Here is a 144179-nt window from a genome sequence, read left to right as displayed (position 1 = left end):
CACTTTTCCAGGTTCTTTGAATGAGTGTTTATTCTTTCGAGGTTTTTAAATAAGCTTGATATGTGTTTGGGAAGATATTCTGTTTATGTTTTGTTGACATGTCGAGTGTTTTCTGTATTATATTTCGTTTTTTAGACTAATGCTAATTGCTAATTGGGATATTGTTCAGCAGCTAGTTAAATTCGGTTATGTATGTGGCATGCAATGTATAAAGTAACTGTGATGAAGAAGGCAGGGAATTGACGAGGAGGAGGGACACATTGTCATTGTTAAGCAGTGTATTTATGGGTTTATTGCCAGTGCAACTGATTTTGATATTTTGAGCATTGTTTGTTGATTAGCTGAATACTTTTGTGGATACTTACCTGTTGTGTTTGATTGTACCTGTTGAGGAGAAAAAAGTGAGAAATGATGTCATTGTTTGCATACCTGTTGAAGAACTATGAAAGAAAAGTGTATATTATTTTAATGTTTAAAAACAGTAAATTGTACCATTATTTATACCACCAGAGAAAAAGCTTTGTGTGGGCGTTTTTTTTAAAATATATCTCCCCTTTTCAAGGCGCAAGTAAGCAAAATTTAGCAGTCTCAGTCACAATCCTGTCAGACCCATGTCACTATATCAAGCTTACCACCGAGTGTGTTTTTATACTTTTATAGTATCACTCATTTAAATGGGAAGCTTTTTATATCTTGTATGTTATAGGCTACCTTTTGTACCCTTCTGTCATTGTATTCATCGCTTTTATTGTTAACAAACAAACCACATCCATCCCAAGCGCTTTTGAAAAGCTTGCTACGCCCCTGACACCAGCAGTGGCAATCACTGGAAAGAAAAAAGCTCCCATCCCACTGGCAGCCGCCCAGTCTAGGAAGGTATTGTTTTCCATAATTGTTCCAGAAAAAGACAGAGCCAAGACAATGAAGCTAACAAGCTGTCTGTGGAATCCTTAATTTAAGAGCTTAGTGATAAAAACAGATTTCAATTTTAGTGCGTTCCCTCCCTTTCTGCCTCCTCCATACTCTCTCTGCCTCTCTCTTCGTCCCGGTTCCTCCGCTGCAGTGTAATGTATGCAGCGAGAAGGTCATGGTGTTGTGATTCGGGTATGAGTTGGGTGCGGTAGGAAACACAGCTACACAACGTCATGCTAATACAATGACCAGCAGTCTAAATAAATACACCAACAGCGTCAATATGTTTCACAATTCCTAGTTGATGAGAACATATCATCATTTCTAATACAATGTGTGGACTAAAAGGGGAGGGAAATAAGAAAAATCCAATGATGTAAGAAAGACATGAAATAAGAATAAGAGTAAGAAAAATGGGAAAAATCAGAATCCATAATCAGAAATGCATAATGCATAACTATACTGTAAAAAAAATACCAAATTGTTCTGTAATTTTTGTACTTATTTTCATGTATTTTTCTAAATATGGTCAAAAAGCCTAAAATGACAAAAAAGACTGCAAAACCGGGAAACCAGTTTTACAGGGAAAAGTTGTTATTTTACGGTTTATTTCTGTCACCTCAGCTTTTTCACAGTTTATTTTAGAAAATACGGTGATACGGTAAAAAACGTAAAATTTAAAGGCCGCAAATTTACAAGATAAATGTTTTACTGTGTATTGTTATTTAAGTGATATATTATATTGTTAGGATTTCACTGTACATTGATATTTCATAGCTAATTTTAATAAATTATGCAATAAGCAAAAAACATGATTTGTGTTCTTTTGTTAGTGGTTAAAATAGAAAAACACATTTTATTGCATATGTTTTTTGACGATTGATTTTACCTGCAGTGCATGTTTGGCAAATGAAAATTTACATTATAAAATTTACTACTACTATTTATCACTACTACAGCTTAAATCAAAAACAAAATAATACATTTGTTATGGTGTAATTTATTGCATATAAATAATTCTGATGTATTCCACAGGTTACATCCTAGAAATTTGGTCATCATTGCATTAGCAATGTGTTTTTAGCTAAGCAACAATAAACCCAGTTTTTGATGAAAAATCCAACCCGCAATCTTCATGTAGCCTTACAATCGAAACACAGTAAAAACTGACCATAAGGAAGAATGTTACATCACTGTGCTGTAGGTCATTAGGACTGACATTTCTAGAGTGTGATCATTCCCGGCTGGAATACACTAATGATTACAGCAGAGGCCTATGAGGTTTGCAGATGGATCAGAAATTAATATGTATACCCACATTTGCACACACAGTTTAAATCTCTCTTTGGGAAGCGTGTGAGAGCATGCACACATGAGCCCTGCTGGCCTTTAGAAGTAACATAAACTGGTGATGGTGAGGATTAGGTGAGGATGAGACTCTTTGTTTAACCCTTGACCTCGGAGATCATTTTGCCATTCGGGCTTCACCCTGGATGGTTCAAAGGTTATGACCTCGATCAAATACATAGTTACGTGTTGTTTAAAAATACTGATCTGATTTCTGATATAGTGACTTGATTTGTTGGTTTTTGTGGTGCTTTGTTACAAGTGAGCAAGTTATACAAGATCTACTGTATGTTTTCCTGCTTTGTTTCATTTATGTGAAATAATCAGTACTTTTGTCTTGTCTTGTCTTGTCTAAACAAATCTCTTCATTGTTGGAGTTTGACACACAATCATCAAGTTTTTCACTTTTCTGTTATTGTGCTGTCAGATTTAGTCGCCCCTAAAAACAAACTTCACATGTCAGTCAGATGGTTTCGTAGGAGGTTCTTGGCCAGAAAGAACTATAGTTTAGACCAAACTCAAAATTACAACTCTGCAAAACTCGACCAGCCTTCAAAAAATTTCACTGTAAAAAATCTGTAATATACAGAAAAAATGAAAATATTCCCGTAAAATCCATTTTTTATCTAATGTCTTTTTAAATTTGCAGTCTTTTTCTGTAGTTTCACGTTTTTAACCGTATTTAAGCACACATCTCCTTTTGTTGGTTCTAAGGACACGTGTGCTGAGCTTCCATGTCCTCGTTGCATTATGAGAATTTAGAAACTGTGAACATTTACAGGTCGCTTTATGCTGGTACTGTAAACCTTTAAAATGCAAATACTTAAACTGTGTGAAGATCTGAAAGTAGTTTTGCTTGCTATTGTATGATACATTAGTATACATTAGTGTAGATTTGTCCTGATCTATTAATGCAGTTGTTTTAAAGGGGTCATCTGGCGTGAATACATGTTTTTCTGTGTCTTTGGTGTGTAATAAGTTGCCCATGCATGTATTAGACACGTAAAATTGCAAAAATTAAAGTGTCGGAACAAAAGATGCATTCTATCTAAAAGCGAATGCTCACCCAGACCTGCCTGAAACGCCTCGTGTAACCACAACCCCCACAAATCTACATCAGTTCGTGATATGATTTGACTAAGACCGCCCAAATGTAAACGCAAGTAAGGTGGGCGTACCTGTCAGTACAATTGCTTTGGAACCTGATGTTCAAAATATTGTAAGAGGCGTTACATTTCCGTCACACGCTTGCAGTATTCGACCAATCACTACGCACTGATTAACTGGCCAATCATAGCACACCTCGCTTTTCAGAGCGATGAGCTTCGTAGAAAATCTGCGCGTTTCAGAGAGGCGGCAAAATGAGGAGATACAAACATGCACGGTGTGTGGAAAATACAGCGTTTTTAAACCATAAATCGTGTATACACATTGCATTACATCTAAAACAAACTATAATATTCATTTTAGCCGTGTCATATGACCCATTTAAACTTTTTCTATCACCCAAGTTACATTTTATGCCCACAGTCCAGCAGCCAGCAGTTTATATGTGTTGCATACAACCTGATAAATAAAAATACTTTTTGTGATCTGACAGTTGTGTTTTTAATATTTTGTAAAAGGTAAAAAAGTTTTGCTATGCCAGGCTACACCAACTGACCGGTCGGTGAGCCTGCCCTCATCTGCACATTCACAGCTTTGGCGTTGTGTGACATCATTTACACCACACTTGACAAACTATTAAAAAAACAAGCTTTGCTTGTCATTTACTTCCCACTATTGTTTTGTTGTCAGTGTGAGTCATTCACATGGAAGGATTTTCTATAAACGAGGGTTAAAATGATGAGGAGCCACATAATAGGACAGCGTGTAAAAAGACATTAAAACAAGCAGTACCTAATTAATATATTTGTGCATTCCACTTTCTTTAACTATTCAATCGCTCAACAAACCATTCACACACACGCAGACCCTCAGACCCTGCATGTAATTACCTATCCTTCCTTTCCTAATTACTGCCATTCATTCTTTATCAATAAGAGTCACTGGTAAGTAACTACTCCCAACATGTACACCCACACGGAGAAGTACACTTACCCACGCAGAGCATGTAGAATGCAGGTGCGAGAGAGATACAAATTAACACACTTTCACAGCTCATCAAAGCCCACAGCTAACAGCAATAAAGTTATTTAAGCCAAACGTGCAAGGAACATCTAATGCTCATTAAGATTCATTTAAATATATACAGTTTGCTGTCTAAATTATGTTAGTCAAAGTGCATCCACAAAGAACACATTTATTTGCTTAATTAGGTCATCTTTAATGTGTGTGTGTATATATATATATATATATATACAGTATATATACAGTATATATATACTGCATATATATTTTTAAAATGTATAATAACTCACATGATATTATATGGTGTCTCTCCATAATATTATTTAGTTTTATTCATTGTTTATCATTCCCGTGTTTGATCATTTTGTTTACTGTCAAATGACATCATCACTCCCACTTTTTTCATTTTATATCTTTTCCCCATTCTTTATTTTTCCCGTCTTCACTTCAAGCACCAGAAATCCTATCGTCTCCCATAGCAACGGGCTAATGAGGGCTCGCCATGGCAGTGGTGTCACCGCCAGCTGCCTGTCACCACTATCGCCATAGCGGTCGGTTGCCCCATCCTCCACAACTACCAATCAGACAGAGTGTGGCCCTGATCGATTGGGCTGTGCCTCAGGCTGACGTTTCCCACTGCTCTTTGAGATAAATGAGAGAGACGGACAGCCCGAGTCCAATAAAACAACAGCACTTTTAGTGGTCAATCCATGCAGAATATCTTTGGCACATGATTTATGCGAGGTTAGATTAATTCAATCAAGATAAAGTGGATTGTTTGTTAGTGTACGAGCCAACCAGACATGTGTGAGGTCATAATTGCTGGAACAATTAATGTGTTTTCACCTTGTATTTGGGTCACTGTTTTCTCTCATTTTTTAAATCTAATCCTGCAGCGTGTTTGGTTGTAATTGGTATACACAGAAGCTGGCCCTGTATCAAACTCTTGTTTTGACTATTGTGATTAAATACTCCTTGCTGTTATGTGGCCTTGGCCACGGTGTGATGTAGGCGGAAAGTTCAGACAGTATATAAACTAATTTCATGCAGGTTTATGAAGTAACATTGTCTTAGTAATGATTGCCTTAACTAACACTATGATTGAGGGTCTGTGACACATCAGTATGAATGTGGTCTATGAGATATACAGTATCAGTCAGAAAGGGAGTTTTCGCAAATGTAGAAATATGCCTACAGTAGACCGCATTTTTATAAATTGGAATTGTATTCAGGATCTTAAAGGGTCTTAAATTCTTTCATCATCATTCATGTCATTTCAACCCTGTATACTATCTTTCTTCTGCAAATGATATTTTAAAAACTGCTGCCAATCAAAAATATTGTACTAGATTGACACAAAACCAGTATTATTATTATAGATATTTCTCAAAATATCTTCCTTTTTATTCCACATAAGAAGGAAAGTTATACATGATTTGAAAAAACATAAGGGTAAATAAATAATAATAGAATTTTCTTTAAATAGACTGTATTGTGGCCAGAGAAAGTAGTGTTTCTCCATAAATATTGAGCCAAATGAGGATCCAGCGAAATGCAAAATACATTCTATATTTCCCCGCCACATTGCTTGGTAACCACACAGGTAGCTGAACTACTGTTTATATATTTTTCCTAAAAACTACAACTATTTATTAAACATTGTGAGTTTATGGTAACTTCACAATCATTTTCAGTGGCAACAACATAATTTTGTTTTTGCCACTGTTAAGCTTGGTAAATAAGCATTGTAGTCACGACATGAGTAAATGTAAAGTCATCAACTGTTATTGTTAATGTCAAAGGAAATGTTGAAACAATATTGAAGTGATCGTTCACCCAAATATTTTAAAGAAAGTTGGTAATAGAACAGCTGTGCTACCCATATACTTCGATTGTATGGACACCAATGTCAATGCAAAGCGAATGGGCACCACCGCTGTTCATTTACCAACATTCTTCAAAATATTTTCTTTTGTGTTCTGCGGAAGACAGAAACCCATGCAGGTTTGAAACGACAACAGGGTGAGTACATGATGACAGAATTTTCATTTTTGGGTAAACTATCACTTCATGCTATATGTTTTTGTTAGGTTGGTAATCCACACTTCTATGGTTCTAAAGCAAATCCAGATGCAAACCTCCAGTGTAAGGTAATAAAATACACTGTATATTGTTTAAAAATGTGTCAATAAGATATAATTAATAATAAATGTATGATTATGAAACATATCATTTATCATGTGTGCTCTTTACATTAATGACATGCAAAACATTCTATTACCATCACTAGCTACTGTATATAGCCTAATGTAGTAAAGTCATAATCTGCTGTGTGTATTTTGAATGGTGCTATTTCAACTGCTATAACAAAGTTGCTATATATAAATTATTTTTTTATTAGACTCCTATTAATTTACATGGTCAGCTGCCCATCGGCAGTCATTTCTCTACAGTAGGTTTTCAAACAAAAGCAATGTGTGAGTTTGAATAATTTGTATGAATGATGGTTGCTGAGGTATTCATATGAATGAGGGTATCTGAGGTATTAATTTGTATTTTGGTGTGTAACCACATCTGACAGAATAATCAAACCAACAGAAAACATCTGCCAAAGTAGAAAAGCAAAGTTATAAAAATGAGATCTCAGAAATAAATCACTTCGTGCAGTGTTGATGACAGATCAGAAGTTAAACTCAAAACAATCTCACCCTTATTTACAAGGTTTTTACATCGATTGTTACATTTGATACAGCTCTCTGTAACATTCTCTGGTCAATACAATACCATTATGCTCCATAGAAATCCATATTTAACGCTTTTGAAAAGATCCAACTGCCACTTATGTGGCAGTTTGTTCTTCATAGTAGATGTATTTGGAGCGGTTGTGAACAGTCGAGTTCATCTCAGAACGCCAAGATTCTCTGCCTCTCCTACAACTTTCATTCAGTGCACTCTAATGGCATGTTATATAATAACTACAGTGTGTTTAACATTGGCATTGTCTCACACAGAGGTGAAGAGAAACTAGTAAGATCTCTATCTGTTGTGTACTGCACAGTCAAAGTGCATTTTGTTCAATTGAAAGAAGGGTTTTCTGGTGGAAGTGTGTGCTTCTGTCAAGGATATGCTCTTTGAGAATGATGGATTTTGACAGGAGATGAACTCATGGGACTTTCCGCATGAGGAGCTTGTTTGTCTGTGTGTGGGGGTGTGGTGTATGTAAAAACGTACTTGGTTACTTACGTAACCTCGGTTCCCTGAGATACGGGAACGAGTATTGCATAGCAGTACGCTATGGGGAAAACTCCTTTTTCTCCGATGTGTGAAGCTTTTTCCAATAACGCAGTGAAACTGCATGGCCATTGGTTTGTGAAAAGTAAAAATTTAAACTAATAGCAGCGACGCTGCACGGACCTATGGCGATGAAGCCCGCCAAATGGGGCGGGGCTTATAACTATATAAGCAGACACATCGCCGCAGTGTCCTCAGGGTACTTCGACTGAAGTGACGATGCTTGTAAGCATGGCCAGGAACGCAGTACTCGTTCCCATATCTCAGGGAACCGAGGTTACGTAAGTAACCGAGTACGTTCCTTATTGATACTTAACTCGTTCTGCATAGCAGGATGCTATGGGGAACCAATACAATCCCAATACAATACAAGAGGAACGTTAACTCAAGACCACCCCGGAATAAGATTCGGAGGCCAAGCATGAGCAGGGAGCCCTGCCGAGCAGACAGGGCCAAGCTAAGAGGTGGCCCAGTCCGGTAATCGTCCCAATGACAGTGTGCCTAGTGCCGGCATGGTTGGAGCAACTGTAGGACGGCAACCTAGTGTAAGTCCTTAAGCAGAGAGGACCCGAGCCTGTAAGGCCGGGACATCCAGGCTATAGAATCTGGTAAATGTGGATGGCAAAGCCCAACAGGCCGCCGCACAAATCTCCACTATAGATGCACCGCTAGACCAAGCACAGGATGAGGCGATACCTCTAGTAGAGTGGGCTCTAACTCCTGTGGGGCATTGAAGGCCCAAGGAAGAATATGCTAGCAAGATAGCCTCAACTATCCATTTAGAAAGTTTCTGCTTCATGACCGGGGACCCCTTGGTGTAGTCACCGAAGCAAACAAAGAGCTGTTCTGAGCGCCTGAAGGGGGCGGAACGCTCGATGTAAACCTTCAGTGCTCTGACAGGGCAGAGCAGGTTTAGCTCCGGGTCCTGCTCTGAGGAGGGGAGTGCAGAAAGCGTCACTACCTGTGCCCTAAACGGGGTAGAGAGCACCTTCAGGTACGTAGCCATGTCTCGGTTTGAGGACCACCCTAGAGTCGTCAGGCCCAAATTCAAGACAGGCAGGGTCGTCTCGTGGACGGCGCTCTAGCCTGAGAGATAATATTCATGACACTCTCCGGGAGGACCGTAGGCTTCCATCGAGAGGCCAGAGGTGCAGAGCCCACAGCTCTGCTGGGGGTGCCAGATCGTACTGTCTGCCTGAGAGAGGAGGTCTCGTCTCAGGGGAATAGGCCACGGGGCTGCCACGAGCAGCTGAGACAGGTCCGCGATCCAAGGCTGGTTCGCCCAGATTGGGGCTACGAACAGTACTTTGTGCGCCTGATCTCTGATCCTCCTGATCGTCTGCGATATGAGAGCGATCGGGGGGAAAGCATAGAGGACCCGATTGGGCCAAGCGTGGGCCAAGGCGACCTTGTCCTTCGAAAAGACGTTTGGGCAATGAGAGTTGTCTTCTGAGGCAAAGAGGTTGACCTCTGCCTTACCGAAGATCTCCCAGATGTTCTGAACCGTCAGAGGGTGGAGTGTCCATTTGTCTGAATGGACATTGCTCCGAGATAACATATCCGCTCCCCAGTTCAGTTTGCCCGGCACATGTGTTGCCCTCAGTGAACGCAGATTGAACTGGGTCTATTCCAAGAGGCGGAGTACAAGGGAGAAAAGGCGCCTCGAGGAGAGGCCTCCCTGGTGATTTATGTAAGACACCACCGTCATACTGTCCGACCGGACTAAGACATGGTGTCCCCGTAGAACCGGCAGGAAGTTGTGAAGGGACAGCCATACTGCCTGTATCTCCAGGCAGTTTATGTGCAGGCCTCTTTCCCGATCCGGCCAGCGGCCGAAAGCTGGCATGCCATCACACAGAGCCACCCAACCCGTGTTGGAGGCATCTGTCATGACAACCATACGTCTGCATGTGGTGCCCAGGGGCACCCCCTGCTCCAGCCAGAGGGGATTCCTCCAAGGAGCTAGGGCAGCGAGGCAGACTCGATCCACTCGGACGCATAAGCCTCCGAGGACGCCAAGCTTGTGGCGGAACTCTCGGTTTCAGCCAGTGCTGAGCGGCCGCATGCGGAGGATGCCTAACTGCAGTATTGGAGATGCAGAGGCCATGGGACCCAGCATTCTCTGAAATGTCTTGTGGTGGTGTGAAATCCCAAGCTCGGAGGTCGCGAGTCTCTGAATGGCCAGTGCGTGTTCTGCCGTCAGCCTGGTTGTCATTCGAGTAGAGTCGAAGACCGCTCCCAGGAATGAAATTCGTTGGCTGGGAGACAGAGCGCTCTTGGCAAAGTTGATCCTGAGCCCCAGGCATTCTAAGTGGCTGAGGAGAAGGGACCTGCTCGTCCTCCGACAGTGCTAGAACGAGCCAGTCATTGAGGTAGTTCAGAATGCGGATTCCCATCTGTCTGAGACGGGAAAGAGCCGCGTCCATGCACTTCGTGAAAGTGCGAGGAGCTAGGGACAGCCCAAACGGTAGGACCGTGTATTGATAAGCAACTCCTTCATAGGTGAATCTCAAGAATCGTCTGTGATGGGGGGCTATCTGGATGTGGAAGTATGTGTCTTTCAGATCCAGGGAGAAGAAACAGTCCTCTGGGCATCTTTGCGAGAGGATCTGTTTCAGAGTGATCATTCTGAAACGCCGTTTCATGAGGGCACGGTTCAGAAGTCTGAGGTCGAGGATGGGGCGGAGACCGCCATCCTTCTTTGGCATGAGAAAATAGCAGCTGTAGAAGCCTGACTCGGCCTGGGCTGGGGGAACCGTCTCTATGGCTCCTTTCCCCAGCAAGTTCATCACCTCTGTGCGCAGGACGTGACCTGCACTCAGGTGGGAAGCACCACGAAAACACGGGGACCTGCGAGCGAACTGGAGTGTATAGCCTCTCACTATTATTCCCAGAATTAAAGTTTTACTTTTCACAAACCAATGGCCATGCAGTTTATTGGAAAACTTTCCACTTTATTGGAAAAAGCTTCAGTCATCGGAGAAAAAGGAGTTTTCCCCATAGCGTCCGAGTGAAGTATCGATAGGGAACTTCGTTTGTTTTTTGTTTTTGTGCATGCATCTCATGGGTGGCTCATATGCCGTTATTTTGCAGGGGACTGAGATCACATATTATTAAAATATGTTGTGTTTGAGGCTGTTGTAAAATAACTACAAATGCATATAGCTGGTGTAGCACATTCTTCGACTGCAAACTACAAAATTTAATATAAACTGTGTAGGCGGTGATGCATTACAAGTAACTCATTATCAGATTACTTTTCAAAAGTCATTAATTTTACATAAGTTTTACACTATTAACTGTAATTTAAAATATAAATATAAAATTATATTGTAAATTATATTTATGTATAGATTGCGTTTTATTGTCCTGTTCAATTTAAACTAAGGAGACACAGATGAGCTGTCGGTTAGCACACAACTCGACACAAAGTCATCCATCACCACGGCAACAGTGCCTGTCACTACCTGGGAAGCGAGGGACTGCCGGGGCAGATGGGCAGGGAGACAGCTCAACTGGCCTTCCAGCATCAGGTGGTGTGGGAATGAGAGAGAGCATTTTTACAGGAATTTTAAAAAGAAAAAAAACTTTCTTTTTGATGTATAGAGAGATAAACCGGCAACTCCAGCAAGAAACAAACCACGCTTCCATTAAAAGTGTTTTTGAATGTGTCTTTCTGCACATGGCTTCTGACCCACAAAACAAACACTCCAAACAGGAGTCAAATATACTTTGTGAAAAGGATTTGGTTGTTAGTCACTGGACAGTGGAGTTTGGACATGGAAATGTTTTAGCAGTCTGCTGTGCTTTTTCTGTGTTGTGAGGCAGTATAACTGCTAAAAAACAGCTTAAAGGGATAGTTCAAGGGAAATTCTGTCATCATTTACTCCTAAACCTGTATGACTTTCTTTCTGCCGCAGAACACAAAAGAAGATATTTTGAAGAAAGTTGGTAACCAAACAGCACGGCCCCCCATTCACTTCTATTGTATGGAGACAAAACCAATGCAAGTGAATGGAGGCCAGTTAACAACATTCTTCAAAATATCTTCTTTTGTGTCCTGCGGAAGAAAGAAAGTCATACAGGTTTGAAATGACAACAGGGTCAGTAAATGATGACTTGATATTTTTGGGTGAACTATTCCTTTAAGCCAGCCTGAGATGATTTGCTGATCTATGGTTGTGGGGACTGCTAACCAGCCTGATCTAAACCAGCTTATGTTGTCAGAGTTTCCATTGATTTACTAGAGACCTTTGAAGGGTGAATAACTCATCAAACTGTCACACAGATTGTCTACTACCCACTACACAACACACTGTTGAGACAAAGGAACGACTGTTTGGAATAAATTGCATCACAATGCCATAAAGAGGAGCACAGGAGATCCTTTGTTCTATAAGCAATCAAGTTGATAAATCATCGCTCCAATAAATATGGCATTGGAAAGATGAGGGCGAGTTGTCATGCTCAAATAAATACTTTAGAAGTAAACAGATGTATTTTTCAAAGTCAAATTCACTATAGTCAAACACATTAAAGGGATAGTTCACCCAAAATGAAAATGTTGTTCACCCTCTTGTCATTTCAAACCTGTATGACTTTCTTTCTTCTGCAGAACACAAAAAAAGATATTTTGAAGAATGCTGGTAACCATTCACTTCTATTGTATGGATGGACACAAAACCAATGCAAGTGAATGGATACCGTCGTTGTTTAACATTATTTAAAATATCTTTTGTGTTATTAATGCTATGATTTAATGCATGTTTACCTTGAACAGACGCTCCTGAACGCAGTCTTCTTTTATGGCAGGCTGGCTGGCTGGCTGGCTTGTGTCAATAGGACATACCGCCACCTACTGTCCCTGTGTATTTATATACCTGATCTTATGTTTGAGGTCTCATATTTTACTTTTAAATATGGAAAACGTGTGTGCTTCGCTGTAGCATTAAGAGAACGTGTTTAGATTGCAACCATTTGACGTCACAGATTTTGAAGCAAAAATAGATGGCCTTCGAGTAAAAATATTGTTTTTTAATCTCACATTTATAAAGTCAATGCCATTGTTAATATATTAAGCCATACATCTCTCTATACCCAAGGTTCTTTTTAACACTGCTCCTGATAACCTATTATAAACATAAGCTTGCGCAAGTCTCTGATATACATTCATCTAACCTACTGGGTATATTCACAATTACAGTAGAAAAGGTCACTGTGTGTTTTATGTTTCAATGTGTTTTTTAAAAAATGCTGCATAGGTGTAACTATAAAGGACACATTCCTGTACTCACCAACCAAAAACCAGGATTCATCCTAACTCAATCAGGAGATACAATCTGTTACACAGACAAGATATTGGTGGTCCAAGGGCAAGTGAGTTATCTATTGTTGTCTTTCATTGTCCTACTGCTGTTAGGAAAAGCCATTATGGAGTATGGACAGCCAGAGACATGCACACAATAGAACGGGGAAAAGAAATATGAATGTGGCTTAATTGAGATAATTTAGGTGAGTGAGTGTGTGAGAGCGAATGTGTGAGCGTTATTTGTCACTGTTCTCTCTGGATGGCCTCTTTTGATCGAACAGGTGCCATTGATGCAGAAATGAAGATTGCAACACTTGAGTTCAGGCCTCTTTGAAGAAGAGATGGAGAAAGAGCAATAAACAAGTACAAGAATGATGGCCAAGAAAGGGGCTTGAACTGACTGTTCTTATTCAGCACAGAAAGACATGCCGGGATCAGATCTCATCCCCCATTTACTGCCATAGTAGGGGAAATAAATACTATGGGAGTCAAAGGGGGATGAGATCTGTTTGGTTACTTAGATTTTTTCAAATATTTTCCTTTGTGTTTAGCAGAACAAAGTCGTTTATACAGGTTTGGAACAACCTGAGGGTGAGTAAACTGAAATAATTATCATTTTGGGGTGAACTGTCCCTTTAAGAATGGCCTCAGTGTTTTGTGTTGTTTGCTGAGGGTTTTTACGTGTCTGTTGTAGCAGATCGTATATTACAGCATTTTTAAATATATAACTGCTTGTATACAGTGAATATATGTATCAGGGTTGATTTTTGCTAGAACTTATGCTACAGTGTAAAAAGCATGTGAGTTCCTTTTATTCAACCTGTTTATCTCTTACAATTTGAGCGCTAATGTAGAAAATGATGGCCGTAATTTTGCAAAATGTCAAATTTCGATTCTGTGTGGAGGTTGAATACTCTGTGAAATCCTGGCTGTAATATAATGGAACGATTTTAGTCATTAGTTTAATGAAGGCCTAATGGGTTCGTTTTTCTTTAGCTTCAGTGTGGGTGCGGTTGGCTGTCTGCTCCTCCACAACCTCACTTCTGTCAGGTTCACTACTGTCAAAAATTATTGACAATTAGCATACAGTTTAGATCGGTGATATGGTTCTGTTCTGGGCTAAACTCCCTGCCCATCCAAGCAGCCAGCATGAATAAGAGCAGGGAGAGCAGCGAAACCCCCCTTAGGGTAAACAGAGTAGAACAAGCAGATGTCATTACTTCTTAAAGACATTTAAGTGTAACACATAGGTAAAATGTAGTTGAGACTTATGAAAAGGAATAACAGATGTCGAGTCCCGGTTGTAAATGTGAGGTGGAGCTGGGGATGGAGGAGGGTTATTTGCACCTGAGCAACGCCATAAACTGCTAGCTGAATGAATTTTAAAGCGGAACCTGTGATTGCGTCATATTTCTACAGGAGGATCAGCTGATGCAAGCTTGACTCCTGCCAGAACTAACGCTATACGCTTGCTTTCTCTCTTGCTTTCCTGTTGTTTCATTTTCTTATTGTGCTCTGTAAAAATATGCGCAATGTGGAAAATTCATCTTCAAAAAAGTGTCCTGCCTACAACCGTTTTGATGGAGTATTGTGAATTGAATGGTTCATGGAATGATTGTAATACAGACAACATCACAGGAGTAATAGAATACCATTGTTTTTGTTTCAAGGTTAATATCATGCATAATTAAAATTCCAATTATCTGGCTGGAGGGTTATTCCGAGCTATCTCATGAATATCAAACCGTACCGACAGCAGACAGTGTTTGTGCGGTTATTTTCCTAGACTGAAGTGAGCCCACGTTCAGTTTGCTCTCCATTTAAAGGGCAAGGTGTTCTGAACCTAAGAAAAAGTCTGACGACAGGTGTGAAAATAACTGGAGCTCTAGAGAGATGGAATGCATATCGGATCTCAGGCGGTGACAGCGAGTGCAGCGAACTGACCTTTGAATTTAAGTTTTATGAACTGATCAAGTGCGTTAGGACTAAATTTAACTGGTTGTGATTAAGCCTGGTGCTGTGATTGGCTGTTTCTCTGCCTTTATTTCTCTGTCTAGCTTTCTCAGCTGTAATGTATGTCTCGCATTTACCCAAAAAGACGTCGCCGTATATGGATTACAGGTGTGCAGAACAGAGAAAGAAAGGGAGAGAGAGGGGAAAGAAGGTAGGGAGTAATTGGGAGCCACTTAAACACAGTGAAGGCTGATGATGAAAGCAATCTAGACTGACAAGTCTGTGGCTGGTTCAGAGTACCAAATTCTTTGAACACACAATAGAATCCTGATTGACACTGAGAGAGAGAATGAGGGGGAAAAGAGAGAGAGAGATTGAGAGAGAGAGAGAGAGAGAGAGAGAGAGAGAGGGGTGTGTTTAGGACAAGGCTTTCAGTGAAGTGGCAGAGTGAAGCTGTAATTAAGTGTGCAGTTCCTTCAGCAGAGAGATGCTAATTCTTCTCTCGCTGTTTGCTGCTGATTAGTCATCGAAAGAAAGCGAGGTAAAATCTCCCTGCATCTGCGTGAATGTTTACTTCATTTTGAAAGTGTGGGTGAAGCGATGTGCTTTACACATGTGTGTAGATGTGTGTGTAGTTCTGCTTTTAAAACACACCAAAAATAAAGTCTTTCATGAATGAGAGAATCTCAGCAGTTTTCATCTGAATTAACCCTTATGGGCTTTTTGTGCAAAACATCCAGTTTTCTTTAAGGAGCTTTGGTTACATTCACAAAATTGCATTTTACTAGTGCATACATTATTGTAATCACAGTAAGATGAAGATAAATATAAACATAAACTATAAATATCTATATCATTATCGAATACCGTGTACAGCAGAAAAACAGACCAATTTGCCATTATGTGAACACTGGTCCAGAAGACCTTCTGGTTTCGTTTTTCTTTGTTTTTAATTCTTACATATACATAAATCTTAAAGATACTCGTTTAACATTTGTTGGTTGTATTTTGTTCAATTGTTTGTGTTAAATAGTGTCAAATGGTAAAAAAACTGAAACAGGAAGTTTTACTTGACCAGCATTGTGCGTTTGCCGAAGTGGTCTATAGAAATAAAGATGCCGTTTCGGATGATGGAGGGATGCTACAAGAGTGATATACCAGCTGTTTATGCATTTACAAATGTATTTATACACACAAGATTTAAAATAACTACTCTACATGTTTTTTGTTAGGTATGCTATATATTCTATTTAATACATTATATTAAATGTATTCATTTAGCAGAAGCTTTTATCCAAAGCGACTTTCAAATGAGCATTTAACATTTAGCCAATGAGCTAAGTGCAATCTACAAAACCAAGAAGGACTTAAGTTAAAGCTAACTGTAGATGTAAATAAAATCCTGTTGTATACGAATTATTATAAAATGTTATTTGAATTTGGCATGACTAAGATATGACATTTCTGCGAATAATGACCTTATATATGGTTTCCATTTCAAGGTGATCAGAAGCACATTCAGTCTTACTCAAGCAGTATTTTTTAATTAAAACACCTTTTAGTCTAGAAGCATTTAAGTAGTAAAGATAGATGTACATTTACATTTATCCATTCTTTTGTCTTAGGAGTACAATATAGTTACAATATGGTACACAAAGCTTTGAAACAATGGAAAGTTTAAGGGTTAAGGATCAGTAAGGTGTATATAAAAAATGTGTGTTTGCAGTTATTTGAATGGTTCCTTAAAGGAACAATGTGGAGATTTTTGCGGCATCTAGCTATGAGGTTGTGAATTGCAACCAACGGCCCACTCCACCCCTCCCTTTCGAAGCACTACGGTGGCTGACACAGCAACAAGATGTCGTCAAGTTTTCTCTTATTTGTCGAAGTAGATAACGTATTTAGGCTACGAAACACGCTCGGTAGAGCAGTTTGTCCATTAAGGGCTACTGAAGAAACAACATGACGAATTCCATGCAAGGGGACTCATGGTGTATGTAGATAGAAATAGCTCATTCTAAGGTAATAAAAACATAATGCTTCATTATACACTTATACATTATACACCTCTGAAGACATTGCTACGTATATTATATTGCATTTCTGTCAATAGATCCTCCAAACAATTACACTGTTTACTTTAAAATTACTTTACTGTTGAACCATACGATTTAGTTTAATCCCACAATCACCGATCAGATTCTCTTACTGGTTTAATTTTTTTGTAAAAGACAGTGTTAAACTACTATACAGTATTATGCTTCTGTGATATCTTTGCCCTCTTGGCCTGGCAACCTATTTACATGATGGCAGGGGTATACTCTCCCCTTAAGTACCATCTGGCCCATAGCAGAGTCAGAGTAACCCTGCTGACCCATGTAAACACACACACATGGGAACACACATACAAATGTACACAAGTGTATACACTGATCCACCAACATCCACCAGCAGGTAGGAGCGGTTCTGGGCCATCTGCTTTTCCCTCCATCGAGTAAATCTGCAAAGATTGATCTCTCCTCATCGTCATAGTTAAACCAACACATTCAAAGAACTGCACAATGTTATATACAAATTCATTCTACAAATATTTCCATCAGGATCATGTATGTTGCATGAGCATTTGACCTACGGTCCTCTTTTTCCACTCAGCAGTAAAGCTCTTCCTCTCTTACACCGGCTCTCCATCCATCCAGTTCCTCTGTCTATGGCTTAAGCCCTGCAGCTCAGGCCTGCACTTCAGTGGATTCTTATAATTGAGTTTTTAAGTAATTATAGCAGACCTAATGTATCTTAAAGGGCCTTTAAATTAAGAGTAACGATTATTTACGCTTGCTATACACAGGCTGGCGGCACATGCACTTCAAAAGCCTACAGTCTGTGCTTGAGGTTTTGTCTGAAGAAGATGAAGCGGGACTTTTTTAACCATCATTTATTAAGTTAGATATCAAGTAAAACAGCAGAATGAAGAAATGTGTTATGAAAGAAGTGACTTTTCAATTGGTCTTTGCAAACCTCAGAGGATCATTAAAAAAACTATGACCAAACTGCACAGCTCAAAAAAAGGTACGGTAAACAGATATTTCAGCCTGATCTCACAGGAATTTGCAACTACTTTACGAGGTGGCTAATTGGTATCAATTTGTGCGATGTGAATCGCACAAAAACGTACGATTGTTAGAAAAAAGCGATACGTAGCCCCTGCCCTAACACCACCCCATAAACCTACCATCACAAAGCAAATCGCACTAAAACGTACGATTAAGATCGTATGAATTCATACAAATTAGCCAAAATAAGCCACTTCGTAAAATAGCCACGAATTCCCATGATATTGTGTTGGATATTTGACATATTACAATTGGAAACACATGAATGTACAAATTATGGCCGCTATGTACTTTCACTGCATAAGGTCAAAAAAATTCAAAACAATAATTATTTTATTCTTTTTATAAAATACAGTCTTTTACTCCAAAGTAACAGCTTTCACTGAATTTGATCTGTTCTGATGTAATGGTATCCGTTTAGCTCATTTTTAAAAGCTTTCATAAAACCTTGTTTAGAAAGATTATTCTATTCCTAACACAAACGTGCTCATTGTCAAACTGAGTGCGTGTTTGTCTATTCAGATGTTTCCTTGTTAGGGTGATTCAGTGTGTCGCTAAGGGATCTCTTAGCCCTCGGCTCTCTCGACAAAGCTTTTCAATTAGACCTTAATTGCCTAATTACCTCTGGGCATCAATGAGAAATAGAGAGGAGGAAAATGGGAATAAGAAAATATGTGATCTGAAATAAAAATCCAATGTTTTACTTTTTAAACAGTTCATGAGTTCTTGTGATGGCAGAAAAATGTCACATGATGCTTTCTACACTAATGCATCTCTATCTCACATTCTCTTTTTTTACCCACCTCTCTAGCTCTCTTTCTTTTCTATCTCTCTCTTTCTCGCTCTCTCTCTCTTGATCCCCCTCAACTCTCTCTTTCTCTTTCTCTCTCTCTGGAGGGCTCTGAGAGAAGCAGTGAAGCGCCACAGTGAGCTCCTGTCTGTCACAATCACACATGTTTCCCATTAATGTGACAAACACAGTTGACATCCAATTTCCCCCATGCGCGCCAGCTTCCTACAAAATGGATGATGAGGCTGCAAAACCCCGTTCATGATAAACAGCAACGTTCATCTGCCTCAGGGGAGGAATCCACACAACCAGCACCATCAAACACATGAATGGCATCTCATCTTATGCTAAGTGAACGACCAGGGCAGGTGGAAGAAAAAGATGAGGGACGACATGCGGTGGCGGTTTTATGTGCGTTAAGCGAGTGTGTCTGTTGTGTTTTAACACAAAGCCAACCCGGACAATGTAGTAGGCTATGTGAGGTTTTGACAGGATGTTTAATAACTGACATCATGACCTCTTGTTATGGCTGAGAAAAACAATAGTCCTCACACTGACGGAACCATTCCCAACTATGTCAGAAGAAATGCGAGTGAAACTGAAAAGTGACGTCTTTTGAGTCGGTATGGTATCATTGTGACGTCACGACCCGCACTGATGCGGCCCTTCGGACGGGCGCGTCTCATTTGCTGCCAAGCGCTGCCACCTAGCGGTGAGTGATATTACCACGGCTTTAGTGTGCATGATCAATGACAACAGAAATACAGCTATTCAGCACCACAGTGGCCATGATTATTCATTAGGATGTCACCTCTTAAGAGACAAAAACAGGCCTTTTGAGTTAACTGCTGAGCCGTGCAGAAACTCTGTTCTTGGGATAGGATTAGTTTGTTATATTTCCCAGTGGGAAATCAAACATTTACTTTAAACAACAACACACACTCTCTCTCTTGCATTCAGTGCCATCCCAATGAAACCTCCCCACCCCTACAGTTTTTCCCATTAGCATCAGATCAATAGTGTTTTTAGCTCCCTCTACACTATATCCTGCTCTAAGTAAAACCGTAGTAAATCTGAGTGAAATTAAATTTACTAATTGGTTTCCGAGGGACGAATGAAACGAAACTAAATTGATTGCTGTAATAAGTCTTTTAGTAAAACCACTTTCAGTTCAACTTAGGAGGGATTTTACAAACCAAATTAATTTGTCTTGCTTTCATTCTGTTTTTCCTTCGCTATCTTGCTATCCTTGCCATACCATGGGGAAACATACAATAAGCTGCATTTATATAGGGATGTGTTTTTTCCCTATGATCACTTGACATGAGCTTTGTCTCGTTAGACTTTACACTAAGACCTGGAGACACCAGGTAAGAGTATACTTCATCACAGGTGTGCCTTACATTTACTGTATATTGCAGCTGACTCACACACAGAAAAATCGAACATATTTCCAGTTTGACAGGGCTGGAGGACTGGTTAAAACGGGTTATCCAGCATGCCCAAGCTGGTGTTCAGCTGGTTTTAGCTGGTGGGCCAAGTCAAATGGTGAAAATGGTCAAAAATGTTCAAGTTCAAAGTTTATTCGTCACATACAAAACCATACATAGTACGACATGCAGTGAAATGCTTTTTCGACTGTCCGAAAAGAGTAGAAAAGAGATAGGAAAGGAAGGGAGGTTAAACTATATATAAACAATATATAAATATAAATAGTGTAGGGGAGCGGGAAAGTGTCCATGTAAAGTGCAGGTGCTGTGCAATATATGTATATATACACTCACCTAAAGGATTATTAGGAACACCTGTTCAATTTCTCATTAATGCAATTATCTAATCAACCAATCACATGGCAGTTGCTTCAATGCATTTAGGGGTGTGGTCCTGGTCAAGACAATCTCCTGAACTCCAAACTGAATGTCAGAATGGGAAAGAAAGGTGATTTAAGCAATTTTGAGCGTGGCATGGTTGTTGGTGCCAGACGGGCCGGTCTGAGTATTTCACAATCTGCTCAGTTACTGGGATTTTCACGCACAACCATTTCTAGGGTTTACAAAGAATGGTGTGAAAAGGGAAAAACATCCAGTATGCGGCAGTCCTGTGGGCGAAAATGCCTTGTTGATGCTAGAGGTCAGAGGAGAATGGGCCGACTGATTCAAGCTGATAGAAGAGCAACTTTGACTGAAATAACCACTCGTTACAACCGAGGTATGCAGCAAAGCATTTGTGAAGCCACAACACGCACAACCTTGAGGCAGATGGGCTACAACAGCAGAAGACCCCACCGGGTACCACTCATCTCCACTACAAATAGGAAAAAGAGGCTACAATTTGCACGAGCTCACCAAAATTGGACAGTTGAAGACTGGAAAAATGTTGCCTGGTCTGATGAGTCTCGATTTCTGTTGAGACATTCAAATGGTAGAGTCAGAATTTGGCGTAAACAGAATGAGAACATGGATCCATCATGCCTTGTTACCACTGTGCAGGCTGGTGGTGGTGGTGTAATGGTGTGGGGGATGTTTTCTTGGCACACTTTAGGCCCCTTAGTGCCAATTGGGCATCGTTTAAATGCCACGGCCTACCTGAGCATTGTTTCTGACCATGTCCATCCCTTTATGACCACCATGTACCCATCCTCTAATGGCTACTTCCAGCAGGATAATGCACCATGTCACAAAGCTCGAATCATTTCAAATTGGTTTCTTGAACATGACAATGAGTTCACTGTACTAGAATGGCCCCCACAGTCACCAGATCTCAACCCGATAGAACATCTTTGGGATGTGGTGGAACGGGAGCTTCGTGCCCTGGATGTGCATCCCACAAATCTCCATCAACTGCAAGATGCTATCCTATCAATATGGGCCAACATTTCTAAAGAATGCTTTCAGCACCTTGTTGAATCAATGCCACGTAGAATTAAGGCAGTTCTGAAGGCGAAAGGGGGTCAAACACCGTATTAGTATGGTGTTCCTAATAATCCTTTAGGTGAGTGTATATATACAGTATACAATATACGATATGATTATGTCAAAACCAGCTGCTGTCCTGCCAACCTACCTACTCGACTTTGATCTCTGCAGATCACGTTACAGGGGTGAAACAACAACTATGTTCAGACGATTTAGCAGTTATAGAATCAAACACCTGCCCTATTTAGCGTTTTATGCTAAAGTGTTATGGTATTTTAATCGTTCACCTTCCACAGACAACTTGCAAGTACTATCCACGTTGGTCACATGATGACACACTAAAATCATGACTGCAAAAAAATTAGCTGTAACATTTCTTGCACCTGCAAAATGATCTGCAGAATTGGACAGGTCTACTACACATTTCCATCCATTGTATGTTTTGTTCATTAGACATTTAGATTTTTTGATCATGCTTAACAACTACAAATAAATGCAATATTCTTGTGGTTACATGCACCTAACATTAGTGAACAAGTGCCATTCAGCCAAAAATGAAACTTCTTTCGACTTTTACTCACCCTCAGAGTTTTCAAACCTGTATACATTTCTTGTTCCCATTTTCTACCAGTAAGAAAATAAATACTATTCGGCAGAATGTTGGTGACCAAATATTCAACATACAGCAGTGGTGTAAAGTATTGGAGTAAATGTACTTAGTTACTTTACTTAAGTATCTTTTTGGCTACTTTGTAGTTGTACTGAGTATTAAAGATATTAGCAACTTTTACTCTCTACTTAACTACATTTTTGAACAAGTATATGTACTCTTTACTCCACTACATTTGTAATGACTAATGCAGTTACACATTACATTTTGCATGGCACCTATCTTATAATTAATATTGCCATTTACAGGGCAATGAAGGTACTACAATCTTGTGGATTTTGCCCTAACTTACAAAAACTTGTCAACATGGCTTCTTTATATGAATATGAGTGCAGTATCAGGTAGATGTCAATCGCTGGCGGTTTAACAGGTTAGCCCTTACCCGCTATTTCTACAGTAATATATTGGCAACACTGTTGCCAGCTAGTTACTGTAGGTCACACATCTACAAAAGCTCTTATTTTTAAAACTAACTCTTCCTAAATGTGCTCTAAACATGTTTGCTCAAAATTTGACCATTGGTGGGACTATTGCCATGAAGTGATGTAAACCAGTAAAAAGAATGTATAGTATTTCAATTTTCAAAAGTGCTCTCACACTATATAGACAAAATATTAACCTATAGAATGAGTCGGACACAGAGAAATGAACAATCCACATATGAATCTCAACAATGGTGACAATCAACTGAACAGCTTCATGCTGCAATGCATGCTGGGTACATAGTACAAAACTCATTCATGATTGTTTGTCACCATTGATGAGGTTTGTATGTCAAGTGTCTAACTGTGTCTCAATTGCAAAGAAAGATTTTCTGACAGAGATCTTTCCATTAAACATGTATCACTTTACCAAACATATCTTAATAAATCTTAAATGCTATATTATTATTATTTAATGATTGAATTCTTTCAGATGTATCTTCAGTTACTAAGCAAACATAAAGTTGCGGTTCCTGTAAAGTCCCTTTCAGTGTTATTGTATAAGTGTACATTTTAAAGCTACAAGAAAGTCAAAGAGTCCAACCAAAGCAAACACTGATCGCCATAATGGTGACTTAAAACAAATTGAACCACTATGAACTGAGTTCAATCTCAATAAGATCTTACACAGATGACAGAAATAAAGTGAAAGTGGTGTCTGTAATATGTGAAGATGTTATTGATGTTTGTGTTTAATTCTCCTCTGGTGAAATCTTGACAGATTTATTGTGTTCATCTGTTATTTACACTGTTCATCTAAGACTGTGTGACTTAAGTGCGTTAATAGATTCTTTATAATGTATCTTCAAACAGCCATTGCAGTAGTTTACTGTAAAACACCTACAGTAACTAGCGGCAACAGTGTTGCCAATACAGTATATTACTGTAGAAATGGCAGGTAAGGGCTAACAGTGTATGTGAAATGAGGACATGACTGCAGCTGGCCATGAGGCCCAAACCAGCATGTCCAGTGCAAAAAGGCTTTGACTTTTTATATTTACTTAACATTACTTTATTTATCTGTATATTGAAGAGACCTTTTTGAAGGAGTTTGGTTTACTTATGAGCAGTTGAGCTTAAATGAGACTTGGGTGTTTGTAATAGACGTACAGTAGGTTATGATGTCGCCATGATTTGTTGCAATTTTGAGGTGTTCAGTCTTATTATGATTTAAGAAAATAAATGCGATTGCTCTCCTCACAATCATCTAGTTTTTCCACTGACTGTCTCTTAAGTGTTGAGGACTAGTGCTGCTTTGAGCCTACATTCAGTATGAGTAAAATACTCAAGTACTGTTCAAATCAGATACTCGAGACTTTTACTCAAGTCGTTTTGAAATTGGTGACTTGTAACTTGTAATGGAGTAATTTTCACTGCAAGGTATCTGTACTTTTACTTAAGTATGGTTTTCAGGTACTCTTTACACCTCTGAGCTGTACAATTGTCTTAAAAATGTGTGATATGAGTTATTATATAGCTTTTGAAATGCACAGTGTGAAATTCAACAAAATTTTATTAGAAAGGGCATCTGTGTTCAATTCAATTCAATTTTATTTATATAGCGCTTTTCACAATGTGCATTGTTCCAAAGCAGCTTTACAGGAGCAAATAAGAAAAACACAGAAAGGTAAAACACAGCACAGTGCATGGTGTTTATAGACCAAGCAAGATCATTATAATAAATAATATCTAATAAATAAATAAATAAATAAATGCAGTCTCCCGGTGAGCAAGCCAACACTGCACTGCTCTGCTGTGGCGAGGAACCCAAACTCCAATGCTGAATAATGGAGAAAAAAAACCTCGGGAGAAACCAGGCTCAGCCGGGAGGGCCAGATCTCCTCTGACGTGTCACCTTATCCCTCTACTCCACAAAACCAGGCAGCACAGCGCCCCCTGCCGGCCGAAAGAATGTGGCGCCACCAGAGGCATTTTTTTAAAGGTTTTCCAATGAACACAATCGGTCTGTACTTTGGCCTTCGAGTATTCATGTGCATGTGTATGTGTGTAGGTTTGGTTTGGGAAAGTGGTGTGTTGTTTTTTATGTCATCACAAGTATAGTTGGACATGTTGAGAACTGACTTAATGACATTTCAGACAGTCTCAGATGCCTTATTTCTGTACTCCAGAAAGTTTAAAATCACATTTCAAATACTGAAGCCTTTCTCGTATGAGGGGGTTACAAGAGGAACTGGAGAAACTGAAGGTTTTTTAGATTGTTAGGGTGTCTTAAGGTTCAGGTTTAGCCATGTGGGGAACCCCAAATGGTTTATGCTTTGTTTATGATTTAGACTAGCAGGTCTAGCATTCCTGATCAGTATCCTACCAAGCCTCCAAACTTTAAAAACCACATGACCTCCCGAGAACACAACAACAGCAGAAAAAAAACAAAAACCTCATCATGCACAGATAAAAGGAGGAAACCATTATTATTAAAGTTAAATAAAAAAATATGTTAAATGTCTTTGTCATACCTTCAACACTCCCACAACTTTCCTCACCCACAGAACTTTCTGAATCTCACCATTAAAATCTGGTTTATTTATTATATATACAGTATATAGCTGTGAAAAAATAAGAGACCATTCCAAATTTTCATTTAATCAGCATTTCTATGTATTGTGTCCATTCCATAAAGTCATCCAACAGCAATGTGAAAGAGTGACAGTATGACAAGACACATGAAAACTGTGAAAAAAATCCAGGTTATCGCATAAAAAATTGCACTTTTCCTAAAAACAGTCCATGTTTTGAATGTCTGATACAGAACATCTTTTCTGTTATTTTGACCCTGTTTTCATTTTATGCAAATAAATGCAAATAGAAAATCTTTTTTATTATTTGGGAGAAATATTGTTAGCAGTTCAAAGAATGAAACTAAAATAATAATTTTACCTAAACACATATCAATAAAATAATTAAATGGTCTCTTTTTTTCCGCAGCTGCATATCTGGGAATTTGTAATTATGCATTTACATTTACTTTCAGAGTCAAAGACTATCAAGTGCCAAAGCTGAAATCGTGCATATAGAGACTCTAACCAAACACTTGGGAGGGGAAGTTGCATCATAACATTCTGCTGATTTAGGCATTATTTTAAGGAACATGTTTCACCGGTTTGATTTTAACAAGCATTCATCTGAACTAATAGCTTTTCTTCTAGGATAAAACATGGATGATGTGTTTATCTGATACACTTCTTATTTCTTAGTGGTATATAAAAAATTGTATTCCACTTAAACCTTGTGAGGGGCATAAGTCACAACCTTTTTACAGTAAACCCTTCAGCAAGGGCGAGTTTCCAATAATTCTACTATTACTGACTTTAGGTGAAAACGTTAAGTTGTTGGAATGCAAATTTGCCGTCTCTTCCAGGGACAGGTTAAATGTCTCATGGTTTTAGAGGCTTTAAATCTGTTCTGTAAAAGAAGACCCGTCAAGTTCGTACTTGTTTATGTCTCAGCACTCAAGAATTTTCAGCCTGTTGTTTGCTGTTGGAATCTCTCTCTAAAGGGCCTCAGGTGAGTGTAATTTCTGTATTCATGAGCAAAGGAAAAGTTCATATTACTAATTCCAATACCTTATTTCATCCCATCCTTGTTTCATCATCTTGTTCTGGCGTATATAATTCAAAGGAAATAAATTTATCAAGGATTAACATTTACAGATCCATCTGCCAATTCTAACTCCTTCTAGAGCTTTCAAACTATACACCAAACTTGGCGAAGGCTTATTATACAATAAACAGCAAAACATTTAGCTTAATGGACATGTTTATTGATTTAAATTTACATTAACATAAACATTTTTCACTGCACTGATTAATGAACTCTTGTGAAATTGAATAATGGGTGTTCTATAACAGCATCCGCAGTTGTCGGAGATGGAGTCTTCGATTAACCTCTCTGAACTTTACACACAATGTAGATCTGAAGCAAGCATTAGCAAACATTAGCAACACATTCTTGCAAAACTTCCTGCTTGATGCAGAAAAAAAACGAACCACTAGCAGCACTACTCATTTTATAATATGCTCCTTCAAAGGAAACAAATATGAGCAATAAGCATCAATTATGCCTCACAGATGTGACTTTGAAGAAGTCTAATTTTATAACATAATACATAGTTTTCATAAGGTTTACAGATTAAATGTTAAATGAATTAAATGTACAAAAATACAAATATATATATATATATATAAACAAGAAAAATATAAAACATCCTGTATTAAATAACACCACAACAAAAAACAAGCAAAATAAAATGTTTTAAAAGTTTCTAGAACATTTTTCAACATACCCTAATTTCACAATCGAAAAGAAATCCACAGGAACAAGTGCATGACTCAAGTACATGAGGCTCCGTTTGAGACAAAGATGTACTGTGACCTGCTAAATTAGGCATATACAGTATATATACCAAGAGAAATATATGTAGCCTATATATATACACACACATATACATTTTAAAGAAAACATTAGCACAAAGTTAGCACTATTTTTAACTCAAGTCCGTATTACTGTATCATATAAAACATTAAAACTAGACCAGACAAGCTATGATCACTGTCATGCTTCCCATCCTCCAGTACACTAATATTCCTTTTCATAGTCAAATGGGACACAAACGGTCAACCACCTTAGAACTGTTTTACAAAATGCCTTTCAGATTTTAAATACATTTACATTTAATGCCTTTTTTACAATGCAACTTATAGTGCATTCAAACTAGATATTTTGTGTTTCCTGGGAATTAAACTGATAATCATGCCATTCTCTGAACCATGCATGAGATCAACCAGACGCGTCCTCTTTTCTAATTTGTCCTCCTCATTCTCAAGATTCTGGCATTAATCCATGTTTTCATTCTTCATATAACTGTCTCACTGACACACCACAACAGTGACAATAATATAAACAACTATATAAAGCAATACCAAGTGTATACACCAAAAATATAATTCGGTCGAGTTTCTTCCTATTAATTTCAAACCCATATGACTTCCTTCCAATAAACATAAAACACTATGCTAAAGCTTTCAAGCCTAAAAAAAAACGCAAAAACAACCATAAAAGTGGTTCACAGCTTTCAGTCATATAGGTTTGCGGGGTTGGACAAGTGTAAGTAAACAATGACAACATTTTTATTTTTCAGCAAACTGTTCCTTTAACATATCCATGGAATAATCATTCTAGAAATAGTCTGGTTTTTGAGAACTTAATTTTAAATGTCAATTATTTGAAGAATCCTGACAGTACCAAATTTTGAATTATCATATTGAATGAATAGACATGAAGCAAGTGCATTTATTCCCTGGAAATATTTCCTGCCTCGTCTTTTCGCCTTTTGGCACCGATCATTACTTTCTGCTCTTCAGAGAGATAGCCGTGGTCAACGTGTTGCGTGAGCAGTTTTTGTTATTCCTCACCCTTTTAAAGTGACCCTTGATGTATTTGCGGAACTTTGTGGTGGCAAAGCAATACACCAGTGGATCCAGAATGCAGTTAAATCCCATGAGCATGAGCGTGATCTGGTGGGCATCATTTAACAGCTGATGAGTTTCCCTCCTCCAATTCTTCATCCCCAACACCGACAGCACCCAGGGACCTTGAACCACATGGTGGGGCAGGAAACAGATCACAAACACGCCCACAACAGCACACAGCATCCTCAAAGCTCTCCGCTTGGTGCCGCCGGGTCGCCTCCCCGTACTGGCTCGGGGCTGACTGATGGGTTGGGACAGAAGAGTTCGAGCAATCGAGATGTTGCAGATAATCACCAATGAAAAGACGAGAAAAAACAAGCCTATAATTAAGAAATGGGTTGCAGCAACTGCGTATTTAGTATCATTGTTCACATTATGATAGCCCTCAAAGCAGCGCAAGATTCTTTTTTCTTTGTCCTCCTGGACCCCAGGTTCAATAAGGAATTTAACTGAAGCTGCAAGAGTAATGGCCCAGACGGCCGCTGAGATAATAGCGCCACGTTTCCAACAGTCAGAAGACGCAGCCACCAGTGGCTTGGTAACAGCCCAGTAACGATTAACGCTGATAACAGCAAGAAAGAGGACAGAGCAGTACGTGTTAATAAAGAAGAAGGAACCCGTGATGCGACAGATGGGATCCGAATACTTCCAGTCACCGCGATGCGCGTAGTAGCCAATCCAGAATGGCAGAGCGGACACAAAGAGCAGGTCTGCAATGGTCAAGTTGGTCATGTAGATACGAATCTCATTCATGGCTTTAGATTCTCGCATATGGTGCAGTACGTAAAGTGCGTAGAAGTTGGCTGCCAATCCAAAGACAAAGACCAGGCCATAGAACACAGGGAAAAGAGTGTAACGAAACTCTGAGTCTATGAATTCAGAGGATCTGTTTTCATCTGTCGCTTGATTATTTAAACTGTAGTCGGCAGTGGTCCACTCTGTTAGAGTCACCATCTTGTGCATCTGAGAAAAACAGAGGCATAAGATATTATAAGCATCACATACAGTAGCGGTGTTAACCACTATGCAAACCACGCAAATGCATAGGGCCACGCAAGCTTGGGGGCCCCCTAGTGGCCACAAGCGGTTAAATCATGATTTGACGATTGCTTTTGACGCTTTTTTATGTACGTGAGTTCACCATAGTCTAGAAGGCAAGCAATGAAATCTTGAGGGTTCTTTAATAAAATTAATTGCTATAACATTTACTTGATTTGTGTTCATGCTATTTAGTTTCAATAATTATTGATAACTAAAATCATATTTCATTTTAAATGATCAAAATTTTCCCCTCATTTTTTTGGGTAGTGGTGCCGCCCCTGGCACAGATACACAGTCATGAAGCGCGCATATCCAATATTTCATTCCAAAACAAAGAATGTTTATTCTTATACCAAACTGTCAACAATTTTGTGTGCCGTTATGCGGTTCAAAGTAAAATAAATCCAGGTTATATATGTCTCACTAATTACATGTACTCAATATTACTGTTGTGTAATTCAAAGAAAAAAATGTTAGCATGCATGTGGGGGGGGGGGGGCAGGGTCTTGACTTTGCTTAGGGCAAAAACACGCCCCTGATCACATATTCTCATTCTTATAGTTGTAATGCAAATCAGAAGCAAAATGTAATTACGTACATAATTTTATGTGTGTGTTGGAGGAAAGGCAAATATTTACCGGCTGTCTTTTTTTATTAGGAACCATGGGAGACGAGCAAAAAGACTGCTACCACCTGTTCTCTCTACTCTAGTTTCATTCTCTTTAATGATGTACATGTTTTGATGTTATTGAATTAGGTTTTCAGTTCTCATCACTGTATCTGAAATCTGTTGCAGCTGAAAGGAGGATAGACGATGCTTCATTGTTCATTCTGTGAACAGTGAACATAGCCCCACTGCATCATCAAAGTTTATTTTTTATTTCAGTAGTGTCAATTCTTGGCCACAGTTTCAATTCTAACTGCATGTACAGTAAGTACCTATCAGGTATTAAAAACAATAGACTATGATTATAAAGTCCTAATGCTGTAAATGCTGCAATACTACATTTTTAATAATACACTTTATTTTAAGTCCAAACCTACGTATAAAGTTGTTTTCAAACTGTATTCTTTTCATTTTTACCACATTTATGCGGTATTGAAGTGCGCTGTATCCCTTCCAGCCAAAACCCTCGATACCCTATCAAAACCACAGTTGTTTGAAACCACAGTGGACCGTACCGTTAAAAGGGCCAATGAAATGAAAAGAAGAAGAATTTAAAAAACACTTTGCATTTTAAATTATTTTTGTTCTAGAAGAGCCTAAACCTAGACTCATCCCAACATATTATGTAATAAAACACGATACTATAACAATGTATTGGTAAGGTAAAGGCGGTTGCGTAAGTACATCCTCAATCTAGTATTGCATAGTGGTCTTTTCCAGCATTGCATATATCCGTGTGCCTTATTGGATAGGCTACAGTTTAGAAAAATTCAAAACGGATCAATTGTTTTCCCCAAAATTTAACAGAGCGATTATCATTACATAAATTATCTATAGTGAAAGCTTCCATAATTTAAATAGGATTGTTTAAATTTCGTCGCGTAGCTTCCTCGCTGTGACAACACTTGAAGTAGACAAAATTTAATCTCGGATGCTGATCATTTAAGGTGAAAATGTTTAAAATGAAAAACAAGAACGGTCATTTAGTCATTTTAACCCACCTCGTAATCCCGGTTCAATGTGATCGCTCCAGGTCTTGTTCCTTTCGCGTTGAGCTCTCAAAAGTGACTTCAGCTCACATCAGGCACACCTCTCTCTCTCTCTCTCTCTCTCTCTCTCTCTCTCTCTCTCTCTCTGTTTTCATCCTACTTCAAATAACAGTGCAGAAAACAACTTTTCACAGTTGACTGACAACAGGATCTCTTTATGTAAACTAGACTGTCACTTCATACAAAAGCTTTCCCTCATCTGAACCTCTCTCTCTCTCTCTCTCGCTCTCTCTCTCTCTCTCTCTCTCTCTCTCTCTCTCTCTCTCTCTCTCTCTCTCTCTCTCTCTCTCTCTCATTCTTTCTCAGGAAATGTGTTGAACTCTTTTCCAGAGAACACTGCGTATTCCCAAGCGTGACACTTAATAACGTACTGTTTTATCCAACACCTCTATGAGATACGTTTAAAGTAAGCTGCTATAAAAGAAGCATGCTGAGTATCTGTACGTGCACCCGAGCAAGTTGTTCATGCTAACAAACATTTAAAAGTGACCATACGCATACTCGAAGGAAATGTGATCATTGACACGTTTGAAGAGAAGCTATTTGTGTGAGAACAAATTTAAGTGTTGTTCCTTTGTTATGGTGTGGGTGCGTGCATTTTTTTTTCATATGCATTTCTAAGAAATGATGGGTGGTTTTAGCCCTGTTCTAACCCATACAGAAGTTACATAGGTTGAAATATATATATATATGTAAATATATTATTTTGCAATGTCCATAAATTAATCTTTAATATTTGTATAGATGATATAGATTTGATAGATGACTTCAGACATTAAATATATTTTCACATATAAATAAACATATTTAGAAATGCAACATAAACATCAGTTTGTAAGGTTTAGGATATATGTATTTTGAAAAAACGTTTTCAAAATATATTTCAATATATTCAGCAGTGTTTCACACATATGTGAATATATTACATTTACGTATACACACTGAAACATTATGATTGGATAGGAAAGAGCCAACAGACTGGGTTACTTAATGCTTTTTCAACATTAGGAAATACGGGAAATTTGCTCTGAGATGACACAATGACAGCCACACTAAAATGATTTATCTCCCAACTGTACCGATTGCATATTCTCTTGTTGAGTGGTTTCCTAATGGATGATTCACCCTCATTATTAGCCACGATAAATGATATGGCTCGAGATCTTAGTTCTTGACCAGGGTTCATCTGAATGCCCAAATGTATTACATGTGTTGCTCTGATGTTGTTTGAAGTTAAACCACCTTTCCTTATCATTTATTTGCTATCTGTCTAACCGGTTAAGGTAAATTTTACAGGTGAACCCAAAGAGCATTTGTATGATATGCAAAGCATGGTTAGTCAGATATCTTGTTTCTCTGTTAATTCTAAGAATATTGTCTCATTTGTATCTAGTTTCATATGTAGTGTGTACCATTTCACAAAAAGGCTTCTATAAAATAACAAGACAATTTTCTATTAAGCTTTTGTTTCAAATAATTCTCAGAACTCTAGGGCCATTTGATTCAGTTTAATCAGTTTAAGAGGATGGGGCTTCTCAAGTAATCAAGTTGAGTTTTTTGTCCTCTTTGTGCCCTTGTCTAATTACAGTAAGGTGCACTGACAAAAGAAGATAAAAGACATCATAGCCCGCCCACGCGTCAAACGATGAGCGATAGGAAGATCCGCTTACCATCAAGATTGGCTGCGCTTTGGGCCTGCAGCTGCAGCTCGTTACTCTTGCGATAGTGAGAGAAGTTGAGGTGTGTTTGTTTGTTCATTATTGTTTGTTATATAAATGGTGTATATAACGCTGGACTTGGAGATAGTTTGAAACTGATAGATGGCGCAGTCCCAGTGCTTAAAGATGTCGGACATGAACCGCATGCGGTAAGTGAAACTAGTCATATGTCTGTAGTGCGTTCCATTTGGCCGTAAGTGGACTGCAAAGTGGACTTCACAGGGGACCATCTTAAGTGAGATTCCAATCCAAACATGTTCAGTTCGTAGGGCACTGCGAATGGTGTAGGGAATCAGGGAACATAGACACATCACTTCGCCGGAAGTGGAAAGGCAAAATCACCCAACTGCCATTGCATGCCGTGTCACGAGTCAGAAAAACAACGGACGAGTTTGCGCATGCCTTTTGCACATTGTGAAAGTTTATTTAATTATTGTTAATTATATTAAATACTGTGTTTTGCTTCACGTAAATATGCGATTTGACTTTTTTTAGCATTATTATGTAGGCTGCACACTCGAGATGATAAATGTATTTATTTGTATTTATATTTTATTGTGCAATTATAAAATAGTTTTCATATGCGTGTAAGGATTCATCCATTTTGCTATTAATATACAAACTAATGTAAAAGTGGTAGCCTATGTTAAGCAGCAGCTGTTCTTTTTAATTATGTTATGTTACTTACCTCAGGAATGTTTACGGCTGCACCACATAGGGAAAAAAGCGAGATGAGACCGTCGCGGCCATGGTTTAAGAACACAACTTCACATAGTTGACCAAATTAAAATGTATTTTTATATTGCATAACGGTAGAGTTTCAAACAATCAAAGCTGCATCAGTCAAATAATAAATACAAGCATAAACAAAAGTTAAGATTACATGTTTATGTATATTTCTTTTAAATTTAAAAGTTAAGTTACAATATTTATTTACAGTATACAGGGTTTTTCCTGCATAGAGAAATTGGAGGCGGCCGCCTCCATCATATGTCGTGCCGCCTCAGACTCTCGCCAAAATGATGTGGGGTGTCTTCACAAGAAATGCTGTGTGCATTTAACAGACTGTCATTTGTAACTGCAGTTGCGGCATTACGCCACAGTGGCGGCGCTGTTTCGTTATCAGCACACTGAGGCACTAAAAAGAGTTGCAGAACAAGAGCTAGCTGTGTTTCACGGCTGTTTGTTTTGCATCCAAATACGTTTAATTTCTTGAAATTTCTTGAATTAACATGACGTATCATTGTAATGTCTTGTGCAGTTGGATCGTTGAATCAGCGTATACTGTACACAGCGAGTTCGCCAGTATCTCCAGACTCGCAGATGAATGACTCATTTGAACCGATTCATTTAAACTATTGAATTTTTCAGTCATTAGCGAATCCCTGCATTCCATTTCGAAGGGCTCATCCCTATGCCCTAAGCCCTTGGTTTATGCCCTTGGAATGGTTTACCCTCCGGAGTGAGAGCTTTGAAGAGTTAAAGGGTGTAGGGGACCAAACAACTGTTTCTTGAAGTGCCCTTCTGCATCATCATCCCGCGCCCATAAGGAGGCGGCATCACCACACAAAGAATCTGCGCAAAGAATCATGGGAGCCCGAAAAGTGACCATCAGTTGTACCCTTCGAAATCCTTCATTATGAAGGGCCCTTTGAAGTGGCCAGTTATAAGCACTTCGGTTTGGAACGACCCTTCAGTATGGTGGCCATGATTGTTGTCACTCCGTAGGGCCCTTCGGAGGGCGATATAGTATCCCAGTTGGAACGCAGGGAATATAAGAGATCATTGAATCATTTAAAGTGAACCACAGAGAATGCAAGATGTGAATGAGCTTTGATCATTTAGTAAGACTGGTTAATTCAGTTGGCTATCGTGGGCTGAAAAGTTAGTTGAAAATAATAAAAAAAGCTTTATTTGATTAAAAAATATATTTCTGTTTGGTTGAATGAAAGTAATGTTTTGTATAACTTAATAATTATCATTTTCATCTAATTTTATTAGAACTTTTAATATGTCAAAGTCACTTTGGTTAAAGCGGCCCTAACACACGCGGTTTCTGCCAATCTCATATTACCTATAGTTAGAGTACCTAGTACGATTATTTCCGAAAGCATACGGCGCGTGCGGGGTGGGGGGGATTGGGGATGGGGAGGGGTAGGCTGAACTAAAGCACATGCGCATCCATTGCCAACAAAACACAGACATAAGTTTCACTCTCCGCATGCGGTTCATGTCCGGCATCTTTTAGCGCTGGGACGGCTCCATATATCAGTTTCAAACGATCTCCAAATCCAGCGTTATATCCACCGTTTATATAACATTCATCACCCAAATGCAGTGAACAGACAAACACCTGAACTTTGCAAACGTATGCTCTCTCTCTCCTGCACACAAGTGAAAGTGACGTCTGCGCATGCTCCTGCTCTTTTTGCTGCCGCGTGAGTGTGCCGCGTGTTTTTCTGGGAGAATTGTCCAATAAGGGACTAAGAAAATTGTTACGAAACAGTTTTATATGTTCGAAAAAAACTTTCCGAAACCTGTACGATCGCTGGGGGAGTGTATCGAGCACAGAAATACTACGCAATACGCCCAACTCGTTTTTTGACAAGTTGACCATGTTAAGCATGAGAAGACAGCACGTTTAACATTGTAAAGACCTTTCATTGTAAAGACCTTTCCTATCCGAGCATGCTACGCAAGTCCTAGTCCAGGCTCTTGTTCTGTTCAGACTGGACTACTGCAATGCGCTACTGGCTGGACTTCCAGCTTGCACAACCAAACCTCTACAGATGATCCAGAATGCAGCGGCAGGAGTGGTCCTCAATGAACCAAAGAGAGCGCACGTCACTCCTCTCTTCATTAAGTTACATTGGCTCCCTATAGTCCCTCGAATCAAATTCAAGACTCTGCTCCTGGCCTACAAGACCACCACTGATTTGGCACCCCCTTATCTTCACTCGCTAATGCCGACTTATATACCCACCAGATCCCTACGCTCTGCAAACGAACTACGTCTTGTGGTGCCATCCCAAAAAGTACCTCTTCGTTCCTTCTCGCGATCGGTTCCACATTTATGGAATGATCTGCCCGCTGCTACAAGATCAGCAGGTTCTGTAGCCATCTTTAAGAATCGTCTGAAAACACATCTCTTCCGTCAACACCTGACAGATCAGTTCTGTTTTCTATCTCTTTTCTACTCTTTCAAAAAAAAAATTAGCTCTGTATACTATGAGACCAGTTTTCTTTTATTGCACTTATGCTATTTGTTGTCCTTATGTTGCTCCAATTGCTTCCATTGTTTCACTACAGATGGTAAGTCGCTTTGGATAAAAGCGTCTGCTAAATGACTAAATGTAATGTAAATGTAAATAAGTCAGAATGCATGACACACCGTTGCATCGCCCCTTTAAGCCACTTAAAGTTACGGTAGGCCTACGTGTGTGTGTACAAGATCAGGATGACACCATCTCCGCCTCATTTTGAGCCAGGAAAAACCCTGATATAATCTGCGCAACCGTGCCGTTGCCTTTCTTTGATGACGTTACAGGGCATTACAATTAAGCGTTTTTTTGTTAGCGAAGTCCACTTCAACGGATATCACATGCTCAGGGAGTAGGGAGCAGTGAACACTGCGTTGGAACCCTATCAAATGGAACGCAGCTAGGGTTTTGTTGGCAACTAAAGCACGTGCTTTAGTTCCGCCCCCACCCCCCTGCACGCGTCATATGTTTTCGGAAATAATCGTACAGCTGCATCTGTCTTTTATAAATGTGATCAAACTGAAGCCTCTATGAATATTTGAAGGGTGCGATACTATTCTGTAAGACTCAAGATTAACATGAGATATGCTTTAACTTTAACAAGTCTCTAACCGTGACTACTACAGCACTATATTTGCTGTTATGAAATTTACCATAACCTACAACAGTAAATTATCTTCAAACCATCTTCATAAACATTTTCACCATGCTCTAGTCTAAGTTACTTCAGTGCACTTTAGGATAAATATACAATGCAGGCACAATCCTCTAGATGGAGACATTACCCATGAAGTTCAGGCAAATTTCTGGGTGTGCTAGAGCTTGCATAAAACATGTATTTCTCTTCAAAGATACATGGCACTGCTGGTGGTGTTGTTGAATTGTAAAAAAGTTCTATGCTGTAGTCAAAATCGGGTTTGTTCATTTTCCACAAAAGTGCATATAGGCTATGAAATGTTTTCCCCACAGATCATCCCTAACATAAATGTGCACTATGTGCAAGCATGATGAAAATAGACATGTGTCTATACAAATAGGTCTCAATAATGGAGGCAACCACTTTGCACAGTCTAGCAAAGTGTGTTTGTTATTGGTTGTATTTCCAGGTACCTCTTACAGATAAGATCTAAAAATTCCATTTAACATATGGATTGTTATAAAAGTTTTTATAGAAGTTGCTATAAAAAATTCAAACTGCATGTCATTTTTCTGAATTTAACTGTGACATAATTAAGTGAATTTAGGACAGATTGCTTTATTGTTTTCCTCACTAATGTAAGTCGCTTTGGATAAAAGCTTCTCCATTTATTCAACATTGGAGTTTGGGTTCCTCGCCACAGCAGGGCAGTGTTGGCTTGCTCACCGGGAGGCTGCATTTATTTATTTATTAGATATTATTTATTAGAACGATCTTGCTTGGTCTATAAACACCATGCACTGTTTTACCTTTCTGTGTTTTTCTGTTTGTCTTATTTGCTCCTGTAAAGCTGCTTTGGAACAATGCACATTGTGAAAAGCGCTATATAAATAAATTGAATTGAATGACTTTGAAAATGAAAACAAAAATGAAATGAAAGTGAAAAAAATGAACATCGAACTTTACATTTTAATTTGAGTTGTGTCAGTATTATTGCATGAGCATTAATTCATTAATAAAAGTAAAAGTGTTTTTGCAAGTTCTTTTTTACATTTGCCTTTTCATTTTCATATTGGCAGTCTTGCCTCGAGATTTTAGTGAAAATTAAATGTCAAATCACCAATTGCATTTTCTTTTTCAATTTGACAGGGACAACACATTGTCAGTGTAAAAATGAAAATAAAATCATTTAATTTTATTTTTCCTTTTGGCACATATTGTACGCAAAGTTATGTATAATGAAATTGTTAATCTGGTTTTCATTTTCTTTTTCCTCATTTCATTTATTTATTTAAATTCGGCAGGATTTGCCTTCCATACTTAAAAGCCTAAACGTATATCTAAATGTGAATAGGCCTACATTAAAAATGGGCTATGCCTCGGCAGCACACTCTCACATTCAATGCAATTCTTTAAACCTCAATCATTCCACACACAGGCCAGGGCCTACGAATGGAATCTGAGAAAGTGTTGGGCCGAATGTACCCAGGTGCTCTTTGGGGAATGTTGGCCTGCAGCCCGAAGGCTTCATGCGATATTGTGAAGATAGAAAGAATCACATTCTAGAAGAAGCTAAAACCCATTATGTTAAACACCTGCTGCTCCTTACTTGATGCGAACACGAATTGTTTGCAGTACATCTCTGTGCTGTAAACCACTTTGATTCGGTGGAATGAGGTGAGGCATCTTCTGTTTGTAATATCACTGGATTATAATTGGCTGGGAGTTACAGAAAACCTACAGGTTGAGAAGTGTATAGTTCTGATACAAAAAGATGTAGGATGAATCTTGAGTAGGTGAGGTGTAAAAAAATATATTATTCAAACATTTATTGATTTATTGAAACATTTCTTGAAAATAAAGTTATATTCAAAGCACCCTGACATTGGAAGTGGAGAGAAAAAACATAGCAAAGTAGCTCAAGACCTCAGTGTACACACGGATTTCTGGACATGTCCCATCATGCCTTGCTTTTGAAGCATAGACTTCATAGGGTTCAAGCTGAACACTCATATTTTCTGTGATAAAAAATAATTGAAAGTAACATAGCATTAATGTGATTAAAAATTGAATGAAAGAACTGGTACACTTTTTTGTCCTGGTGATGACCTTCTGTTTAATGTTCACAACGGAAAACCATGCAAACCATCTATAAAATTTAACTTTTCTATTATGCTAGGAGTGTATCTTCCCACATTTACCTCACCCTTTACATATCAGTGTGAATTTGAAATATTCTCCCCACCTACAGCTTCTCCTGCTGTGACATGCAGTGGCCCTATAAAAAAATATTTAAAGAGTGAAGGACTTTGTTTTGATTTAACAGATGACAGCTTGTGTAGGAGTCAGAAGGATGTTAAAAGCCACTTGTGTGCTTTGTTTATACCTTCACATTCAAACGTATAGCCAAAGCTATGGCGTTCCAATGTGAGAGGCAATTGTGGTTACACTGATGGCATTTGAAACATTGACATTACTGTTACCATCATGCCTGCTTTGTGAATAGAGAAAAACATCACATAAAGTTGTACTCAGGGCTGGAAATCAGGGGGGGAAGGTGAATTTTAAGGGGGAACAGAATTCCTTCAAATGTGAGGATTTCCATATTTTAAATGGCCTCCAGAAATGGTTGCATCTGTGGTTTAAAAATATACTGTATCCCAACTAACGTCCTCCAGTGAATCTCGGCCATTTCCAACACTGGTTTTATTTGTATTATTAGTAAACAAATTGTATTTATAGTATATAGAATTCTTACATTTTTAATATTGGTAAAATAATTTTAGGAATATTTTAATGAGAACAAATGTTAATAGACAGGGTAATGAAAAGAGCCCCATTTAAAATAACCCATCTACACTTAATATGCCATCTACGCTCCAGTTAGGTGAGTAATAGAGAACAGAAGCTTAATCAATAAGATAATTTTTGGAAATTATTTGGATATTATTATAAATTATTCAGTGTTAAAATTTTCTGTTATAAATATTAAATGAAATCAAATTTTTCATTAAGAGTCTAGTACTAAATGTTGATCAAGCGATCATGTTGATAATTAATGTCAATAGTCACCTAATCTACTGTATGTTGTAAGAGTCTTGTGTAAAGCTATGTGAAAAGCTTTTTTAAAAAAAAGGCTTTTTAAATGGATTAAAAGTGCAATGAAAACTGTAGTAGACATTACGTTTAACCCAACAGTATGTTCAACCTCTGGAACACGATCTGTACCTAGTGGTATTTTTATAGTTTAACGTTTTAAAATAAGGTCACATAATAAACAGGCATTACGACCCTCTAATACGGCAAGAAAAGTAATAGAAGGTCATTTAATATAGTGTAACTATCTTGCAAGAGGCAATCTTTAACCAAGGCTGCATACTACAGTATTGATTGTCAACATGGCAGTCATGAGACCATCTAGGCCTATTTCAAGCTGAAATTTAAATTTCCACTGTGCTGCTTATCCAGGATCACTGCCACTGGAGAAAGCAATTTTAAGAGCTATATTCACAACAAAGCACATAAAGCTTGATCTCAGACTTCAATAAAGTGCAGTTAGTCTGTTGAGGTCTATTAACTTATCTAAAAATACTCAAATACGATCTGAATCAGTGCAAACCCATTCACAAATCACCCTGATTGTATTGCTGATAAACCTTTCATGCGCTAATAATAGTAGATGCATGCCCACGGCCACAGTTCATTGAGTTCCCTGAGTGCCTAGCAAACTGAAGAACAATAAAACTTGTCCACCGCACAGGGGCATAGCCAGAACTTTTTTTAGAGGTGGCCAGGTAAGACCCAGTGATTTTATTAGGGTGACCAAAAAATCCTTACAGACAGAAATTCTTTAACTTCTACTGTAATTTACACCAATTCTTCATTACACATAGTTTGCTGGTCAAAAACATACACAACGAACATAAAGTAAACAATTTATTTGCAATGCTTTCATGTGCTAACATTATTTTTAAATAATTTGCTAGCTATCGTTTGCAGTAAGTTAGCATTTTTTATAGAAAATAAACATTGCAGTACCCCAACTTAAACTTTCGGGAAATGTAATTAATGAATGAAATCCAGTGAAACAAGACTGATTTTACTGACCTGATCCTTCTGCTCGCGATGAACTTCCATGGTACACAGACAGTACACTGTCACGAAGCGGTTAGCAGCTATTCAGCTATAGCGCTCAGACTGTTTGTGTCAGTGCGTCAGCGTATGACATCATATTAACGCGACAGTAATGTTCTCGCGTTACTTTCAGTGCATACGCTAAATGATCTGTGCAGAATTCCGTAAACTCCGACACACATCTTAAAACTGCTTTGTACAATAGAGGCCAGATAGGTGGCCATCCATCATTCAGGGGTAGCCGTGGCCACCCATGGGCCATGGCCACCATGTAGCTACGCCCCTGCCACCGCAATAGCTGTTACTTTTAGAATTGAACTCTTTCTTTTCTCTGGACCCTCCACAGTAATGTTTGCATTTGCAGTAAACATAAAGGTTTGCACTGAACTCACCACTGAAAATAGCAAAGTCCTTCTCGCCATCGAGCATAATACAGAGCAACCAAGCTGGTTTGCTAATAAGAAACCACCAAAGCCATTGGTTTGAAATAACTCTAATGAAGAGTGAAAAGATTGCAATCAAAAATGGCACTGCTGCTGAAAATATAACGCTGTTTGTAATTTTGGTGGTAGCTTGCGGGTTGAGGCTCTGCACCAGCAATCAAATGGTTGCTGGTTCAGATCCTGCATTGGAAACTCAAGGACCTCTGTACTGGAATACTGCCTGTCTCTGACTGTTATTGAAATACTCGAGTCAAAGAACTTCAGTGCATGCTCCAGACAATGCAACATACAATGGATGTACATATAACAACACACATAAAGAAAAAGTGATCAAATAAATATTTATTTGTAAGCTATGGACACCCAAATGATCAGTTACGCCGATGTTCATTAAAAATGCAAAAGATAAGGTAGAGCTGTTAGTGAAATGCGTTCCCGTTATTCCTCCAGCTTCCTCTAGAGCTGTGCACAGGTCTGTCCCGTCTCTCTTCTTACTTGGGGAAGGCGGGACCGTATTAGCCGGGCAGGGCGTTCTTTCTGCGGTCAGAGACAGCGTAGACGTCCTAGGGGTGGGTCTCTTTTGGCAAAGGAAAACCCACCTTTTTCATTGTTTGGATCTCGAAGGAATGTGATGGTTTGATCTTGCGGCGCAAAGGAGGGGGGTGAGAGAAGGAACTAGCGAAGATCCTGCTGAGAACTGCTCTGTTCAAACCTCAAAAGTCAAACGCGACTGAGTAGTTTTCCATTTCAGAGCGCTACCTCCCGGACGCTGACTCGGCCCGAAGACTTGTTCATAAAATTGTTGGGATTTGTCAACACTCTCCTGTGTGCTCAAGGTAAGAGAAAACCGAACCGGGGCTACCGAGCTAGTTTTGTGCGGGGGGAGCTAAATGGTGTTATCTTGCCCCTAGCACACAACTCCAAACTGCGGCAACTTTGCCATCCTCCTCCCCCTACTGTTCACCGCAGCGGAGGTGCTCGATGAGAGGGACTGCGGCGATTTTAGACAGGATATTTTGCATCTGATAACCTTGTTCGTTAGCGACGCTCGAGTTAACTTAACGGGGACTTTCCGAACAGCAGATGTTTAATAGCCAACCGATAGCTGAAAGAGTGGAGTATATGGAGATTTTTACAGAATAAGAGATTTCCTCTGTATTCAGAGTGGTATGTTGTACGTGTTGTATGTCAGCGGCGTCGCAAATGTAGCGAATGAAAGTTTACATCGTAACATTAAGCAGCGTTATTCGCACTTTGAACGTTTTCATTTGTCTCGTGCACTGAAATGTCAAACTGATTTGAAATCGTTGCCACGTACACCCAACGTACGCTGGTTTTCGGAGAACATATTGGTTTTTAAACACAAGTCGCTTTTGACAAAATTGTGTCTCAAACTCAAACTGGAATGTTTTCATTCGCGCACAAAGCGGGTTTCCTCGCGTTTTTCTCAACGTCTAACCTTGAAAGCGTTTTCTCGCGTAAAATTTGTGCCGAATAAGCAGACCGAGACATCGATAAACCTACCGTGGGAGAGTTAAGGGGCATAAGTATAGCTCATGTTCATCCGAGAGACATTCCGTGTTAAATTTGGATTCCTGTATCGTAACTTGTAGCTTTTTTGACGCAGCATGTGTCCCGACCTGCGCTGCTTTCGGTGGGCCACGGACGCGAATAGAAGATGTATTTCAAGCTGTGGCTATTAATGTTGACAGCCGTTAAATAAGTTATTAGAGATGCGCGACCATCTCATATATGATGACAGGCATGATTAAATGCGTCTGGTGTCTTTAAACGGAAGTTTAACGTCGGCTCACATTTTGGGCCTATTATTAGTGGAAAGTGCTATTTTTACTTTTGCCACAAAAAGTTGCTTATTTTTGACCTGCGTGCTTTAAAGAGATGATGAAAGGCTGAGGTGCTGTAATATTGTACTACCTGTGTATATATCTGGGGCTGTGAAAGCCTAAAGACATACACATGTGCTATTCTATGTGTATGTCAAACCAAGGAGACACAGGCACACATGAGTATTTGTCAGGTTGGCTGTAGTGCTGATGGTTGGGGGTTGGGGAGTAGGAAAAAAACTAAAACACTAAACATGGAGAACAGCAACCCCCATAGAAGCTCCATTACACTTGGCAGGTGGGGCTCATAAAGCATAAAAAAGAGCAAAGAGAGGACCTGTCAAGGCCTGTCCCAGACTTAAATGCAGAACATTGATGGATTTCCAGTAAGGCCTGAGAGGCAACATTTATCTCTTGTGGTTCCAGAGTGAATGTGTGTTAGTATAAAAAATGTAAAGAATTAGAGTTATCTTAAAGGAAGCACTAGAACATTTACATAAACTGTCAAAGAAACATTATCTCTCATCGCTGATGGTTTCTTAACATAAACTAGCACCTCTCACATTTTCTGTTTTTTTATGACATAATATGCTGAATGAATAATGACAGATTTTACAGTTATTTACTTGTAAGTTAACTAAATAATCAACTTATAAAAAATATATATTGGATAGGGAAAAATTAGAGTGGATTAATCGAAAAAAGAATAATTGATCGATTAGTCGATTGAAAAAATAATTGTTTATTGCAGCCCTAATTAAGATCAATGGGATTGTCATAAAATAATATTTTATGAGGAAGAAGAAAACCTGTCTCATATCTTTTGTCATTGATGTTAAAGGCGTGCATCCAGTCAGGCTCTATGGTATTTTTTATTCTTTGTAGAAGCTATGCAAATTAGGCAGATGCCAACAAGGGCAGGTTGCATTAGATACACAACCTAACACAAGCCAGATTACATTAAGCAATAAATGGGGTATTGGATCCTCACTTGATTTCGAATGTAAAATCTGTGTCCTGAAGCAAAAACAGTTGTGAGCCACTGTACTGTCTTCCACTGGATTCTAGACTCATATGTATGTGCTTTCAGTCGAACACCGACTGTTTCTCCCCATGCTTTAACTCTTTCATTGTTTGTGTGATTTGTTGCGTTTCGTTACCTGTTTTGCAGTTTCGTTCCGCGCTTAAAAGGTTAAAGGTTGCATTCTGATGAGCTGTTGCTGTTGTTTATATGACAATGCAGGTGAACTTTGTAAGGTAAAACAGGACGGGTGTGTATTCGTGAGAAACAAGGCAGGGGTGCCCATCATTCAAGGAAAATTTAGAAAAAGACAGTTTGCACAATGGTCAAGTAATGAATGCTTGCGCAGCAGTGTAATTTCTGCCTGTCCTCTGTACTTTTCTTTATGAGCAGGCCCTGCTTCTGGTTTTGCCAGAGCGCTGATGGCTTTTCCACTCATATCATGTAGTGAATTGCTGGTGAAACTGAGGGCCGGGTATCAGTGCTGCCCAATAAGAGTAATTGCCAGATTTAGCACCAGACCAAGGGATTACGGAGAGGCTAAATGACTAGTCTGAGGTTTAAATTCAACATTGCGGTTCTTTCCTGGTGTTCCCTCTCTCCCTCCATCACTCACTATGAGCTGAAAGATTCTGACATTGTCAGTAGCTGATACTGTTAAGCTGCAACTTATGTTATGGCTGACATTAAGCTGTACCTATGTGTCTTAAAAATATAAAATGAAACACTAAAAACTAAACTCAATCATTACAATCGCTTAAGAGAATCACAATATTATAATATACGGAAGGAAAGATTACTGTTTATTTTAAGGCAAGCTAAAGATGGTCACAAGGTTTTATAGTGTTATGAAATTAACAATGTTGTTAAAAATTAACACTGAATGCTAGATGGCATGAGAATCTGAGAAATCGTTTCATTGGCCAAGTTGTGTTCACAAGAAATTTGTCTTTATATACTTTTGCCATTACGCAGATATCGAAATCTAACAATCTGTCAATTGAATCAATAATAAAAAAGCACTAATATATGGACCTGATGTCTCAAATTCATTCTGTTAAATAATGTAAATGAACAATGCAGTTTAGAAATACTTGAAGACAACCGAGCAAAGTTTACAAACATCCCATGGCTTTTAATTGAACTCTTCAGGTTTTCATTCTCCTCAAAGCAATAGGAAGTGAAATTGCCTGTGTTTTCTTCCAGACAGATGAAGTTACTTTGATGTCAAACAGGTCGTTATGGACGTCAGTGGTGGATTAACTTTTGGCGGCATGTAAACAGACTTCCAGTGCTGCCGTTGACATTACAAACCAGTCGACTGGGATGTTTATCTTGCGTATGCCCATTATAAAGATACTCAAATGAGTGTCTCATATTTCATGTGAAATCCGTATAGTTTGATCAGGTTTATGGGTTGTGATGAGTAGGTCTGGTGGCCAGCTGAATGTCTCGTCAGTGTTTTGCTGTCAGGGAGTGGGAGAGCTCGATGACAGATATTCTGGTTGTTAAGAAAGAGGTGTCAAAGTGTGAACACATGAGAAGATTACAGCAGCGTCTCCCACACACTAACACACACTAAACCAGTACAGCTGCCCAGTCAGATCTCCACAAAATATCTCAGGACACATGCTGCAGGGCATTTTTTATGAACTTTTCTTTAGGTAAATGCAGATCTAAAACATAATGTAAATAAAGAAAATGCCACTGTCTTAGCAAATTCATTATTACTGCATTCCTGTGGAAATAGAAAGTGTGTTCTAGTTTTAACATGATCTGTTTGGTTGATAATTCATGTTGTTGCATTGATGTTATGTCACAGCTTCTTCTGCTATTTTAGCACAGTTTGTCAGGCTGTTATGTGTTCGATGTGTCCCATTCACATATTTAGCCCATATTTACCTAAATCATTTAGTCAGCACTAGCAGCACACCTTTGAGTCACAACTTTAGTTGTAGTGACATGAGCCAAGTATCAGTCAATGTCAGTGACGGCTAATAATTACTTTCGTCAAACAGCTTATTGTTAGTTTTTAAAACTACAAGCGCCCATGTCAATAGATAGTACTACTCATTTTATTTTTTTTATATATGTTGAATCATTTCTTATATATTCATGGCTTTTTATTTAACGTAAGTCTTCTTGAATTCAGCAATGATTTTGTTGGTTATGATTATTTATATCCACATTATATTGTCCATCAACCACTTTGCTCTCTAAAAAAAATAAAAATAACCTGATCTCACCAGAAACGTAACTATTTTACAAGGTGACAATTTTGTATTCATTTGTACAATGATAATTGTAAATCTCATTGATTATATGATAAGCTCCACCCCTAAATAGAATTGCTAATTGATGTTGAAAAAACACAAGGCTCATAGCTGAGCTGATGACCTGAAGGCACACAGCCGAAGCTTATTTCCTGAGTGGTAACTGCATGTGATTTTAGATGGACAGGGATATGCTTAGACTCGCTTTGCTTGAAGGCTTATACATCACAGAAAAAACATGTAAGTCTCACCAGAGTTTACAGCTGATATTACGCATATTCATGAGGAAAAGATGTCATGTCTCTGTCTCATCTGTATGATGTCTCCCCTTCAGAGAAATGCCCCACCCTGTCACATCTCACCTGCGCACAAACACACCCGTGTTTACATTTGTGTGTGTGCACAGGAGCGTGTTAAAAAATTATTGTGCGTTGAAGGAAGGCTTGACTCTAAAGTCAAAGCGAGATGAGATACTAGGAATGTCTTAGTTTATTTGTCTTTGTCAGATTGTGAAATGATTCCCCATTCACATTTGCCAGTGTTTTTAAAAGGGTCATATGTTTTTTTGTGTTTTTGTTGTTTTATAAGTTGCCCATGCATGTATCGTAAAATTGCAAAAATTAAAGTGTCGGAAGAAAAGATGCATTCTATCTAAAAGCGAATGCTCACCCAGACCTGCCTGAAACGCCTCCTGTAACCACACCCCCACAAATCTACATCAGTTCGTGGTATGATTTGACTAAGACCGCCCAAATGTATATGCAAGTAAGGTGGGCGTACCTGTCAGTACAATTGCTTTGGAGCCTGATGTTCCAAATATGGTAAGAGGCGTTACATTTCCGTCACACTTGCAGTATTCGACCAATCACTACACACAGGTTAACTGGCCAATCATAGCACACCTGGCTTTTCAGAGCGATGAGTTTTGTAAAAAATCTGCACGTTTCAGAGAGGCGGGGCAAAGAGGAGGTACAAACATGCACGGTATGTGGAAAATAATAGCGTTTTTGAACCTTAAATCGTGTATACACATTGCATTACATCTAAAACAAACGAAAATATTTGTTTTAGCCGTGTCATATGACCCCTTTAACACCACCCCCGCATACGCCCCCTTGACTGTATCTGTTCTGGTGTGGATGAGAGAGTGCGAGACTCGAGTGTGTTTAAAATGTTTCGAAAGGTCTCCTGAAATAGCTAATCTAAAACGGAATGATGCACACACAGCAGCCCAGATCCTCTGTGATGGTGTAATATTCCCTCCGTATCCGGGACAGAACGCCGGACACAGCTGCAGCGCTGGGCTGCTGCACAGAATGAAATGATTACGTTAAAGTGCATTAGCTTCTGTGCGCGTCTATGTGCATGTTTGTTTTGGGTGGAGATGGGGAATTCCACTAGGGATCTAGCTAATGGTTCTCAACTGCTGTCCTGGTTTCCTCTCCAGAGTCTAGCGTGATGAAGTCTAGTGTGCCACTGGGTGCTAATAGTAGTCGTTCCCAGCTTTATTTTACGAAATCTTCTGTTCTCGAGACATTTCAGCCGTCAATGATCCACATTTGTGTTTTCCCAAAGGTCGCACTACAATGACGCAGGATTCCCTTTTAACTTGCAGAGCCTCTGCTTGTTTCTTAGATCTTTACCACACAAGCAGTGGAGTTGTGGTGGAATGTTGCTACTTACTTCTAGTTCTCGATTATGCACAATTTCTATTGAAAACTGTTTTAAAACTTCTTGGCTATGAATGTGAATACTGTATATCACTGCTGTCCTTCTGAAACATATTTGAACATCCAAGGTTTCTGAATAACAGCGAAGATATGATTGTTTTAATTTTGAAAGTCATTAAAATGCCACTGCACTTGTAGAATTGACCCATTTCCACAATCCTCATGGAAACACACCAGCACTTGCGGGCCCTGCATTGACCTGATTTCTAGCCCAGCAGAGAGGTTCAGACATGGGCAGAGAACAAGGTTGTGTCTCCCTCCCCTTTCTCCACACACTCTCTCACTGATGCATGAACTTTAGTTGTAACTGACAGGCCACATTGCTGTCTACGTAGCTTTGTATGTTATTGACCATATGATGAATGAACCCCTTCTGTCACTAACTGTTGTTTCTTTCTACTATAACTAATTATGTTTTAGGTTGTCAGCTGTCTGTTGAAATGAGTTGAAAATGTATACAGTGTGCAGCCAGAGAAATATGACAGTGACACATGTATGCATTGTCTGCGCATGCACCTGCAATTGAATGTGCAGTTGACCAAAGCGTGCCCCGGGCAACACAGTCTGTCTTATCCTACAGTCTGACACTGTGAACCATCATCTTCTGTTTACTGTTCATTACGGTACTGAAAACTGACAAACAAAACCTACAGCAGGGTTTCCTTTATGTTGAACATCTGCTGTCACTATTGTGCTTTTATGTTCTGTAAAGGACAGCAACAACCAAATGAGTGTGTACATGTTTCATGAGTTTTTGGGATTCTGTATTGGATTCATCTGCCCTGATCCTTCTTTTTTCCGTCCATGCTTTATTGTGTTGGGATTGATGTGCATGTGCTTGGGGCAAATGATTGTTTGCTTGTGGAATAATAATGACCTGTGACATTGACAGGCCATTCATTAAATCCTTTTTCATTGACGGTGTGTTCAATTTTGTATTCAAGACAGTCTTATTTCAAAGGCTCAGTGGGTGTGGTTTGGACTGGAAGCGTGGCCGGGGCTTTGCTGTTTGGTTTGGGATTTGGGGTGTGTAATTGTTCAGTGCAGCATTTGCTTTTTGGCAGTGATCTAGCTTGCCCCTTTGAAAGCACCTGAGGACCAGCAAGTAATAGAGTGAACAAAGAAAGCCTGTTGACTACTGCACCATAGTTTAAGACATTTACGTAACTTGACAACTTACTGCTACAGTTCTTTTTTAAAGGTGCAGTGCATGAAATTTAGCAGCATCTTGCGGTGAGGTTGCGAATTGCAACCAACGGCTCACTCCACCCCTCTCCATCCCTTTCAAAGCACTACGGTGGCTGAAACAGGACAAAGATGTTGTCACATTTTCGCTTCTTTGCCGCAACAACATGGCGAATTCCATGTAAGGGGACCCGCGGTGGATGTAAATAGAAATAGCTCATTCTACGGTAATAAAAACATAACGCTTCATTATGTAAGGTCTTTATACACCTCTGAAGATGCAGTTATGAATATTATATTGCAATTCTGTCAATGAATTACACATTGGATCTTTCATAGAATGAATTTAAATGAACTTTTATCAATCATTTGTGGTTGGACATTATGGTTTTGTGTTTAGCCATATGCTTAAAAATTTGTGCTTAAATATGTCCTTTAAAATCCCTGGAGGAGTGTCTTGGAAACAGACAAGAATGTTTTTACAGATGCTCAATGCAAATCCCCGTGACAGCCTAATGCATTGCTCTGAGGGACATCGCACTAGGGCTGCAACTAACGATTATTTTGATAATCGTTTAGTTGGGCGATTATTTTTTCGATTAATCAGATAAAAGTCTAATTAGATCTTTTGCTTATAACTAAATCAGAAATGGGAAAAGTATACACAACTGAACTCATTAACCTTCTCCCAAAATGTTGTGGATGACTCCCTAATAAACACACCAAGGCTGATAAGTTGATTCATGTATGTCATATTAGAAGCAGCTGACAATAGTCTCTCCCAAACGTGGGAGGGAGGGGACGGTTGGCCAAGGAAATCATTATTTTTTTTGTGGCATGAAAAGTGAGATATTTGTCATTCATATGTAGTGAAACAGTAAAAAGTAGGCCTACTTAGAAAAAAATATAGGCTACTTAAGTATAGTACAGATACTCAAAAAGTGTACTTAAGTACAGTACAAATAAATGTACTTCGTTACTTCCCACCTCTGAACCAAATAACCCCCCAAATCAGAGTATTTAGCCACAAATTGGGTTTTACTAATATAATCTTTAATTTTGTCATTTAAAAGACATCTCCCCTTTAAACTTTAAAACTGCGGGGCTTGAAGAGCTGCATGCAAAACACATCTGACTTTAAAACTGAGCAACTTGTACCGGACGGAGAGACAAGTTCGACTTTAAAAATGCGCACCTTGCGCTGCACGGAGAGAAACATCTGACTTAAAAACAGCGCAGCTCGGGCTGCACGGAGAGACACGTCTGACTTTAAAACGGCAATGCTCATGCTGCTCGGAGAGACACGTCTAAAATTGTCATTTTAAAAGGGAAGAAGATGTGCTTGATTTATAACTGCGCAGCTCGCAAGTGACGTCACAGACCATCTAATCGATAATGAAATTCGTTGACAAATATTTTCATTATCGATTATTATCGATTTTATGGACTAGTTGTTGCAGCCCTACATCGCACATACTATAGCTAATAGGAACACGGTATTTGATTGACAGTTTGAAGTACTGTCTGTGCTTAGAATGTGTCAGCTGCATCCCCTTCCTCTGATTGGCTGACAGCATTCATGCATTAGTCTACACAGGAGATGATTCAGCAAAGCACTGTAAGACAGTACATCAAGATCAATCCCGTCTGTGGCACGACACATATCCTTTGTATTGACTCTCACAGCAAAATCCACCAGCGACAAAGTCTATGTGTCTGTTGTTTGGTTTATTTGAGGACAGTTAAACTTTGCTATCTTTTATTAGAGGCAGTATTACTGTGAACTGTGCAAACACATTGATAAAGTTAAGCTGAGGCAGACCCAGGCTTTGTCTGTTTCGGTTCTAGGTGTACTTTATCTCCAATAGAAAGCACGTTTCTGCTTTCACACTATAGATTGTAAAAAAATTCAGAGTTTGTTATGTAATGGACATGTGGTAGGGAAAATTTGGAGTGAAAGTTCAGAAGTTTGAAAACTTTGCCCTGCATGTCGCTTCCTGTCTGAAACTTGTGAAACTTGTGAAACTTTTACTTTTACACATGGCAATGGAAAAGAATGTTCCGATTAGCATTTTAGACCTCTCAATGTCAAGAGAGAACTATGAATGAAGATGAAACATCGCAACAAATGAAAAAACATCCAGGAGCGTAAGATCTCAGAAGCAATGGAACATGTTTTGTTGTCCATTTAGGTTTTGGGTCCACAAGCCAAACTTATTCAGGACATCTTCCAAGAATAGATGGAAAAAATATTCTTTCAGTCTTTCACCATCTGGATTGGTGTGTTTATGATTGATAAAGTACTAACCAATATTTTTGAGGTTTTCTCATGAAAACTTCATTATTTAGGATTTCAGGCCTAAAATGGACAGCATAACACTCTAAAAGTGAGAATTCAGAACATTTAACGGTTCGGGAGTGTTGCCTATTGATCTTCAATTCCGTTGCAGAAGAAGTGAAGAGAAGAAAGAGTTGAAATATATTTGTTGTAAATTCCTATGTCACATTACATGTGTTCTGGGTCCTCTAGCCTGGCTCATATTTTTTCTGGCTGTGGCCTCAGTGGGATTTTATCAGGTCCGTCCAAGTCTGTAAGGCCCGTTTGCTTTTCTAGTCATCAAAGCCACAAGTTGTCAATTCAAACCAGGCAGCGAAATAATTTCTCTTGCCTGCTCTTGTTCCCTCTGTTGCTGAGGTATTTTTGGAACTTAATGAAAAGAGAAATCTCAACCACTTGCCCTTAAAAGGGATGTCTGTGTCAGCTGAGTGGAAAGTTGTGTTATTAATGTGTTTGACGTCTTACTCGCTGTGTGTGCCGAGTGTTTTGTTAAAAGGGCTGAAGAACACAGGAATGCTCTGGGTTGGATGGTTAAATTGGGATGGACTTAATCTTTACGGAGGAAGAGGGGGAAAAGGGGCATAGTTAGCATTTTTAAGAAGCCATTCCAGCTAAGGCCTACTTTTTGGCCTCCTCATACTGTTTCTGTGGAAGAGAATTGTACATGTCTGATGTGATACCCTGAATTCTGTTTTGTACAGAGGACTTGAAAGTAACTTAAACAAGCATTTACTAGAGAAATAGACTATAGTTTAGACATTGGTTTCTAATGTATTTAAAATGCTGTGTAGTTTTAGTGTTGTCAAGGTCCCAAACTTTCAGTAGTCTGTACCAAAACCATTAAAATCTGCTGTTTGCTGCTGTAAAAGTTCAAGAAGATAACTGACTGAACATAAATGCTTATGCAATATTAGAACAAACCTATGCTTTTTTATTACATTTACACAAGACGATGTATGTTAGAGTTACTGTACTGTGCTGTACTGTTTTCTTTAGTCCAAACTTTGTTCCTGTTTTATTTAAATTGCTTTTTAAATCTGGTGTCAGATTCAAGTCATCCAGCCATTGTCACGTCTTACTGTGTGTCTATAAAAAGTTCCCGACTGACTATCTGTCAGCAGTGTTGGGAGTAATGCGTTACAAAAGTAATGTATTACAGTAACGTATTACTTTTTGCTGTAACGCAGTAGTGTAAGGCATTACTAATCAATTTTCAGTCATATTTTACTCGGTACATGTTCAGTAACGCTTGCGTTACAACAAACTTTTCGCCCGCGAGACATTAACAAATCAAAAATCCCTCAAGTTCTATTTCCTGTTTGTGAATAGACGCATGTGGTGTCATTCATCTCCCTCTGGCTGGTGGAACTTTGTATTTTGTATTGTAGCGCGGCATGATTTCAGCCTCTGAGCTCGAGGTCCGAGGCTATTGGCCCCGCCCGGTTTGCTGTAAGCCCTAGCGCCAGTGTTGCCAGGGTCGCGGTTTTCCCTCACAATTGGGCTATTTTGAAAATGCAGTTGCGGGAAAAATTATAGAGCCGCGGGTTTTGGGGCTACTTCATAATGTACTGCGGCCGCCAAAATGTTTATTTATATTCTAAGGATAAATGTTAATTGATGAGATTCTTAATGTGTATTCATACTCAGATGAATACCTGGAACTAAACACGTGCGCACCAATTGCCAACAAAACACAGACATAGGGCTGGGCGGAATGACGGAATATTCCATTACCGCAGAATAAAATGTCAACCATAAGAGATTATTTTATTCCGTGTATTCCTCGGAATGTATATAAGTAGGCGTGGTTAACTCTGCGCTCTGCAAGTTGGGCGTTATTATGAAAAACCATGTGAATTAGTTCACCCATAACAAATTAGCAAATCAAACATACTTCTTTAAGTCTGTAGTTTCATGATCTGCCCCAGTCCTGCGCTTTCTCTCTCATCTGCAGTGCTCGTGCGTGTGCATATAAAAAAGCTAATTCTCAAGTATTTCAGAAGTCAGGTTGCTTTGTAAAGCTGTTAATAGTTTTAATAAAGTTTAACTTTATAGGCAAGCCAAGGCGAAACTTGTTGAAACGCGTGATGATGCTTGCCACGTGAGTGCTTTTAGCGTGACGTGTTGCTACTGAAAGACGCATGTGGAGTCACCAGAGACTTGCAGTGCAAAGACAAGCGCGATAATTAACAAACTTAAAGACAGAGAGTCGCAACACACTAAAAGTGCGCATCTAATAGAGAGTGAAGAGCGATGAAGACCTACGTACTGTGAACACCAGTTTATAACACCAGTCATATACTGTACTCTCATTATTTGTGCATATATTCATACTTCATTGTTATACTTGTTGTCTGTCTTCCTACTGTATACATATGATATAGTATAAATATAAATTAATAATAAATCTGATTGTCAGAACTTAATTTGATATCTTTAGTACATTTTCATAATTTGCCTAAATTTTAACTATGGTGAGCATTTAAATGAACCGTAATAAATAAATAAATTAAATTGATCTAAGAAAAAGTAGTTATAAGATATAGAATTAAAATAGTGAAATATAGTTACCGTGAAATAAAACTATTAATTCCGTGAAACAGATTTTTGGTCATTCCGCCCACCCCTACACAGACATATGACTTATTTTCACTTACTGCATGCTGTTCATGTCCGGCATTTTTTAGCTCTGGGACTGCGTCATCTATCAGTTTCAAACAATCTCCAAATCCAGTGTTATATCCACCGATTATAGAACATCCATCACTGAAATGCCGTGAACAAACAAACGCACCTCAACTTCTCACTATCGCAAGAGTAACGAGCTGCAGCCAATCTTGATGGTAAGCAACTCTCGCTCGTCGGTTGACGCGTGGACGCGTTGCCGTGGGCGTGCTTTTCTGGGAGAATTGCCCAATAAGGGACTAAGAAAAGTTATTACGAAACAGATTTTCATGTTTGAAAAAACTTTCCGAAACCTATGCGAATGCTGGGGGAGTGTATCGAACACAGAAATACTACGTCATACGTCCAACTAGTTTTTTGACAAGTTGACCATGTCAAGCATGAGAAGACAGCACGTTTAACATTGTAAATAAGTCAGAATGCATGAAACACCGTTGCATCCCCCTTTTAAGAAAATGTTATAACGCCAACTTTTTTATTTTTAGATACCAACTTAGCCTTTTGACAACATTGGTAGATGTGCTGTGTAATTTAGACTCTGTGTTTTATATATTTAGACGTGGTCAAGTTCAGGCTGTGTTCTGGAAGTTTGGACTCTGTTCTGCTGTAATTTAGACAGTGTTTTATGGTTTGTTAAAGGGATATAGCCCCAAATTTTTATTTTTTTATTTACCCATGTCATTCTAAACTCTATGACTTTCTTCTGCAGAACACGAAAGAAGATATTCTTAAGAACGTTGGTTGCCAAACAACATTGGGGCCCCATTGACTTCCACTGTATGAACACAAAACCACAATTTGAGACATTTCTCCAAATAGTAGTCATATGCAAGGTTTAAACGACATGAGGGTGAGTAAATGTCAAAATTGACAATTTTTTATTTTTTTGTGAACCATCCCCCTTGTGCCCATCTCCCTGCATCACTGCAATAAGAATGTTCTTATCTCTCTAAAGGAGGCGCAGCCCCTGCAGATTTAAATAAACATCGATGTCATGGTAGCCGTGACAATGCTCATGGCATCAGGCCAGGCTTTCGGACATCATTGTGATGTCTGGTGACCCACATAGAAATGTGCGATGCACACATCGCGCATGCACGCTGACCGCCCCACTTCCTGTCAATTGGTGACGAGGTAATTGGATTTAGAGCTGTCAGTCTGTCTGGGGTCTACAGGACTAAAGAGCTGAATAGAGAGTCAGCCTTTTTTGTTTCTTGAACAAACTCTTTATTGACAGTTTTAAGTCTGGGGTTATCTGTTTCTGTCTCCGAGCAAAAGGAATTTTCACTGTGATGTCTGGTGTGTAGAGATCTGTCTTTAGAGCAAAGACACATAGCAAACAAAACTAGATGGATAGATAGAAATCAAAGTAGTAGAAAGAGAGAAAGAGAGGTGGGCCAGGCACCTGTATCAACATCTTGAGGCTGGTTTTCATAAATCCTGTGCTGTGGTGGGCCCAGTGCTCTGGGCAGTTATAGGAGGGGAATAGCAGTGCAGACTCTCGGAAACAGGAAGTAGCGTGTAAGCAGAACTCATGGGAAATTCAATCCCAGACAATTCACGAAATACTCTTCTTTTCTCTGTGCAAGAAGCTTGCTTTATAGCCACATGTCTAAAAGAAAGAGAGAAACTAAGCAAGTAAAAGCAATCAAGAAAAGCTGCTCAGTTATGAAAAATATAATTGTGATTATTATTATGGTAGCCATGATGATTATTATAATTATTGTCACAAATTGTGCAAAGCTTCAATTACAGTTCCAATAACAGTATAATTAATGAATAAACAAAATAAAGGATTTAGGATGTAGTTGTTATATTAAAGTACTTTAATGTGCATTTTGTAACTTTTATAGAAATTAATCAGAATTACAATATGTAATATGTAAATGGCTCAAAATTACGATGTTTTTCCCATGTCATAATTTTACAGTTCTATTAAGTGTGTAAAAAAGATGCAAGAGAATGCAGAAAAAGAGACATGGGAGGCCGAAAGTATCAACGCTTAGTTCAAGAACAGTAAAATAAATATATGACTGTTATGCACATCCGACATTCTGTCATTTGGTTTTTCTTGGATGTGAAAGATCTTTAGGCACAATGTTCAACCGATTCATTTTGATTCGCCTGATTAAATGTCAGCAGGGCTCTTGTAGCTGATTGTTTGTAGCGCATGTATAGTACAACTTGTTCTCGCTGATTTAAGAGCATATTAACTTTTTGATGAATCGTAGGCAAGTTAGCTATAGAGGCTTCAGTGCTTGTGTTGTCCAATAAAATTAGAGCTTGCTGTAGCTTTCATACCCCATTTCCACTGACATGGTGCTGGTTATGGAGCCAGAGGCCACCTGGCCCTGTTCCGCACGTTTCCACAGAAGAAATGGTGGTTCTGGGTTGGAAAAATTGGTTCTGTGTTGGCACCTTAAAACTTGCTGGTCTCAAACCAGTAACCACTAATGTCACTTAAGGGGTAGGATAGTTTCCTCGCCATGTAAAGTATTCAGAACAATGACTTATTCTGACTATACTTGTACAAAACAAATCTAAATGGCAAAAACTAAAGCTGTCTACATTAAGAATAAACAAAAACTGTGATGTAGCATCCTACTGAAGTCCTGGATTTTGAAGACTTCTTTTCAGCCCAGTCGGAGATGCCTCTACAGATGCTTTTCTTATGTCTAGAGTCTGGGCTTATACATTACCGTGTCTTCAAGTTCAATACACTCGAAAAGCTCTGGTTTGGATCACTTTGAGGTTGTTAATGCTTGTCTAAGCTTGTCTCTCTCTCTCTCTCTCTCTCTCTCTCTCTCTCTCTCTCTCTCTCTCTCTCTCTCTCTCTCTCTCTGTCCCTCTCTCTCTCTCTCTGTCTCTCTGTCTCTCTGTCTCTCTCTCTCTCTCGCTCTCTCTCTCGCTCTCTCTCTCGCTCTCTCGCTCTCTCTCGCTCTCTCACTCTCGCTCTCTCTCTCTCACACTCCCTCTCTCTCCACAAGCATGCGATCTCATAGCCCTCCTGTGCTGGATTATTTTCCTCTGTGATCAGTGAAAATATACATGTTCTCAGACAAGAATGTACATGGTAACATGTTGCAGGCTCTAACTTTTTCTGTACCTCTGTCTCTCGCGTTCTCCCACTTTCTCTGAAATTCTCAAGTACCTCAAAATCTCACAAGTACAAAGCAGCATGGACTTTCTAGTTTCAGTCTGTTAGATGTCGTAGTTAAAGGGATAGTTCACCCATAAATGAAAATTCTGTCATCATTTACTCACCCTCTTGTCATTTCAAACCTCTATGACTGTCTTTCTTCTGTGGAATACGTAAGAAGATTTTTGAAGAATGTTGGTAAACGAACAGCAGCGGCACCCATTCACTTCTATTGTATGGACACAAAACCAATGCAAGTCAATGGGTGCCGTCCTTGTTGGGTTAAAAACATTCTTCAAAATATGTTCTGCAGAAGGAAGTCATACAGGTTTGAAATGAGAAGAGGGTGAGTAAATGATGACAGAATTTTCTTTTTTGGGTGAACTGTCCCTTTAAAGTGATACTTCACCCAAAAATGAAAATTCTGTCATCATTTATTCACCTTCGAGTTGTTCCAAATGTGTATACATTTCTTTGTTCTGATGAACACAGAGAAAGATATTTGGAAGAATGCGTATAACCAGACAGATTTTGCCCCCCATTGACTACCATAGTAGGAAAAATTACTTGATCATTTTTTTGTTCTGTTGAACACAAAATAAGACATTTTGAAGACTGTAGGACAGCAAACAGTTCTGGGGCACTTTTGACTACCATTGTTTTTTTCCTACTATGGGAGTCAATGGGGGTTGAGATCTGTTTGGTTATGAGCATTATTCTAAATATCTTTCTCCGTGTTCATCAGAACAAAGAAATGTATACACATTTGGAACAACTCGAAGGTGAGTAAATGATGACAGAATTTTCAGTTTTGGGTGAAGTATCCCTTTAAGGCCTCTCTGACCAGACTTTTAGAGTAGTTTAAAGGGGTTTTGGAACCACCTCAGGTTTGTTCTCCTAAAAGTGGGATTTTACTTGAGGTTTGACTGTACATTTACACACACACACACAGTCTGGTTTACTATCTCCGTGGGGACAGTCCATAGGTGTAATGTTTTTTATACTGTACAAACTGTATATTTTATCCCCTAACCCTACCCCTACACCTAAAGATCATAGAAAACGTTTTGCATTTTTAGATTTTTAAAAAATATTGTTCTGTACAATTTATAAGCTTTTTTGCCCATGGGGACCTAAATTTTGGTCCCCACGGTGGCACGAGTCCCCAAGTGTTGGTGTGCATTCAGGTTTAGGTCCCCACCGGGATATAAAAACATGTCCGCACGCACGCACACACACACACACACACACACACGCACGCACGCACGCACGCACGCACGCACACACACACACACACATCAACTCTCCTTCTCACACACACGCACACACACACACACACACACTCTCACTCATGATTTTCTCATCATTTTTTGACAGTTTTTTGCTACCAGTCCTAATATTTTCTCAAACCATTTAAAATAATTCATTCACTTCCATGTCTGACGTCACTGTGGCTAGATCAAAGTCTGTTTTGTCCGGCTGGTTCCATTATATATGTGTTCTCTTCCCTGTCATTAGTTTAATCATGATATTTATAGTAGAAAAATCAATACCTGTATTTATAATGTGGTTTGTTCAATGAATTCTATACCACACTGTGTCATTTACAAAACCTGCTGTTAATCTGTCATAAAGTCTGCTTGCAATGTCTTGGCACTTCTAAGGTGTATAATTATTTTGTGATGAATATCTTTTCAAACTCAAATAAGGATTTATTTGTCTTTTTAAAGCCAATAGGATGGTGTCAGACATGAATGATTTTCTACTTGCAAGTTGGTAGCAGGTGGTACGAAAAGCCACAATTTGGATTTTATTGGATCTCGAAAGTATTGGAATGGAATGGTAACAATTTCATATAGCTTATTAATGTCTGTTCTTAAAGTTCTTAGTCATATTTTCAATAGACACAGACTCACTCTGTCTTGTGATGTCAAACTCTGGTCATACGACAAACAGGCCAGTCATCAGTCTATCATAAATGACGCATTCAGTCAGTTCACAATTATTATTTCATTCAGTTTGTACTCGCGGCTCACAGCTGTCAGTCTGTCAGCTGTGCTGCCTGGAACTATATCAACATGACTCTGGTCTGACTCATTTCCCGCCCATAATAGGATATGGACACAAGCTCCTGCTGAGGGATTTGTGCCTTTTGCAAGAGGAATTCTATGCCTTTGTCCTAAAAGCACACAGACACATACATTTGCGGGTAGAAATAGGAAAAGCTGTTCTGGAGATTTTTTTAAGAGTGTTTTGTCCAAAGTAGGCTGAAAGAGCGGCTCAACTCCTGATGGCTATCAGAATTCCCAGACAGTCAAGTAACTTTACTTGATGATTAGGCATATTTCCTGAACTTGGAATTCCCTTCTTCTGAAGAGTGTTTGGGAAGTGTTACCGTGACAATATAGTTGTGTTGTGTTGTGATATGTGTGCTTGTGGGATTCTGAGACTGTTTTGTTTCTAAATTGCTTCTCTTTTCTTTTTGCTGTATTCCAATTAACTGTCCCAGCTGTCCTGGTAAATTCTGTCTATGTGTGTTTTGTGTGCATGTGTGTGTCCACCCAATTACTAAGGGGCTGTTTGGAGAGGTCTGCACAAACATACCACACATACAAGCAACTCTTTTGATCCATTTTATTTTCTACCCCAAAGTCAAGAGTGAGCAAATGCTGTCAAAGGTCAAGCATATTAAACGCCCACCCACTTTGATGACATTTGTTTTCTGTCTCTGTCTCTGCTCTTTCTCTCTTTCAGGAAAATGTTGCCTAATTGAAGTAGTATCTGTTTGGGCTGCTGGTATTGGGTTTTTAGTCCATGCCAACCAGATGGATTTGGGGAGAAAGACTCTTTTTCAGGCCATATAAGGACGCAATGCAGGAATCTCACTTTTAACATTTACGCTTGGCACTCCTCTTGCTCTCCTCTCGTTCTTTCACTCGCATTTTATCCAGTATTCATATAGAGCCACACGTTTCACATGGATTAAATAGCTGAAATTGATTTAAAGATTATACCTAGATTTGTCCTTTTTAAATGATCATTTATTTACCCTCTTGTCATGTCAAACCTGTATGACTTTCTTTCTTCTGCAGAACACAAAAGAAGATGTTTTGAAGAAAGTTTGTAACTGAACACCGGCAGCACCCCTTCACTTCTATTGTATGGACAAAAAAACTATGCAAGTGAATGGGTGTCGTCGCTGTTCGGTTAACAACATTTTTCAAAATATCTTTTTTTGTGTTCTGCGGAAGCAAGTAATACAGGTTTGAAATGACAAGATAATGAGTAAATGATGACAGCATTTTTATTTTTTGGTAAACAATCACTTTAAAGGGATCTTATGGCACGAATACGTGTTTTTCTGTATTTTTGTTGTTTTATAAGTTGCCCGTGCATGTATTAGACACGTAAAATTGCAAAAATTAAAGTATCGGAAGAAAAGATGCATTCTATCTAAAAGCGAATGCTCACCCAGACCTGCCTGAAACGCCTCGTGTAACCACACCCCCACAAATCTACGTCAGTTCGTGGTATGATTTGACTAAGACCGCCCAAATGTATATGCAAGTAAGGTGGGCGTACCTGTCAGAACAATTGCTTTGGAATCTGATGTTCAAGATATGGTAAGAGGCGTTACATTTCCGTCACACGTTTTAGTATTCGACCAATCACTAAGCACTGGTTAACTGGCCAATCATAGCACACCTCGCTTTTCAGAGCGATGAGCTTTGTAAAAAATCCACGTGTTTCAGAGAGGCGGGGCAAAGAGGAGGTACAAACATGCACAGTATGTGGAAAATACAGCATTTTTAAACCTTAAATCGGGTATACACATTGCATTACATCTAAAACAAACGATTATATTCGTTTTAGCCGTGTCATATGACCCCTTTAATAAAGATATTTTGGTAGCCTCAGACTTACGTGCGTAAATGAGTATATAAAAATATTAGGGCTGTCAAACGTTTAATCACGATTAATCGCATCCAGAATAAAATAATGCGTTTACATAATATATTTACATTTACATTTCGCAGATGCTTTTATCCAAAGCGACTTACAAATGAGGCATAACAATGGAAGCAATCAGTGCAACTAAAGGGCAGCAATGTGTAAGTGCCATAGAACTGGCCTCAGTTTGTCTAACACAGTGCATGAAGCAATATAAAGCTCTATAGATAAAAACATATTTACAGACAGTAGTTTTATAGAAAAGAAGAAACAGTAAAAGGATAGCAAGAGGAGTCTGAGTTATTGTGTCAGGTGTTGACGAAAGAGATGTGTCTTTAGCCGATTCTTAAAGATGGCTAAAGATTCCGCTGTTCTTCTAGAAACAGGCAGATCATTCCACCATCGTGGAACAGTTCCATAAAAGGTGCATGAAAGTGAGTTTGTGCCTTTTTGGGATGGCACCATAAGATGTTGTTCACTTGCAGATCGCAAGGATCTGGAGGGACATTTGTCTGAATTATTAAGTGTAGGCATGGGGGTGCAGAACCAGTTGTCATCTTATAAGCCAAAAGCAGAGCTTTGAATTTGATGCAAGCGGCAATCTGTAGCCAATGTAACCTGATGAAGAGCAGTGTAACGTGTGCTCTCTTTGGCTCATTAAAGACCAATCTTGCCACTGCATTCTGGATCATTTGCAGAGGTTTGGTTGTGCAAGCTGGAAGGCCAGTCAGGAGAGCATTACAATAGTCCAGTCTGGACAGGACTAATGCTTGTACCAGGACTTGCTTACCATCCTCTGATAGGAAAGGTCTAAATTTCCTAATGCTGTACAGGACATATCTACATGACCGGGTCGTGCTGGCAACATGATCCGTGAAGCTTAGGTGATCATCAATTACCACTCCAATGTTCCTGGCTTTCCTGGAAGGTGAAATGGTTGATGAACCTAGTTGAATGGAGAGGTTGTGATGACTCTTTGGGTCAGCCGAGATCACAAGCAGTCTTTGCAAGGTTCAGTTGCAAGTGATGGTCTTTCATCCAGAGATGCGAGCAGATACTGTTGGATTGTCTGGCTGAAAGGAAAATAAAAATATATTTCCGTGCACTGTACTGTTTATAAAAACATACACATAGATGCATAGATTTAAGAAAAATATATGTAAAGTATATAAGTAAATACATGTAAATTTATATGCACAGTACACAAACATATATGTAAACACAAACCTTTATTCTGAATGCGATTAATCACGATTAATCTTTTGACAGCCCTAAAAATATATAGGTATATATAATAAAAGTGTAAAAACTCTATAAAAATATAAAATGTATTTATATTAATACAAACCTATATTATGAGTGTATACATACATTTATTCAGTTTTGGCCCTGAATGCTTTTATTGTTATTTTTTACAGCTGTGACCATATTCATATTTTTGCGCAGCACCTATCGGTACTGTTATAGCTGATCTTTACTGTTGTTGCATAGCAACATTCTGGTATTGTTTACATATCAAAGACTATATCTAGACAAACTAGTCGACCTGACTAAATGATTAGTTGTACAACTATTTAACCATCGCAACACATCCCTAGCAGAGCTTTTTGCAGATTCCACACAGACTTGGTCGTTCACTTGAAAGCCGTAGTTTCAAATCATTTTTCTTCTTCTTTACCGGCATCTTCACAAATTGCTCAGCCAGTTGTGAAGGCAGTCTGTCATTTCAAATCAGGCTAATTCCTCATGAGATGGGTGTGAGTGTTTTGCATGTCGCACAGACTTTGTGTGTAATAACACATTCCAGAACACGTTCTTCAGGTAGGACTCAGAAAGGACGCAGGCGTTTTATTCAGCATTCCTGTCTGTCAGAAAATACAAACATGAAAACATTCAGCTGCCAACCTAATGTGCCAGTAGACAATAAAAAACTGAATTCCAAAGATGTTACAACGTTTCTCTATTCTTCTCTTTAATCTATCCACTCGCTCTTCCCTCCCCTGAGTTGTCTTTTACTCTTTCTTTTTCTTGCCTTTGCTCTCTCACGCACACGCGTACATGCCATCTTTTAACCTTGTACCTCTTTGGGCGTCCCGCATTCCTCGTGTTTAATTTGGGGCATTCCTTTCCTTCACTCGCAGACAAAACAACAACAGCAAAGAGAGAAAATTCTCTGGACCATGAGCCCCTCTCTAATCACATACAGGAAATGGGCTTCCGTACAACACGAGACAAAGAGAGCAAAACAGGCTTCAGATGTATCATGGGCTTCTGAAATGGAGGTTTTGGAGATGATGATTGTTTGTGCTCTGGTACGTTTCAGCTTCAGTGTTTTTGTGCTTTTGCTCCAATTTAAATGAAGTTTTTTTTAGTTAAGAAAACGTAAAAAAAATACAGATGACCGTTTGTCCAATCGAATGTTGTTGAAGAAAGAGTCTTTCATTCTGCATTTGTGTATCACACTGAAGGGGCTTATTTCACAATAACGGCCGACTGCTTGTACATTATCCCGTTTATTACACGGCTACTTGCCACATGAGAAAAAAACTGGACATGAAATATTTTATTAGCTAATTTTTACCGAATGCACACCTTCCGTGAGGAAAAGCTGTTTACTTTCGGTTTTAAGGTAAGAAACGACGTTCAAATGTCACGAACAGGCAATTTGGTATAATGTCATATATGTTATTAAAAGACATATTTATATTTAATTTGTCAAAAAAACCTGTCAAAATGATTTGCTGCATCCGGATTACTGTGTGTTATTAGTTTTGAGCGGTTGTTATCTGGTAATAAAGAACCTGCAAATTCAGAATCAAGCATTCCAACGAGCCGTGTAATAAAGTCAATTAAATAATTAGTAGCCATGAATTACTCTCTCTTTCTCCATCTGTCAGTAACACATTACTTTGCAATAACACATAATTATGATGAACACAGAAACAAAATGGAAGAAGAAAGTGAAAAACATGATACAGCAGAAAGAAGGAAGACCTGCAACAAAGCACCACAAATGATCTGAGTGTGTTTATATGTGTGTGTATGTGTTTCTCTGGCAAATCTTTGTTTACTTTGGCCAGCATCTTACAAACTTGTCTAGAAGAGAGAGCACAACTATCAAACACACTCTACATCCCCAAATGACTCCACAGAGAGGTTTTGTCATTTACCAAATCTGTAAAGTAAAGTTGCAAAGTAAACCCAAACAAACATGCAAATATTTTTGTATTAATATTTACAAATGCCTGTGTTATGTTTTTATTAACATCATGGACAATCAGTCAGCTGATGTTAAATATTTATTTGAGGAGAAACTGGAGTGTGTCCTTACAATGAGAGAGGGAGAGTGAGTATTGTGTGTCTGGTTACAGCAGGATCACACTGAGAATGAGACCCACACAAAACATGAACCCTATACTTTATAGTTGTGCTGTGTGTGTGTGTAGAGGGAAGGAACAGTGGCGCCGGGTTTAGAGGAAGTCACTCACAAAGGGTTCAGATGGACTCTGGGACCATATACACATTAACCAACCATTTCCTCCTCACACACACATTTTGGATATGTTAAATAATGCTTAACAGTAACGTACCTTTGATTGCCTTGTATTAACCATAGGAAACAAAAAACAAACTTACTTTCTAGGAATGCATCTTTTCTCAGTGATAACCACATCATTAATACTGTACCACTGTAAACATGTAAGAAAACAAACCCGTCATGACCACCATCAGCATAAACTAGGGCATTACTAGGAAACGTAGTGGCTAGGGTGTTCCCACCCAGCAAATAGTCGTCGAAATGACGTCACTGCCAGACATCCAAACAACGTCCAAATATGGTTGAAAAGTGAAAGGTGAAAAGACGTCTTTTTCAGGTCGTTGAAAAAACGTCTGTAAAAAGACGTCCGTTTAAAGTCTAAATTTCCATCGTGTTTATAACCTCATCTCGATATTGAATGTTTTATTTCCTACGTAAAACGTTCCGATGTACCGACCAAATTAATAGTGAATGTTAATTCAACATCGAAATTTGATTGACCACCGATATACCTTTCTAACTGGAAATTTGACCAAATTAGACGGACTTAACAAAAGCCAATTTTCAATGTCGTTTTTTGGGACAAATTTGGAACAAATTTAGACGGACCAAAAAAAGACCAATTATCTACGTCGTTTTTGGGACAAATTTCGACGGACCAAAAAAGACCAATTTTCGACGTCGATTTTTGGGCTAAAAGACGGCCAGGACGGGCCGACTTGATTTAGCCCAAAAAAAGACATCCAAATGACGTCTGGTGCTGGGTGGGTTCTGGGTAGTTTCCGGAATTGCACTGGGCCAAGTCAAAGATATTCTGAAAGCTGAAAGTAGGAGTATCCCTCTTTTCAATAGTCCAAATGATTTGAGATGTAATTTATGCTCTTAGCTCAAATGATATGAGATGAATTACTGTATATGCCAGTCAGTGTCACTTTCTTTCTTTGTCAAGGACCATTAATAAGATTACAGGTAAGATAAAACTCTTACTTTAAAATGTTAATGAATGTGTTGATGATTTGGAGAGATACAAAAGACTTTATATAACCAATTGCAGGACTGTCTGGCTGACCAATGGCAGATGGAGGGAATTACCTTAGCATTGTTGTTTGGTCATGCTAGTGCTGCAGAAATTAGACATGTTCACTTTCAAGTCCTTGTAGGGAATTTTATTGACCTGGGGTGCCTTCGTTCAGGAATGCAGAACTGCCTCAGTATTGTTCTGTTGTACATTGTTGGCATAACATGTTCTTGTACCTTGTACGCAATTCTGTACCTGCCATGCATTTTCTGCCAACTCTTCTGACTGTGTTGTGTTTTGTAGTAGCTCTGTTGCTAGGGTTTGGTTTTTGGAATCTGAACTTTGTTCAGAATGATTTTTTTATGTCAGTCACAATCAATCAATAACCTAATTGTGTTTAATTTTTGTGGCTGTGTGGATTTTTCTGATCAGAGTTGTATTTTCCCTACAGTTCAGCGCGCTGTGGAAAAAAACAGCATATGCTGGGTTAGGTATGTTTTGATGCTGGTTTGACCATCTTAAACCAGCCATTGACCAGCACATGACCAGTTTAAACCAGCATATGCTGTTTTTTTCAACAGGGTAGCCGAGCTAGGAGACCGTTTTCTAAATTTGTACGGATTTCCCGAGGCCTGATTCTTATTTTGGATGGTAATATTTCCAGATTTATTTCGAGTAGTGCTGGAGTGAGTTGTAGTTCTGCTGTAATAACTGAGCAGTGAAAGCTAAAGCAGGTCACATACACAGACCCTTTATATTCTGGGTCATCCAGATTGAGACCAGGATGTGAGAAGTGTTTCCAGGTTATTTTATGTGTTTTACTTTAAGTATACTCTGTCTCTCTTGTCTCTAGTCATTCAATTTGTTTATGTCTTTAGAGATAAGATTTTCTGGAAGAGGCACTCAAATACACAAACACACACAGTCCAGCCTGGCGAACCACCTTTAATCTTTACCTCAGTGTTACACTTGTTTACGTAGTGCAACGTAACACGCATAACACACAAAATTCCATTCTGAAGAATGACTATTAATGTACATTCTCATTTTTGAATGATTTTTGTGTGCGTGAAGAAAGACATTACGGAGTCATTTTTAGGCATCGTTTCATTCAGCTGTTAACTTTGCCCTTCCTGTTTGCACTGCCATAACTAATAATAAAAAACATAATCTCTCTTTCATATGACTTGACTTTTGGCTTAATGATTTTCAAACAGACAGGCAGAAGGTATAGGCTTAGGCTTAGTCATGGCACACACTTCCCTGACAGCTGTTATGCGGCACCACAATGTGTTGTACAGAACACACTCATAAACGGTTTGGTTTCAACCCTTGGATGACTGTAAATGGCAATTATGCACAGCTTTAACTTTCAGTAAAGTGCGCAATGTATTAAATCTGCTGATTCTCAGGACAAATACTTTGCAGTTTAGCATTCATAAATACACTTACACAGCATGCAACTTTTTCGAAACGGCAGTGAAATGTAGTATACTTGCTTTATAGGGATCTAAACTGTATTCATAGAAATGCACATATAATCAAAACAGAATTACAAACACACACACACTGAGTGTCGAGACTTAATATCTCCACCAAATTCAAATAACATACAGTAGCATAAACAACGCCCAAGTACCTATTAATTAGCAACAACTAATCGATAATAATCGATAATGAAATTCGTTGTCAACGAATTTCATTATCGATTAGTTGGTCTGTGACGTCACTTGACGTCAAGCAGTTATAAATCAAGCGCGTCTTCTTCCCTTTTAAAATTACCATTTTAGATGTGTCTCTCCGTGCAGCATGAGCTGCGCAGTTTTAAAGTCAGACGTGTATCTCTGTGGATGCGTCTCTTCGTGCAGCGCGAGGTGCACAGTTTTAAAGTCACACGTGTCTCTCCGTGCAGCACGAGGTGCGCAGTTTTAAAGACAGACGTGTCTCTCCGTGGATGCGTTTCTTCGTGCAGCGCGAGGTGCACAGTTTTAAAGTCACACGTGTCTCTCAGTGCAGCGCGAGGTGCGCAGTTTTAAAGTCAGACGTGTCTCTTCGTGCTGCGCAGTTTTAAAGTCAGACGTGTCTCTTCGTGCTGCGCGAGGTACGCAGTTTTAAAGTCAGACGTGTATCTCCGTGGTTGCGTCTCTCCGTGCGGCACAAGTTGCGCAGTTTTAAAGTCAGACGTGTCTCTCGGTGCATGCGTCTCTCCGTGCAGTGCGAGGTGCGCAGTTTTAAAGTCACACTTGTCTCTCCATGCTGCGCGAGGTGCGCAGTTTTAAAGTCACACGTGTCTCCGTGCTGCGCGAGGTACGAAGTTTTAAAGTCAGACGTGTATCTCCGTGGATGCGTCTTTTCGTGCAGCGCGAGGTGCGCAGTTTTAAAGTCAGACGTGTCTCACCGTGGATGCGTTCTTCGTGCAGCGCGAGGTGCACACTTTTAAAGTCACACTTGTCTCGCCGTGCAGTGTGAGGTGCGCAGTTTTAAAGTCACACGTGTCTCTCCGTGCAGTGTGAGGTGCGCAGTTTTAAAGTCACACGTGTCTCTCCGTGCAGCACGAGGTGCGCAGTTTTAAAGTCAGACGTGTCTCTCCGTGGATGCGTCTCTTCGTGCAGCGCGAGGTGCACAGTTTTAAAGTCACACGTGTCTCTCAGTGTAGCGCGAGGTGCGCAGTTTTAAAGTCAGACGTGTCTCTTCGTGCTGCGCGAGGTACGCAGTTTTAAAGTCAGAAGTGTATCTCCGTGGTTGCGTCTCTTCGTGCGGCACAAGTTGCGCAGTTTTAAAGTCAGACGTGTCTCTCGGTGCATGCGTCTCTCCGTGCAGCGCGAGGTGCGCAGTTTTAAAGTCACACTTGTCTCTCCGTGCAGCGCGAGGTGCGCAGTTTTAAAGTCACACTTGTCTCTCCGTGCAGCGCGAGGTGCGCAGTTTTAAAGTCACACTTGTCTCTCCGTGCAGCGCGAGGTGCGCAGTTTTAAAGTCACACTTGTCTCTCCGTGCAGCGCGAGGTGCGCAGTTTTAAAGTCACACTTGTCTCTCCGTGCAGCGCGAGGTGCGCAGTTTTAAAGTCACACTTGTCTCTCCGTGCAGCGCGAGGTGCGCAGTTTTAAAGTCACACTTGTCTCTCCGTGCAGCGCGAGGTGCGCAGTTTTAAAGTCACACTTGTCTCTCCGTGCAGCGCGAGGTGCGCAGTTTTAAAGTCACACTTGTCTCTCCGTGCAGCGCGAGGTGCGCAGTTTTAAAGTCACACTTGTCTCTCCGTGCAGCGCGAGGTGCGCAGTTTTAAAGTCACACTTGTCTCTCCGTGCAGCGCGAGGTGCGCAGTTTTAAAGTCACACTTGTCTCTCCGTGCAGCGCGAGGTGCGCAGTTTTAAAGTCACACTTGTCTCTCCGTGCAGCGCGAGGTGCGCAGTTTTAAAGTCACACTTGTCTCTCCGTGCAGCGCGAGGTGCGCAGTTTTAAAGTCACACTTGTCTCTCCGTGCAGCGCGAGGTGCGCAGTTTTAAAGTCACACTTGTCTCTCCGTGCAGCGCGAGGTGCGCAGTTTTAAAGTCACACTTGTCTCTCCGTGCAGCGCGAGGTGCGCAGTTTTAAAGTCACACTTGTCTCTCCGTGCAGCGCGAGGTGCGCAGTTTTAAAGTCACACTTGTCTCTCCGTGCAGCGCGAGGTGCGCAGTTTTAAAGTCACACTTGTCTCTCCGTGCAGCGCGAGGTGCGCAGTTTTAAAGTCACACTTGTCTCTCCGTGCAGCGCGAGGTGCGCAGTTTTAAAGTCACACTTGTCTCTCCGTGCAGCGCGAGGTGCGCAGTTTTAAAGTCACACTTGTCTCTCCGTGCAGCGCGAGGTGCGCAGTTTTAAAGTCACACGTGTCTCTCAGTGCAGCGCGAGGTGCGCAGTTTTAAAGTCAGACGTGTCTCTTTGTGCAGCACGAGGTACGCAGTTTTAAAGTCACACGTGTCTCTCCGTGCTCCGCGAGGTACGCGGTTTTTAAATCAGATGTGTATCTCCGTGGTTGCGTCTCTCCGTGCGACACAAGTTGCGCAGTTTTAAAGTCAGACATGTCTCTCGGTGCATGCGTTTCTCCATGCAGCGCGAGGTGCGCAGTTTTAAAGTCAGACGTGTTTTGCATGCATCTCTTCAAGCTGCGCAGTTTTAAAGTTTAAAAGGGAGAGGTGTTTTAAATGACAAAATTAAAGATTATATTAGTAAAACCCAATTTGTGGCGTTTGCACTTTGCAAGTACATATTAGGCTAAATACCCTGATTTGGTGGTTTATTTAGTTCAGAGGTGTGTAACGAAGTACATTTACTTGAGAACTGTACTTAAGTACACTTTTTGAGTATTTGTACTTAAGTATTACTTTTTCTGTTTACATTTTACTGTACTTCACTACATTTGAATGACAAATATCTCAGTTTTCATGGCACAAAAAATGATTTCCTTGGCCGACCCTCCCCTCGCTCCCATGTTTTGGAGAGACTATTGTCAGTTGCTTCTAATATGACACACCTGAATCAACTCACCAGGTGTGTTAATTATGGAGACATTCACAACATTTTGGGAGAAGGCTAATGAGTTCAGTTGTGTATACTTTTCCCATATCTGATTTACTTATCATAAGCAAAAGATGCAATTACATTTATATCCGATTACTCGATTGATCGGAAAAAAATCGTCCAACTAATCGATTATCAAAATAATCGTTAGTTGCAGCCCTACTATTAATAATTCGTGGCCAACTCGTGCATTTTACCTCTCTTCAGATTTTCCTGTTTGTTTAGCGTGGATGTTACGCTGCATATCGTGCTTTTGAGTCTTGTTTGGGTCAGTGAACTGGTTGCTGGACTTGTCGGAAGGAAGTATAAATGTTTGGCTTGCTGCAGAGTGGCTGAGTCATCAGTAAGGATAGAGCTATAAATAAAGAGGTATAAACCTCTATTGAACTTGATAAATACTGAGATAAATGACTAAATTACTTCAAAACAAAACTGTTGAACTGTAAGTGGCCATCTGATACGAAGACATTTCTAGTGAAGATGGTTTTTGGAGATTGTTTGGGCTCTTAATGTTTCAGGCGTTTGTCCAGGAGATGGAAATGAGTGTCTGTGATGTTGTTCAGGGCAGATGGAGGAAGATGAAACATAAGACAATGAAAGATAGACGAAGACAACGCAAGGGTGTGTAAATACTTTACATACTGGTGCTTTATGCAGTTTTGTCACATTTAAATCAAGCGCACAAAGTAGAAAATAACACCCTTTCATGCACACACAAACACACTCAGCAGATGAGTCCATGCATGCTGAGATGATACTGGTGACATTTTTTTAATCTCATTAAATTGGTTAAAATCCTTGTTACACAGCATGACATCCATGTTCATTCCTTTCAGTTTTATGATGTATTCCAGCTAGCCAACCAAAAATGAGTCGGATCTGAATGTAGCTTTGCATGCATTTGTCTGTGTGTTATGCATTACATGTGTTACTCTTTTTGAACGATTTGTGTTTTCATTTAGATTAATGGGGCTAAAATGAGGCTTGTTATTTTTTTATTTTTGACTCCAAGCCCAAACAATCTGAGTTTAGCATGTCTTTATTTTAAACACTGCACCGTAAAATAAATTGTTGTTTTAACTTAAAAAATGACGTTACCTGGCTGCCTTAAAATTTTCACTTAATTCAACTTAAAAATATTAGTTAACATAACAATTTTGCATCAAATTTATTCATGTAATAACTAATATTTTTACGTTGAATTAGAGCAAAATTTGAAGGCAGCCTGGTAGCTTCATTTTTTAAGTTGAAACAACAAATCAGTTTTGACAGTGTAGGACATTTTGTTACACCAGCATTTTCTGCTGCACTGCTTCGTGTCGGCACGTTCAGACACACAGTCCCACTAAAACATCCAACTTCCTGTCCTTACTTTTCTATTTCTCCAAAAGCGGTGAGAGAAAGAAGAAAATGACATGACTGCAAGGGCAACAAAAAACTGAACATTACAGGCTGGTTTTCACTTTTATGGAAAAATCTAAAAAAAGCTGCTCCAAGCTTCAAGTTGCCACAATAGTTAGTATTTTGTGGCTTGTCAGTTTCTGCCAGAACAGCACAAGTTCAGAAGAGGCCAAACACATGATGGTCTCTCTCTTATTTATCTCAATTCAGTGTGTTTGTTTTTTGTATTATCAGACCATGATAAAAACATGCATAAGTGAACATATATTTAATAGAGGTTATGCCCGTTAATAGATTTCAAATGCGTACACAAATTGAACAATTGCAATGATCTGAATGGATGTGTTTGTGCGATGGGTGTAGAACATTTGGTCGCAAGGTTTATTGTTGAACTCATTGAGGGTGTGGCCAAAGTATTTTTAAAGTTTCTCTGTCATATTTTATGCGGCTTACTCGCTGCCTCACCTTGCAGTGATCACAGATAGTTTTTCCTTTGTTTGTACCTCCTCAAAGCTACATTGTGCTCCCTCTCTGTTGTTGGTTCTAATTTCTGGGGTTGAGGGTTTGGTAAGGGGATGTTTATAGAGAATAAAGAGCTTCGGGCTGCCCCGCCAAACTGATGTCAAGTGCAGGGAAAAGTATTTTTTCCCCTTTTCTCTCGGAGAACAAAATGTTCAGGCGGCAGAAGGATCACTCAGCGTGGCTTGGACTAATGATATGCTGCATGATTGCATGCGTGGAACTCTAGAGGAAAAAGGAAATCGTGTCTGTGAGATAGAATAAGCTAGGAAATTCAAGAGAGGGAGGTATTTCATTTCAGGTAGTTAAGTGTGCCATCAGAATCTGTGATATTTCTCTTTATGTGTCTGGTTTTCATTTATTTTCCTTCATTTTAGTGCTTTCAAGAGAAAGCAGAGAACTGTACTGGTTATTGTACAAATGAAATGGAACTTGTCATGTAGAATCTAATTTCGGGGTCTATCCTGAGCTCTGATGACATTACACATGGAGGAACAAGAGGAATATTAAATGTTTGCTCACTGTAGCTACATTTATCACTGTTGCTGGTTGCTAGTACATTCCAACAATATTCCATCTTGAAAATGTTTAATCTCTCTATTAGGTTATTATAAATATGCTTGTAAGTGGAATGCTGTAGTATTTGTGCCAAAGTGTCCACGTTTTGTGTGGGCCTAACACAAAGAAAATATGTTATTCTATATGTTAACTGTCAATATATTAAATCATTTAATGTGTATTTGTAGACATATATAGAACAATACATTGTTAATATACTGTATTATAATATCACAGCATATTAAATAATACATATTGCTGCTTGTAATATATAGTTGTATATTTTCATAAAAATATAAGCACTTGGTTCCAATATATGGAAATGTATAAGGGTCATTCCGTGTCAAATCAAACAAATATTTGATATTTCCCCGGCTTAAATTTTTTAGTTTTTTTTTTGTATTTTTACAGAAGCAAGACCAACATCTGGAGTGAATTAAAAAAAAAGAAATGCCACCGAAGAATATTAATTAAATGATCAATTAATTTGTAGAGGGAGGTAAAAATGACAATTTCACTCTAAATTTGGAGCCGTATTAGAGGGGGGGAAAATAAAATGAGAAATATATCAGCAGCATCATTTTATTTTTACACAGAGATCAACATATTTCTTAGTAAATCTGTTCATTTTAGCAATCCATGATGCATTTCATGGCAAAAATGTAGAAAGGGCATTTTTTGTGTTCTTTTTACAAAATTTGTGTAATTCACGTGTGCTTATCTCACGTATGCAGTAGAAAGAGAAGCACAAGACACAATCTGTGTCTCCAAGTGGTTTACAAAGCGTCATATTTTCCTTCACAATCGCCGTTAAAACACAGCAAACTTGAAGCGTGACTGCAGGCGAGTCACCCCGAAACTCATTACAAAGGCAGCACAAATGTTTTTAAATGCCAATGTTAATTTATCCGCTAACGTGATATGCAACAAAGTATAAGCCAAAAGAAACCAGCGCTGTTCCGATCAGAGAAGCGATGAAGTGAGTCGTACTGTATATTAAAAGATCGAATGACATGCTAAAAAAACAAGTATGTGATTTGCATGATTGAAGAAATGTAATACAGTTTATGTAATATGTCTTTTTGAAAGATTTTTCTCATTCATTACTGTCTCAAGCAAAGACAGCGCAGCTTCAAAGAGACACGAGCCAATAGTGCTTGAGCGTGAGCTCTGTCAGAGCGTTTCATTGGTTGAATGTACTGAATGAACACGCCCTTCACTGAACGAACGAGTCAATTGAGTCAAAATGAACTGAATGAACTGCTACATGTCGTTCATGGTCTAATATTCTCTGTGTTACAACAATGCATATCCAGTAGTTACTCAACTTTTCTGAAAAATAAAGGTAATGACCTGGTTTCATTTAAATAAAGTAAATTATGTCGAAACAGTTAAATCTTTGTATGGAACATTTAATTACACCAATTAAATGAGTTAATCCAGATAGATTTTAGTAGACTAATATAATGTAGATTTTGTCAACTAAAAATAGACTAAAACTATGATAAATTGGGATGACTAAAACTAAATTGCATTTTAGTCAAAAGACTATGACTAAAATTAAAACAAAATTTGCTGTCAAAATTGACACTGATCTTAATTCTAATTTCAGTTAAGCCTTAAAATGTTAAAATTCTTTATCAAGTTGTATGTGCAACCAAAATAAGTTAATGAAATTGTTAATATTTTGAAAATAAATGTTATTTGAATTTCAGTTTCATTTTTGAATTTTGTTCAAAATATCGAGATGTGTATCGTATCGTGAAACCAGCATCAAGATATGTACCGAATCGTGAGCTGAGTGTATCGTTACACCCCTAATTACTATTCATCGGTGGCATTTAATATTTTGGTTTTTATCACTACTGATGTTGGTCTTGCTTCTGTAAAAATAGGAAAAAAATAAAAAATTGAGCCGGGGACCTCTGGTTGAGTTGACACGGAATGACCCATAATATATTGCATTATACAGTATTTTCCAGTATATTCCTGTGTATTTTTCCCCCACATTTAAATGTTCTAAAGAAACAGCAATGAGTCAACACACAACTGTGTTAAATATTATCTGCTAAATAAATCACTTCACTGCAGAAGAGCAAGAGTAGACTGATACTGTTAAACTTTGTTTGCACATATGGTTGTGTCTTTGGCAATGTTTGCTCTAAATCTTTGACATAGACACATACCCGTTTGCTCTTACATGCATGAAAATCATTTGTGCATATAGTCCTGAGGCCCTTACTAGTGTGATTATGAATTTCATGTCTCATGGAAATATGCATTAAATGTGCTGGCCCTTTTTCCCACTTACTAGTACATTTACTGAATGACTTGTTTCCTTTCTGAACCCAGAAGTACTCTGCTGGTGCCTCACACACCATAAAATTATGGGATTTAGAAAGTATTATGACAGAATTCCCGCAATCCACATACAGCAACTCATTACTTGGGCCCGTCTCCTTGTTGGTGGGCCTGCCAGTCTAAAAATTGACCAAGTTGTGTAAAATGCTCGATTACATTTGGACCTGCTGCCACTGCATCTGCATTTAGTGTAGTTAATGGGATTTTTAATAAGACCTTGGGGTTTGTACCAAACAAAACTAGAAAAATTACAATAGTTTTTTGTATTCAGTTGAAAACTGCTTCTAATACATTTGACATAAAACCTTGTATGCTTTATTCGAACCGTGCCTGAGATTTTGAAAAGTGCTTTTAAGTAATGGTAGCAACATAGTGCCTGATATCATTGTATTTATAATTAAAAATGGCTAAACAAGTAAGAGTTTTATTTTTAAGTAGCAGTGTCCTGTGGACTACTTATAGTTTGTGTTGCTGTAGCCAGAACTGTCCTTGGCCTGTACGCCATTCTAAATTTTATTCAGTGTCCTGAGGATGTGATTAGGGATGGTTGTCGCTACGAATGTTGCCATGGTGACAGACACGTGAACAGAGGCTAGGGTCAGCAAGTTGTGCTGATGTGGTAGTACATCAGTTGATGTCCTTTCTACTATGCTTTAATTTTTTCACATTCTAAGGTCTTTTGCTTATCGGCCTTATACTATGTTGACCTGTTATTGAGGGCTTTGCTACACAACAAAATATTTCCAAAGTCACAAAGATTCTTGGTAACAGATTCTTGAATTTGCTTTAGTGTTTTTGAGTGTTAAACACCACCTAGTTTTCCTAGTTAAAATATGAAGTTGATATTAAATCTTAAAGCAACAGTTTGACAGTCACAGACTGTTTTATTTATCATAATCCATTGCCCTATATTCTTCCAGGATGTAATCTTTATCTTTCTTTGTTTTTGTCTTGCAGGTCAAAACTCACTTGGATCACCAGTGAAAGTGGAGACAAAGGGAGAATTGTACATACAGGGACCCGAACTTCAAGCCTGTTTTTCATTGTTTCTCTTTAGAATCCCCAAATTACTTGGAAATACCACCATACAAATGTGTACCACTCCATCAAACAACCATAAAGACCTCACAGTAGATTAGTATCAGATATAAAAATGACAGAAACAACAAATCGCCACCTAAAACACAAATTGCAGAGCTTTGGGCGACGTCTGGATGAGCTTGAGGAGGCCAAAAGCAAATTGCAGAAAGCTGAAGATGAACTTCTTGACATTCAGGACAAAATCATTCAGGCTGAGGGGAGTAATTCCTCACTTCTCTCTGATGTGGAGGCAATGCGGAAGAGACTGCTCAAAATTGAAGGCAAAGATGAGGAAGTGAGGAAAGCTGAAGATCTCTGCCGTGACGTTAGGGAAAAACTAGATCAGGCGGAGAAACTAACCAAGGAGCTTAAGGTGGAGATTGAGCGACTTCAGCGCCGAATGTCTGAAGTTGAGAAACTTGAAGAGGCGTTTGGTAAAAGCAAGTCAGACTGTACCCAGTTGTGCCTTAGTCTTAACGAGGAGAAAAACTTGACCAAAAAGCTCTCCTCGGAGCTCGAGTCCTTGAAGGCTCGCGTAAAGGAAATTGATTCTTCTGAAGCTCGACTGGACAGGGCTGAAAAATCTCTTACCGCAGAAATGGAGAAACTAAAGAGTCTCACTCAGACATTTGTCAGTGAACGCAAAAGACTTGTGGAAAGGCAGAGAGAGGATGAGAAAATCATTCTTAAACTGAATGAGAAACTTGAGCTTCAGAAAAATAAACTAGGCACAGCAGATCACGGCCAATTTGATTCCAAAGACCTTCGAATTGAAGATGAGTTCTCAACAGGACTTACCTGCAAACTCGCTAGGAAGAAGAGTTTAGAATACTTAAAGCATTCTGATGACTCAGATTTGAGGAATAAGTCAGAGAATGAGAAAAATAGCTTAGAGGGGCAGGAAGATAATAAAGTTAAGGATCTCAGCCAAGAAGTGGAAAGGCTTAAGAATCGTTTGAAACAGTTGGAATTAGTGGAGGAGGATTTGAAGAACATGGAATCCAAGAATGTTGAGCTGATAGAAAAGTACCAGCAGGAAAGGAGTCAGAATCAAACACTCCATGACCAGGTTGAGCAGATGAAAATGCAGCTTGCTGGTTACAGTAATGGTAATGGGAACACACAAATTACCAGCACCACAAAGGTCCTGGAAAATGGTAAGGCTGAAAATGAGGAAATCAACGTACGAAGAGGCATCCGACAGGAAAAGCCGAAATTATTGAACAGGAGTCCTGCTGCTGAACCAGTCAAGTACAAAAGCAGAGATGCATCTCCTCAGCAGAGAAAAGAAACCAAGCTGAGGAATAAAGACCATTGTCACACCCCAGAGAGCTCCCCAAAGACTGTACGAAGGGCTGCTAGTCCAGCACATAATGTCAGGAAAGCTTTGAGGACTGGTGCTTCCGGTTCTCCTTCTGACAATGGGACAAAAGATGCAAAGAAAGATGAAAAACTTGGAAATGCTACACAGTCATCTTTGAACACACTCAGCGAGAGCAAGAAAGTCTCAGTCCTTAGTCGCTATCCTCCAGCTGCTAATGACCAAAAGTCTTGGAAGCCCACAGCCAAGCAAAATGACAGTGAAAGCAAAAAGAGCCAAACTGAGAAATTTTCCAGGTACCCTGGAAGTGATAGTGAATCCAGCAGTTCTGATGCGGCCCATTTAATATCAGCCAGGGCTTCAAGCATTGTGTCACCTGACAAAGGATTAACTGATCAAGAGAGTTTAGATAACTCACAGGATCTTTCTGGCATGTTGAGTCTGTCCAAGGCAAATGGATCGTATGCCTACAGATCCCATGTATATTCATCTGTTCTGAGTGATCATGGTTCAGATGGTCACTCCTCAGCTTCAGAAACCGAATCCACTGGCTCTAGGAGATCAGTAGGTGAGCAAAGTGACACTATAACGTCAAGTACAAGTGTAAGAACATCATCAGTTTACCCTAGATACTCACGTCGGCAAGATTCTCGCTCAGATGGCACCTCAAAGGGCTCCTTCAATGAGGACCAACCCAAGCCTCATTCGGCAGAAGGGGAAACTCAGGAGACTATGCAGACCACTCCAGGTATTGAAATCAGGAGGGTCTGCAGCCCGCGTGAAGCTCTCCGTTCAAAAGCTATTATCAAGCAAGCCATTGTTGAGATTGATAGAAAGGAAATTATGTCAGGGGGAGTCTCAGAGCCTTCGACTACCAGTGGGAAACCCAAAATCTCTGCAAAGCCAGCGGTGTCCAACAAGATGACCAGCAGTATTACCTTCTACCCCAATGACCCCAGCTCCTCTCGAACAAGCAGTCGGAGCAGCAGCTTATCAAGCGAGCCCCCCTCCAAAGAAAGGCACACGTCCACCAGTAATATCGTCATTAGCCCCAGCAGTGAGCACAGGGGAAGCTTTTCTGTACCTTACGAGATTTCCATTCCTAAGAGCGAGATCACTCTGCGTCCAAGTGATAGTGATGCAAACTTCTCTGAACCTCCCAGTTTTATGGAAACTGCTCCTGTGGAGGCAACTCTCTTGGCTCAAAGCAGCTTCAGCCTCCAGTCTTCCAATACTTCGAACTTCAACAACGATGAGTCTGGGTTTGAGAGCAGCACAAACTTGAGAGGCCAGAGTCAAAACCACCTCTCATATGATGACGGTTTTCCAGACATGAGAAATGTCACTGTCAGGAGCACTTGGAGGAGTCGTGGGGCAGCTTCTGTGGATGAATCTGGTCTAGCACTAAGGCAAGATGGCTCAGAGGATGATGGCGAGTCTACTACCATGTGGAGAGCATATCGGGCAACCACAGTGTTGGACACTCCATCAAACTCCAACATTCATTCTAACTGTGGAGTTAAACCAAGCCCAGCAGAGGTATATATGCGTAGGATCAGCAATGTTGTGGCGTCTGTCCCTGAGCCGGGACGAAGGAACAAAAAGACTTCTTCTCCAGAGAGGGCTATTGCACATGAGCCTGTCAATGCTCAGCAACTTCAACCAAGAGGCCGTAAACCCATGGTGAGTCATTGCTTTTTAGACCATTATGACTAAAAAGATTTTTAATTGCATGCATTAGAGTTTGCTTACCCTTTTGAAAGGGACAGTTCACCCAAAAATAAAAATTCTCCCATCATTTACTGTATTAATCTATATAAATGTCTTTGTTCTGATGAACGCAGAGAAAGATATTTGGAAGAATGCTTGTAACCAAACAGTTCTTGGCCACCATTGACTACCATAGTAGGAAAAATGACAATGGTAGTCAAAAGTGCCTCAGAACTCTTTGCTTTCCTACATTTTTCAAAATATATGTTGTGGTGTTATTTATTAAAGTTTTACTTAATTAATATTACATATAGGAATTTATAGTCTGTTTAATATTTGAACTGTGTTTCTCTCTCCCTTATCTTAAATGTGTGCTTTAAATATTATGCTTATAGCCAATATGTTTTATGTACAGCTGCTTTGTAACAATGAAAATTGTAAAAAGCGCTATATAAATTAAGTTGACTTGACTTTGTCAACAGAACAAGGAAATTTACAATATTTTTTTCCTACTATGGTAGTCAATGGTGGCCAAGAACTGTTTTATTACAAGCATTCTTCCAAATATGTTTCTCTGTGTTCATCAGAACAAAGACATTTATACAAATTTGGAACAACTTGAAGGAGTAAATGAAGACAGAATTTTCATTTTTGGGTGAACTGTGCCTTTAAAATGTTGTATTGAAGTGTGGTCAGTTTAAAATCAATGAAATCAAACAGCAAACAAGAGCATAAACTATCATACTAAAACAAATTGAAATGAGCAAATCATCTGATCATTTGCATCCAGTTGTGACTGTACTGATTATCATACCACCTGTTTATAATCACCATAGAACAGCAGAAGTCATGCTCACATATTTTGTGCCACCATCATGATTAATATTTCTTAGTCATGGTATTCAGCACATTTGTTCCTTGGGGTTTTGTTTGATTTAGAAGTTGTGCAACTGCATGTGAAGAGGACAGATATTTTATAAGCATGAAGTATTTTTAGATCTTTAGATCCCATCTGAAAGAGGAAAAAATATGTCCTTGAGGTTTTTGTCCTTGCTCTCCTTTCTGTTTTTCTTGTAACAGAATCCTTGCTGGAAACAGTGTTTTCCAGTTCCAGTGGTTTATGCCGTTTTTTAATAATTGGCCATTTGAACATATTGTACGTACATGCAGTATAAAGTGTGTAGAACGTTACACTCTTAGAGACAAACAGAATATTAAAAAGTGTTTAAAGAGATAGTTAACCCAGAAAGGACAATTCTGTCATAATTTACTCACCCTCATGTCATTGTGTTTCTGCAGAACACAAAAGAATGAATGTTGTTGACTGAAAAACGGCGGTACCCATTGACTTCTATTGCATGGACACAAAACCAATGCAAGTCAATGGGTACCGCCGTTGTTCGGTTACAACATTCTTCAAAATATATTTTTCTACAGAAGAAAGAAAGTCGTACAGGTTTGAAATGACAAGAGTGCAAATTTTCATTTCTGAGTGAACTATTCCGGTTAGATAAGATCTTGCCACGCATCACTGGATGAAAACCTACTGTTGTTAAAATGTGACTTAGATCTGTATTGATATTGGATAATACAGTATTTCACACCTAATAACTTGGTTTCAGTATTGAAGTTTTATATCTTTTTCATATTTTTAGTAATATAGATATAACTATAATTAAATAAAAGAGAGTTAAAGGTGCCTTTTAGGAATTTTTTTTACATTTAATTTGATGAACAATAAAGCTGATGTTTTCTACCACTAGTGTTACAGTAAAACATAAATAAAGGGTGTTTGGAAGCTAATGACCTATAGGTCAGAGGCCACGGCTTTGTTTTTAGCAGAGCTGTTATTCAGGTCAACTGCCAGTTTTTGCCTCGACAGCTAAACCAATTTTCAGGCTGGCGTCACTTTGCCAGTCAAAACAAAGCAAGCAGGCCCCTTTTTACTTTTACTTTTTGCTTACAGACTATACAAGAGAATAGGGCTCATCTTATCAGAGTGGCAATTAGTATCACCCTCTCATTAAACATCACAAACATCCCCGCCCCCATATTTATCCACAAAGACTCACAATTAAATCACAGACAAGCCCCTCAAACACGGCCCCTTCCCGACACATGAGCTCATAAACTCTCTTCTCGGCTTTCTCACGTTCTATTTCATGCAGTGTTTGTTGTCTTTGTCCGTTGCACTGATGGATAGCAAATGCCTCTTCATTTATCTGCGAGCGTCTTGAGATGTATGCACAAGTCAATTTTAGAACAGAGGTCAGATCATTTGTCTTGCTCTCTTCTCTCTATCAGTCACTGAATGCCCGTTTTCTCTGTGCTACAAATGGTTCCTCGTGCTGTCATTGCAGCTGTAAGTTAATACACAGTTATTGTAAGCACACAATCCTTCTCTCTCATTTCTCTTTGTCCGGGATTCACTATCATTAATCTTTTATCTCTTTCAGCTTTAAAGTCTCTTCTAATCTGTAGAGGTAAATTCAGTTTCTATTCCAAGTCAAAATGGGTTAAAAAATGGAAAACAGATTGGTCCATGGAGTAAATACAAAGTACATACTCAGACTTCAACAAGTGATTGAAAGCAATCTTCATCTGTGCCCACTCAGTCTGGAGTCTATTAGAAAGGATTTCTGTAATCAGACTTGGTCAGGCATGCATTGAACTTTACCTTCAAGACAAATAGTTCTCTTTTTTCCCTGAAGTTGGAGTAATCTTTTTAATAAATACCTCAGGGTTATCACTATGATTGTAACGCATCAGCGTTTAAACGTCTGCGATTTTTCAACTAATAGCAGCAACATAAAATCACCTTGGCCTAAAAAAAATAATAATTCACCAAGTATCTATTGCAATTGACAACAGAAAAAAGTGCCTGCTACATTATGTGAATTTTTAACTCTAAGAATGCAACCAAAAAAAAGAAGAGACATGCTGATTTATTGTTAAAATAAACATGTAGATAATTCTTTCCTCAGAATGCTAAACAAAGAACCCCCAAAATGGAGAATTTTGGCCTGTTTGGTGCCATTACAAATTGCTTTGTAAAACTCATCAGACCTCAGCTAGTAAAAACAGATCTGTTAAATGAATCTGACTCACAGCGGCGGTTGCAGGATTGAATTGTTGATTCATTCTTATTCATTCTCATATTATCTCTTATCTCATTCTCTTATTTATTCATGTCACACAGTTTCCTTGTTTATGTGCTTGACCGTGAGTGTCTTTATTTTCACCCTGCGTCTTATACAGTATAAGATCAATATCACAGTGATTGGAAGGGGATCGGAGTTGTTCGTCGATGCTGCGGTGACTTTGTGCTGATGAATGAGGTTTTATCTCTTTCGTCATTAATGAAGGTGTGTGAAGCACAGATCAAGGTCATCTGTGTATTCTTAGTGTTTCTGACACTAAGCTTATGTTCAAGTCAAGTCAAGTCAAGTATATAAGGTGAAGCCATTAATACTGCAGTGAAAAGTAAGACTAAATAATCCTGCCCGGCCAGATGTCGTGTCGTGTTTTGTATAGCTGTTTATCCTACATAAATTTTGATCATAGATTAATTTTGTGTTTTTTGTTTAGCCGCTTAATTAATTAGAAACTAATATCCATGTCTGTGATGAGTTTCAATCACATTTCATTTCATGTTTTTTTCCTCCGAGTGCAGGACTGTGGGGAATAGATGACTGTTAAGAAAAGATGGCACTTTGATGGCACCGTTAGAAATGTGTCTGAACAACGTGGCCTCATAAATTTTAAGGCGAATTTGCATTTGTTTTTCATTCTGTTCCTTTACTTTGGGTTTGCTATACTGTCTGCTGGTACTTTTGTGTGAAGTCATGGACCAAACGAAAAGGACCTAAAGGAATAGTTCTCTCAGACATAAAAATATAATTTACTCACCCTGACCTCATCCCAAATTTATCAGTTTTTTTTCAGTTGAACACAGGAGTTATCGGCAAGATAAGTTCAAATTTGGCGGCACATTTATGATATTGTATCTCTTTTAGGATAGATGTTGGCCTATGCGCTTTTTGGGGCTTTAAAAACCTGAACCCCGTTCAATGGCATTACAAAGCTAGAAAGAGATTTTTGTTTTGTTGAAAGTTAAAATCATGTTTCCCTCTTGGTACTGAATTCATAGTTTGATCTGTTACTGTGGTCAAGACTCATTAGCCATTGCAGCGCAATCGCTCCAAATGTTCACATAATGCGGTTTGAGCTTCCTGAAAGAAAGAACTTACATGAAACCCGTTCTGCACATTAAGATTGTGCTTGGGTCGTTTCCGCCCGTTTGCCCCTTCCTGAATGACACAGGAAGTTGCAAGGTTGCGCCTGCCCATTTGGCAGCCCATGCATCGTAACCGGTTTCCTGTACACCCACCTCTCGTATCCCAGCAGGCCTCAAGCCCTATTATGGACAATTAGCATCTGTCTGCTGTGTTCGAAATTCCACAGCAGTGTGTGGCATATCCTGCTGCCTCATTTGGGAACTTTATATAACTGACGTCATAAACCATGGTTTGGTTGGCTGTGTAAAGTCTCCACATTCATGGTAAAGCAAAGAGACAATAGTTGTTCTATATTAGGCCTCGCTATGTGGTCTGACCAATAGCTCTCCATCTATGAACCTATGGGTAAAAGTTGGGTCTATACAGGTCTGATTTTCTAGAACTTTATTAGTCTTATGATGGCATTTTTTTAACCACGTTAAACGGTTATGTTCATTTAGGTTAGTCGAATCCAATACATTTAAGTTAAGGCTGTCAAACGATTAATCGTGATATAAATTTGTTTTTAACAATATAAAAGTTTGTTTACATAATGTATTTTTATGTACTGTGCATATTAATTTTATATTTATTAACACAAAAACATACACATACATATGTATATATATATATATATTTAGGAAATATTTAGATTTATATTTACCAATAATTTAAATTATATATAAACGTTTATTAATTTTTGTATTATATATTTTTCTTAAATGTATGCGTGTGTTTATACATACAAAATATGTGCACAGTACACAGACATATATTATGTAAACACAAACTTTTATAATTGATGCGATTAATCGCAGTGTGACAGCCCTTATTTAAATGCATTTGTTGTCAGAACGATTCTTGCTGTTACATGCAAAATAAAAATATACAGAATTAGCAGAGTTATATTAGTTATATTTCAATTGAATTCTAATTTATTTATATGGGACTTATGTACGCCGTTTCATTGATTCAAAGCGGCAAAGAAATCACAAAAAATATGAATAAGTATTGCTTACATTTGCGATAGAATACATGGCATTGCTATTTTGAAATGGTATGTATTGTGAAATTTGCTACACAAATTCATTTGAAATTATTGCGAAATTTGTTGTCCCATAGAAAGATTGTAAACTACAAAAACAGTATAAACTTTCTCTTAGACTATGGGATGTTTATTCAATTAATGATAGATAACTGCTATCATATTCAACCAGTGATGCCTTTCCAGCTTGTAGGCCTACGGAAATTATAGAAGAACAAGACTGTAACATGCATAGAAACTGTGCAGTAGTAAAAAGACTTAAAGACTTGACATTTCATGTCAACAACCTTTTATCCCAAGTTCTAGTAAATTCCGTTCCTGGTAATAAGCGTAATCACATTTGTTGTATTTTTGTTTTTTTCTCTGCATCTAGTCTGTAGATGATAGAGAAGCTGATCAGTCTTCATGCAGGAGGCAGCCCTCAGGTGATGTGGACTCGTACGATAGGCCTGGAAGTCGTGAAGCGTGGACCAGCAGGGGCCGCCCAGCTGATGGAAGCCGACCGTGGTCGAACCGCCATCTAGACAACTGACACAGATTACCAATTCACAGAGGTGTGTATATCCTGTTCCTTACGTAACTTAAACCTAAATATAATCTAATGCCTCAGAGGATTCTGTGTTAATTTAAGCAAGATAAAACCTAATTACTTTCATACTAATGACGTGTTTTATTACGTCAGTTCTTCCATCTCAGAATGAGCTCCTGAGCAGAAGGAAGGAAGCTCAGCTCATCTCTTCCGACAGCCATCAGTTACATCACTTCTAAAAGACTCGCCAGTTCTGATGTTTTCCAGCAGACCGAAATGACCCCGGGAACCTCAGATTACCCATTTACACCAGCCACACCTGTATGAATCCACCATTCTCCTGCTGTTATGTTTCTACAGCATCCAATCCTCTTCTGCTTTCCATGGTGTATTAAAGTCGTCATATGTGACAAGGGAGAGGCGCATAGACATGTGACAACAGGAGAATCGGGGGTTTTGGGGCACTCTTGACATTTGATATAATTTGGAAAACCCACACACCTCTAGTGCAACAGGTTGATCGAAACTTGATTTTTTTGTGTGTTATTATCACAAGGAGCAAGTTACAACTCATTGGTTTTCATCTAGTTTGACAATCTCACACGTTTTGTTGATTTTCTTTCCTTCGCCGCATGGTGTTTGTTAAATCAGGATTTGATTCGGATTATTGCACAAAACTTATTGATTATCCAGTCAATCGCATCACATTTACACCGGTGTACACATGATTTTGCAATACGGCGCATTGCCAAGCACATTGTTTCATGCTGAGAACTAGAGTCAAACCACATGCTACAGTAGGAGTACATGCCAAGACTGCAAGTCTTCAGTAGATTTTCATACATGATACTCAATCTCTCCATCCTTCGAACATCTGGTGTTTTTCCACACATAGCCAAATTTATTTTATCCAGTTTGTAATTTGCTCCTTGTATCCGATCATCAAGTCAGGTCTCTCGTTTCTTCTGTTATTGTTATTCTTTTATTTTCTCTTTAACTGAACTTGATGGTCCCCACCATACGGCCACCATATCCCTGACAAACATTTAAAGCGAAAGCTGGAAAATGCATCTGCACGTTCATGTCTCGGTAGCTCAGACGGGAGACTGGTTTTGTATTTCAAACCACTGGAGAGGAATAATCCAGGACTCATCTTGTAGGTCCGTGGCGTGACCTTGCGCAGAACATCTGGAACGTCAAACCGGGATTAACCCAAATGCTGGACATTTACGGAGGATTTTCAGAGCAGCCACTCTGTGACTCAACTTGCAAACTTTGCACAGAAAGACATTGATCCAAACTCTCGTGTGCTGAGCACTCGGTTATAGGAAACCAGTGTTTGGGATTTTGATAGTCCGTGTCAGTCAGCTGTATAATGTGGTGTGAGAATCGACCCCTTGACGGGTGGTGTTTTCGTATGTTATTTCAGATGTATAGCTTGTTGAGCCTTGAGGGTGGGTAGCATGACACCACAGAAGATCCAGAATGCCTGTGCCTGGATAAACGGCCTTGTGGAAAAAAATACATCGGAATGCTCATCGCGCAGTTAGTACCTTTTAAAGTTTTTGAGTAGATATGCTGCGATTCACATGTTTTGCATTGTATCTACGAGGTAAACGTTTTTACAGCCTGGTTGAGTTTGTGAAGCTGTTGAGATGTGGCCAATGAACTCATTCAGGCTCAGGTTCCATTCGTCCTCTAACAGTCAACATCTTAGTCAACATATTTCTCTCTACTTCATGCTTGAAGCCGGTGGTGATAACAAAGGGTCCATAATCCCTCAGTCCGCTCAATGATCTCCATTTTCACTGGAATGTGGGATATTTTATGTTTTGTGTTAATCTGATGCTGTTTGTGTAATGTTCTAAGGGTTGATGTTCATGTGGATAGGGTCAGTCTTTTATGCTTACTGTCTTTGCAGCATCTCACTCGATTACAGCTTTAAAATAATCCACAAATCACCGTCATGGTCAGTTCTGGTTCCTGTGCTCTTTGTGTTGTCGTCTGGGTTTTATCCATCTTGTTTTGTCTGGTCGGATTCTTTAAAACAAAAATGGATATTTTTTTGTTTACCTTTTATTTTATTTAAGTCATTCTAATGAATTTGTAATTGCACTTAAATCATTAAAACAGTCTTATTAGTAAAACGAAAACTAGGTCCTTGTGAAAATGGGTCATTTCTGGTTAAAAAACAACACAGTACATACGAGAAAGTTCTTGGAAGCTTCTGTCAGCTTGGCTTTGAATAGCAAGAAAGTCTTCTCATATCAGTTAAATCATATTTTCCATTCAACTTCAAACATACTCCAATGGCTTAACCAAGTTGGCCATGTAGCACTTGATTTTTTTTATACTGTTGTTCAATTTGACCTGGGGCGGCAGTTTGGCTTTGTACTTCACAGATTTGGCCTTTGTTCTACACAAAGTATAGCTCTCCAAATGCATATCCCAGACTTCACTTCTGCTTCCTGTTAGGGGGTCTTGGGCTGAAGCGGTCATGCCGTATCTCCCGTGCCCCTGCCTTCCCAGAATACCCTAGGGCTCTGGGCTCCTGAAATCCAAACTGCCGGCCTTTAAAGCCATTTTATTGGCTGGCTAAAGTAGCAGCAGGACTGATATAGGGCCCACAGGTTTGTTCTAGGTCAGAGGTTACCTTTGCATTCGATGGAGTTCCCCTCATCCCAGTCTGGGGCCTTAAAACTAGCGAACTATGAAAGTGGGACTTGCAATAAAGCATGATCTTTTGAAATGAGGAAAAAGGAAGGGAAGTAGGTCACTGGCCAATGTGTGGGCTGCAGCCTGTTGGCATGGTGTCCATGTGTGGTACCAAGAAGAGCCAAGAAGGTCGGCCAGAGGAAAGGTCTTCCAAATTCCGTAATAAATGTTTGGTGTTATGAATAGGAAATCCTCCTCTAATAAATTTCAAAAGGGCTGCACTCAAAGCTGGCCAACATACTCACATTAGTGTAAAACTGCAACATAACTCAGGTGATCTGTGTGAAGATATAGTGCAAGTTGGAAAAGTTTTGCAAATTCCAGTATCTTCCCATCCCGACCCCCTGGCCAGGCCAAGGTGTCTCAGCTGCTCCATGGGTTCAGCACCAGACCACAGCTGTCAGAAACCGTAGGCTTTATGAGCTTACAAGACAACTCTAGAGAAAGGTTTTTGATGTCTTTTGAAAGCAATGAACTGAAACCGCAATTCTCCTGGAATCCTTCCTCCTTTCCTGACTCCATTTACTAATATGTGTCAATGTGTCGTGCACCCTCAGAAGTCATCAAACACGTGATTTTCATACCTCCACTGCTGTCCAAAGCTGTGGAGATGATCACTGTGAGGTTGGGTTACACATCTCATAAAGGGATTCCAAGAACAGAGTTCACGGCCAGATCAGAGGTTACAAAACACAGTGCAGCCCCGACTCCAGCAAATTTTGTATATTCATCCCAAAAAGTAAACTATTTTCATTTGGAACAACATGAGGGAAAATTGTGACCGAATTTGTATTTTTAGGTGAACTATCACTTTAAGACAGATTCACCTAAATCATGAAAAAGCATCTTTTTACCCAAAAGTGTTTTTGTAGTTCATGCATGCATTCATATAGTGTCCCAAATTTGTTGATGATTCAAAATAGTTTTAAGCCTTATTAAATAAGTAGTAACTTTACAAATGTCAGTTCTAAGCAATAAAGTAATATTGAATGTACATAGGAGAAATCTGGAAGATTTTGCTGTGTAATGGCCACGGCGTGAGCTGCCATTGGTCCCAAAGGGTCTCGGCTATATATCACACTCCAGAATCTGCACTTAACCAGCACTTAAATTATTCTTTTGCTTTTAAACCTCTATAAATTTTGTCTTGTCTTTTTTCTCTTTTCGCTTTCCCCTCTAATTAACTGAATGTACAGCCATCTAAGATGTGTATATATGTACGTGTGTTTTTGCACTGGTTAAAGCTGAATTACAGAGAAAGTTAACTTGCGGTTATTTTCGAGCCGACTGTGCGTGGGGAGATGGACTGTCCAGTTCATTTGTATAGACTGCAAAGTATTTTGTCATTTAATTTGAATCAATCTCTTTTTCCTCTTTTTAAAGGCCTCTGTAATGTGTTTAAGTCGACACGTGCCAAAAATCATTCCAATGTATTTTTCTAGCGTACAATAAAACGAACCGCTTTACAAAAGCATGAATAAAGGGTAAATATTTCTCTGTAAACTTCACTTTTTTCTGACAAAGTTTTTTTTTCTTCAAAAAACGAGATTTCAGAAACTGTAATCGGATGTTTTAATTTAAAAAAAGAATTTGTAATTTTGTAAAGTGGGCCTTTTTCTTTAACGTTTATTCTTTGCTTGTTTTTTTTTTAGATGTGTACCTTATTGGGCTCCTGGAGAGTGATTTTTTATATATTTCCATTTTGTAATGGAAAATAAGATGGATATGTTGAGCCAGGGCTTCTGTATAATGCTGATCCACTGGGATAGTTGCTCCTTAATAGCGCCTCATCTTTTATTATCCGCTCAGACTGTGGCTTACCGTTGTTCCTTACATTCATTCAGGGTTCATTCATCTCCTGTGCCGTATTAAAAGTGTTGCCAAAGAAAGATTTTCAGGCCTTAAACACACAAATACGAACACCTGAACACATTGGGCTGTAACCCACAAAGAATAAAAGTTCACTGATACTTGCTTCCACCTTCCCTTATACATAAACTCTTCACACATAAAATACAGGCCTGTATATAGTAAAAGAAGGAAGAGGTGGGGGTGTGTTTCTTTAGTAAAGCAGTGTTTGTGATCCAATCAGATGCTGGTGTAGTGGCAGATGCTCATTGTATTCTGCCTGTCAGTGTCAGCAATAACACGCAAATTTGTGTTTCACACCTTTGTACTGTAATATATGTGCATGTTTCATCTTAACATGTTTTCAGCATTTTGCATGAAGCTAGAAATCTCTAGGCTGAACTGCAGACTGTATGTATTCAAGCTAATATAATAAAGCAACTTGTTTGTAACCTTTTGTGGTTTCTGTGTGTTAATTATAATTCTGTAGTTTTTTATTTGAACAGTGCAGATGGATAAACAATAAGAGGTAATTAAAGCATTGATGGATTACTAAATCACCTTACAGAGATGCATTTTACATACGGGCAATTCCAGCGTTATGGACGTGACATTTTGCGTTATGGATGTGACATAAAAATGCTGAGAGAATGTATTTGTTTTGAATATATTGAACCATCTGTTTATATTTTTTACTAAACCCTTGTTGATAGAGTCTAAACATCAGAAAAATGTTCAACAAATTTTCAGTTTTAAAAAAGGTAAATAAACATGCGTTATGGATGTGACAAAAAAGGACATGGTTCTGGGAGACGACAAACTTTGTAGGATTTCTGTGAATTAAAATGCGCAAACCTGAAGCAATAATACCCAATGAACGGAGAAGGGATGCCTCTTTAAAATAGTTACTTTATTTTCATTTGTCCATTTATGAGGAATATGTTCCGTTATGGATGACAATCCTGAAAATGGCACTAACCTGACTATGAAAAATCATGCACTAAAAATAAAACAAATGCTTTAAAAACTTGGAGACCTCACATGCTGTTAGTATAGTAAAAAATGTTGGGTTGACATTTTCACGGAATTGCCCATCTACATTGCATCCTGTTTTTACACCTTATAAGAGCATCAAAACAGGACAAAATATCCAGTCTGAGGTTGTCATAATTAATGTATGAAAGGGTGAAATCTTAATGTATTTTTGCTCTATAAAAACATTCTAACTAAAATAACTTATGAAGAATTAAAGATCTGATGGCTTTTTATGGCATTAACCATATACAGTATTGCTGAGAATACTGAAAGATACAGAAAAATGATGATCAAGAAAAACACTAATTCAAGACATAAAAAGCTCTACAAACCTTTAAAAGCCAGAGTTCTGCTTGCAATATTTGAAATAGCTGCGAAAGCAGTAATCCTGTTCTGAGAATGAATCGCTACCTGATGGGAAATTAAGAGAACATTCACATTTTTTGACAAACAGCACAAGGGTGAAAGGTCTAGACAGAAAAGAAATGACGATCTTATCAACTATTCATTTAGTCTCGAACATTTGTCAGTGTTACCAGAGATGTTTATACATTTTAATGGAGCATTAAACTGGAACTCATCAAGAGGTTAAATAGCAAATTTTGATGATTTTAAAAATGTAAACTACCAAAGCCTGAGCACTCAGCTGTGTAGTGTCACATGAGAGTATTGCACATACATGTACATTTCACATTACATATCTTCGCTCTGGGCTGCAGGGTCAGTGTGTGGGGGTTTTTGTGTCGAGCACGTTCTGAATTTGCTGTAGTGTTGCGTGGGTGCTACGTCTACTCATGAACAAAACAACTCGATTTGAGTTCAGACATGCTCAGACCGTACGTACCAATTACAGAGTCGCCTACACATCGGATATTACGTAATCAAAGAGATGCAATAAAATATTCACCAAAGGTCACTAAGGACACCCAGGTGTGGATGAGAATATAATAACATTTAAAGCTTTCAATAGTCAAACAGATCAAATCCATTTTGAGATTATGGAATCAGATTCTAGAGTCTGTCCTGCCAGTGGCAGCGAGTCTAGTTTTGTTAAAGCAACAGTTCACCAAAAGATGATAATTCTGTCTTCATTTACTCACCCTCAAGTTGTTCCAAATCTGTATAAATGTCTTTGTTCTGATGACCATATAGAAGATATTTGGAAGAATGCTTGTAATCAAACAGTTCTGAGCCACCCTTGACTACCATGGTAGAAAACATAAACAAAAGATATTTTGAGGAATGTAGGAAAGCAAACGGTCCTGGGGCACTTCTGACTAGCGTTGTCAATTTTCCTACTATGGTAGTCAATGGTGGCCAAGAACTGTTTAGTTACTGACATTCTTCCAAATATCTTTCCCTGTATTCATCAGAACAAAGACATTTATACAGATTTCAAGCAACTCGAGGGTAAGTAAATGATGACAGAATTTTACATTTTTGGGTGAATTGTCCTTTTAAGGGTCCATGGGAACTCCATGAAAATGGTGAGGAATCGACAAACAACATTTATTTAGCTACAGCGATTAGTTCCCCTAATAAAACCACCATATATTTGTTTCCTTAGCCTGCACAACACATTAAAGCTCAGCTATATAGCTCACCCATCGTTTCCTGCTCTGGAAGCAAATACTGCGGCTTGAATAAAGTCAATAAATCTAGAGGAACTCTAGAGAGTCTGGACCTGAATTTGCCCGTAGTTAACATCTTAAGAAAGTATTCGCAAAATACCACAATACCCACGTGATCCGAGGGAGATCCAGCGCTGTGGTAAATGAACGGAACATGCTCACATTATCAAAACCGTACAACCGGAGCATTATAAACTAGTACGGTTTTGGCATTGTGGTGTAGGCTGCACAAGGCTCTAATCACAAACCAAACTGCTGGAGCTAATATCAGCTCAGGTCTCTCAGACTCCCACAATGCAATGCAGCTGCCAGGATCAAAACCACACAAACTGGGGACACGGCCAGAGGCCTAAAGGGGTTATAGCGAGAACAGAGAGGAGGAAAGAGACGACAAGAGAGGTTCAGGTCAGCCAGCTTGACTTAAGTTTTGAAAACTGGGACAAAGATTAGGGGCAAAAAACAGCAGGTTGGTCAAGAGAGCATCTGACCACTATATCAACAGAAGCATCAGTATAGACTAACAAATACTGAAGAAAGAACATTAAAGTCGAAGTATCAGTCAACCTTCTCTCAATTCAATAAGAATAAACTTATTCAGGGATACTGCACATAAAAGGTCACATCAGAAGGTAAGAAGCTGAGATCACATTCATTTTTAATAGCCAAAGAAATAACAAAATATAGAAAAAATAATAATTAAAAATAAAGACCTACAACCTATGTAGCAAAAAGACATTACAAATCAGCTATAATTTTACCAACTAATACTTAACAGAAACAGACCTTTTAGCAACACAATGTGCATTTCAGCTAATATCATTTTCCCACATAAAAAAAAACTAACAAGCCAAATACAGGCAAGCTATGATACCTACACTGGTGTGTGGGGGACAAAACATCTGCTATTGACATTACATTTTTCTTTTTTGTTTTGAAAAAATAAAACAGAATGGGTTAACATTATGCAACAGAATGACTTGAGTTTATATGGTGCATCCAATGTCTATCTCCTTGTCAGTTGAGTCCTTTAGCGACAAAAAGTCTCTTCCTTAACTGTGAGTGAAATTTTAATGCTCTGTCTTGAAACACGACCAAAAACTCCAGAGTGCAGATCAGTAGAGTTTATAATCATCCCAGTATTTTATGTCTCTTTCAATAGAGCAAAGAAGGAAAACGTCCCAAGGAATTCTTTTGGAAGCATCCACCTGTCCTATTAACTATAGATGAGCCAGAATTTTGCCAGTAAAGCTGCATCAGCAGGAGGGAACTGAGTGAAAGGTTTCATTAAATCCCGGCTTCAGCTCCCAGATTAGAGAATTATTTCCCCAAAGGCATGTTCTTACAGACAAACTCTCCCATAAACACATACACGCATTCCCAGTCTAAGGAGTCACCTAGTGTCCTCACTTGACCCTCCCCGTTTTTATCTACCAAGACATTCTTTCATGGACCATCACCGTCCTTCTCTCAGCTGCATTACATGTTCAGTCATCTGTTAGACGCTGGGTGAGGGCTGTGGGTTTGGGTTGGCTGTAGCTTGCCGTGGCATAGTGTACATGGCCCCCAGGAACTGATCGGCAATTCTTCCAGCCTCCCTCAGCCCGCTCAGCAGAGCGCCGTGGACTGTAGCGGGATAGTTCCTGATCGTGTGTTCGCCAGCGAAGAACAGACGTGGAACAGGCTGTGAAGACACAATAAAAACCAACATAAAAAATTATATACAAAAATAATTATTAGTTATTCTCCGTGGTGTGAACAGTCCTTTAGACAATTGTCTTACCTGTGAAGCTCCAGGTATGGCAGGACCAGGTGTGATGGGCTGGGCCATGAGATCATAGTCATTACCAGACGACCCGGCTGCCACGTACGAGTAAGATCCCCGAGCCCAGGGGTCGGCACGCCAGCGAGTCACCACCGTCTCTTTTGGCTGCCATGACAACAGAACACACATTTAGTTTGTTGTCACTGGAGGATCGCCAAAAACCCCAAAGCACTATGAGCTGTACAATTTGTGTATGCGAGTTTATATGAGTGTGTGTTTTGACATTCCTCTTGTAATTGTTATTCACAAAGGTATTTGCCGTATGGTATGAAACTCTACAAAACTGATCAAGAATCAAGCGAGCTATGCTATGTATAATGTACAGTCAGCTGGTTATAAAGAGAGACGGCCTGACAGGGAATTTTCTGCTATAAAATGCTGACTGTTTGTTATTCTACTTATAACATACTACTTTAGCAAGTACATAAAAACATCTAGTTTTAAATGGAAACTTCTGAGCCTCTAGCCATCCATTAAAACTTTTACATTCTCAATTAAATGAATACTGAAGTTGTTCTATGCCATTTTACTAGTCAGTAACCAAGATGCCTTTTCCAATTTACTTTTGCATAAAATGAAAGAGATCCAAGGCATTAATTTAAGGCATTTGAGCTCACCTGAGGTACCGCACTGCTTCCAAAAATTCCCTTGAGGATGGCCAGACACCGCCCAACGATGACATCATCACTAATATTCTCCATAATTCCAGCGGCCTCTCCTGCCATCAATGCCAGCAGTATGGGAGCTGAGAGGGTATAAAAAAACAAACACAAATACAATTGATCTTAGTTATCCCAATTTAAGAGGACACAATAATATTGATAACACTAAATGACATTCACCTTTGTAGAGGTTCCAGAAAAGAAACAGTTCCCCTCTACTGGCCGTGGTACTTCCCACATGTCCAAAGAGGTTAACGCTGGGATCCCAGAATACTCTATCAAAACACAACACCACCTGGAGACGTGGAGGACACCGATTAGTTCATAACATGCCTTTCTGTTACATAAAATATCACCACTATGGTGGATATCCCGAACTGCTTTAAAGGGACAGTTCACTCAAAAATTTTAATTCTGTCTTCATTTACTCATCCTCAGGTTGTTCCAAATCTATCTAAATGTCTTTGTTACGAAGAATACGAATGACTACCATAGTAGGAAAAATGACAATGGTAGTCAAAAGTGCCCCAGAACGGTTTGCTGTCCTACGTTCTTCAACATATATTCTTTTGTGTTCAACAGAACAAAGAAATTTATAAAGCAATTTTTCCTACTATGGTAGTCAATGGTGTCCAAGAACTGTTTGGTTACAAGCATTCTTCCAAATATCTTTCTCTATGTTCTACAGATTTATTCCGATTTGAGGGTGAGTAAATGAAGACAGAGTTTTCATTTTTGGGTGAACTGTTCCTTTCAGTGAATGCTTTCGAAGCATTAAATACAATAAACATGTAAACATGAAGCTGTACTAACACATAGGCACGCTGGGTACCAAAACATTCAAAAGTGCAAAAAATGGATGCTTTATTGCAGTCTACACAATGATCGAAAAAGTATACAATAATCCCAAAAATCTGCAGCATATGCAGACAGCGGTTTCTGATATAACAGCATTGTGGCAGAATCGAGTACCACACTATGCCCTCTTGTGACGGAAAGCATGAAGTGGCGTCAGATAATTGCATAATACTGCAGTATTTTACTGCTGCAGTTGATGCAGAGAGAAAGAGTGCAGAGGAGGAGTATGATGACGCATTCAGTTTGTGGGGGGAATCAGAAAGAATCGTACCCATTAAACACACTGACAACAACAACATTAGTTATTATCTGACCTAACCTTGACACAATTCTGTGTTAGCAGTCCGTTTGGGCTTTTAGATCAATTCTACAGATAGCACCTTAACAGAAATGAACAGAATGTCCTAACAGGCCAGAATTATATTACACACTCAGATCTGAACCCACAAAAATAACAAATGTGAATTATTCCTACCTTGTTTAGATTTCCGAACCCCATCCTTTGAATGGCAGCGGTCTTCCATTCCGGCAGGGGAGGCACAAACTGGACGGCTGGTGGCTGCTGCTTCATGACCCCCAGAGGAAGAGTGCACAGCACAGCGTCACACTTATAAATAAAGGTCTGTGTAGTGGAGCGAGTATTTACAGCTATCACCTCACAACCTGAGACAGGGAGGAAGTTACGGTTATTAACGTACACAAATAAACGCACTTCAACACATCACAGACGCAGCGCTGATGGACTCACCAGATGATGTGTATCGGACCTGTCTCACTGCGGTGTTGAGCTTTATGTCCAAGCCCTCGGCGAGGGCCACGGGAACGCACGAGTACCCGTTACGCACGGTCAGGTGACTGCCAGTGAACTCAAAATCATCATCCTGCGCAGAGAGTGAAAGATAAACATGCGAGTTAAACACATAGACATACTTTTACTTTGTAAAATCAGTTTTTTCATTTATTGTTACACTACTCTTTAAAAGAGTAAAAAGAAAAGTGGCACGTATAATACCTGGTCCCAATGCTTTAGGGAAAGTGTGGAGAGAGGAGTTGCATTGGCAAACTCCAGGTTAGCAAAATGCCAGTCGAGAATCTGTCTGTCTCTCGAAGATAAATACACATCGCTGAGAAAGACAAGAACAGACAAGGACGTTGTCTGTTACATGGATCTCAATCAGGAGGTCAGTCATGCATGTGAAGGACAAAATCTCATTTGACTGTGTTGGATTACTGGATCGGCTTTTATTTGAATACCTGGGTGGGTTGGCCTCCAGCTCCTGCAATCTCTCCTCTAGTTTAACCTGCACCTCCACCAGCTCATCGTATTCCTGCAACATACAAACAGGGACTAGAGATCAGAACACTGATGCATATTTTCTAAAAAAAAAGTGGCCTTACAGTGCAAAATCATTCAGAGCGTCCTTTGACTCGAGCACCTGAGTGTGAGTTTTTCCACATGTGTACATTGTCCCCTGAAGGGCACTGTTGAGGGCCAGCAGTAGTGGTTTGGTCTCAGAAGGCAGAGTCATCCCTCTGAGCAGACTTTCAAACCAGCTAACCAGTTCGAGTCTATTTAAAGCTAAATCCTTCCCTTTAGCCACATCACACAACTCAAAAACATCCTGCCACAGTTTCTCTATGTCCGTCTGTTAACAAAGTCTGTGAAAGCCTGTTTTTACTTCTATATAAAGAGGAAATTAGAAGTATACTGTAGGTACACATTTCTGCTGTTTAGTGACTTCTTTAAAAGCAACGTACAAGCCGTATTGAATGCTGACATTTAATTTCAATAGTGACTGGATTCATTCTGCATTCTACAAACGCAAAAACAGACGCAGACGTTTTCGACGGGAATCAGGTGCTATAAATAAGCATCTCAATTAAACGTTTAAAATGAAGTCAAATGCTAGCGGGAGCATGTGCCAAAATCCTTCTTTTACCCATAAATGGTTTGACTGCCTCTACTGCGCTTCAACTACAGCTGGAAGCAAATTGAGAGTGATTATGTGAATTAACATGCTAAAATCTGAACAGGGAAGAGCGTTTAAGTGGAGAAATTTCACTTTCAGCTCTGTGGGCGCTAAAGAGTCAGACTGTGTTAGACTGTGGTTTGGAAAACAAGACTAAAACAACTGAAACAGCAGGCTGAATGGTATTATGCTCCATTACCGAGTGTAGAGGTGTTTGGAGGAATTGGAAAGCACAGCTGCTTCGTAAAAAGATTTTTTTAAAGATCTGAAAATATTGGCAAACTCCACCAGAGAGGCTCAGATGTTGATATTTGGCTGTCCAATGTCTGATCTGTTTCACTGGCAAGTACTTCTGTCCCCCGGCCCTCGGCTTTATTTTTGTTGGTGTTAAATTAAATGTGGCATTTCCTCTGATTAGTCTATTAGCTTGCGGTTTCCTAAATACTTCTAAATGCTTAAGTGTGCAGCCTGTGTTGGTTTGGTTAATGTAGGAAGTTTGGTCTGCTACCTTGCAGAGTGCTGTGAGGTCTCTGTGTTTGCTCTTCACCAGGAACTCAGCTGTGATGTCTCTGGGTGGCTTTACCTCGCTGGCCTCTTTATACTGCTGATGCAGCTCCTTTACTTTTTCCTTAGAACCCACCATCTGAACAACAGCCATAGATGAATGAATCCCTGTACATGGATGTGAGTGGCAACAAAGTTGTAGCTATGGAAAGTTGATGTGTTTTACCTTATTAAGAAGATCTCTGAGCTCCTCTTGAGTCTTCACAATCTTTTTCCAGTGCTCTATTTGTTCATCTTTTACATGCTTTTCTTGCAGCCTGTTTTATGTTTCATTAAAAGAATTGATTTTTGTGTCATTCTGAATGATATTATTCAAACACAAAGGACAAGTGCACTCACTGTATGACAACTTCCAGGGCTTGTCCCAGAGAAACAGGTTTGTTGTTGAGAAAGTTGAAGTCAAGCTGGTGGCTGAGGTACGACGTGGCCTCTAACAGACGATTAAACTCCTGCTCAACCATCTCGTCCTTCTCTTTAGGGACCTTCAGAAGAGATATGACCATTAAGTGAGTCCATGAGCTCAAGAGTATCTATCTTTGTTACATGTGTGTAACCACAGAAGAGTTATCAGAAAAAAAAACACACAATTTGAATCTATTACTTAGCCCATATTACTTTTAAAGTAGTATATTTGTTATGTTTGGGTGTACTTTTTTGAAGCATGACACCTGGGGGACACCATCTTTTATTCTATAGAAAAAAAGCAATGTGGCCATTCTGCTCAATATTAAAATCCAGTGTGCATATTAGTAAACCCCAAAGAAAATCTTTTCTTTCCTAGTCACTTTGGGACAGTCAAAAATCTGGAGACTGTTACTTTTCCTAAGCGAATAGACAAACCCCAAATAACACAGAACTTAATAATTTCTCAATTCAGTTGTCTCATAACAATGCAGTCAACTGACACCAAACATTCAGAGGATTTTAGTCGTTTAACAGGTGTCTTTAAATTTAAATGCACCCCTACTGTAAAACTTTATACCAAATCTCATACGACATGCTGCATATTTCTATTACTCTAAAGTCATAATTAGATTTCCCAAATTACAAAATCATCAAGTTGAAACGGAAACACTTACACTTGTACAGCGCTCGCCCTGTTTAAGAAATAAAATGGAGTGAAAATGAGAGAGATAAAAACAAAAGAGAGCGGGATGAAAAAAGAGAAGGTTGGGATTGGGGCAGAAAGTGAAAGAGAAAAAGAGAACATTAGATCTTTCTTGTTCTATTAACATTCGTTACTAATTCGTTGGAAAACTTAAACACTGCCAAAGTGTCGATCGGAACAGAAAGCACGATCTAGTTAAAAAATGTGAGACTGCACAAATACAGTATGTATCACGTGGATACACTGTCTTAAGAATCCCTTTGCCTTACAAAAACATTATGCAGACTAAATTATCCCTGCATGTATAATGTTAAAACATCTATAACATTATATTTATTTACAAACATCTGTATGTGTGATTTTTACTATGTTTATGAGCACTCACAGCCTGTCCATTGGCTTCATAGAGTGGACACTTCTGTTTGATCTTTGCCAGCTCCATGTTGACCTGTTTGCTTACTACAGCCATTGGATTCCCACCTGAAAGAAAAATCAAATAAGATTGTTGCTAAGTAACACATGCCATCTGAACAATTGAATAAAAAAAAATACTGTGCCACCTCCTGGTGAGAGGAGTATTTAGGAGTAACTCTTACCCAGACCAGTCACTACCATTGCCCCAAGGTCAGCTACATAGTTCCCCTTTCTGAACGTAGCCACACGCCCGCCTACGCGATCCTATCGAGAAAACGTAAAACATAAGAAAAAACTCACATCTCCGCTATCTGTCCATGCAGCTTTAGTATATTTTGTAGCAGTGTGTACTCACTCTTGCCTCCAGAACGGTCACATCCATCCCAAAACTCTGCAGCTGTCGTGCAGCTGCCAGCCCTGATACCCCGCCTCCGATTATTATCACCTTTCCTGTCTTCTTAGCTACAAGAAGATAAGACCAGGAAAATAAAGCATGACTGTAAAGAAATCGTACTGATGTCATCCTGTTATCTTTCTTGCCATTAAGCAAACCATTTGGGTAATGCAATATCTTTGTGTTTGATATAACAGTTCAGTGCTATTACTTGGCAGAGGCTTTACTCTCTTGTAGATGCCAAAGTTGATGAACCCGTGTCTCTCCAGATAGCTGTGTATCCGGTGCACTAGGACAGCATCACCTGTGAAGAGAAGAGCGTAACCAAACTGAGCTAAGACATACGTATATTAAATAAAATGACAAATACACACGTTTATTAAAAAATATGTGACTGATCCCATAATTTTGAGTCACTCTGACCCAGAAACATTTTGAGGTTTACGTAACGAAAAAGAAACTTTCTTCCAACATTTAAATGATTACATTTCCTCTATGGTTTGGAGTATAACAACATCATTAGAAAGCCAAGACTTTCATTTTTCACTTTATTGCATAAAACTCTGTTTCTGGGTCACAATGACCCAAAATAACAGCTCAAGTGACATATGATTGTGGGTTCTCTAAATGGGTGCAAGTGAAGTCAGTAAACTCACTGTTGTATGGTGCTTCTAGCTGCTGCACAGTAGACTCGAAGGTCAGCTGAACTTTGGGGTTGTCCAACCAGAGCTGAAGCTGAACATTAAAAAAAAACGTTCCGTTGTTCTTCATATGTTTTTCAGTATCCATGTGTATTTTTGTAACCAATTAATGACCGAGAACCACTTCGGCACTGGCAAGTTTGATCTAGTACACTTTGCTTATTCTAATTCAATCATTTTCATCTTATTCAAATTATGCTAAGCAGAAACACAAATGGATTCAATTGCGCGTCTTTTGCTGTCATACGCATTGCTGTGAGCATACCGTGCGGTTTCTGATGTACAGGAACACTTTCTGAGTATGCTGTGGCCCGCTGATGATGTCAGGGAAGCATGCAGCTTCCTGTGATGTCATACGGTCATGTGGGAGACGGCTCTGGAATGCGGCCCCCTCAACACCTGACAACAGATGCTGACTATTAACATTTCAAAACCACAGCAAAACAACATTTCAATTTCTTGTGTTCATTCCATACCTGATGGTTCCTCTGGTTCGCTGTCATTTTCCTCCTCTACAGGTGGAGGAGGAGGAGGTATCACCTGCTTCCGCTCTTTCTCAGCTTTAGCGTTTCTTTCCTCCTCAGAGTAATACTCGTCCTCCGACAGATTAGCAAGGCTTTCGTCCATCTCCCTGTACTCCACCTGCAGCAGTTGGCACAATAAACGCTTCATAAAAACCTAGCTCTGGCTCAGCTGGGGTGAAACATACAAATCATTCCCTATCCAGGCAGAATCTCACATTTGATCTTCAAGCAAAATGACACATCTGGTTAAGGTTTATCCAGTTTCTACATTTCAGGACGTATAAACAACTGACCAGCAAACAATAAATAAGATGGTAAAGGATAGGAGGTTACTCACTGTCACGGCCACAAGTTCCCGACCCACTGATATCCAGAGATAATTTCAAACAAATTGGAAGTTGACTTTGGCTCCTAAATAGCGGTTCCTGCTTCTGCGCAGGTCAAGCTAATAGTGATGTTTACCTTTGCTCGCTTGCGGCGACTGGTTCTGCGACCCTCTGCGGTGTCCTGATCAATCCCTCCAGGTCCAGGAGGATGCAGGAGAGGAGGCCCACCTGGTTCGCCACTCGGGGAGGCTCTCTCTTTCTTTTTCACATCTATTAAACCTGGGCCAGAGGTCCCAGCTGCAACAGTTTGGGGGGCAGAGAGGGTGTCAGGAGCACGGTCACCACCGTTACCCCCGGAGGAAGATGAGGAGCCTGGGTCTGACTTCTTAGTGGACAGCATTACAGATAATGACAGATGCCTCTCCTGAAATATGGAAGAAAGGAGGAGGCTGTGGAGAAGACTGCAGCAAAAAACTGCCCAGACAGAGTGAGACAAATGTGCTTGTGCACCTGCTCTCAACAAGAGGCATTTGAAAACACTCGTGCTATTCAGCTATAATACTAGTTAAGGGATGCTTGTAAACATTGTACATTCATATTATACATGATCAATGAACTTTACTTGTTTTAGTCAAATTTTCTGTCTAAATCCACAATAATTAACAGATGACGACCGCAGTCGTAAAATACTCGCTAAATCAATTGCATCAATGCTACTTCGAGCATTATACACATTTTTTAACCAGACACTAATAACCTTAACTTAAATGTATTATAACGTTTCACGTTTGTGTTAATAGCGCTAGCAGCTAAACGCTACAGCACCTCCTTTATTTAAGAGCAATCAACCAACCACAGCTCTAAATGTGACAAATCCGTCAAGACTTTATCAACTCCAATACTAAAAAATTTAATATATCCAAAGAATGAAGAACTATTAGAATAACAAAGGTATCGTGCGCTCATTAGCAAAGATGCTATTGCTAGCTGCACGAGTTCCCATCCCTTATCGAAGTCTAGAAAACCTCTAAACCGCTCACCGGTACTGTTTATTATTTATACATATCAATTATAAATGCTAATTATGCGTAAATATAATAAACGTTAGGTTATTATATTAGGTACTGTGATCCATTTATCAAAATATTTATATTTACCTCCCCGCAGCTGCTGAGAGAAAAGCACAAAGAAACAGATCGCCTGTCCCCGCAGGAACCAATGCAGCCAATCAGAGTATACGACGGTGTAGAGAAGGCGGGATGAAGATTGTACAGTTCTGTAATTGGACAAAAGTCTAATCGATCAAGGTTTCAGCACAGACAGGTTCAACTGACCTCCAAAAGCGTTATCCAACAGTACCGCATGCGCAGTTTTCACATTTCTAAATATGCATAAATTCCGCATTGACTACTTTAGCACGTGGCTGGGAGGGCAAGACTGCCTAAACAAGAAAACTAGAAGCTGCGGGGAAAATGTTCTCTCTCCAGTTACTTATATATTATTCATTGCCATAAGGAATAGTGAAAACGCATGTCCAGCATTTATTTTGATTATTATTCTGGGTTTGTTTGTGAGTGTGGCAGCTCCTAGAAACAAAGTTTAATTTGAACACATTTAGCAGGAATTACTGCCCTGGTTGCACTGTTTTCAATCATGCGACAGGTGGCGCTGTCACACAAAAAAACTAGAAATGCATGCTCTCCTCGGTGGGACGAACCAAGTCGGTGACGTATGAATGTGGGAGGAGCATGTGCAAAGCGGAAAGTGCAGAGCCAGGTGCGGGTGGGACAGGTAAAGCAGATACGGGATTCGTGAGGGTGTGCCTCCTGTGTTTTTTCTCGGCTTTATAAAGCGAGCTACGACCAAACCGAGCGTGTTGATCACTTTCAGAGGTGAGTTTTGATGCGATCTTTATGTGTTTAAGTTGATGTGATCGAGACTCTCGGCGTGAGTGACCGCGTAAACTGTTTTGATCTTACTCAAGTAACGTTAACACAATTCTTTTTACTTCCTGCGACGTAACGCAGTGTTGTGGCACACGTGTAAAGTGTGAAACATCAATATCGCATACTGTTTGTCTCTATGGGCTTCGACTTTTCTATTGTTTTATGAATGGGCATTTTAAAGAATATAGTTCCTCTCGTCTGTTTGTTTAAAGTCTAATTAGATCACATGAAAATGAGTTATCATATGATATGATATATGAGTTATCATATGACTATGATATTTAGAGTAAAAGCATAGTAACCACAAATGTATCATTGATTCACTACAGTAGCCCTTTTTTATTTTAACCATTATATTTGTTGTAAAACTATAGTAGTACATATAGTAACCTCAATCTACTAAAACATATGGAAATGCTTTTACAACAACAAAATCATGGTTAATATCAATAAGGGATCCAAAATAGTTGAACTCATTCATACATGTAACCCTACCACCAGTTTTCCTTGATAAAACTGTATTGTTTCTTAGTGTTTCAATGAGTATAACATGTAATGTAGTTAACGGTCACACAATAATCCCTATTTTCTATTCGGACAGCATAAGAATGAAGAAAGAAGAGTCATCTGAGCGACCCGATAACACAGCATTTACTCAACAGCGGCTCCCGGCATGGCAGCCTATACTCTCCGCTGGTATTGTCATACCCGGCTTTCTCATCATCGGCTTGGCCTTCATAGGCATTGGAATCGCCCTCTTTTTGACCTCACAGACCATCCAAGTACTAGAGGTAAGAGCTTACAGAAACACAACAACGCCGGTGTGGTATTAACTGTAAAGTTATAATGTTGTAGGGACCTGCTGAGACTATTATAGTTTCTCTTAAAACCATTAACCATTAGTTAAATTCCCATTTAACTATTAAATGGGACTATAAAAACAAGGCAGCCTTTCAGATAAAACAAATTTCCATTTTCGAACAACTGTGTGGTATTTTGTTTGAAGGTGATGTCATACTGGGGTGTTTGTGAAGGGTGAGAAATGTTTATTAAAGATGAATGCTTCCTTCATATCACAGAGAGATTACACAGGCTACGAGCAGGACTCTCCCTGTTTCAGCTGTACGTCTTCAAGTACTAAAAACTGCACCTGTGAAATCACATTCTCCCTAGACAAGCCGTTTACGGTACAGTCTTTAAATTATTAATCCGTTTCCGTCTGTTGTTAAAATCAGATATTTCTCGTTTAATGTTGTAGTGCGTCTAAAAATGTGTATGTTGCTTACAGGGTCCAGTTTTCTTCTACTATGGCCTGACTAATTATTTTCAGAGCTTTAGAAAATATGGTGTTTCAAAGGACGATAACCAGCTTTCTGGCGATACAACTTACTTCAAGGTTTGTCAAATTTGATATATTTTTTAGGACTTTAATTTCAAACAATAGAACTTTCTTTCATTTTATGTTTATCTCCAGAGTCCACAAGATCAATGCTTTCCATATCAATACGACTCCAATAAAAAGCCCATCGTTCCATGTGGAGCTTTACCAAATAGCATGTTCAACGGTATTGTTTGACATTTTTAGCTAAACTCTGTTTTAAGCATGGTGTGAGATTTTCCATGGCATTGCTAATGTTTTATTGTTTCCACAAAGATACTTTTGAGCTCTTCCACGTAGTCAATAAAACAAAGAAGCGCGTGCCACTTGATGGTAAAGGAATCTCCTGGTGGACAGATTACAATATAAAGTACAGGAACCCTTCTCCTGTGAACGGCTCCTTGGCAAATGCTTTTGAAGGTAATTGACCTTAAAGTTTGCTATAATGCAGTTATGCTGTACGATTTGGTTCAGGTTACATTGTTTTGTTTTGTTTTTCTAATGCTTATTTAAAGGTACAGTGAAGCCAATAAACTGGCCCAAGCCAGCATATGAGCTGGACCCCACAGACCCCAACAATAATGGTTTCATGAACCAGGATTTTCTTGTGTGGATGAGGAGGGCAGCGTTACCTCAGTTCAGGAAGCTGTATCGGCGAATCACAGAGGGCGATTACGCCGCAGGGCTCCCTGCTGGAGATTATTCTGTGACGATTCATTACAGTATCCTTCATCTAAAAATCAGAACATATTCGGGACTCAAGGATTAAAAAATAGTTCACCCAAAAGTAAAGTAAAAATAGTTTTCCACTCACGTTGTTCCAAACCCTTACGTATTTATTTTGAAGTGGAAAAGGTTGATGCTGTTCTTTTCCTTCAATGCAGGTCTCCAATATCTATTTTCGTGTTTCACGGATAGAACAAATAATATAGGTATTGAACAACTGTTCTATTTAATAGTTTAAAAAGTTGTTGTATTATCGAATTAAGCATGTTTAAAGTCATCTTTTGTACACAGAATTTCTCAAATTCATTCATCTATTTATCAAAATCATTGAAACAAGTCATGGGAACACTGTAACCGCAGTACCATGAGCGGTGGTTGTGACTTGACTTTTTATTTAGTTCAGTAATGTCTGTTTTGGTCATTTCTCCATTTCAACAAGTCCTGTTTTAAATTCTGACGACATCTCTTGCCAGTGTTTGCTTATTATCCAGGTAAACCGGTTTTACTGGTTAGGTGTGTCTCGGCCTCTCCGCAGCCGAATGCTGAACCAACAAACAGGATTTTGAATATGCATTGTGTACCTATGTAAATTGCTACCTTGCTATGGCAGTCAAAGGAGCTGTTGAGATTTGAAAAGGTTTTGCTTTGAAAAGGTAAAGTTTTGTTTCAGAAGCATCTTCTGCTGTTCTTAAACACTGCTTTAAGAAACTACGCTACAGTAGGATGAGTTGTCGAAAACATGTTTGTTCCTTAACCAAATCTTTTCCAGACTACCCAGTACTGAATTTTGATGGACGTAAGAAGGTGGTCTTCAGCAACGTGTCCTGGATGGGGGGGAAAAACGAGTTCTTGGGCATTGCTTATTTAGTGGTTGGATCCTTGTGTCTGGTCATGTCTGTGGTTATGCTCGTTGTTTATGCCAAATTCAAATTTAAAGAAGATTCGTGATGATGTAATGTAATGTACCCGTGCTTAGAAAAGAAAAACAGTAACATAAAAAACAAGGTTATTTTAGGGACATACAGGGTCTTCCAAGTAATGGTTACACGTTATATGTGATAAAACTTAGCTTTTAAATCAGGAATTTATAAATGAAAACTGTGCAATGATATCAGGAAACCCTGTTCATGAATTCTTGTCATAGAATCTAACGATCAAGTTTGGTCAGAGGTCAGGGACATTCAGACACTGTTACAAATGTTTCTACGTGCAATTCTTTCACTGTCTCAGGTTGTATAAGATAAAATACCTGCTTTAACTTGCTCTTTTACTAAATGTGATGTTAAAGTTTGTTCTCTTCATCCGTTGCAGTTTGCTAAGCTAAACCTAAAGCTAGACAGATACGGAGGAAATCTTAGTTTTAAATTTTGTTTACAACGTAAATAGCTTGCCTTAAAAATGAAAACAGATGATGTTTGATCTCAGGTGCCATGTTTAGATGTCAAATGTATAGCTTGGTTAAAGCTTTGTGTGTATTTAGGTTAATATATTGAGAGCTGAAATTCATTGACTTGAATATTTGCGGTTTTATAATATTAAATGAGTGTACATGTGCATTGTAGTGCTGCCTTTTAATGTTTCCATAGCAGCACCTCTGTGGTTCAACCATTTTCATGTAGAGAGCAGTGGGTTCTGGAGTGCCATTAGTGCTGGAGAACTTAAATCTGAAAGTGAAGGGTCAATTCTTTACTGATTCACTGTGACTTCATTAGCCCGCATTGAATAATTGATGCCTTTTAGTGAAGAAAATCTGGTTTGAATGGGTCATTGTGTGCTGCTGGGTCCAGTCTTAATTACACCATGGTTCAGTCGTATTATGTTTGAAGATTGCAGATAAAATTGCGGCATTTTCATATTGAATCTCTTATTACTAAAATGCTTTGATTTCTTTCTTATACAAGAACCTAATTGCAATGCTAATAATTGTATGAACTTTCAAACTTCATAAATTATCATCATGTACAAAATCAGCAAAGTAACTTTTTAGTTTTGCCATGCATGCAGGGTCATTTTTCGGTCCACTGTGACTTTAGGTATGGCATTTAACCTTATGATTGACAAGGGGAAGAAATAATATCAGTATTGGGGGTAATGTCATGGGTGTATTACAATATTTTGAACAAACAAAAGGTAAAAAAGAAAACAAAAAACAGATTTATTTCCTAAATATTAACAATTTAAAAAATGTACTATTTTACATCAAATAAAAATTATGTAGAATTGTCACTAAAAATAAAACGTTAAGGGAGACATTCTTAACACAAAATAAATGTACACTCAAAATAATAATAAAACGTTAAAACATGTTGACGCAGGTCACATGTTGGCAGCTCATCCAATAAGATGTAACAAACGTGATATCGTAAATGTTTGTATTGTGATCGACATAACATCCCACTGAATCTATAACAGCATCTACTTAATGATAAATAACCAGACCTGTTCATAAAATGCATCCACAATGATACTGAAAGTGCAAAATCTGTAATACCACTTTACGTGCACTAGATAGCATGGTTGGGCCAGGGTTAACGTTTGTATTTGTACACCTGCCGCATACTTCCTGTAATGAGCATTTAACCTTGAAAGTCTACTCTCTCTCCCTCTCTCTCTCTGTTTTTGTAAACTTGCAGCTGTTGTCTAAACATATATAGTGTTGCATTAATTCAGACGTTATTGTATTGGCTCGCTCATGAAAGCTAGAATAAAGCTCTGCTCAGATCCCTTTATTTTAGTTTAAAACCTCATACATAGGATGTTAACTTTAATGACACGAGCTGGGACAGGGTGGGCATGTTTTTAGGTTTTGAGAGCCGGTGGCAGCAGATCTCGCACACTAATGGCTGTATGCTGTCTACGCTGGCTGTTCTGGCCGGGCTGCTATCACTGTTTTTGTATTATTAGCCTGTGATATGGTTGCCTTCATTTCCTGTTCTTTCAGATGGGTGAAACAGGCCTGATATTGGAAAAGCCGAAAGGAGAGTGAGAAAAACAAGGCCAAAGGTGCATCTTTCTCTTTCTTTCTTTTCCTAATATAGGCACAGCGTTATAAGTGCAAGGGATGATGGTTCATGTGTGGGTGATGTTTTTCGGCTGTAGAAGAGTGGCACAGACTTTATGAACAGAAGAGTATTAGACATTGTCCTGCTGTTGGTTCCGCCTATCTGGAAAGCGGCACATATGTCGTTTTATTCTTCATAGCCATTTCATTTGTTGGACTCCCACCAATAATGGAGAGCGTCATTATTGAAGTAATAACTGTTGCCATAACAACAGATTCTTTATGTAGTGGCCAATTGTATGACTGTAACAAGCACGAAAGGTCCAAGTGAGGGAGAGCAGTGTGCATCTTGAGTGCCATTAGCATCGGAAAACTTAAATGAAAGGCTGAATCTTTACAGACTCACAGAGATTTCATTAGCACACATGGCTGATATTGATGCCTGGTAGTAATGGAGGAGATCCGACTGGCAAGTTTGTGAAGTGTGGATAAACATTCATTCTAAAGAATTCAACCATTCAAAATGCTCTCTCACATCCTACTGCGAAAACAAGCTTATTCAAATGAGTGCACAACTTCGCTCATTCCGTAATAATGGGTAAACACCAAATTAGCAAGCAATTATCCACCTGTGGTAATGTTTCTGGGCAGCCTTCGCAATGCCTGTTGGGGGTGGGGGTTATGTTATCTGCAACACAGCGAAGATTGCATTCTTCTGAACTTTGAGCAGTACCGTGACCAGTAAGCATACGGGCATTTATGTGAAATTTATGGCCAAAAAGTGAAGAGCAGAGAGACAGGAGGGCTGATGTTATATCGTTCTGTGCTGAATTATTTAAGTGGAATAGGATTGAATGTCCATTGCTGTATAAGTGGGCTGGTGAAAACCATTGCAGGTACGGCTCTAAGAAATATATAAGACTCACGTATGCAAATGTGATGGGCAAGCATGCACTATACGATATATACTATACAGTATGGTGCATTAAGCATAGTTCACTCAAAAATAAAAATTCTTTCATTATTTGAATTACACAAATGATGCTTATTACCCCAGAGTGTTCAAAGATCCCTAAATTGCCTTCCATTCATTTGAAATGAAGCATCTGAAAAGTTCAGCCTGCAGCAGAGTTTGGTAAGTGACCACCAATCTGGACATTAATGAGATAAAGATTCCCCCACAGGTGCTCATCCATGCACAATGTCTTTAGCCAACTTCACTTAAGAGAGAACTGGATGTCAAGGCACACAATTCTCTGGGAGAAACATAAACAAAAATGATCAGCAGAAAATAGGAGCTTTTTTATTTGGAATGATCACCCCTATTACAGAGCAACATGATGAGGTGACTTGATTTGTGACTGGATGATAATAGAATAGTGGAAATGGAAAAGTGACAGAAAACATCAATCGTGAAGCTCAAGCAATAAAAATATTTGCATAAGAGAGACGTTTTCAAGAATCTTGACCTCAGACAAAGCTTTGGAAGATCTGGACACAGTATCATTTTTCTACATGGTCTCTCTCATTAAACCCTGATTTTCCGCTAATTGGAAGTAAATGGCGGTAGTTCATCGCTAATCACTGTAATTGTGCTCTCATTTAATGTGCTTGATAACTCGCCGGTTCTGACTTCATCACTCAGCCATGAGATAAAGAGGTTGCGTTATATCCAGCCAGACGCCTGTGTATTTCTTTTAAGATAATTATTTTCAATGGTGCACAATTCACAAGTTTCTACACCACACTGTCAGAAATATTAATATATAATATTAATCATTTTCATAATTTGATTATCCTAGCTTATTTGTACGTTGAGTAGTTTCTTTTTTAACGCTAAAGTGAATCTTTAAGTATATGTGCCACATAGAGGAAGTGTCTTGTTGTTTTTGTAGTGTGACAGTGATGGGAATTGGCATCTTTATTTTAGATCCTGAGCACCCAAAGGTTACCCCTCATTACATGACAGTGTAAAAAAGATTGATTTATGTTTGCTTGTCAGTTTTTCCTCTTTAATTTTCGTGTTGGTGCCACAGAGATGTTACGGCTGGGCGATGTGTGTCATAAGAGACAGACTTTATGCGAAACAGGGTGTTAGTTGCTAGTCCGCATGGATAAATTTAGCTCCTCCGTGTCACATCACTGATACAGACGTAAACTTATACCGAGTTTGGGATTCAGGCCATTGTGGTTTCTAGGTTGCAAGAACTGTAATAAGACAGGAACGTCTTCCAGAGAGTTGGGATTTTTTGCAGTGGTCAGATAATTTAACATGCTATTTTGTATTTGGTGTTTTCATGATGTTGTGCTTAATATTTGTATCGTAATGAGCAGCCCTCTGGATGCTCTTTTTGATGCTGGGCACGAAACATCATAGACTGTCGTTTTTATGAGCGTTTAAAATTAGGGCGCAGTGCAACTAAAGCTATAAATGAATTTTAGCAGCCACTTGCCTCTGACCCTTCTCGACATCTTGTGCCAGTAAGTTCAGAAATTGTAATTAGGTGACATGATTCATTGAAAATGATCCATGATTTTTTATTTCTGAAGTATATTTTTGTATAATTGTTACTATTCAAATGCAGCATTTAATTTTTTTAGTAGTTATTATTCATTTTGTGGTCTGTTTTATGTATGTATATTTTATTTATTATTTTTGGAGCACTTGAACAGTAATCATTCTAGGCTTTGCTTCCAGCCCTAAAATTGTTCCAAATTTGTCAACTTCCACTATTTCACCCAAGGTTTTCTTCTTGCACTTCATGTTTTGTCATGTTGCTGTGATCTAGTGCTTGGTCATCGGAGGGCTTTACGGTTGACATCCTTAGCTACTTTTGAAAAATCACCTTTGTTTAAAGTGCCGGTTTAATTATAAGTTGTATTTCTGTGCCAGTACAGTATGTGCCGTATATTACGTATTTCTCTGAGATATTCTGAAGATATTCTGCTTTAAATTTACCATGCAGAGTTACGGTTGAGAGAATTGTTGACATACATGCAAAGTGTATAATAACTATAAAATGTGAAGTGTGCATAGCATAGTGCATAGTTCATTTTTTATCTGTTATCATTTCCTCAAAAAGAAGATATTTTGAAGAATGTTGGTAACTGAACAACGGTGGTACCATTGACTTGCATTTGTTTTGTGTCTGTACAATAGAAGTCAATATAGCCATGGTTCGGCTACCAACATTCTTCAAAATATCTTCTTTTGTGTTCTGCAGAAGAAAGTAATTTTCATGTGAACTATTACTTTAATCTTACTGCTGTCTCAGAGACACAATCAAAGATCTCATTAGGATCTTTTTCTCTCATTTGCAACATAACAACCTAGAACATTTACTGTATTAACAACATTTGCTGAACTTCACACCCGTTGTGTTGACTCTAGTGTCATAAGTGCAGTCTGATTCTCATGTGTCAACGTCTGATGGTGTAAAGCATTGAAAGAGTTCTGTGCCATACTGCCAAAAACACTCAGAGCTGAGCAGATGACACTGCCCTTCACGCACATTGTCTTCCTCTGCCCATCACGCCTAAGGCTGTCTCTCTCACTCAAAAGATCCCTTTGGACTGATGCAGCAGCTGGCAGGTTGTCGCACTGTAAAGAGTGACTGGAGCGCTATGGAAAGCTACTCTGCAGAGAGAGAAATCTAACAAAAACACTGACATCATGCAAAATGTATGATACTGTGAAACCACAACAGTTGGCATAGAAGGGAGGGGAAGTTGTATTTAAAGCATTTCAGCCCAGAGCTTTTGACAAATTCACAGGCTGTTGACATGAGCCTTCAGAGCTGTCTAACAGTGCTTTTGAGGATAGCAGGTGTATTACGTTTTACTTCTTTTTTACTACACAAATAAAGCAACCTTTCAAGAATTTGCCCATTTCCCTTTACTTTTTTATTATAGAGGAGACCTTGGTTAGTGGTCACAAAGAAAAGTTACGTGACCTATATCTCAATGGTCATATACAAATTGGTGTTACATTTCATGAATTATTTATTTTATTTACTTGTCCTAATTTAAGCCTTTAAAAAGCCAAACAGGGTATTAAGGTCAACCTACCCCATATCCACTGTAATTTTTTATGGTGTTAATTCAATTGATTTGTCCAATCTATTTGATTTGAGAACATTACAAAAGGTACAACCTAAAAAACATTCAACAAAAGAGACTATATATAGTTCACCCAAATACAAAAATCATTTACTCACCGTCATATCAAACCTCTATGACTTTCTTTCTTCTGCAGAAAACGAAAAAAGAAGATATTTTGAAGAACGCTGGGAATGCTATTGGGGCATGTTGTCACAAAGTTTTAACGCATCACCAAGCTATATATTTTTTCTTGGGTAATAACTGCGGAAATGTTCAATAGTTTGTTTTGTAGCCAAGACTTTGAAGAACATGCGCCCATACAGAAAATGGCTTTAAAAACAAACCTACATTCCCTGCTGTAATAAATGTAAAAACAACAAGCCCAGGACTCCCCTATTACGTTTTCACTGTTGGATGCATCACCACTCACACATGTGCATTAGTGTGAACACCAGCATTTCCTATAGAAGAAATGGCTTGAACCTGCAAGAGGTGCTCAAGGAGGCCACAGATGCCGTAGGTAAGGCATGAAAAGATGCTGAGCGTACTGCCTTATATTTCCACAGCCCCTGAGGCTTTGACCCGGCTCTATTAATGTTGTTCTAACACTCATGCAGCATGTAAAACCTCTGCCTCCATTCTCGGTGTTAGGTAACCCCTGACAACAGCCTGATGCGAGGAACCGTATCAGTGGAGTGTTTGATTGCTGTTTTTCCTTTATGCTGACAGCAGGGTCAAAAAGGTCAGGCTTGCCGTCATTCTGGTTAAAGGATCGAGACTGGCAGGAGCTCATCACGTTGAGCGAGACATCATTCTTTTATCTGCGTCATGACAGCTCCATTTTTTGAGGGGTGGAGATGCTGTCAGGCATCAATCCCCAGAACTCCCAAGCAAGTGTGTGTCACTGTAGTTTGGTTCTGAGAGACTATCTCTATTCACCTTCCATGTGAAGACTAGAGAGTTTGAGAAACAGAGAGACAGACTGCCTTGCTGTTTCTATTTAGCATTTCAACATAGAAAAGTAAGTAAATAAGACCTTTCTTGAGGGCAACAGGGAGAATACTTCAAGGTTTATATTAGTGTATGTGTGTATTGGTGGTCCTTCTCTTTAAATGTTTTTTTTTGCCTTGGCTTCCTCCACACCACATAACATTCAGGTACTTCTTAAAGTCCCCCTACGGTCGATAATTTTATCCCTTAAAACTAATCTTTGACCATCAAAATGACATATTTAAACGTTTTTTTTCCCCCTGTCAAAATAAGTTCCCCTGCCTTAACATAGCTTGAATGTAACTCTACACCTCAGCTTCATTAGGTATAGACAGATACATGGATATGCATATTAGCCCCGCCTCCACTCAGTCCCACTGGACAGTTCCAGATGCTGCTAAAACTGAAAGTGAAACTGAGAGCTGACACAGCAGTGCAGCGATCGATTTAGCACCATATCTAAGCGCCAACCTTGCATAGGGGTCAAATGAGTTGATGTGATTGGTTACAGGTTTATGACATCATTAATTGGTGCAGTTTCAAACTGCATTTTTAAACTGTTTTTGGTAAACTTCAGTTTTATAGAGAAAATACTCTGCAAAGGTTTAAAATGATGAATTTGCACATGGTTTGCCTTAAAGGGATAGTTCACCCCCAAAAAATTCTGTCTTCATTTCTAACCCTGGAGTTGTTACAAATCTGAATAAATGTCTTTGTTCTGATGAACACAGAGAAAGATATTTGGAAGAATGCTTGTAACCAAACAGTTCTTGGACACCATTGACTACCATAGTAGGAAAAATTACTTTATACATTTATTTATTTTGTTGAACACAAAAGAAGACATTTTGAAAAATGTATGACAGCAAACAGTTCTGGGGAACTTTTGACTACCATTGTCATTTTGCCTACTATGGTAGTGAATGGTGGCCAAGAACTGTATTGGATTGGAAGTAACTCTGTGTTGAGCCAAACAAAGACATTTATACAGGTTTGGAACAACTTGAGTGAGTAATTCATGACAGAATTTTCATTTTTGGGTGAACTTCTCCCTTTAAAGCATATTAAAAACGGCACATAAACACAAACCACATTAAAAACTTGATTTTCACCACACAGGGTCTTTAAATGACACTCACCAATTCATGATAATATTCTGGATAAAATTAAGCATAATCATAAATATTTAAGAATGCCTGTTGATGATTCACCATGAATTCACTTTTGAACGTTTAGATGAAATGGTATTTCTGATTTGCGCCCATTTCTTGAAATGGTTCAGTTTTGATGTAATTGTCTTCAAGTCAGTCATCGTTCTATTTTGAAACCAATTACTATTATAAACACTTATTTTTCTTATAGCAAATTTGTGAAAAGCACTATAGAAATGCATTTTATTTTATTTTAATTGAATTAAATCTTGAATCTGGAGATGAAAAACTGAATAAATGATATGTTTTTCAGTAGATAATTCTTGGAGTTTTGTACTTGGTTACCTTTTAATTTGACATCCCTAATATTTTCTGTCTTAGTTATAATTTATTTTTAAAAGTTTAGCAGAAATCATATTTTTCAGAGCTGTTCTAGTCAAGAACCCTTCCAGGTACCCACAGGTGTACACGCACCGCTGGCTGGGAATCTCAACTCTCTATCTTCAGTTTGTTTTGATCGCAGTTGGAGTGGAAATTGAGGAAGGGATTACGTTCTCTCTTTTTCCGCTGTGAAGTTCTCTACTCCTGCATCCAGATAAAGTTCACACGCTATTGAATGCTGCCCACCCTACCATCTCCCTCCTGTGATCTGTGTAATGGCCCATCTCCTTATCCCTCTGTCATTTGAGTTTCCATTTATACATTCTCTGTCTCTCTACCTTCAGTCTGTTTTGCCGTCTCATTGTCCATCTCTCTCGCTGCTTATTCAATCCCTTTTCCCATTATTCGTTACGATCGCTCTTCTGTCATTTCGAGTTTCATCACATGTTCATTGGCTCTTGGCCGATAGAGCTCTCAGGCTCAGAGATTAAGTGGCTGTCTGGCCTAATCTGGGGTGTGCAGCTAGCTACGAAGTTCAGGTTGAAGCAACGGCCAGCCTTTCCAAAGAGATAAGAAGCAGACAGAAGATTGCAAGTGTGGACTATGGTATTTGACCTATAAACAGAAATGATAACAAGGTAGGACAAAAAAATTATCTTGAAAGGGCCCCTTTCGTTGGTGTGATTCGGTGCGATTGGCGCAGCATTTCATGTAAATACACTGGCTCTGTTTCAAAACTTATAATGAAATGGGGGTAACCAACTAAAAGTAGCATTGCAATTTACAAAAATTTTTCAGTATAGCGAGACTGGTTTTAAACCTGAGTAGCTTTTGAAATTCATGCTACTTTTTCCAACATAAACAATATTGTGCATTAGCAACTAATTTAATCCACTTTCCTAAAATAAGTAAGACTGATTAGTTCCAGCTAATTGCTAGTGAGACTAGTTGAGACACAGTCTTAACTTAGCTGCTAAGTTTATGCAACTGGGCCCAGCAGAGGAAAATAAGAGACACTTTTAACCTATACAATACATGGCAATTGACAGTTTACCACATTGTAAACAAAATAACAAAATGCTCCAGTACACAATCACAGTATATACCGTAAGTTCACTGCTTGGTTAAATATGCTTTTGAGATGCAATCACTTTGATTTTGTTTTACTGATGTACGACTTCATTGCATCTGTTGTACACTAATAGAATTTTAATGTCATACTAATGTGTCACGTCATTACCCACATGTCAATTTAGCTTCTACCTAGACAAATTAAAACACCGAAGAACTGTGACTGAACAGAATATTTCAAGACTAGCAGACACACGCTTTGAAAAGATTTAAATAAAAAGAAAATAAGGCAACAAATTCAGTTATGCAATGTGCACTAATGACATAGAAACAGATTGATAGTACCATTTTGTAGTGACGGAAAGTAGACTACCTGTTGTTTATATGTAACTATTAATTAAAAAGAGATTCCAATGACCAGTATAACCTACAGAACAAAAGCCAATTTATAAAGATGGGTTTGTAGAAGTTACCCTCTCTAGAGTCTTCTCGACCCACACCACTGTAAAATGTATTCTCTTATAACAACATGCTGACCCTAATCTTTAACACTGGCACTATAACCGCCTAGTTCACCTACAGTATATAATAGTGTCCATTTAATTTCAACTGTGAAATCTCAGCAGACGCAGTAGACCAGCCAGGTAGTACTTGTATATAGTATTCTTCCTTCCTATATACAGTATGGAAGTAGGCCATGTATTTTAAAAATGTCATCACATTGCGTTCTGCAGATGCCTTATTATGCACCATACAATTCTGACTTAGATTTTGTCCAAAGGCGTCTTACAATGTAGAATTATAATTTAGCTGCTTACTCTTGGAACAGCGTTCGAGCGTGAAAGGTTCTCTCTCTCTCTCTCTCTATCTCGCAGATATTTAATCTGTACACTTCTCTCTAAATTCAAAGCGAATGCGAGGCAGTTGAATATTTAGTCAGCATGAACTTTGTTTACCAACTGCTTGTTCCCAATTAATGGTGATTTGTTGTACTTAGATGACAGTGCTTGGGCATTCAGAATACCATAGGCCAAAATAAGCAACAACCTCAGAGACCTGATAACTAAAGATAAGTCCGTGCAGACATTTTCAAGCTCTGTAGTCATTATCCAAGACTATTCCCACAGTGTTTTGTACTCTGTACTCTGGCCTTTACTCCAGGATTTTTCAGACAGATTTTGCTGTGTTGGAACATCAGCTGACTGTGTAAATCTGTAAATCTCTGTCTGTCTTTCTCTCTGAACGTTCGGGTTTGTAGGATCATTGACTGATGAAGTGTTGCTGTTTGACAGAGCACCAGTCAACTGCGCCGACTTTGAGCGGTGAGGTGAACAGAGGTAAATTATGGAGGACTAAACCTGCAAAAATTATAATTAAATAAATAAATATATAACCGTAACAACACCAAGCACAATCTGACTCGCACAGATTTTGAATGTGCTGCAGAGGCTAACAACTGAGGAAGTACTTCATCATTTATCTCGCCGTCTATCTGTAATAAAACATCAATAAGCGCATCTAATCTAAATGACACATAGTCGTGATGCATGGTTATCGACTTCATTGGCTAAATGCCCTAACTTTCTATAGCTAATTGTGCGCCCGCCATAGTTACGATATACATGAAAGCAAACGATCAGTGAGTGACGTGACGTTAGTCCAGAACAAGTCAAGAGTAATCGATCAAACGCTTCAATCTACGCTGAACCAATAGTAGCCAAGACCAACCCATCTAATTATCATACAAGACACAGAAAAGTAAGAATAAATTCAAGAATAAATAAATAAATAAAAGTGGAAATAAATACATGCATTAATAAATAAATCTAAAAATAAATAAACTTATAAATAAATAAATGTAAAAATAAAAGGAAATGATCAATAAAATAATCTAAAAATAAAAATGATAAAAAATAAATAGAAAATGGACACAGAAAATAATAAATCACTTTAAAAAATGAAAAAGTTAAATAAAGTTAAGATCAATAATAGATAAAACAAATTATTTTGTTTCATCGAGCCATTCATTACTTTATTTATTTTCATATTATTACATTTATTCGTTTATATATTTATTTATCTATACATGTATTCATTTATTTATAATTTTTGCAGGTTTAGTCCTCCATAGTAAATGAGCAGGAAAATGAATGAAAAGCGCAGCCCTGACAAACACGTCTCTACTTCCTTTTAATTAATCCCATCAGGCTCATGGCAACAGGAAGTAGGTTCTTTTTGGTCATTTAAGCGCTCATCTAGACATCATAACGTATGTTCAGATTTTCTGAGCAGGTGGACGATAACATGCAGAAAAGTTGAATAAATCAGCAATTTCCTTCCACTCCAGCACCAGCACGTCTCTGCCAGAGAGATACGTTTAACATCCATATAGTCTGGAAAGAGCTGAACTTCTTGTGCTCTAAAGAAACAGGGAGTGAAAGAGAAACTGGGGTAGTGGAAAATATCCGAAGAGGATGAGAATGATTCAGCAGATGCAAATTCCCTTTTCGAGGCACCAGAGCAAAACATGTTTGTTCAGTTAAGTGCTGCATGTCCCAGCAAACTCATTAATGCGATTTATTTTTTAATGCATACTTACTCAATGTACCCAAAAAGATTTCATACATAATAGAAAACATTTATGTTGATATTTAATTAAGGTTTATATTAAGGTTTATTCATGAATGTACACAAACAATACATTCATAATACCTTTACCGTCTACCTTTAATGGGCAGTCACAATGCTACGTTGATTTCATCAGGCCTATAGAGCTTTAATATGGATCATTTGCATAAAAAATACATTTTAAGATGAGATAAATAATCACAGCCTATAGCACTATTTTGTGCCTGGTTAAACCAGATTGCAGGTAGAAAAAGATGCAGACACCACAGTGAGCGTTTAAAAGCTTGTTTGTTTGCTCTCCAAAAAAAAGAGAATTTATATCTTCACTTGTTTGTTCATGTTTAATCACTCATATCTGTTTTTAACAAAGATTTCACATCCGGATTGAAAAAAAACATTATCAACGTTTCTCCTGGGTAGTATGGATATAAAGTAGCCCAGATTTCTTCAATCATCCCAACAACAAGCTACAGTTAACACCAGATGGCTAGAGTTGGTTTATCATTGACACTGTGGGGAGAGTTGATGAAAGGGTTGCCAGACCTTGCAAAATTCCTTCTCTTGAGTGACATAAAAAAAGCAGAACGTATGTAATACTCAGAGGTGGGTAGAGTAGCCAAAAAAGTAAAAGTACAAGTAACTTGAGAAATTGTTACTCAAGTAAAAGTAAAAGTCACTATTTTAAAATGTACTTGAGTAAAAGTAAAAAAGTATGCAATGAAAAAACTACTCAAGTAGCTAGATTATATAGGCCTACTACATTAAATTAATATTAACGCCAATATTTTAATATTACATTTTAATCAATATTTTTAATTATCATAAGCAGATATCTTTGCAACATACTAGAGAGACTAAAGAATAGACAAACACAGAAGAGACAAGCATTTCTGTAAATTTCATCTAGTCCTGATGTCAATGTAGTTTACACAATTTATGTAGAATAATAGACCATGTCAAACTAAAGCATTAACTAAACTCAGAGCATTTCCTAAGATGATCTAGAACATCTGCAGTGCTCTCTTAAATGAAATACACATTTTTGAACAACGCTCATGTTTTCTCGTGTTGTGTCACGTGTGTGTTGTGAAGCGCTCTTACTTGTAAACAAACAGTAAACAGTGAACCACACGCCCATCAACAAGTTTTCTTCCTTCTGTTCTTCAAATGTATATTTCTGCAAGCCCACGTCTCTGTGTCTGACAGGTAACGCGCATGTTGCGGTGTCTGACGAACAGGTCGCGCAGGTGCGCGCAAATGGCGGGCTTTTATCATTGCTGGCAAACAATATGACACATTTGCAGTTTTGATTGTATAGATATAGATTAATATCCACTTCATCCAACGATCTTTGTGTTCTGCGTGTTCTTAAGTTTCGCGCTACGAGGAGTGAGTAATCCTGCTTCAGGTGATTCAGATCGTGCTGCGAACTGAACAAATCAGAACTGATTCATTAGCCTATTCAATGGTTTCAATTAATGCTTTCAAAAGAATCGACTCAAACGAATCGATCACTCGGGAATGCCCGTAAAAAGAGACGACAACCTTGAAATAAACGCGTTTTAAAAAGCATATTTTAAAATGAAGGAACGAAGGAACGTCACGCAATGTAAGTTATGTAACGAAGTAAAAGTACAGATTTTCTATTAGAAATTTACTTTAGTAAGAGTAAAAGTACACACTTTTAATTTTACTTAAAAAGTACATATTTTCCAAAATGTTACTCAAGTAAATGTAACGAAGTAAATGTAGCGCGTTACTACCCACCTCTGGTAATACTGACATTTGCTAAACCACCATACATTACCAAACTAAGATCAGATAAAACAACCTGGGCTCTGGACCTATGAAAGCATATTGGTAGCTATTTTCAATTTGAAATGCAATACGCAAAATGGCAAGGCAGTATGTAAAATGACAATGCAATTGTGTATTTAAATATACTGTACATTGTAAAGAACATATGTGCAACATTAAGTGCAAAATGAAAATAAAAATTCAACTATATCAATTACATTTGTCAGTTCCTACACTAGTTTTAATATGTTATTTAAATGGATATTTTTAATGCTCTTTAAATTGCAAAATTAAAATGAAAATGCATTACCCGGATTGATTATATATGTTTAAAGGGGTCATATGGTGGAAGTACGTGTTTTTCTGTGTTTTTGGTGTGTTATAAGTTGCCCATGCATGTATTAGACACGTAAAATTGCACAAATGAAAGTGTGGGAACAAAAGATGCATTCTATCTAAAAGCGAATGCTCAACCAGACTTGCCTGAAACGCCTCGTGTAACCACACCCCAGCAAATCTACGTAACTTCGTAACATGATTTGACTAAAACCGCCCAAATCTACACGTAGTTAAGGTGGGCGTAATTGTAAATCTCCTTGTATCGCCTGTCAGTACAATTGCTTTGGAACCTGATCTAGTGCACACTAGTCTGTTTTTATATATATTACGAAAAGATGAGCAAGAAGAAAATGAGTAGACTGCTAAAGATAACGATTACACTGCATATGACTTCTTGTAGTGTAGAAAGACTTTTCTCAACATCTTTTCTCAATCTCGAACACTCCGCATTGTCATGTTAAAGGTAAGCCAATGGTTTGACTGGTAGCCGCTGAGCTACTGCGGTTCAATACTGATCCTTACGACCCCCCGCTCTGCATACTTTGTATGCTTCTCTTACCGCTTCAGAGGTTTGCGAAGTGGACATAAAAGGCATTGAAGTGCACGAATCGTGACTACTATGTATATCTCACAATTGCGATTAAATAACCCTTCAAATTTCCATAGTAAGTTTTGTCCCTGTGTGAAGATGCTGCAGGCAATCGTGTAGCGCAAATTCATGTTCTGAACTGAAGTTAACTTCAGAAGTAACTTCAGCTGATTTCCTGTGTGCAGGGAGTAGAGAGCAATGAAAACTGTGTAGGGACCATGTCAATAGGAACACAGTTTATTCATGGAGTGCTCTTCTAACGAGCTGGTGATTTAAATCAGCGTGAACCAGGATTAAGAACCGCTAGGCTATGTTTAAGTTAGCTAAAATGGTGAAATGTGCTGTATAATATAGGTGTATCAGTTTAGTAATAGAAAAATATTAATGGCTATATACATATACAAAATGGCCCCCTCATTTACAGACAGGCCCCCTCAAAAACAAAATTCTGGCTATGCCACTGGTCTGTGTACCATGGAAGTTCATCGCGAGCAGAAGGATCAGGTCAGTAAAATCAGTCTTGTTTAACTGGATTTCATTCATTAATTACATTTTCGCGAAAGTTTAATTTGGGGTACTGCAATGTTTATTTTCTATAAAAAATGCTAACTTACTACAAATGATAGCTAGCAAATTATTTTAAAATAATGTTAGCACATGAAAGCATTGCAAATAAATTGTTTACGTTACGTTATTTGTGCATGTTTTTGACCAGCAAACTATGTGTAATGAAGAATTGGTGTAAATTACAGTAGAAGTTATTATAAGCAAAAGGTCAAATTAAAAATGGTTTAGCCTGTTATCCAATTAATAAAAAATATTTTTAAAATAATATTATTAAAATAATCGTTAGTTTCAGCCCTAATTTATTGTGTATGTCTGAACATAAACTTTATGTACTTTTACAACTTTTTGCTCCTTTGTTTCATTAGTTTTCAGAATGTAATATATCCTTTCAGAATTGTGTATATGTTACACTGTGAAGCAGTTGGAAAAGTGTTTATGTAAAAGGAAATCTTTATGCGATCTGTTATAGATGCAAATCTGATTGTCACCTTCACATGATGTAAAATATAACTAGACTGACTCCAAAGGTAATATTTTTTATTTGTTGTGTGTTTTCTATATTGGGGTGGCCGATGGGGGGCGCCAATACTGATCTCGCATACCCCTCAGAAAATGTGCAGTTGCGCCCCTGACTCGATTCCTGAAGTTACGGAAACGTTGTGCCACAAAAACAGTTTCTGCATGATTATGTTAAGATATTGACTAAGACAACAAATACTGAATGTGTTTATGATGAAAACGTGTATGTGCAATCGATTTAACGCTTTTATCATCTCTGCAGTCATACGTGTTTTCAACATCTCAAAACAATACAGGAAACGAGCGAAGCTGGCTGACGTTGTACCGGGGAGGGGGCGTGGCCAGCTCGAAATGCATTTTTATGTCCACATTGAAGTTTGCAGCACCCAACGCGCTTGTGTGTAAATGAAATGCAATACCAAATGTTCAACCTGTTAATGTTAATGCATTTAGGGAAAATAACATTTGAATTTTCATTTTGCTACAGTTTTGCTTGACTATCTTAAACATATATAATCAGTCCAGGGAATGCATTTTCATTTTAATATTGCAACTTAAAATATCCATTTAAATAACATATTAAAACTAGTGAACTGACAAATGTAATTGATATAATTGAATTTTTATTTTCCTTTTGCACTTAATGTTGCACATATGTTCTTTAAAATGTATATTTAAATACACAATTGCATTGTCATTTTACATACTGCATTGCCATTTTGCGTATTGCATTTCAAATTGAAAATTGCTACCAATATGCTTTCATATGGACCATGTGGTTTTTGGTCAAAGTCTATTATCTGTATATTTCTCTTTCTAGTCTATCTTGCTCTTCAGCTCTTCTCCTCCATTCAGTCTCTGCATAATTCATATTTTCCTCATATTAACTTTGTTCCTGCAGGGTTAAGCATTAAATCAGTTTTCGAAGAGGGGAGAACATTAGACAGAGAGAGTTAGAATAGGACGTGTGGGGTATGGAGACAATAGAGTTTCACTCTGTTCTCTGTATTACTTTTAATACTATCTACTATGGTAGACATAGTTTATAAAGCAGAATTTGATTCTATTCATTTAATATTTTTTGTCTCTTTACATGTGCAGATTGTTTGTGCATGGCAGTTGTAAATCACACATGTTTCCTCATTGAAACACAAATATAGAAACATCTGTTTCATTAGCTATTCAGACCCTTGCTTTGGCCATCACTGATTGGTCAGCCTAAGCAGTGTGTGGCGTGAGCAAATCTCTTTGGCTGGAGGATTTGGGATTGAAAGAAGGTCTTGGACTATGGAATCAATAGCATAAAGCCTGTAATTACAAATGTGAGCTCAGTAATGCCTACGGTCTCCCACACTCGCTTAATTCTCGTTCGTTTACGTCACACGTCGTTCCCGCACAGCAGATAAGAGCGGAAAGGCTTTCTGCTCCTCTCCATGCATACCAATGTTCAATCATACCCACAGGCATCAAGAGAGAGAGAGAGAGAGAGAGCTGACAGGAAATCAGGCCAGAGAGTGGAGAGAAAACAGGGAATTTAACAGGCTGACAGGAGTTTAATGATGAAACCTCTTTCTAAGTGATTAAAGGCGGGGTGTCTGATTTCTCTGAGCCGTTGTTGATGTTCAAATCACCAAAACAGACACACCCATACCCCCATATTTTCGTCGTCAGCGCTCGGCTTGACTAATGTCCGTCCTGTGCACTGTACACCTTACTGCTGATTGGCTATAAGGCTGTTTTGGTACTCGGCCCGACTTTGCCCAAACAAGCGTAATTCGGAAATCGGACACCCCGCCTTTAATGAGTTTCATGTGCAAAGATATACAGTATACCGTATAGCAGCCAATACAATAATCATACTGAGGATTTCTACCCCGAATGACTGGACGGATTTAAGCAGAGTTAATTGAGTGTGTTTGGGTGAAGTTTCATTAGAATAAAGTGAAACGGAAGCTTAATGTTTTTGATTAAAGATTACAAGTGCAAATTAATATATTTATTAATAAATTAATTAATTATATGAATTAATTAATATAATGGTGTGCATGGATAAATCATTTATAATAATCACTTCAACACTGTGTAAAATACTTAGAATTTTCCTGTTTGATTTCACGGTGACTTTATATGGAAGCTCAATCCTGCCAAAATTTAAAATAAATAATTACGAAAATAAATCCACGAAGAAATGTAAAAAAGCGGAAATAAATAGATAAATACAGAAATACATTTTCTAAAAATAACAAAAAATAATAAATAATTGATATTTAAACGTATATTATTTATTTATTTAAACATTTACATTTTTGTATTTCTTTTATGCGTTCATGCTAATATATATGTATTTCCACATTTTTACATTTTCACATTTATTTATTTCTACATTTATTTATTAATACATTTCTGTGTCCATATGGTAATGAGGGGGCGAGTCTTGCTTTAGACATGGCAGTCGAGCACAGAGTGCTGCTGTTGTCACGGAACAGAATGACAGAACCCAATCGCAGACGGGAGGACAACAGAAATGTTTTATTTCTTAAAACACAAACACATAAAACAAAATCCCACGAGGGGGAAAACAGGCAAGGCTTCAAAAATACAAAATAAACACTTCCCACGTGGGGAAATAAACTTGGCAAACAATAAACTAAAGGATCATGCAAAGCGGGAACAACGACATGTTGACTACATGAACCGAACGACATGAATTCACAACAAACCGGCAACAGACAGAGAACAAAGGGGCATTATATGAGGGAAAACTAACAAAGGATAATTACATACGGGAGGTGACGGGCAGGTGACTGGGATTAACACTCAAGGTAAAATACGCGAGACAGGAGGCGGGGCTGAGAGACAAGACAGGATGACACGAGGCGAAAGTGACAACAAAGCCACGTGTCTCCACACAAAACGCAATATAAACCCGCAAGACGTGGTTCTGTCACGACTCCGTCCAATGAGCATGAGAACTCGTAACAGGAAGGACAGAGTCCTGACAGCTGTAGGCTACAGGCAAACTCTAAGGCCATAGTAACATCTTGTGCTTTGACAAAATGACATGCAAGAGATGAGTGTGACCACATGAAACAATAATATAGTATATTACAGCATTTACTATAGTAAACTGCAGCATACTATATATTACAGTAATATATACTGTAGTGTGCTATAGTATTTACTATAGTAGGATTTAAAAGCCCTTAAGGAAATCAACCATGATTTTATCATAGTGTAAGTGTAGAAACCATGTTTTTTGGCAGATTTGTATGACCACAGTTCCACTACAAAAACCATGGTTAACTCTGGTTATACTGAAGCAACACCATGGTTAAATTGTAGGGGTGTGACGAGATCCGATAAGTCTCAAGAACACAATTTCCTTACGCAATTGGCATGATGTAGTGATGAGCTCGAAACTGCGACCATTTTAGTCGCTTATGCTCCCTAAATTTAACCTGTGCGACCCCAAAATAATTTGGGAGCATTTGTGTGAGTGCACATTTTGTTGTGGTGTGACCTGTTTTCATTACTGTACAGAACACACTAATAACTGCACAAAGTATGTGCGTGCCGTGCTGTGAGCTACAGTGACCGGCCCGGCCATTCATAGACAACATGGTTTTCCATCCCGCGGTGCTACTTTCCCACCGTTTTTCTGTGTAAAAATGCGCTAAACGGACGGGTTTCAACCGGCCCGCATCTCCTGCGTCTGCAGCGCCTCGCGCATAAAAGCACTAGTGTTTGCGGTTCGCGCTGCCAGCAGCTCTTTGGGAGTGCGTGGCTGAACAGCAGCTGAGCTGACAGTACCACAAGTACAGTATAGCAACTGCAAGTTCACATTATGTTATTTTAAATACCTCACAGGCAAACCTCTTAAAAAACGGATCATCTGTCTCTTACATATGTGCAATGTATAAGCATAAAACATGATGTGTTTAGTTTTAACTGTTTCTATGAAGGCTATGTTCAGTCAGTGGAGGAAGGAGGATTGACAGTGTGAAATGATCGCCACCTCTGCTAACACGGGCACCATGTAAAAGCATATAGAGAAAACAACCACAGCTCTTTACTAAAAGCTACGCCTGTTAAGAAAACAAAGCACACATTTTTGCAATTACTGCCTGTCATTTGAGTTTGTGACTAAACATTTAGCAGTGTTTACATATTGTTTATTACTGCATAATATAATTAATTAAAATAGAAGTTTAATGTGCCTCACAAAGTACAAGTTGATTTTATAATGCCTACATTTTTTGCATTTTGTGTTAAGGTGTATAAAAGACAATTTCATCATTGAGGATTTCATTGAGGACCCTCTCTCTGTTCCCCTTTCTCTCATCCCGTAATTTCCCGTCTCTCTCTCAACTGTTCCTGGATGGGCCAGCATCCTGCAGAGTTTATTTCCAACCCTAATCAAACACACCTGGCCAAGCTAATAATTCAGGGTTCATTTAAAATGATGAACAGGTGCTCGACTAGCCCTGCTATAGTTTATACCATAGTATTTACTAAAGTAAAGTAAAATTCCAAGATACTACAATGTTCCCTTATAAAATTAAACTTTCAATTAAAACAAATAAAATGGCTACTATAGTTAAACCAAACAGTATAACCAGAGTTAACCATGGTATTTGTAGTGGAACTGGTCATACAAATCTGCCAAAAAACATGGTTTCTTTCTACACTTACAATATGATAAAATCATGGTTGATTTCCTTAAGGGCTTTTAAATCCTACTATAGTACTATAGTGCACTACAGTATATATTACTATAATATAGTATGCTGTAGTTTACTATAGTAAATGCTGTGATATACTATATTATTGTTTCATGTGGTCACACTCATCTCTTGCGTGTCATTTTGTCAAAGCAAAATATGTTACTATGGCCTTAAAGTTTGTCTGTGGCCTACAGCAGCACTCCCCCACATTACCATATGGACACAGAAATGTAGAAATAAATAAATGTAGAAATAAATAAATGTGAACATTTAAAAATGTAAAGATGTGGAAATACATATAAATTAACATAAATGCATAAAAGAAATAAATGCTTAAATAAATAAATACATAAATAATATACGTTAAAATATACATTTTTTAATTCATTTTTATTTGTATTTATTTATTTATTTTTGCTTTTTTACATTTCTTCACGGATTTATTTTTGTATTTATTTATTTTGGCAGGATTTTGCTTCCATAACTTTAAAGCCGCAATCTCTTTTGTGGTAAAAAGAATAAAAACAGTTACTGAGCAAGTACTTGCACGATGGTAAACTTAAAATGATGATTTTTAATTTTTAGCTTTTAAAAAAGAGATGTACAGTAACTTGCAATTTTTTGTTTGACAACAGAGATGGCGATAGAGAGTCAAAATGACGCATTGCAGTTTTAATGACAGTCAGTATTTTGACCTGTTGTTTTGCAGTGTGTTTGTTCTGTGATTTGTGTCAAATGTATAATTTTCCGCAGTGCGTGGCTTTAGGATTTATTATTCAGTCTGGTTTCATTGAGATAAGAATTTATTCTCATAACCCAATCACTCATACCTGTCAATAAATGCATAAATATCACAAGCTATTTATTGTGTGAAGCAAATTAATCAAACTATTTGTTTTGAGGATTATAATCCTTTGTAGTTTTATCCATCTACTTTTAACTTTTTTTCAAAATGTTCATGATTATTTATTTACAGATGTGACCCAGTCTGTGAAAACTACTGTAAGTCTCAAAATCGAATTATGTGATAATGAGCATCAACGTTTGATTTTAACCTTTAATTTAACTATGATTTCAATCTTAGAGATGGCTCTACTCAGTTAATATTAAAGGGGTCATCATTTGTTTCGATGTTATACAATGTGTATACACGATTTAAGGTTCAAAAACGCTGTATTTTCCACATACCGTGCATGTTTGTATGTCCTCTTTGCCCCGCCTCTCTGAAACACGCAATTTTTTTTACAAAAATCATTGCTCTGAAAAGCGAGGTGTGCTATGATTGGCCAGTTACAGTGCGTCAGAGTCGGCGCCAGGGTGCACAAAGTGAGGGGGCTGCTATGTTTAGGGGGGGGGGCAGGGTTTAGGGGTTTAGAAGGGGATAGTGTCCCGAAATTTCATTCTACCCGTCAGATTATCCTACCAGGCATGCGCACATCAATGTTACGTCATTTTCTTGCGCTATAAAATCATACTTGTTTATTTTATACTGCTACGGGAATCTGATTGTGTATTTTCGTTGTTAAATCATTCTAGGCCTACATATTTATTTAGTACTGGTAGTACAATTATAGGGTATTGCGCTGTAATTAATCATACATGTTTTTCTTTCATGCTGGTAGGATAATCTGACAGGGTATTTACAATGTAAATTTATTTAATGTGTTCATTTTAAACTGGTAGGACTATCTGACAGGGTATTTTGCATTGTAAAATCATCCTACCTGTTTATTTTGTCGATGTGGTTTAGATTATTGCCTAATTTTTGCCCTGCAGTAGGAAAAGATGACAGGTTGGACAATTCGAGGTTGAGACACGGCACAGGCTGAGGTCTCGCTCTGTTCTGTTTCAGTGTGCGGCTCTTCTGGTGATAAGAAGCGGCACTCCGCCATGCCCCAGTTTTCTTCTCAAGTTTAAGTTTTAACAATTTACTTTTTTATCAGAGATAATCGCGGAAAACCTGGTAGGCTAACCAAATCACACTTGTAAAAGCGGCACATTCGCACATAACGAGTGCGCGAAGAAATCCATGTCCGCACACGTCAGCCGCGCACTGCCTTTTTCATTGAGAGCCAGACATTTTTAACTATAACACAATAAAAACTCTAGTTAAATCCTGCCTATGGGTGCGCAATACCGCGAGTTGTAGATACAAAGCTTTTCAGCCAGTGGGCGCTGCCGTTTTGAAGTTTAACAATTCTAAATGTCCATTTCGAGGACAGCATTGCATATTTCGCATAGCTTTTTCTAAGCTAATAAATTGAACTGAACTAAAAGACATGAAAGACACTGTATGAAAGACACTGAAACTGAAAGGCTAATTTTTATATCAACTTGGAGGAGAGCAAATGTTGTATGACATGTTGACAAAAAGAACTGCAATACACCGATCAGCCTACATAAATTCAGCGGAAGTTAATAAATGAAGATTATTAATTTAGACGCATATATAGAAAAAATATATAGAAAAATGTTAAGCAGGCTTTAAATAAAAAGTGACAGAAAAAGTATACAGGGGACTGTTCCCCCCGGTAGAGCTTTATGTCTAACAAAACGATCGCATCAATATAACAACACTAAAGAGCGAGCTCTTGCTTTCTGATAGACAGCCTGTATCTCCACTTGTCACCGTCTGCATAATAATGCCCATTTCTTGTTAAGCAATGCATACAGAAACGTTGTCGCTGGACGCAAGCAGCCCTTTAGCTTGTGTTTTTAACAACACATGAAAGTACAGCACAAGACAATGTCTTTAAAATCTGTTAACGAATAAATAAATTATTTTTACCCTCTGCTCTTGTTGTTTCTTTAATAAATATAAACCAAATTCATTCCAAATGTTTTCTAAATGATTTCGTCTTTTATCATTTTAAAAAGTGAGGGGGCACAGTGACTGAAGTGGCCGGGCCATGCCCCCTAGTGCCCCCTCGTGGCGCCGACTCTGCAGTGCATAGTGATTGGTTGAATACTGCAAGCGTGTGACGGAAATGTAACGCCTCTTACCATATCTGGAACATCAGGTTCCAAAGCAATTGTACTGACAGGTACGCCCACCTTACTTGCGTACACATTTGGGCGGTCTTAGTCAAATCATACCAGGAACTGACGTAGATTTGTGGGGGTGTGGTTACACGAGGCGTTTCAGGCAGGTCTGGGTAAGCATTCGCTTTTAGATAGAATGCATCTTTTCTTCCGACACTTTAATTTTTGCAATTTCACGTGTCTAATACATGCATGGGCAACTTATAACACACCAAAGACACAGAAAAACATGTATTCACGCCATATGATCCTTTAAAGGTATCAAGGATATATATACTGTATATATATATATATATATGAGTGTTCTTTACATTATGTATGATCTTTATGTAGATTTTTATAAATTTTATGTAGACAACAGTAAATCACAAAAAATTACTTTAACATCTTAACAAATATAGCACCGTGTTGTATAATTTACCCAATGTATGCTTGTTTTGAATAAATTTGAACTATTATCTCCTCATGCTTTCATGAGCTTAAAGCAATGCATCAGGGCGCACGCTTTTCCATTTCACTCAATGTTACGGTATGACACGAGCCACGGCTGCAACAAAAACAATGGAATTCATGCATCAACAAGCAGCACAGCAGGAATCCTCAAGCATGCATTCAGTCTGTTTGTGTTGCAAATCAGCATTTTATGCAATGCGGTGTGTCATGGGATCTGTACAAAAAACATGACCATGTTCTGGTTTGTAGTGCCTTAGCCTCACAGAAACACAAATGTGACTGGTTTGACAATTTTGCACTTTGTGTAAAAAGCACAGTGTAGAGAAATCCAAGATGATTAATTCATGACTGCCTGAATTTGAAGTGTTTTAGTGCAGGTGTTGAGTGTGAAATATTACATATTCAGTAAGGGTTTGAGTAGGCCTATATGCAAACACCCATAATAATTTATTTATAAACAGGTGGGTCTAAAGCAAATTTGTATTTCTGTTTTCGAAAACATTACTTATTTTCAGAAGAAGCAGTTTTTACCAGTTTTTCTATGTAATTCAAGGTATATACAGTGATCTTATCATTGCAAAGGTTTTTGAAACCATTTGCTGTTGTCACCCATCTAAAGAGTGTTCAATTCAGGAGAGGTGCGGCTAAATGGATTCAGGTGAGGTGAGGCAGTGGTCAGGGTTTAGAAAGAAGTGGCAGAGATGTGCGCTAATGTGCTTTTCCCAGCACCTTTTATGACACTCTCTAGCAAGATGAAAACATCAGTATGAAAAGTTTTTACAATCCATACATTTCAAATAACAACGACATGTACATTTATTATATATGTCAGAGCATTAGAGTATGAGTGAATGCATTTGTCTGTGTACTCTGTTTAATTTTTTTCATCCATGTTATACTCTTAAAAATGCTGGGTTATTTTCAACCCCAGTGTTGGGTCAAAAAGTGATGAAACAACCCAGCATTTTGGGTTAAAACATCCCAGCATAAGTTAACTTAACACAGCTGTTGGGTTTGTCCCTTTTAGTCCTAAAGTTGGGTTGAAAATTTGCAATTTTTAAATCTATAACACTGAGATTTTTTCAAGTTATTAAAAACCCTTGATTCATTTTTCAAAACATTTTCAAGTTCAGCTTTCTTTCACATCAGTTTACACTCCAAAAAATGCAGGGTTATTTTCAACCCAGCGTTGGGTCAGAAAGGGACAAATCCAGCTGTTGGGTTAAATTAACTCATGCTGGTATGTTTCTGTCACGGACGGTGGCGGACAGAACCCAGGCGCAGACAGAAGGTGGGGGTAAACACAACAGAATTTAATAACAAAACAAAAAACCCTCGATGGGGAACAAACACAATAACCAAAAATGCTTTCAAAGACAAAGAAAAACTTCCCGCAATGGGGCAAAACAGAAACTAAGGAACACTTAAACAACTCACTTATAGAACCAGACTCACGGACAAGGCAAGACTGGAACACGGGGTCACACAAAACATAACGAAGCGCACAGGACAATGAAACATGAGGCATTTTAAAGGGAAACAAACAAAGGAAGATAACGAGGGGCAGGTGAGAAACATGAGACAGGGCAGGGAAGCAATACAGGAAACGAGAGGGGCGGGGCCAATGACAAGACACGAGAAAACACATGGAGTGTCAAAAGATAAACACCCATGGCTTTCTCACACTAAACCAAAGGCTTTGTCACGACTCTGCCACAAGACCAAGAAAACCATGACAAGATAAAGCAGAGTCGTGACAGTTTCAACCAAAAATGCTGGGTTGTTTTAACCAATTGTTGGGCCAAATGTAAACATTTTCTGGGTTAATTTAACCCGACAGCTGGGTTTGTCCCATTCTGACCCATGCAACGCTGGGTTGAAAATAACCCAGCATTTTAAAAAGTGTATTGGTAGATGTTTGAAGAACAGAGAATGTTTTGTCAATCAATCAATCTGATGTCACAGGAAAATAACTATTTTTGCAATGTGGCAATTTCATAAGAATTTAAGTGGGATGTAAATCATAAAAAAAAAATATATTGTTAGAAAAAACGAGAATGAACACACTAAAAAATGTTGGGTTGTTTCAACCCAGTGTTGGTAAAAAATGGACAAACCCAACAGTTGGATTATAAATTATCCTATGCTGGGCTGTTTCAACCCCAAATTCTGGGTTGTTTTAACCCAATCGGCTCAAATATAAACCATTTCTGGGTTAATTTAACTCAACAGTTGGGTTTGTCCATTTTTGACCCATAGTACTACCCATTATATGTAGTAGCTTAAACATAAAATAGGAATGAATTGTCACATAATTGTGTTGATGATTTCTTACTGTACCATGTTCCAGAACCAAAATATTGTAGTCTTTTCATCTATAGTGTGTTTTTCCTCACTAGAAATGTTAATGTAGTCTATTGATACCATCATGCTTTTGCAGTAGATTTGTCAGCTGTACATTACTGCTGTAAATATTCTAGCTTCCCAAAGGTGCTCTGTTGGTTTGAGCTTTGGAGGGCATTGGAATCTGTTATTTCCACATTTGAGTTGTCCTCCTGGGTGTTGCTATTATAAGATGGGTTGTGGACGGTGGTCATAAAGAGATGCACTTGGTCGGCAATACCACTCAGGTAGGCTGTTGCATTAAAAAATGCTCATTATTTTGGAGCCAAGAGTGTGCAAATAAAACATTCCTCATATTACACCATCACCTACCAGCAACATGATTTAATCATACAATGCAGAATGTTGTATAATGTTTTTGGTTAATGCAATTTACGGCAGAAATCGAAATGTATTTTATCCGGTTGAGTCCTACCACTGTCCAGTTTCGGTGAATTTCACCTCACTGTAGTCTCAGTTTACAATTTGTATTTGACAGATAAGGAACCCTGTGTAGGACTTTGTTAAGGCAGCTCATTCACTTCAAGGTTGAACGTGTTGTGTGTTCATCTTCTACAGGGCACTGTTGTACCCTGTGGTTATTTTGAGTTGCTGTTGTCTTCCAGTCATCTTAAACTAGTCTGGCCATTCCTCTCTGACCTCTCACTAACAAGGTGTTTGTGCCCACAGATGTGTCACTCTCGTTGGATGTTTTTTGTACTTCACACCTTTCTCTGTGCACTCCTCCACAAGTGCAGAGGTATCTGAGATACCCCATCACTTCAGTCAAGTCTAACATACTGTGCAGTAGATGACATTTTTTCACATTATGATGTTTGGTTGGAATATTTAAAGCTTAAGCTTATACATTTGAGTTGCTGCCACATGATTGGCTGATCAGATTTTAAAAAGTATTAAAAAATGGCAAGTATTAAAAATGGCAAGTTTTAGCTTGTATCCAAATGTTTTAAGTAGGCTGATGGCGTATATAATAATAAGGTATATTATTAAATGCAACTAAATCTACTGCTCATATAACATTAGAATATTTGTTTACCTTCTGCATCATTTTTTGTTTTATAACAGATTATTCCATTTTACAGCTATACCGCGAACCACCAAGAATGCGGTCAGCTCCCAGTTCATCTGGGTAAGAGACCCTTAATCCTGCCAGCAGCTGTGATGCTTAATTTCCACAAAAAGCAGTGTTATTAAAGCTGCAGCCTCTGAAAATGTCAAAATCACTCTTTGAAACAATAATGCAGTGCCCAAGGCCTTCTTTAAGCGTCCCATCATGCAGGAGCCATGCCAGCGATAGACTATACACTACCATGCTGATCTGTGTAAGTACAGTGATCTTGAGTTAAAAAACGTGTATATTATATACTGTAAAATAATTTTGTGAGATATGCCTTAGTACTGATTTTTCATTAATTTATAATGGTATCATAACTCTCCTGTTGCAAAAGTAAGGAATCAGATTGTGAAATAAATGAAATCGATGACTTCTGCTGTTTTGAAGAACAAGGCAAGACGTCTTCAAAGCACATCAGCAGAGGCCAATGTCGTCCCGAAGGATCATAATGAAACACCAATTTACATCAAAATTAACGAGAGCTTGTTGAGTTGCAGTACATGGCCACTCTGACGCAAATATACCCACAGGGAAATCACGTATTATTCGTGGTGGTTTCGTTGTGTGGATGTTTTGCAAGCAATCAGCAGTTCACAATTCTTTTTCATAAATCTGATAAGTATGAAGAAGCAAGGAGTTTAAAAAGCAATATAGAAATTTTAATTTTTAATTACAATAATACAGGGCACGATATTGGAAACCTTGATAGGGGTGGTAAAATGTCATTTTTATTACTTGCATTAAAATGACTCAAATTTGAGTTCTTTGTGACCATTTCTTTGAGTCTTTATAACACAGTGTGACAAATTTGTGTTTCGCCCGACCTTTTTATAGTTCTTGTACAATTCCGTGGTGCTAATTAGAGTAATTTCTCCTCCTTGCTTCCGGAGCTCCTCCGTGAGAGATGCGAGACCGGTGCCTCGAGCCGTTCCCTCACAGCCCTCGTCCCACTCTGCTTGTCACAAATACCAAAATGTATAAATGTGTGAAAACCATTGATGGTAAAAAAAATGTGTGTGATTTGCGTAGTCAGTATGTTAAACGTCATAATGAAACAGTAAAAATTAAAGCTAAACACAATAAAAAAAAAGTTACATTGTGTAATGAACCTTATTAGAATAGAAACTAAAATTAATAGACACGCTTCTTCCACATGCTGTTAGAAGTGGCCATTGGACACTTACAAATTGCTTCAGACGTTTGTTTCGCAGGGCAATTTCTGGTGGAATTCACTCTGGTGGATGTTTTTATATCATTGACTTCTCTTCATCCCAACAGTATTGGACATCTATTGACTGTTCTGACGCCGTTTATTTTTTGCTTTGCTCCTTTATCAATTTACATGTACTGTACACACATCAATAAAATGGACATTCTTGGATTCAATCACATTGAAGTTTTGCACACTGTTATTGGTTTCAGTGTGACCAGGGGTTGGACCAATCTACCACAAGCTCTCCTCTCAATTACTGCAATATTTGCAGAGTGCGACTGTGACTCGGACGGGCACTGAGGCGATTTTTCAGTGTGGCATCTGTGCCGCTGTGTTCTTATGCTTGGCACTTGAGGTCCAGCTGTTTATCCTTCGTTCTGGGATGTAGGAGCTGCAGGTCGCTGTGGTTTGTTGTTTTGCTCTACAAGAGAACTGCTTGTTTGAGCTAGAGAGTCATGAAGATGCTAACTCACCGTGACTATGTTTTGTGGAGTTGTTCAGATGTGGATTGTTTTAGTTGTGGGTGTAATGTTTGGTTTGCATGTTTTGTGTTTAAGGACTCTACATTTTAAAGGTCCAGTGTTCGAAATTTAGTGGAATCCAGTGGGGAGGTTGCGAATTTCAACCAACGGCTCACTACTTTTCGAAGCACTACAGTGGTTGACACAGAACTAAGATGTTGTCACGTTTTCGCTTCTTTGCCAAAGGAGGGAATGTATTTACGAAACGCGTTCTGTAGAGCAGTTTGTCAGTTTAGGGCTACTGTAGAAAAAACATGGCGAATTTCATGCAAGGGGTCCCACGGTGTATGTAGATAGAAATATGTCACGGTCCTGCCCTCTTGTTTCTGAATTTCTAGTCGTGTGGCAGGATCGGGACGGAGTCCTTAGGTTTTATGTGAGAAAGCCATGAGTTGTTTATGTTTTTACAGCTCATGTGCTTTCTCGTGTCTCGTCATTGGCCCCGCCCCTCTCGTTCCCTGTATATCTCTCCTGCCGTGTTTCATTACCCTCACCTGTCCCTCGTTATTATCCTTTGTCTGTCTACCTATATATTGCCCTCATGTTTCATTGTCTCGTTACTCGTGTATTGTATATGGTTCCTTGTCTGTGTACTTACCTCCGTGCCTAGTGCTGTGTGTTCCTGTTTGTTGCGTGAGTTTAGTTATTGTCAGTTTATTGTAGTTTTGTCCAGTGTGGTGTTTAGTCCTTGTATTTTAGTTTAGTCAGTTTATGCGCCTGTTTTGTTATCTTCCATTTATTATCGTGTTTTGTTCCCCACTGTGGGTTTTTGTTTTGCGTGTCTTTTTGTAATAACGTCTTTTGTTTAACCCCTTAATCCTCGCTGCCTGCTATTGGGTTCTTCCGCCACGAGATTGTGACAGAAATAGCTCATTCTAAGGTAATAAAAACATATCGCTTCATTATAAGGTCTTAAAATCTAAAGAAATAGTTATGTATATTCTATTGCATTTCTGTCAATAGATCCTCCAAAAAATTAAACACTGGGCCTTTAAATATCATTGGTCATGTGATCTAAACATGGCAACACACACAAGTTGTGAAATAAAGTGAAAACTGAAATAAAGCACTTTTGTCTAGAAAAATATATGACTGGATTCTACATCTCATGTTAGTGATATTTAAATGTGCATAGATATTTTTAAATATACTTTAAAACTTAAGTTTGTGAGCCTTAAAGCAACAGTGAAAGCTTTTGGTGGAATCATGGGACATTATTCATTTATTCACAAAAAAGCAGAAATGTTGTTTAAATGCAAAACTGGACTGGTCTCCAGTTTTTATGCCAGAGTAAAAAACAGTTGAAAAAATAAGTGTCTTATTTTATTGTAAGTATGGTATGTCCAGCAGTCCTGAAATGGTTAAATGAAGTTGCCGCAGTTAAAATGATTTCTCTTTTAAGTCACATAGGCATTTGTTTAGATATAAAACATTTTTTTTAACACATGTATGCCAAGTCGGGAAGACTAACTTGCTTGTTGAAGATGTTCTGAGTCATGGGGTTTGGTAGGTTTGGAGGTTAGGTTTACTTGACAGTTAATGATGTCATTGTGTACAGGAGCCATACATTTTTCATTTCTAAAAGGCTGAGACCTGAAATGCTGGAGAGAATTCATCTGGGAGTTGGAAAGCATACGAAAAATGCATGTAAAGTTACATATTGGGGAGAAATTAATCATGACATTGCAACAGTAGTCTCAGAAAGTACAACATGCATCAAATCCCAGTCCAATAATAATCCCAGAGAGCCAGAACATCCAGTGCCATGGGCTGTTTTATAAAGTAGGTGCAGAGCTACATTACATTACTGTAATTTTTTCCAAATGTAATTGTAAAATCTCACAGTGACGGACTACTTCTTTCTCTATAGCCGTGTATTTTGAGGACAATCACTGAGGAAAAGTAATATTGTGTATTATAGCCAATTAGTTCATTTCTTATAATAAAATGATTTAAAAGTTGATTGATTTACAAATTAATTATATGTAGCTATTGCATTAAGATGTAGATATTAATCTCTATAATTTATGTGAATTATTTAAAATCATTTAATTGTTTGTGAAATTATGAAAATAGCTCTACCTGGTGCTAGAGATTTATTGACCCCCCAAAAATAGGGCCAAAGAGACAAAACAACAGCTATTTTTAACAGCAGTACAGTATATGTACATGTAGCCGAAAAGACATCATGCATTGTGCTTTTGAGCTCTGAAGTTACGTTTATAAATTGTGTTTTTACATGCAAAATCTAACTTCAGACATGTTGTGCCATGCAGCTCTTCACAGGCACTAGTCTCCAATTTGCAAGTTTTTGTCAGTTGGCATTGTAAAAATATAATGCTTGACAAACGCATAACGGTGCATGTTGCCTCCAAATGGCTCCACTTTCTGCTTGAGCAGATGTGACTGTCATGAGACAGAGAAGTACCAAAAATAACCTTTAAGCAGCATATTTACACCTACACCATAGTGAGTGTTACAGCTCATCATTGGTTCCTGTTGAGAAAGATTTTTATCATTATGCAAGTGTTTGTCCACTTATTTTCAGTATTGAATTAAAATGCCCAAACAAGCATTTTAGTCTGATCATTTTAATTTAAAAAACTATTTTTAAAAGCAGTTTGATTTTATAATATTACTTAAAATGTAAAAGTCAATATCGTTGGCTTACCTTTTACCTTGGTAGGGTAAGTATAAAGTTAGACTAACTTATCACAGGTGCTTCTTGCTGGTTCAACTAATATTTTCTCCACATTTTCACCACTTTATTTTTTCAGAATATTACAACAAAGAATTTGTGAATTATTAACGGCTCCCAGCATCTCACAGCTGCGCACACCATCTGTACTTTGCAACAGAGCGAATGTATCAAGCCTAACCAAGACTTTACTATTATACAACTCTTAAATGTGGCTACTATGGAGGCTGAACTATTGATGGGTCGAGATCTTCCATCTACCTTTAACTTGGGATTTTCTTTAAGCAGGAAAAGTAAGAATGTGAAAGAAAGAACAGAGAAGACTTTTGAACTTCTGAACTCCGAACTCGTCATCTACTTGGGCTTCCTGATGCTGGATGTGAAGTAAGATTTAAAGCCGATAACTAATCTCTTTTCTGGCACCATAGTTTAACAAGTTCAGCCAAGATCTTTCAACATCAGACAATAGGAGTTCTGCATGAGAAGTGATTGTCAGTTACTCTTGAAAGACTCTGAACAACTTCAGCTGAAAGTGTGTTAACAGATAGACCAGAAAATGGTCTTAAAACGTAAATCAGACAAGTAAATGTTGCATTAACATGTGATTTCATCCATTGAACTCAATGTAATCCGTCTTAGTACCGAGTGCTCATTGCGGTGATTGTCCATATTTCATTCATGTGGATGTCAGTCATATATCAACCTGATTGATCCACTAAGATAGGTCATAACAGAAAGGAAAATCAAGTTATGGCTGTATGAATTACAGATCCAATGAGATGGAAGGGTTCAGCAAAAGTTTAAAGCAAAGGTCCTTCGACTCAAACAAACTGTCACATATGCCTTGGATAGCACAGATTCAGGTGGCTGAATGTCCACAGCATGTTCCTGTATATAGCAGGTATCGTCATGGCAACTCTGAGGACAGGTTTGTTTCCACAATTTTACAAATGCAGCTGCATTTTTTAGCCGCCTCTCAGCGGTGTCCAATCTACGTGCACAGCTTGTATCTCGTCGCACACTGTACATCAAACATCAATTACTTGTACCGTGCATCTTGTTCTACGCAAGTAAATTAACCGTATAAAAATCTTCACAGTTCGGAATAAGGTTTAACAAAGGAACTACTTGTTACAATAATGTACTTGTCTTGAGATGTTTTGCTTAAATGAAGTTAAAAAAGGAATAGCCAAAATGAAAACCGGACATCATCTCAATTAAACCCTGTATCCCATAATAAATGACTTAGGCTCCAGATCCACCGAGGTGCTTTTACGTGGCTGGAAACGTCGGTTGCGGGGGCTTGAAAGGCATTTTTTTTTCAAGCTGGGCGTGTTGGTTACTATGATAGGCTGAGCGTAAAAAAAATGCTGGGCGCCAGTGCTGAGCCTGCGGAAAAGAATGCCAGCTCCTAGCATTTTCAAAAACACGGCATTTCCGTTGGAAACAATTGAAAAAACACGCAGTACGCCGGCAGAAACGCCTTGGTGGACATAGACCCTTGTGCAACATCATACAATTTGTAATGTTGTTTATGTTTATGTGGTATTTTTAAAATGCTTTAATAAACCGTGTTCAACATCACAGTACTAAAGTACTTCTCTCAAAAACGCAATTTGAAGCCGCCCCTGATTTCTACGTCGTAAATATGTTGTAACGAATCAGATCACACAGTTGACTAATTTGCATATTCATGAATCTGCAGTAAGGGTGTAAAGTTACACCCAAGCTATTTTAAGCTACGTTTACACAATGAAAAATGTAAAAGGTTTTCCTTTGCGTTTTTGAAAAGTTTGCCTTTTCAGTCCCCCAAAAAGCCATTGTCATGTAAACAAACAGCCAAATCGCATAAAAGGACTTCCGTTTTTATTTTGCCAAAATGTTGTCATATAAACAGCCTATGAAGCATGAAGAAATTATTTTCACAGGAAAAATATTTTATTTTAATGATCAAATATGAGATTTAAAGGTTTTGCGTATTTTTTTGGAGGATCTATTGACAGAATTTCAATATAATATACATAACTCTTCAGAGGTGTATAAAGACCTAACATAATGAAGTGTTATGTTTTTATTACCTTAGAATGAGCTATTTATATCTACATACACCGCGGGTCCCCTTATATGGAATTCACCATGTTGTTTCTACAGTAGCCCTAAACAGACAAACTGCTCTACAGAGCACGTTTCGTAAATATTTGATCTCCTTCAGCAAAGAAGCAAAACGTGACAACATCTTCATCCTGTGTCAGCCACCGTAGTGTTTTGAAAGGGAGGGGTGAGCGGTAGACTGAGCTGTTAGTTAAACTTAATAAACTGAACCTTTAAGGGATAATTCTATTGCGGATAGAGGAACTATTTTAAGAAAGTAAGAAAAAAGAAAGAAAAACACAGAGGTTTGGACCATAATGAGGGTGTGGGTGAATGATGACAAAATCCTCGTTTTTGTCATGATTCTGCCTCTTTTAGTTATGCTTTTCTTAGTCTTGTGGCAGGATCATGACCCACGTGTTTAGTGTGAGAGAGACATGGCATTGTTTGTTTTGGCATGCTATGCGCTCTCTCTGGTCTCGTCCTTGTTCCCGCCCTCTCGTTTCCGCATCACTGATTGTTAATGACTTCATGCCCCACACCTGTTCCCCTCTTGATTTGATCCCTTATTTAATGCCCCTGTGTTTTCTGTCTTGTGCTGGTTCATTTTGATTTGTTTTGTTCCTGTTCACTCGCCTGGTTTGTATAGCTGTATTCAGTCTAGTCTAGTCTAGTTATTTAGTCTAGTTTAGTGTAGTTAGTCTATGTTCCTGTTGACCCGTCGTGTATTGTACCCTTGTTCTGTTGTTTTACCCCCTCGTGGGTTTTTGTTTTGTTTTAGAATTAAAGAAGTTTTTGTTAACCCCTCACCTGCTGTCTGGGTTCAGTCCTTGCATTCTTGACAATTTTTGTGTGAAATATTCCTCGCGAAGAAAAGAACTGAAGAATATTACAGATGATTTCAAGGCCACAGCTCTCAGTTACGCACAAGCGAAAGCCATTATCATGAATCACATCAGACTGTTCCTCTACCCAAGAGCAAAATAGCCTTTCATGATGCAACAATGTGATAGTGACGGAGCCCTTTGGAGCCCGTTTGTGTACGTCCTGCAAAGCTTGTTATACTTGTGGGTCTCAATTATTTCACTCATCAAAATCGCTTTTTCAACTATACCTTAACCTTTTGTTCTATAATTATCGCAGTCTGTGAATCGGTGACTGCAGACTTTCTCCCATCAGGGTCTCCCACTCAATTCTGTGTCCCGGTGAAATATTTCTTGGCTCGGCTTTCATCTGTTTCATATTTGCTTTCCAGTCAAGTCATTTGTCAAGACAACATCAGCAGGCTCATGTGGTGTCCCTTGATTATTTGTAATAACTGGGAATGAGAGGGAGGCTTATTAGAAATAACCCCAACCGAGCAACCCCCGTCTGTAAGCAAACCTTCCTCAGCAGGACGACTCACAGATTTCAGACAAAACCATCAACACTGATCATCAGTACTGTCACACTTCATAATTAGCCACTGATGTTATAGTTTATGGAAAATTTTTCCTTTGGGTCATGTAGATTTATTTCTCTCTTTGAATCATGACACAAGATGCATTACTCAGAGAAGTAGTGACGGTAATATAAAGAGTAACCCTTCCGAAAATGTCGATCGTCGAACTAAAAATACTTGAGACTAAATATTATGTTCTGTTCATCTTATATGAGGTTTGAAATGAGTAATTGTGAGTAATGTGTATTTAAATAATAAATAATTTTTACAAAATCTAATTAACTTTAAATAAACATTAAGTAAACGTTAAATAAACATAAAATTTTCACATTTGTTAAATTCCCAAAGATTGATAGAAATTTTTAAATAATTTTATTCTATATAAACTTGTATTTTATATAATTTATATAAATGTGCGTAAGTCAATAAAATATTTGTAAAAGTGTAAAAAATAATCCACCAGAAATTAAATAATTGGTAAATTTTGTTTGGTTAGTTTTTATAACACCAAAACAGGATTTGTGTCTCTATTCCTACGTTCCTTATTCCTCTAAAAAGTTACGGGACACCAAATTGTAACGTATTTTTATAAAGCGCCCAAAGACTTTTAATGTCTTTTCTTTTGATTCACATTCACCTCATTCATTCTTTAACTTCAGGGCTTCAGATTTCTCCAGAAGCTCTGGAGGCTGCAGTCATTTCTCTCAGAAGTCAGACGTCTCCTCGAAGTGCACGCAGAGGGGAAACTCAGTTTGCTTTCTCGGCCGTCCTGTCTATGTGTGCGTGTTTGGTCGCCGATGGTCGCACCGTGTGCATGCAAGTTTTGGTTAATGTTAAGTGTGTCCTCATTTAAACTCTGCATATGTTCTTTATGGGTACATATGTTTGGTTTGCCTGTTGTCTCTTTCTTTCTCATATATCTCTGTTTCCTCTGAGTGCGGACAGACAGACACCACCCATTGAGGTTAAATGCATGCTGACCCTCTCCATCCTGTTTAAAAGCAAACTTAACGTTATCTGAAACCTTCTAAAGTGAGGTGGCAGGCTATTTCTCTTCTCGAACCCCCAACCGAATGCCTTTTTGTAATTTACATTTCCATTTGTTTTAAATTTATTCAATGATGCTGTCGATGTAAACGTTTCCTGAGGCTGATATCTAGCTAATTGCTTCTCTGTGTCACCTGTGATTACCTTTTACTCATTGAGTGTTCTCTCACTACACCTTTCTGGAAGAGAAAACAGAGATGAAAAGACCATTGAAAGAGTACAAAAACAGACGCCTTTTATGAGCTGATGACATAGATTA

At 38.6% G+C, this 144179-nt stretch overlaps 4 protein-coding genes across 5 annotated transcripts; 2 read left to right on the top strand and 2 right to left on the bottom strand.

Annotated features, from left to right (window-relative positions):
* Window positions 1-26648: 26648 nt before the first annotated feature.
* Window positions 26649-31217, bottom strand: ptafr (platelet-activating factor receptor). The gene is made up of 2 exons (XM_057344755.1): window positions 31104-31217; window positions 26649-29357 (listed from the first exon to the last, which is right to left on the bottom strand). Exon 2 carries the CDS (start codon window positions 29355-29357, stop codon window positions 28269-28271), a length of 1089 nt encoding a protein of 362 aa, XP_057200738.1. The 5' UTR covers window positions 31104-31217; the 3' UTR covers window positions 26649-28268.
* A 10581-nt stretch (window positions 31218-41798) lies between these two features.
* On the top strand, window positions 41799-90429 carry luzp1 (leucine zipper protein 1). 2 transcript variants are annotated; one of them, XM_057343624.1, is made up of 5 exons: window positions 41799-42179; window positions 55129-55269; window positions 76413-79539; window positions 85262-85442; window positions 85571-90429. In XM_057343624.1, exons 3-4 carry the CDS (start codon window positions 76609-76611, stop codon window positions 85418-85420), a joined length of 3090 nt encoding a protein of 1029 aa, XP_057199607.1. In that variant the 5' UTR covers window positions 41799-42179; window positions 55129-55269; window positions 76413-76608; the 3' UTR covers window positions 85421-85442; window positions 85571-90429. The 2 variants fall into 2 exon arrangements, with proteins under 2 accessions (XP_057199607.1, XP_057199606.1); XM_057343623.1 differs by lacking the exon at window positions 55129-55269.
* Window positions 90430-93284: 2855 nt separating this feature from the next.
* Window positions 93285-103208, bottom strand: kdm1a (lysine (K)-specific demethylase 1a). Its single transcript, XM_057344028.1, has 21 exons — window positions 103147-103208; window positions 102126-102413; window positions 101616-101781; window positions 101405-101538; window positions 101095-101173; window positions 100650-100742; window positions 100400-100506; window positions 100227-100308; window positions 100016-100110; window positions 99602-99619; window positions 98862-99004; window positions 98689-98779; window positions 98467-98601; window positions 97243-97316; window positions 97001-97112; window positions 96737-96869; window positions 96464-96651; window positions 95311-95425; window positions 95086-95213; window positions 94427-94573; window positions 93285-94327 (listed from the first exon to the last, which is right to left on the bottom strand). Exons 2-21 carry the CDS (start codon window positions 102387-102389, stop codon window positions 94142-94144), a joined length of 2490 nt encoding a protein of 829 aa, XP_057200011.1. The 5' UTR covers window positions 102390-102413; window positions 103147-103208; the 3' UTR covers window positions 93285-94141.
* A 538-nt stretch (window positions 103209-103746) lies between these two features.
* tmem30b (transmembrane protein 30B) lies at window positions 103747-107593 on the top strand. Its single transcript, XM_057344029.1, has 8 exons — window positions 103747-103881; window positions 104537-104726; window positions 105015-105122; window positions 105224-105331; window positions 105410-105500; window positions 105590-105733; window positions 105829-106035; window positions 106809-107593. The coding sequence occupies exons 2-8, from the start codon at window positions 104544-104546 to the stop codon at window positions 106985-106987; spliced, it is 1020 nt and encodes a 339-aa protein (XP_057200012.1). The 5' UTR covers window positions 103747-103881; window positions 104537-104543; the 3' UTR covers window positions 106988-107593.
* The last annotated feature ends 36586 nt before the right edge of the window (window positions 107594-144179 follow it).

Source organism: Triplophysa rosa, linkage group LG10 (genome assembly GCF_024868665.1).
Source record: "Triplophysa rosa linkage group LG10, Trosa_1v2, whole genome shotgun sequence".
NCBI classification, from domain to species: Eukaryota; Metazoa; Chordata; class Actinopteri; order Cypriniformes; family Nemacheilidae; genus Triplophysa; species Triplophysa rosa.
Note: the sequence above shows the minus strand (reverse complement) of the source record. Positions and strands in the feature narration are given on the sequence as shown.

Excerpts from the sequence above, each read along its gene's own strand:
- luzp1 (XM_057343623.1), top strand. The coding sequence starts at position 76,609 with ATGACAGAAACAACAAATCGCCACCTAAAACACAAATTGCAGAGCTTT. Across the intron at positions 79,540-85,261 it reads CAAGAGGCCGTAAACCCATG|TCTGTAGATGATAGAGAAGC; the intron begins GTGAGTCATTGC and ends CTCTGCATCTAG.
- ptafr (XM_057344755.1), bottom strand. The coding sequence starts at position 29,357 with ATGCACAAGATGGTGACTCTAACAGAGTGGACCACTGCCGACTACAGT.
- tmem30b (XM_057344029.1), top strand. The coding sequence starts at position 104,544 with ATGAAGAAAGAAGAGTCATCTGAGCGACCCGATAACACAGCATTTACT. Across the intron at positions 104,727-105,014 it reads AGACCATCCAAGTACTAGAG|AGAGATTACACAGGCTACGA; the intron begins GTAAGAGCTTAC and ends TTCATATCACAG. Across the intron at positions 105,332-105,409 it reads GCGATACAACTTACTTCAAG|AGTCCACAAGATCAATGCTT; the intron begins GTTTGTCAAATT and ends GTTTATCTCCAG.
- kdm1a (XM_057344028.1), bottom strand. The coding sequence starts at position 102,389 with ATGCTGTCCACTAAGAAGTCAGACCCAGGCTCCTCATCTTCCTCCGGG. Across the intron at positions 100,507-100,649 it reads GAGAGTAAAGCCTCTGCCAA|CTAAGAAGACAGGAAAGGTG; the intron begins GTAATAGCACTG and ends ATCTTCTTGTAG. Across the intron at positions 97,317-98,466 it reads ACCTCACAGCACTCTGCAAG|GAATACGATGAGCTGGTGGA; the intron begins GTAGCAGACCAA and ends TGTATGTTGCAG.